Consider the following 144,179-nt stretch of genomic DNA (forward strand, 5'->3'; position numbering starts at 1 on the left):
GACACTAGTTATAGATTCCGATGCTTCACTTCAGGTTTACAGTATCCCTCTGACCTTCTTATTGACGACGAAACGCAGAAATCACATCGGAATTAAATGCAAAAAGCACAATGCCGACTTAAGTACATTAAAACTGACTCTTCTTACTGTCTATGTATTGAACCATTCCTGTGACACTAGTTATAGATTCCGATGCTTCACTTCAGGTTTACTGTATCCCTCTGACCTTCTTATTGACGATGAAACACAGAAATTGCACGGGAATTAAATACAATAGTCACAATGTCGACTTATGTACAAAAAAACTGACTCTTCTTACTGTCTATGTTTGAACCATTCATGTGACACTAGTTATAGATTCCGATGCTTCACTTCCGGTTTACTGTATCCCTCTGACCTTCTTATTGACGATGAAACGCAGAAATTGCATCGGAATTATATACAAAAGGCACAATGCCGACTTAAGTACAAGAAAACTAATTCTTCTTACTGACTATGATTGAACCATTCCTGTGACACTAGTTATAGATTCCGATGCTTCACTTCAGGTTTACTGTATCCCTCTGACCTTCTTATTGACGATGAAAAACAGAATTTGCATCGGAATTAAATACAAGAGGGACAATGCCGACTTAAGTACAAGAAAACTGACTCTTCTTACTTTCTATGTTTTGAACCACTCCTGTGACACTAGTTGTAGATTCCGATGCTTCACTTCAGGTTCAATGTATCCCTCTGAACTTCTTATTGACGATGAAACACAGAAGTTGCATCGGAATCATATACAAAAGGCCCAATGCCGACTTAAGTAGAAGAAAACTGACTCTTCTTACTGTCTATGTTTTGAACCATTCCTGTGACCCTAGTTATAGATCCCGATGCTTCACTTCAGGTTTACTGTATGCCTCTGACCTTCTTATTGACGATGAAACACACAATTTGCATCGGATTTAAATACAAAAGGCACAATGCCGACTTAAGTACTAGAAAACTGACTCTTCTTACTCTCTATGCTTCAACCATTCATGTGACACTTATTACAGTTTCCGCTGCTTCACTTAAGGTTTACTGTATCCCTCTGACCTTCTTATTGTCGATGAAACAGAGAAATTGCATCGGAATTAAATACAAAAGGCACAATGCCGAATTATGTACAAGAAAACTGACTCATCTTACTGTCTATGTTTGACCCATTCATGTGACACTAGTTATAGACTCCGATGCTTCACTTCAATTTTATAGTATCCCTCTGACCTTCCTATTGACGATGAAACACAGAAATAGCATCGGAAATAAATACAAAAGGCTCAATGCCGACTTAAGTACAAGAAAACTGACTCTTCTCACTGTCAATGTTTGAACCATTCCTGTGACACTAGTTATTGATTCCGATGCTTCACTTCAGGTATACTGTATCCCTCTGACCTTCTTATTGACGATGAAACACAGAAATTGCATCGGAATTAAATACAAAAGGCACAATGCCGATTTAAGTACAAGAAAACTGACTCTTCTTACTGTCTATGTTTTGAACCATTCCTGTCACACTAGTTATAGTTTCCGATGCTTCCCTTCAGGTTTACTGTATTCCTCTGACCTTCTTATTGACCATGAAACACAGATATTGCATCGGAATTAAATACAAAAGGCACAATGACGTCTTAAGTACAAGAGAACTGACTCTTCTTACTGTCTATGTTTTGAACCATTCCTGTGAAACTAGATATAGATTCCGATGGTTCACTTCAGGTTTACTGTATCCCTCTGACCTTCTTATCGACGATGAAACGCAGAAATTGCATCGGAATTAAATACAAAAGGCACAATGCAGACTTCAGTACAAGAAAACTGACTCTACTTACTGTCAATGATTGAACCATTCCTGTGACACTAGTTATAGATTCCGATGCATCACTTCAGGTTTACTGTATCCCTCTGACCTTCGTATTGTCGATGAAACACAGAAATTTCATCGGAATTAAATACGAAAGGCACAATGCCGACTTGAGTACAAGAAAACTGACTCTTCTTACTCTCTATGTTTTGAACCATTCATGTGACACTAATTATAGTGTCCGATGCTTCACTTAAGGTTTACTGTATCCCTCCGACATTCTTATTGAAGATGAAACACCGATATTGCATCGGAATTAAATAGAAAAGGCACAATGCCGACTTAAGTACAAGAAAACTGATTCTTCTTACTGTCTATGTTTGAACCATTCCTGTGACACTAGTTATAGATTCAGATGCTTCACTTCAGGTTTACTGTATCTCTCTGACCTTCTTATTGACGATGAAACGCAGAATTGCATTGGAATTAATTACAAAAGGCACAATGCCGACTTAAGTACAAGAAAACTGACTCTTCTTACAGTCTATGTTTTGAACCATTCATGTGACACTATTTACAGATTCCGATGCTTTACTTCAGGATTACTGTAGTACTCTGACCTTCTTATTTACGATGAAACACAGATATTGCATCGGAAATTAAATACAAATGGCACAATGACGACTTAAGTACAAGAAAACTAACTCTTCTTAGTGTCTACATTTTGAACCATTCCTGTGACACTAGTTATAGATTCCGATGCTTCCCTTCAGGTTTACTGTATTCCTCTGACCTTCTTATTGACCATGAAACACAGATATTGCATCGGAATTAAATACAAAAGGCACAATGCCGACGTAAGTACAAGAGAACTGACTCTTCTTACTGTCTATGTTTTGAACCATTCCTGTGAGACTAGTTATAGTTTCCGATGCTTCACTTGAGGTTTACTGTATCCCTCAGACCTTCTTATTGACGATGAAACTCAGAAATTCCATCGGAATTAAATACAAAAGGCACAATGACGTCTTAAGTACAAGAGAACTGACTCTTCTTACTGTCTATGTTTTGAACCATATCTGTGACACTAGATTTAGATTCCGATGGTTCACTTCAGGTTTACTGTATCCCTCTGACCTTCTTATCGACGATGATACGCAGAGATTGCATCGGAATTAAATACAAAAGGCACAATGCAGACTTCAGTACAAGAAAACTGACTCTTCTTACTGTCTATGATTGAACCATTCCTGTGACACTAGTTATAGATTCCGATGCTTCACTTAAGGTTTACTGTATCCCTCTGACATTCTTATTAAAGATGAAACACAGATATTGCATCGGAATTAAATACAAAAGGCACAATGCCGACTTAAGTACAAGAAAACTGACTCTTCTCACTGTCTATGTTTTGAACCATTCCTGTGACACTACATATAGATTCCGATGCTTCCCTTCAGGTTTACTGTATTCCTCTGACCTTCTTATTGACCATGAAACACAGATATTGCATCGGAATTAAATACAAAAGGCACAATGCCGACTTAAGTACAAGAAAACTGACTCTTCTTACTGTCTATGTTTTGAACCATTCCTGTGAGACTAGTTATAGTTTCCGATGCTTCACTTGAGGTTTACTGTATCCCTCAGACCTTCTTATTGACGATGAAACGCAGAAATTGCATCGGAATAAATTACAAAAGGCACAACGCCGACTTAAGTACATGAAAACTGACTCTTCTTACTGTTTATGTTTTGCACCACTCCTGTGACACTAGTTATAGATTCCAATGCTTCACTTCAGGTTTACTGTATCCCTCTGACATTCTTATTGACGATGAAACACAGAAATTGCATCAGAATTAAATACAATAGCCACAATGCCGACTTAAGTACAAGAAAACTGACTCTATTTACAGTCTATGTTTTGAACCATTCATGTGACACTAGTTATAGATTCCGATGCTTCACTTCAGGTTTACTGTATCCCTCTGACTTTTTATTGACGATGAAACACAGAAATTGCATCGGAATTAAATACAAAAGGCACAATGCCGACTTAAGTACATGAAAACTGACTCTTCTTACTGCCTATGATTGAACCATTCCTGTGACACTAGTCATAGATTCCGATGCTTCACTTCAGGTTTACTGTATCCCTCTGACCTTCTTATTGACGATGAAACACAGAAATTTCATCGGAATTAAATACGAGAGGCACAATGCCGACATAAGTACAAGAGAACTTACTCTTCTTACTCTCTATGTTTTGAACCATTCATGTGACACTAGTTATAGATTCCGATGCTTCACTTCAGGTTTACAGTATCCCTCTGACCTTCTTATTGACGACGAAACGCAGAAATCACATCGGAATTAAATGCAAAAAGCACAATGCCGACTTAAGTACATTAAAACTGACTCTTCTTACTGTCTATGTATTGAACCATTCCTGTGACACTAGTTATAGATTCCGATGCTTCACTTCAGGTTTACTGTATCCCTCTGACCTTCTTATTGACGATGAAACACAGAAATTGCACGGGAATTAAATACAATAGTCACAATGTCGACTTATGTACAAAAAAACTGACTCTTCTTACTGTCTATGTTTGAACCATTCATGTGACACTAGTTATAGATTCCGATGCTTCACTTCCGGTTTACTGTATCCCTCTGACCTTCTTATTGACGATGAAACGCAGAAATTGCATCGGAATTATATACAAAAGGCACAATGCCGACTTAAGTACAAGAAAACTAATTCTTCTTACTGACTATGATTGAACCATTCCTGTGACACTAGTTATAGATTCCGATGCTTCACTTCAGGTTTACTGTATCCCTCTGACCTTCTTATTGACGATGAAAAACAGAATTTGCATCGGAATTAAATACAAGAGGGACAATGCCGACTTAAGTACAAGAAAACTGACTCTTCTTACTTTCTATGTTTTGAACCACTCCTGTGACACTAGTTGTAGATTCCGATGCTTCACTTCAGGTTCAATGTATCCCTCTGAACTTCTTATTGACGATGAAACACAGAAGTTGCATCGGAATCATATACAAAAGGCCCAATGCCGACTTAAGTAGAAGAAAACTGACTCTTCTTACTGTCTATGTTTTGAACCATTCCTGTGACCCTAGTTATAGATCCCGATGCTTCACTTCAGGTTTACTGTATGCCTCTGACCTTCTTATTGACGATGAAACACACAATTTGCATCGGATTTAAATACAAAAGGCACAATGCCGACTTAAGTACTAGAAAACTGACTCTTCTTACTCTCTATGCTTCAACCATTCATGTGACACTTATTACAGTTTCCGCTGCTTCACTTAAGGTTTACTGTATCCCTCTGACCTTCTTATTGTCGATGAAACAGAGAAATTGCATCGGAATTAAATACAAAAGGCACAATGCCGAATTATGTACAAGAAAACTGACTCATCTTACTGTCTATGTTTGACCCATTCATGTGACACTAGTTATAGACTCCGATGCTTCACTTCAATTTTATAGTATCCCTCTGACCTTCCTATTGACGATGAAACACAGAAATAGCATCGGAAATAAATACAAAAGGCTCAATGCCGACTTAAGTACAAGAAAACTGACTCTTCTCACTGTCAATGTTTGAACCATTCCTGTGACACTAGTTATTGATTCCGATGCTTCACTTCAGGTATACTGTATCCCTCTGACCTTCTTATTGACGATGAAACACAGAAATTGCAGCGGAATTAAATACAAAAGGCACAATGCCGACTTAAGTACAAGAAAACTGACTCTTCTTACTGTCTATGTTTTGAACCATTCCAGTGAGACTAGTTATAGATTCCGATGCTTCACTTGAGGTTTACTGTATCCCTCTGACCTTCTTATTGACGATGAAACTCAGAAATTCCATCGGAATTAAATACAAAAGGCACAATGACGTCTTAAGTACAAGAGAACTGACTTTTCTTACTGTCTATGTTTTGAACCATTCCTGTGACACTAGATATAGATTTCGATGGTTCACTTCAGGTTTACTGTATCCCTCTGACCTTCTTATCGACGATGAAACGCAGAAATTGCATCGGAACTTAATACAAAAGGCACAATGCAGACTTCAGTACAAGAAAACTGACTCTTCTTACTGTCAATGATTGAACCATTCCTGTGACACTAGTTATAGATTCCGATGCTTCACTTCAGGTTTACTGTATCCCTCTGACCTTCGTATTGTCGATGAAACACAGAAATTTCATCGGAATTAAATACGATAGGCACAATGCCGACTTAAGTACAAGAAAACAGACTCTTCTTACTCTCTATGTTTTGAACCATTCATGTGACACTAATTATAGTTTCCGATGCTTCACTTAAGGTTTACTGTATCCCTCTGACATTCTTATTGAAGATGAAACACAGATATTGCATCGGAATTAAACACAAAAGGCACAATGCCGACTTAAGTACAAGAAAACTGACTCTTCTCACTGTCTATGTTTTGAACCATTCCTGTGACACTACATATAGATTCCGATGCTTCACTTCAGGTTTACTGTATCCCTCTGACCTTCTTATTGACGATGAAACGCAGAAATCACATCGGAATTATTTACAAAAAGCACAATGCGGACTTAAGTACATGAAAACTGACTCTTCTTACTGTCTATGTTTTGAACCATTCATGTGACACTATTTATAGATTCCGATGCTTTACTTCAGGTTTACTGTATCCCTCTGAACTTCTTATTGACGATGAAACCTAGATATTGCATCGGAAATTAAATACAAATGGCACAATGACGACTTAAGTACAAGAAAACTAACTCTTCTTAGTGTCTACGTTTTGGACCAATCCTGTGACACTAGTTATAGATTCCGATGCTTCACTTCAGGTTTACTGTATCCCTCTGACCTTCTTATTGAAGATGAAACACAGATATTGCATCGGAATTAAATACAAAAGGCACAATGCCGACTTAAGTACAAGAAAACTGACTCTTCTTACTGTCTATGTTTGAACCATTCCTGTGACTCTAGTTATAGATTCCGATGCTTCACTTGAGGTTTACTGTATCCCTCTGACCTTCTTATTACCGATGAAACTCAGAAATTCCATCGAAATTAAATACAAAAGGCACAATGCCGACTTAAGTACAAGAAAACTGACTCTACTTACTGTCTATGATTGGACCATTCCTGTGACACTAGTTATAGATTCCGATGCTTCACTTCAGGTTTCCTGTATCCCTCTGACCTTCTTATTGACGATGAAACACAGAAATTTCATCGGAATTAAATACAAAAGGCACAATGCCGATTTAAGTACAAGAAAACTATCTCTTCTTACTGTCTATGTTTTCGACCATTCCTGTAACACTAGTTATAGATTCCGATGCTTCACCTCAGGTTTACTGTATCCCTCTGACCTTCTTATTGAAGATGAAACACAGATATTGCATCGGAATTAAATACAAAAGGCACAATGCCGACTTAAGTACAAGAAAACTGACTCTTCTTACTGTCTATGTTTTGAACCATTCCTGTGACACTAGTTATAGATTCCGATGCTTCACTTCAGGATTACTGTATCCCTTTGACCTTGTCATTGACAATGAAACACAGAAATTGCATCGGAATTAATTACAAAAGGACAATGCCGACTTAAGTACAAGAAAACTGACTCTTCCTACAGTCTATGATTTGAACCATTCCTGTGACACTAGTTTTAGATTCCGATGCTTCACCTCAGGATTACTGTATCCCTCTGACCTTCTTATTGACGATGAAACGCAGAAATTGCATCGGAATTAATTACAAAAGGCACAATGCCGACTTATGTACATGAAAACTGACTCTTCCTACTGTCTATGTTTTGAACCATTCCTGTGATACTAGATATAGATTCCGATGCTTCACCTCAGGATTACAGTATCCCTCTGACCTTCTTATTGACGATGAAACACAGAAATTGCAACGAAATTAAATACAAAAGTCACAATGCTGACTGAAATACAAGAAAACTGACTCATCTTACTGTTTATGTTTTGCACCACTCCTGTGACACTAGTTATGGATTCCAATGCTTCACTTCAGGTTTACTGTATCCCTCTGACCTTCTAATTGACGATGAAACACAGAAATTGCATCAGAATTAAATACAATAGGCACAATGCCGACTTAAGTACAAGAAAACTGACTCTTCTTACAGTCTATGTTTTGAACCATTCATGTGACACTATGTATATATTCCGATGCTTTACTTCAGGTTTACTGTATCCCTCTGACCTTCTTATTGACGATGAAACACCGATATTTCTTCGGAAATTAAATACAAATGGCACAATGACGACTTAAGTACAAGAAAACTAACTCTTCTTAGTGTCTACGTTTTGAACCATTCCTGTGACACTAGTTATAGATTCCGATGCTTCCCTTCAGGTTTACTGTGTTCCTCTGACCTTCTTATTGACCATGAAACACAGATATTGCATCGGAATTATATACAAAAGGCACAATGCCGACTTACGTACAAGAAAACTGACTCTTCTTACAGTCTATGTTTTGATCCATTCCTGTGACACTAGTTATAGATTCCGATGATTCACTTCAGGTTTACTGTATCCCTCTGACCGTCTTATTGACGATGAAACATAGAAATTGCATCGGAATTAAATAGAAAAGGAACAATGCCGACTTAAGTACAAGAAAACTGACTCTTCTTACTGTCTATGTTTTGAACCATTCCTGTGACACTAGTTATAGATTCCGATGCTTCACTTCAGGTTTACTGTATCCCTCTGACCTTCTAATTGAAGATGAAACACAGATTTTGCATCGGAATTAAATACAAAAGGCACAATGCCGACTTATGTACAAGAAAACTGACTCTTCTTACTGTCTATGTTTGAACCATTCATGTGACACTAGTTATAGATTCCGATGCTTCACTTCAGGTTTACTGTATCCCTCTGACCTTCTAATTGAAGATGAAACACAGATTTTGCATCGGAATTAAATACAAAAGGCACAATGCCGACTTATGTACAAGAAAACTGACTCTTCTTACTGTCTATGTTTGAACCATTCATGTGACACTAGTTATAGATTCCGATGCTTCACTTCAGGTTTACTGTATCCCTCTGACCTTCTTATTGACGATGAAACACAGAAATTGCATCTAAATTAAATACAAAAGGCACAATGCCGAATTAAGTAGAAGAAAACTGACTCTTCTTACTGTCTATGATTGAACCATTCCTGTGACACTAGTTACAGATTCCGATGCTTCACTTCAGGTTTACTGTATCCCTCTGACCTTCTTATTGACGATGAAACACAGAAATTTCATCGGAATTAAATACGAAAGGCACAATGCCGACTTAAGTACAAGAAAACTGACTCTTCTTACTCTCTATGTTTTGAACCATTCATGTGACACTAATTATAGTTTCCGATGCTTCACTTAAGGTTTACTGTATCCCTCTGACATTCTTATTGATGATGAAACACAGATATTGGATCGGAATTAAATACAAAAGGCACAATGCCGACTTAAGTACAAGAAAACGGACTCTTCTTACTGTCTATGTTTTGAACCATTCCTGTGACACTAGTTATAGATTCCGATGCTTCACTTCAGGATTACTGTATCCCTTTGACCTTCTTATTGACAATGAAACACAGAAATTGCATCGGAATTAATTACAAAAGGACAATGCCGACTTAAGTACAAGAAAACTGACTCTTCCTACAGTCTATGATTTGAACCATTCCTGTGACACTAGTTATAGATTCCGATGCTTCCCCTCAGGATTACTGTATCCCTTTGACCTTCTTATTGACGATGAAACGCAGAAATTGCATCGGAATTAATTACAAAAGGCACAATGCCGACTTAAGTACATGAAAACTGACTCTTCCTACTGTCTATGATTTGAACCCTTCCTGTGATACTAGATATAGATTCCGATGCTTCACCTCAGGATTACTGTATCCCTCTGACCTTCTTATTGACGATGAAACACAGAAATTGCAACGAAATTAAATACAAAAGTCACAATGCTGACTGAAATACAAGAAAACTGACTCTTCTTACTGTTTTTTTTTGCACCACTCCTGTGACACTAGTTATGGATTCCAATGCTTCACCTCAGGATTACTGTATCCCTCTGACCTTCTTATTGACGATGAAGCTCAGAAATTCCATCGGAATTAAATACAAAAGGCACAATGACGACTTAAGTACAAGAGAACTGACTCTTCTTACTGTCTATGTTTTGAACCATTTCTGTGACACTAGTTATAGATTCCGATGCTTCACTTCAGGTTTACTGTATCCCTCTGACCTTCTTATTGACGATGAAACGCAGAAATCGCATTGGAATTAAATACAAAAAGCACAATGCCGACTTAAGTACAAGAAAACTGACTCATCTTACTTTCAATGTTTTGAACCATTCATGTGACACTAGTTATACCTTCCGATGCTTCACTTCAGGTTTACTGTATCCCTCTGACCTTCTTATTGACGATGAAACACAGAAATTGCATCGGAATTAAATACAAAAGGCACAATGCCGACTTATGTACAAGAAAACTGACTCTTCTTACTGTCTATGTTTGAACCATTCATGTGACACTAGTTATAGATTCCGATGCTTCACTTCAGGTTTACTGTATCATTCTGACCTTCTTATTGACGATGAAACACAGAAATTTCATCGGAATTAAATACGAAAGGCACAATGCCGAATTAAGTACAAGAAAACAGACTCTTCTTACTGTCTATGATTGAACCATTCCTGTGACACTAGTTATAGATTCCGATGCTTCACTTCAGGTTTACTGTATCCCTTTGACCTTCTTATTGACGATGAAACACAGAAATTGCATCGACATTAAATACAAAAGGCACAATGCCGACTTAAGTACAAGGAAACTGACTCTTCTTACTGTCTATGATTTGAACCATTCCTGTGACACTACATATAAATTCCGATGCTTCACTTCAGGTTTACTGTATCCCTATGACCTTCTTATTGACGATGATACGCAGAAATCACATCGGAATTAAATACAAAAAGCACAATGCCGACTTAAGTACATGAAAACTGACTCTTCTTACTGTCTATGTATTGAACCATTCCTGTGACACTAGTTATAGATTCCGATGCTTCACTTCAGGTTTAGTGTATCCCTCTGACGTTCTTATTGACGATGAAACACAGAAATTTCATCGGAATTAAATACAAAAGGCACAATGCCGATTTAAGTACAAGAAAACTATCTCTTCTTACTGTCTATGTTTTCGACCATTCCTGTAACACTAGTTATAGATTCCGATGCTTCACCTCAGGTTTACTGTATCCCTCTGACCTTCTTATTGAAGATGAAACACAGATAATGCATCGGAATTAAATACAAAAGGCACAATGCCGACTTCGGTACAAGGAAACAGACCCATCTTACTGTCTAAGTTTTGAACCATTCCTGTGACACTAGTTATAGATTCTGATGCTTCACTTCAGCTTTACTGTATCCCTCTGACCTTCTTATTGGCGATGAAACACAGAAATTGCATCGGAATTAACTACAAAAGGACAATGCCGACTTAAGTACAAGAAAACTGACTCTTCTCACTGTCTATGTTTGAACCATTCCTGTGACACTAGTTATAGATTCCGATGCTTCACTTCATCTTATTGACGATGAAACACAGTAATTGCATCGAAATTAAATACAATGTGCACAATGCCGACTTAAATACAAGATAACTGACTCTTCTTACTGTCTATGTTATGAACCATTCATGTGACACCAGTTATAGATTCCGATGCTTCACTTCAGGTTTCCTGTATCTCTCTGACCTTCTTATTGAAGATGAAACACAGAAATTGCATCGGAAATAAATACAAAAGGCCCAATGCCGACTTAAGTACAAGAAAACTGACTCTTCTTACTGTCTATGTTTTTAACCATTCCTGTGACACTAGTTATAGATTGTGATGTCTCACTTCATGTTTACTGTATCACTCTGACCTTTTTATTGACGATGAAACACAGAAATTTTATCGGAATTAAATACAAAAGGCACAATGCCGACTTAAGTACAAGAAAACTGACTCTTCTTACTGTCTATGTTTTGAACCATTACTGTGACACTAGTTATAGTTTCCGATTCTTCACTTCAGGTTTACTGTGTCCCTCTGACCTTCTTATTGTCGATGAAACAGAGAAATTGCATCGGAATTAAATACAAAAGGCCCAATGCCGACTTATGTACAAGTAAACTAACTCTTCTTACTGTCTATGTTTGAACCATTCATGTGACACTAGTTATAGATTCCGATGTTTCACTTCAGGTTTACTGTATTCCTCTGACCTTCTTATTGAAGATGAAACGCAGAAATTGCATCGGAAATAAATACAAAAGGCACAATGCCGACTTAAGTACTAGAAAACTGACTCTTCTTACTGTCTATGATTGGACCATTCCTGTGACACTAGATATAGATTCCGATGCTTCACTTCAGGTTTCCTGTATCCCTCTGACCTTCTTATTGACGATGAAACACAGAAATTTCATCGGAATTAAATACAAAAAGCACAATGCCGATTTAAGTACAAGAAAACTATCTCTTCTTACTGTCTATGTTTTCGACCATTCCTGTAACACTAGTTATAGAATCCGATGCTTCACCTCAGGTTTACTGTATCCCTCTGACCTTCTTATTGAAGATGAAACACAGATATTGCATCGGAATTAAATACAAAAGGCACAATGCCGACTTAAGTACAAGAAAACCGACTCATCTTACTGTCTATGTTTTGAACCATTCCAGTGACACTAGTTATAGATTCCGATGCTTCACTTCAGGATTACTGTATCCCTTTGACCTTCTTATTGACAATGAAACTCAGAAATTGCATCGGAATTAATTACAAAAGGACAATGCCGACTTAAGTACAAGGAAACTGACTCTTCCTACAGTCTATGTTTTGAACCATTCCTGTGACACTAGTTATAGATTCCGATGCTTCCCCTCAGGATTACTGTATCCCTTTGACCTTCTTATTGACGATGAAACGCAGAAATTGCATCGGAATTAATTACAAAAGGACAATGCCGACTTAAGTACAAGGAAACTGACTCTTCCTACAGTCTATGTTTTGCACCACTCCTGTGACACTAGTTATAGATTCCAATGCTTCACTTCAGGTTTACTGTATCCCTCTGACCTTCTAATTGACGATGAAACACAGAAATAGCATCAGAATTAAATACAATAAGCACAATGCCGACTTAAGTACAAGAAAACTGTTTCTTCTTACAGTCTATGTTTTGAACCATTCATGCTACACTATTTATAGATTCCGATGCTTTACTTCAGGTTTACTGTATCCCTCTGACCTTCTTATTGACGATGAAACACAGATATTGCTTCGGAAATTAAATACAAATGGCACAATGACGACTTAAGTACAAGAAAACTAACTCTTCTTAGTGTCTACGTTTTGAACCATTCCTGTGACACTAGTTATAGATTCCGATGCTTCCCTTCAGGTTTACTGTAATCCTCTGACCTTCTTATTGACCATGAAACACAGATATTGCATCGGAATTATATACAAGAGGCACAATGCCGACTTAAGTACAAGAAAACTGACTCTTCTTACTGTCTATGTTTTGAACCATTCCTGTGACACTAGTTAGAGATTCCGATGCTTCACTTGAGGTTTACTGTATCCCTCTGACCTCCTTATTGACGATGAAGCTCAGAAATTCCATCGGAAATAAATACAAAAGGCACAATGACGACTTAAGTACAAGAGAACTGACTCTTCTTACTGTCTATGCTTGAACCATTCCTGTGACACTAGATATAGATTCCGATGCTTCACTTCAGGTTTACTGTATCCCTCTGACCTTCTTATTGACGATGAAACGCAGAAATCGCATTGGAATTAAATACAAAAAGCACAATGCCGACTTAAGTACAAGAAAACTGACTCTTCTTACTTTCAATGTTTTGAACCATTCATGTGACACTAGTTATACCTTCCGATGCTTCACTTCAGGTTTACTGTATCCATCAGACCTTCTTATTGACGATGAAACACAGAAATTGCATCGGAATTAAATACAAAAGGCACAATGCCGACTTATGTACAAGAAAACTGACTCTTCTTACTGTCTATGTTTGAACCATTCATGTGACACTAGTTATAGATTCCGATGCTTCACTTCAGGTTTACTGTATCCCTCTGACCTTCTTATTGACGATGAAACACAGAAATTGCATCGGAATTAAATACAAAAGGCACAATGCCGACATAAGTACTAGAAAACTGACTCTTCTTACTGTCTATGATTGAACCATTCCTGTGACACTAGTTATAGATTCCGATGCTTCACTTCAGGTTTACTGTATCCCTCTGACCTTCTTATTGACGATGAAACACAGAAATTTCATCAGAATTAAATACGAAAGGCACAATGCCGACTTAAGTACAAGAAAACTGACTCTTCTTACTCTCTATGTTTTGAACCATTCCTGTGACACTAATTATAGTTTCCGATGCGTCACTTCAGGTTTACTGTATCCATCAGACCTTCTTATTGACGATGAAACACAGAAATTGCATCGGAATTAAATACAAAAGGCACAATGCCGACTTATGTACAAGAAAACTGACTCTTCTTACTGTCTATGTTTGAACCATTCATGTGACACTAGTTATAGATTCCGATGCTTCACTTCAGGTTTACTGTATCCCTCTGACCTTCTTATTGACGATGAAACACAGAAATTGCATCGGAATCAAATACAAAAGGCACAATGCCGACATAAGTACTAGAAAACTGACTCTTCTTACTGTCTACGATTGAACCATTCCTGTGACACTAGTTATAGATACCGATGCTTCACTTCAGGTTTACTGTATCCCTCTGACCTTCTTATTGACAATGAAACACAGAAATTTCATCAGAATTAAATACGAAAGGCACAATGCCGACTTAAGTACAAGAAAACTGACTCTTCTTACTCTCTATGTTTTGAACCATTCATGTGACACTAATTATAGCTTCCGATGCTTCACTTATCGTTTACTGTATCCCTCTGACCTTCCTATTGTCGATGTAACAGAGGAATTGCATCGGAATTAAATACAAAAGGCACAATGCCGACTTATGTACAAGAAAACTGACTCATCTTACTGTCTATGTTTGAACCATTCATGTGACGCTAGTTATAGATTCCGATGCTTCACTTCAGTTTTACTGTATCCCTCTGACCTTCTTATTGACGATGAAACACAGAAATTGCATCGGAAGTAAAGACAAATGGCCCAATGCCGAATTAAGTACAAGAAAACTGACTCTTCTTACTGTCTATGTTTTGAACCATTCCTGTGACACTAGTTATAAATTCCGATGCTTCACTTCAGGTTTAATGTATCCCTCTGACCTTCTTATTGACGATGAAACACAGAAATTGCATCAGAATTAAATACAATAGGCACAATGCGGACTTAAGTACAAGATAACTGACTCTTCTTACTGTCTATGTTAAGAACCATTCCTGTGACACTAGTTATAGATTCCGATGCTTCACTTCAGGTTTACTGTATCCCTCTGACCTTCTTATTGACGATGAAACACAGAAATTGCATCGGAATTAAATACAAATGGCACAATGCAGACTTAAGTACAAGAAAACTGACTCTTCTTACTGTCTATGTTTTTAACCATTCATGTGACACTAGTTATAGATTGTGATGTCTCACTTCATGTTTACTGTATCCCTCTGACCTTTTTATTGACGATGAAACACAGAAATTGCATCGGAATTCAATACAAAAGGCACAATGCCGACATAAGTACAAGAAAACTGACTCTTCTTACTGTCTATGATTTGAACCATTCCTGTGCCACTAGTTATAGATTCCGATTCTTCACTTCAGGTTTACTGTATCCCTCTGACCTTCTTATTGACGATGAAACACAGAAATTGCATCGGAAATAAATACAAAAGGCACAATGCCAACTTAAGTACAAGAAAACTGACTCTTCTTACTGTCCATGTTTTGAACCATTCCTGTGACACTAGTTATAGATTCCGATGCTTCACTTCAGGTTTACTGTATCCCTCTGACCTTCTTATTGACGATGAAACACAGAGAATGCATCGGAGTTAAATACAAAAGGCACAATGCCGACTTAAGTACAAGAAAACTGACACTTCTTACTGTCTATGTTTTCAACCATTCCTGATAACCTAGATAAAGATTCCGATTCTTCACTTCAAGTTTACTATATCCCTCTGACCTACTTATTGACGATGAAACACAGAAATTGCATCGGAATAAAATACAAAAGGCACAATGCCGACTTAAGTACAAGAAAACTGACTCTTCTTACTCTCTATGTTTCGAACCATTCATGTGACACTAATTATAGTTTCCGATGCTTCACTTATCGTTTACTGTATCCCTCTGACCTTCTTATTGTCGATGTAACAGAGGAATTGCATCGGAATTAAATACAAAAGGCACAATGCCGACTTATGTACAAGAAAACTGACTCATCTTACTGTCTATGTTTGAACCATTCATGTGACGCTAGTTATAGATTCCGATGCTTCACTTCAGTTTTACTGTATCCCTCTGACCTTCTTATTGACGATAAAACACAGAAATTGCATCGGAAGTAAAGACAAATGGCCCAATGCCGAATTAAGTACAAGAAAACTGACTCTTCTTACTGTCTATGTTTTGAACCATTCCTGTGACACTAGTTATAAATTCCGATGCTTCACTTCAGGTTTAATGTATCCCTCTGACCTTCTTATTGACGATGAAACACAGAAATTGCATCAGAATTAAATACAATAGGCACAATGCGGACTTAAGTACAAGATAACTGACTCTTCTTACTGTCTATGCTTAGAACCATTCCTGTGACACTAGTTATAGATTCCGATGCTTCACTTCAGGTTTACTGTATCCCTCTGACCTTCTTATTGATGATGAAACACAGAAATTGCATCGGAATTAAATACAAATGGCACAATGCAGACTTAAGTACAAGAAAACTGACTCATCTTACTCTCTATGTTTTGAACCATTCATGTGACAGTAATTATAGTTTCCGATGCTTCACTTAATGTTTACTGTATCCCTTTGACCTTCTTATTGTCGATGAAACAGAGAAATTGCATCGGAATTAAATACAAAAGGCACAGTGCCGACTTATGTACAAGAAAACTGACTCATCTTACTGTCTATGTTTGAACCATTCATGTGACACTAGTTATAGATTCCGATGCTTCACTTCAGTTTTATAGTATCCCTCTGACCTTCTTATTGACGATGAAACACAGAAATAGCATCGGAATTAAATACAAAAGGCTCAATGCCGACTTAAGTACAAGAAAACTGACTCTTCTCACTGTCAATGTTTGAACCATTCCTGTGACACTAGTTATTGATTCCGATGCTTCACTTCAGGTTTACTGTATCCCTCTGACCTTCTTATTGACGATGAATCACAGAAATTGCAATGGAATTAAATACAAAAGGCACAATGCCGACTTAAGTACAAGAAAACTGACTCTTCTTACTGTCTATGTTTTGAACCATTCCTGTGACACTAGTTATAGATTCCGATGCTTCACCTCAGGATTACTGTATCCCTCTGACCTTGTTATTGACGTTGAAACACAGAAATTGCAACGGAATTAAATAAAAAAGGCACAATGCCGACTTAAGTACAAGAAAACTGACTCTTCTTACTGTCTATATTATGAACCATTCATGTGACACTAGTTATAGATTCCGATGCTTCACTTCAGGTTTACTGTATCCCTCTGACCTTCTTATTGTCGATGAAACAGAGAAATTGCGTAGGAATTAAATACAAAAGGCGCTATGCCGACTTATGTAACAAGAAAACTGACTCATCTTACTGTCTACGTTTGAACCATTCATTTGACACTAGTTAGAGATTCCGAAGCTTCACTTCAGTTTTATAGTATCCCTCTGACCTTCTTATTGACGATGAAACACAGAAATAGCATCGGAATTAAATACAAAAGGCTCAATGCCGACTTAAGTACAAGAAAACTGACTCTTCTCACTGTCAGTGTTTGAACCATTCCTGTGACACTAGTTATTGATTCCGATGCTTCACTTCAGGTTTACTGTATCCCTCTGACCTTCTTATTGACGATCAAACTCAGATATTGCATCGGAATTAAATACAAAAGGCACAATGCCGACTTAAGTACAAGAAAACTGACTCTTCTTACAGTCTATGTTTTGAACCATTCCTGTGACACTAGTTATAGATTCCAATGCTTCACTTCAGGTTTACTGTATTCCTCTGACCTTCTCATTGACGATGAAACACAGAAATTGCATCATAATTGAATACAATAGGCACAATGCAGACTTAAGTACAAGATAACTGACTCTTCTTAGTGTCTATGATATGAACCATTCCTGTGACACTAATTATAGATTCCGATGCTTCACTTCAGGTTTACTGTATCCCTCTGACCTTCTTATTGACGATGAAACACAGAAATTGCATCGGAAGTAAATACAAAAGGCACAATGCCGACTTAAGTACAAGAAAACTGACTCCTCTTACTGTCTATGTTTTTAACCATTCATGTGACACTAGTTATAGATTCCGATTCTTCACTTCAAGTTTACTATATCCCTCTGACCTTCTTATTGACGATGAAACACAGAAATTGCATCGCAGATTAATACAAAAGGCACAATGCCGACTTAAGTACAAGAAAACTGACTCTTCTTACTCTCTATGTTTTGAACCATTCATCTGACACTAATTATAGTTTCCGATGCTTCACTTAAGGTTTACTGTATCCCTCTGACCTTCTTATTGTCGATGAAACAGAGAAATTGCATCGGAATTAAATACAAAAGGCACAATGCCGACTTATGTACAAGAAAACTGACTCATCTTACTGTCTATGTTTGAACCATTCATGTGACACTAGTTATAGTTTCCGATGCTTCTCTTCAGTTTTACTGTATCCATCTGACCTTCTTATTGACGATGAAACACAGAATTAGCATCGGAATTAAATACAAAACGCTCAATGCCGACTTAAGTACAAGAAAACTGACTCTTCTTACTGTCTATGTTTGAACCATTCCTGTGACACTAGTTATAGATTCCGATGCTTCACTTCAGGTTTACTGTATCCCTCTGACCTTTTTATTGACGATGAAACACAGAAATCCCATCGGAATTAAATACATATGGAACAATGCCGACTTAAGTACAAGATAACTGACTCTTCTTACTGTCTACTTTTTGAACCAATCCTGTGACACTAGTTATAGATTCCGATGCTTCACTTCAGGTTTACTGTATTCCTCTGACGTTCTTATTGACGATGAAACACAGAAATTGCATCGGAATTAAATACAAAAGGCACAATGCCAACTTACGTACAAGAAAACTGACTCTTCATACTGTCTATGTTTTGATCCATTCCTGTGACACTAGTTATAGATTCCGATGATTCACTTCAGGTTTACTGTATCCCTCTGATTTTCTTATTGACGATGAAACATAGAAATTGCATCGCAATTAAATAGAAAAGGAACAATGCCGATTTAAGCACAAGAAAACTGACTCTTCTTACTGTCTATGTTTTTAACCATTCCTGTGACACTAGTTATAGATTCCGATGCGTCACCACAGGATTACTGTATCCCTATGACCTTCTAATTGACGATGAAACACAGAAATTGCAACGGAATTAAATACAAAAGGCCCAATGGCGACTTAAGTACAAGAAAACTGACTCTTCTTACTGTCTATGTTTTTAACCATTCATGTGACACTAGTTATAGATTCCGATGCTTCACTTCAGGTTTACTGTATCCCTCTGACCTTCTTATTGACGATGAAACACAGAAATTGCATCGGAAGTAAATACAAAAGGCACAATGCCGACTTAAGTACAAGAAAACTGACTCCTCTTACTGTCTATGTTTTTAACCATTCATGTGACACTAGTTATAGATTCCGATTCTTCACTTCAAGTTTACTATATCCCTCTGACCTTCTTATTGACGATGAAACACAGAAATTGCATCGCAGATTAATACAAAAGGCACAATGCCGACTTAAGTACAAGAAAACTGACTCTTCTTACTCTCTATGTTTTGAACCATTCATGTGACACTAATTATAGTTTCCGATGCTTCACTTAAGGTTTATTGTATCCCTCTGACCTTCTTATTGTCGATGAAACAGAGAAATTGCATCGGAATTAAATACTAAAGGCACAATGCCGACTTATGTACAAGAAAACTGACTCAACTTACTGTCTACGTTTGAACCATTCATGTGACACTAGTTATTGATTCCGATGCTTCACTTCAGTTTTATAGTATCCCTCTGACCTTCTTATTGACGATGAAAAATAGAAATAGCATCGGAATTAAATACAAAAGGCTCAATGCCGACTTAAGTACAAGAAAACTGACTCTTCTTACAGTATATGTTTTGAACCATTCCTGTGACACTAGTTATAGATTCCGATGCTTCACTTCAGGTTTACTGTATCCCTCTGACCTTTTTATTGACGATGAAACACAGAAATCCCATCGGAATTAAATACATATGGAACAATGCCGACTTAAGTACAAGATAACTGACTCTTCTTACTGTCTACTTTTTGAACCAATCCTGTGACACTAGTTATAGATTCCGATGCTTCACTTCAGGTTTACTGTATTCCTCTGACGTTCTTATTGACGATGAAACACAGAAATTGCATCGGAATTAAATACAAAACGCACAATGCCAACTTACGTACAAGACAACTGACTCTTCATACTGTCTATGTTTTGATCCATTCCTGTGACACTAGTTATAGATTCCGATGATTCACTTCAGGTTTACTGTATCCCTCTGATTTTCTTATTGACGATGAAACATAGAAATTGCATCGCAATTAAATAGAAAAGGAACAATGCCGATTTAAGCACAAGAAAACTGACTCTTCTTACTGTCTATGTTTTTAACCATTCCTGTGACACTAGTTATAGATTCCGATGCGTCACCACAGGATTACTGTATCCCTCTGACCTTCTTATTGACGATGAAACACAGAAATTGCATCGGAATTAAATACAAAAGGTACAATGCCGACTTAAGTACAAGAAAACTGACTCTTCTTACTCTCTATGTTTTGAACCATTCATGTGACACTAATTATAGTTTCCGATGCTTCACTTAAGGTTTACTGTATCCCTCTGACCATCTTATTGTCGATGAAACAGAGAAATTGCGTAGGAATTAAATACAAAAGGCGCAATGCCGACTTATGTAACAAGAAAACTGACTCATCTTACTGTCTATGTTTGAACCATTCATTTGACACTAGTTAGAGATTCCGAAGCTTCACTTCAGTTTTATAGTATCCCTCTGACCTTCTTATTGACGATGAAACACAGAAATAGCATCGGAATTAAATATAAAAGGCTCAATGCCGACTTAAGTACAAGAAAACTGACTCTTCTCACTGTCAATGTTTGAACCATTCCTGTGACACTAGTTATTGATTCCGATGCTTCACTTCAGGTTTACTGTATCCCTCTGACCTTCTTATTGACGATCAAACACAGATATTGCATCGGAATTAAATACAAAAGGCACAATGCCGACTTAAGTACAAGAAAACTGACTCTTCTTACAGTCTATGTTTTGAACCATTCCTGTGACACTAGTTATAGATTCCAATGCTTCACTTCAGGTTTACTGTATTCCTCTGACCTTCTCATTGACGATGAAACACAGAAATTGCATCATAATTAAATACAATAGGCACAATGCCGACTTAAGTACAAGAAAACTGACTCCTCTTACTGTCTATGTTTTTAACCATTCATGTGACACTAGTTATAGATTCCGATTCTTCACTTCAAGTTTACTATATCCCTCTGACCTTCTTATTGACGATGAAACACAGAAATTGCATCGCAGATTAATACAAAAGGCACAATGCCGACTTAAGTACAAGAAAACTGACTCTTCTTACTCTCTATGTTTTGAACCATTCATGTGACACTAATTATAGTTTCCGATGCTTCACTTAAGGTTTATTGTATCCCTCTGACCTTCTTATTGTCGATGAAACAGAGAAATTGCATCGGAATTAAATACTAAAGGCACAATGCCGACTTATGTACAAGAAAACTGACTCAACTTACTGTCTACGTTTGAACCATTCATGTGACACTAGTTATAGATTCCGATGCTTCACTTCAGTTTTATAGTATCCCTCTGACCTTCTTATTGACGATGAAAAACAGAAATAGCATCGGAATTAAATACAAAAGGCTCAATGCCGACTTAAGTACAAGAAAACTGACTCTTCTCACTGTCAATGTTTGAACCATTCCTGTGACACTAGTTATTGATTCCTATGCTTCACTTCAGGTTTACTGTATCCCTCTGACCTTCTTATTGACGATCAAACACAGAAATTGCATCGGAATTAAATACAAAAGGCACAATGCCGACTTAAGTACAAGAAAACTGACTCTTCTTGCTGTCTATGTTTTGAACCATTTCTGTGACACTAGTTATAGATTCCAATGCTTCACTTCCGGTTTACTGTATTCCTCTGACCTTCTCATTGACGATGAAACACAGAAATTGCATCATAATTAAATACAATAGGCACAATGCGGACTTAAGTACAAGATAACTGACTCTTCTTAGTGTCTATGTTATGGACCATTCCTGTGACACCAATTATAGATTCCGATGCTTCACTTCAGGTTTACCGTATCCCTCTGACCTTCTTATTGACGATGAAACACAGAAATTGCATCGCAAGTAAATACAAAAGGCCCAATGCCGACTTAAGTACAAGAAACTGATTCTTCATACTGTCTATGTTTTAACCATTCATGTGACACTAGTTATAGATTCCGATGCTTCACTTCAGGTTTACTGTATCCCTCTGACCTTTTTATTGACGATGAAACACAGAAATTGCATCGGAATTAAATACAAAAGGCACAATGCCGACTTAAGTACAATAAAACTAACTCTTCTTACTGTCTATGTTTTGAACCATTCCTGATACACTAGTTATAGATTCCGATTCTTCACTTCAAGTTTACTATATCCCTCTGACCTTCTTATTGACGATGAAACACAGAAATTGCATCGGAATTAAATACAAAAGGTACAATGCCGACTTAAGTACAAGAAAACTGACTCTTCTTACTCTCTATGTTTTGAAACATTCATGTGACACTAATTATAGTTTCCGATGCTTCACTTAAGGTTTACTGTATCCCTCTGACCTTCTTATTGTCGATGAAACAGAGAAATTGCATCGGAATTAAATACAAAAGGCACAATGCCGACTTAAGTACAAGAAAACTGACTCATCTTACTGTCTATGTTTGAACCATTCATGTGACACTAGTTATAGTTTTCGATGCTTCACTTCAGTTTTACTGTATCCATCTGACCTTCTTATTGACGATGAAACACAGAATTAGCATCGGAATTAAATACAAAACGCTCAATGCCGACTTAAGTACAAGAAAACTGACTCTTCTCACTGTCAATGTTTGAACCATTCCTGTGACACTAGTTATTGATTCCGATGCTTCACTTCAGGTTTACTGTATCCCTCTGACCCTCTTATTGACGATGAAACACAGAAATTGCATCGGAATTAAATACAAAAGGCACAATGCCGACTTAAGTACAAGAAAAGTGACTCTTCTTACTGTCTATGTTTTGAACCATTCCTGTGACACTAGTTATAGATTCCGATGCTTCACTTCAGGTTTACTGTATCCCTCTGACCTTTCTATTGACGATGAAACACAGAAATTGAATCGCAAGTAAATACAAAAGGCCCAATGCCGACTTAAGTACAAGAAACTGATTCTTCTTACTGTCTATGTTTTAACCATTCATGTGACACTAGTTATAGATTCCGATGCTTCACTTCAGGTTTACTGTATCCCTCTGACCTTTTTATTGACGATGAAACACAGAAATTGCATCGGAATTAAATACAAAAGGCACAATGCCGACTTAAGTACAATAAAACTAACTCTTCTTACTGTCTATGTTTTGAACCATTCCTGATACACTAGTTATAGATTCCGATTCTTCACTTCAAGTTTACTATATCCCTCTGACCTTCTTATTGACGATGAAACACAGAAATTGCATCGGAATTAAATACAAAAGGTACAATGCCGACTTAAGTACAAGAAAACTGACTCTTCTTACTCTCTATGTTTTGAAACATTCATGTGACACTAATTATAGTTTCCGATGCTTCACTTAAGGTTTACTGTATCCCTCTGACCTTCTTATTGTCGATGAAACAGAGAAATTGCATCGGAATCAAATACAAAAGGCACAATGCCGACTTATGTACAAGAAAACTGACTCATCTTACTGTCTATGTTTGAACCATTCATGTGACACTAGTTATAGTTTTCGATGCTTCACTTCAGTTTTACTGTATCCATCTGACCTTCTTATTGACGATGAAACACAGAATTAGCATCGGAATTAAATACAAAACGCTCAATGCCGACTTAAGTACAAGAAAACTGACTCTTCTCACTGTCAATGTTTGAACCATTCCTGTGACACTAGTTATTGATTCCGATGCTTCACTTCAGGTTTACTGTATCCCTCTGACCCTCTTATTGACGATGAAACACAGAAATTGCATCGGAATTAAATACAAAAGGCACAATGCCGACTTAAGTACAAGAAAAGTGACTCTTCTTACTGTCTATGTTTTGAACCATTCCTGTGACACTAGTTATAGATTCCGATGCTTCACTTCAGGTTTACTGTATCCCTCTGACCTTTCTATTGACGATGAAACACAGAAATGGCATCGGAATTAAATACAAATGGAACAATGCCGACTTAAGTACAAGATAACTGACTCTTCTTACTGTCTACTTTTTGAACCAATCCTGTGACACTAGTTATAGATTCCGATGCTTCACTTCAGGTTTACTGTATTCCTCTGACGTTCTTATTGACGATGAAACACAGAAATTGCATCGGAATTAAATACAAAAGGCACAATGCCAACTTACGTACAAGAAAACTGACTCTTCATACTGTCTATGTTTTGATCCATTCCTGTGACACTAGTTATAGATTCCGATGATTCACTTCAGGTTTACTGTATCCCTCTGATTTTCTTATTGACGATGAAACATAGAAATTGCATCGCAATTAAATAGAAAAGGAACAATGCCGATATAAGCACAAGAAAACTGACTCTTCTTACTGTCTATGTTTTTAACCATTCCTGTAACACTAGTTATAGATTCCGATGCTTCACCACAGGATTACTGTATCCCTATGACCTTCTAATTGACGATGAAACACAGAAATTGCAACGGAATTAAATACAAAAGGCCCAATGGCGACTTAAGTACAAGAAAACTGACTCTTCTTACTGTCTATGTTTTTAACCATTCATGTGACACTAGTTATAGATTCCGATGCTTCACTTCAGGTTTACTGTATCCCTCTGACCTTCTTATTGACGATGAAACACAGAAATTGCATCGGAATTAAATACAAAAGGCACAATGCCGATTTAAGTACAAGAAAACAGACTCTTCTTACTGTCTATGTTTTGAACCATTCCTGTGACACAAGTTATAGATTCCGACTCTTCACTTCAGGTTTACTGCATCCCTCTGACCTTCTTATTGACGATGAAACACAGAAATAGCATCGGAATTAAATACAAAAGGCACAATGCCGACTTAAGTACAAGAAAACTGACTCTTCTTACTGTCTATGTTTTGAACCATTCATGTGACACTAATTATAGATTCCGATGCTTCACTTAAGGTTTGCTGTTTCCCTCGCACCTTCTTATTGACGAAGAAACACAGAAATTGCATCGGAATTAAATACAAAAGGCACAACGGCGTCTTAAGCACAACAAAACTGACTCTTCTTACTGTCTACGTTTTAAACCATTCATGTGACACTAGTTATAGATTCCGATGCTTTACTCCAGGTTTACTGTATCCCTCTGACCTACTTATTGACGATGAAACACAGAAATTGCATCGGAATTAAATACAAAAGGCACAATGCCGATTTAAGTACAAGAAAACTGACTCTTTTTACTGTCTACGTTTTAAACCATTCATGTGACACTAGTTATAGATTCCGATGCTTTACTCCAGGTTTACTGTATCCCTCTGACCTTCTTATTGTCGATGAAACACAAATTGCATCGGAATTAAATACAAAAGGCACAATGCCGACTTTAGTACAATAAAACTGACTCTTCCTAAAGTTATGTTTTGAACCATTCCTGCGACACTAGTTATGGATTCCGATGCTTCACTTCAGGTTCACTGTATCCCTCTGACCTTCTTATGGACGTTGAAACACTGAAATTGCATCGGAATTATATACAAAAGGCACAATGCCGACGTAAGTACATGAAAACTGACTCTTCTTACTGTCTATGTTTTGAACCATTCCTGTGACACTAGTTATAGATCCCGATGCTTCACTTCAGGTTTACTGTATCCCTCTGTCCTTCTTATTGACGATGAAACACAGACATTGCATCGGAATTAAATACAAAAGGCACAACGCAACTTAAGTACGAGGAAACTGACTCTTCTTACTGTCTATGATTTGAACCATTCCTGTGACACTAGTTATAGATTCCGATGATTCACTTCAGGTTTAGTGTATCCCTCTGACCTTCTTATTGACGATGAAACACAGAAATTGCATCCGAATTATATACAAAAGGCACAATGCCGACTTAAGTACAAGAAAATTGACTCTTCTTACTGTCTATGCTTTGAACCATTCCTGTGACACTAGTTATAAATTCCGATGCTTCACTTGAGGTTTATTGTATCCCTCTGACCTTCTTATTAACGATGACACACAGAAATTGCATTGGAATTAAATACAAAAGGCACAATGCCGACTTAAGTACAAGAAAACTGACTCTTCTTACTGTCTATGATTTAAATCATTCACGTGACACTAGTTATAGATTCCGATGCTTTACTCCAGGTGTACTGTATCCCTATGACCTTCTTATTGACAATGAATCACAGAAATTGCTTCGGAATAAAATACAAAATGCACAATGCCGACTTAAGTACAACAAAACTGACTCTTCTTACTGTGTATGTTTTGAACCATTCCTGTGACACTAGTTATAGATTCCGATGCTTCACTTCAGGTTCACTGTATTCCTCTGACCTTCTCATTGACGATGAAACACAGAAATTGCATCGGAATTAAATACAAAAGGCACAATGCCGATTTAAGTACAATAAAACTGACTCTTCTTACAGTCTATGTTTTCAACCATTCATGTGACACTAGTTATAGATTCCGATGCTTCACTTGAGGTTTACTGCATCCCTCTGACCTTCTTGTTGACGACGAAACATAGAAATTGCACCGGAATTAAATACAAAAGTCACAATGCCGACTTAAGTACAAGATAACTGACCCCTCTTACAGTCTATGTTTTGAACCATTAATGTGACACTAGTTATTGATTCCGATTCTTCACTTCAGGTTCACTGTATTCCTCTGACCTTCTTATTGACGATGAAACACAGAAATTGCATCGGAATGAAATACAAAAGGCACAATGCAGACTTAAGTACAAGAAAACTGACTTTTCTCACTGTCTATGTTTTGAACCATTCCTGTGACACTAGTTATAGATTCCGATGTTTCACTTCAGGTTTACTGTATCCCTCTGACCTTCTTATTGTCGATGAAACACAGAAATTGCATCGGAATTAAATACAAAAGGCACAATGCCGACTTAAGTACAATAAGACTGACTCTTCCTAATGTTATGTTTTGAACCATTCCTGTGACACTAGTTATGGATTCCGATGCTTCACTTCAGGTTCACTGTATCCCTCTGACCTTCTTATGGACGTTGAAACACTGAAATTGCATCGGAATTATATACAAAAGGCACAATGCCGACTTAAGTATATGAAAACTGACTCTTCTTACTGTCTATGTTTTGAACCATTCCTGTGACACTAGTTATAGATTCCGACGCTTCACTTCAGGTTTACTGTATCCCTCTGACCTTCTTATTGACGATGAAACACAGAAATTGCATCGGAATTAAATACAAAAGGCACAACGCAACTTAAATACTAGGAAACTGGTTCCTCTTACTGTCTATGTTTTGAACCATTCCTGTGACACTAGTTATAGATTCCGATGATTCACTTCAGGTTTAGTGTATCCCTCTGACATTCTTATTGACGATGAAACACAGAAATTGCAAGGGAATGAAATACAAAAGTCACAATGCCGACTCAAGTACAACAAAACTGACTCTTCTTACTGTCTACGTTTTAAACCATTCATGTGACACTAGTTATAGATTCCGATGCTTTACTCCAGGTTTACTGTATCCCGCTGACCTTCTTATTGACGATGAAACACAGAAATTGCTTCGGAATTAAATACAAAAGGCACAATGCCGACATAAGTACAATAAAACTGACTCATCTTACTGTCTATGTTTTGAACAATTCCTGTAACACTAGTTATAGATTGCGATGCTTCACTTCAGGTTTACTGTATCCCTCTGACCTAATTGACGATGAAACACAGAAATTGCATCGGAATTAAATACAAAAGACACAACGCAACTTAAATACGAGGAAACTGACTCTTCTTACTGTCTATGTTTTGAACCATTCCTGTGACACTAGTTATAGATTCCGATGATTCACTTCAGGTTTAGTGTATCCCTCTGACCTTCTTATTGACGATGAAACACAGAAATTGCATCGGAATTAAATACAAAAGGCACAATGCCGACATAAGTACAATAAAACTGACTCTTCTTACTGTCTATGTTTGAACCATTCCTGTGACACTAGTTATAGATTCCGATTCTTCACTTCAGGATCACTGTATTCCTCTGACCTTCTTATTGACGATGAAACACAGAAATTGCATCGTAATTAAATACAAAAGGCACAATGCAGACTTAAGTACAAGAAATCTGACTCTTCTTACTGTCTATGTTTTGAGCAGTTCCTGTAACACTAGTTATAGATTCCGATGCTTCACTTCAGGTTTACTGTATCCCTCTGACCTAATTGACGTTGAAACACAGAAATTGAATCGGAATTAAATACAAAAGGCACAATGCCGACATAAGTACAAGAAAACTGACTCTTCTTACTGTCTATGATTTAAATCATTCACGTGAAACTAGTTACAGATTCCGATGCTTTATTCCAGGTGTACTGTATCCCTATGACCTTCTTATTGACGATGAATCACAGAAATTGCTTCGGAATTAAATACAAAAGGCACAATGCCGACTTAAGTACAAGATAACAGACACTTCTTACTGTCTATGTTTTGAACCATTCATGTGACACTTGTTATAGATTCCGATGCTTCACTTCAGGTTTACTGTATCCCTCTGACATTCTTATTGACGATGAAACATAGAAATTGAATCGGAATTAAATAGAAAAGGAACAATGCCGACTTAAGAACAACAAAACTGACTCTTCTTACTGGCTACGTTTTAAACCATTCATGTGACACTAGTTTTACATTCCGATGCTTTACTCCAGGTTTACTGTATCCATCTGACCTTCTTATTGACGATGAAACACAGAAATTGCATCAGAATTAAATACAAAAGGCATAATGCCGACTTAAGTACAAGAAAACTGACTCTTCTTACTGTCTATGTCTTGAACCATTCATGTGACACTAGTTATAGATTCCGATGCTTCACTTCAGGTTCACTGTATTCCTCTGACATTCTTATTGACGATGAAACACAGAAATTGCATCGGAATTAAATACAAAAGCACAATGCAGACTTAGGTACAAGAAAACTGACTCTTCTTACTGTCTATGTTTTGAAACATTCCTGTGACACTAGTTATAGATTCCGATGGTTCACTTCAGGATTACTGTATCCCTCTGACCTTCTTATTGACGATGAATACAAAAATGGCACCGGAATTAAATACAAATTTCACAATGCCGACTTAAGTACAACAAAACTGACTCTTCTTACTGTCTACGTTTTAAACCATTCATGTGACACTAGTTATAGATTCCGATGCTTTACTCCAGGATTATTGTATCACTCTGACATTCTTATTGACGATGAATCACAGTTATTGCTTCGGAATTTAATACAAAAGGCACAATGCCGACTTAAGTACAAGAAAACTGACTCTTCTTACTGACTATGCTTTGATCCAATCCTGTGACACTAGTTATAGATCCCGATGCTTCACTTCAGGTTTACTGCATCCCTCTGACTTTCTTGTTGACGATGAAACATAGAACTTGCACCGGAATTAAATACAAAAGGCACAATGCCGACTTAAGTACATGAAAACTGACTCTTCTTACTGTCTATGTTTTGAACCATTCATGTGACACTAGTTATAGATTCCGATGCTTCACTTCAGGTTTACTGTATCCCTCTGACCTTTTTATTGACGATGAAACACAGAAATTGCATCGGAATTAAATACAAAAGGCACAATGCCGACTTAAGTACAAGAAAACAGACTCTTCTTACTGTCTATGTTTTGAACCATTCCTGTGACACAAGTTATAGATTCCGATTCTTCACTTCAGGTTTACTGCATCCCTCTGACCTTCTTATTGACGATGAATCACAGAAATTGCTTCGGAATTAAATACAAACGACACAATGCCGACTTATGTACAAGATAACTGACTCTTCTTCCTGTCTATGTTTTGAACCATTCATGTGACACTAGTTATAGATTCCGATGCTTCACTTCAGGTTCACTGTATTCCTCTGACCTTCTTATTGACGATGAAACACAGAAATTGGATCGGAATGAAATACAAAAGGCACAATGCAGACTTAAGTACATGAAAACTGACTTTTCTCACTGTCTATGTTTTGAACCATTCCTGTGACACTAGTTATAGATTCCGATGTTTCACTTCAGGTTTACTGTATCCCTCTGAACTTCTTATTGTCGATGAAACACAGAAATTGCATCGGAATTAAATACAAAAGGCACAATGCCGACTTATGTACAAGAAAACTGACTCATCTTACAGTCTATGTTTTGAACCATTCATGTGACACTAGTTATTGATTCCGATTCTTTACTTCAGGTTCACTGTATTCCTCTGACATTCTTATTGACGATGAAACACAGAAATTGCATCGGAATGAAATACAAAAGGCACAATGCAGACTTAAATACAAGAAAACTGACTTTTCTCACTGTCTATGTTTTGAATCATTCCTGTGACACTAGTTATAGATTCCGATGCTTCACTTGAGGTTCACTGTATTCCTCTGACCTTCTCATTGACGATACAACACAGAAATTGCAACGGAATTAAATACAAAAGGCACAATGCAGACTTAAGTACAAGAAAACTGACTCTTCTTACTGCCTATGTTTGAACCATTCCTGTGACACTAGTTCTAGATTCTGATGATTCACTTCAGGTTTACTGTATTCCTCTGACCTTGTAATTGACGATGAAAGACAGAAATTATATCGGAATTAAATACAAAAGCCACAACGCCAACTTAAGTACAAGAAATCTGTCTCTTCTTACAGTCTATGTTTTGAACCGTTCCTGTGACACTAGTTACAGATTCCTTGCTTCATATCAGGTTTACTGTATCCCTCTGACCTTCTTATTGACGATGAAACACAGAATTTGCATCGGAATTATATACAATAAGCACAATGCCGACTTAAGTACAAGATAACTGACTCTTCTTACTGTCTATATTATGAACCATTCATGTGACAGTTATAGATTCCGATTCATCACTTCAGGTTCACTGTATTCCTCTGACCTTCTTATTGACGATGAAACACAGAAATTGCATCGTAATTAAATACAAATGGTACAATGCAGACTTAAGTACAAGAAATCTGACTCTTCTTGCTGTCTATGTTTTGAACAATTCCTGTAACACTAGTTATAGATTCCGATGCTTCACTTCAGGTTTACTGTATCCCTCTGACCTAATTGACGATGAAACACAGAAATTGCACCGGAATTAAATACAAAAGTCCTCTTCTTACAGTCTATGTTTTGAACCATTCATGTGACACTAGTTATGGATTCCGATTCTTCACTTCAGGTTCACTGTATCCTATCTGACCTTCTTATGGACGTTGAAACAATGAAATTGCATCGGAATTATATACAAAAAGCACAATGCCGACTTAAGAACAAGAACACTGACTCCAATTGCTGTCTATGTTTTGAACCATTTCTGTGACACTAATTATAAATTCCGATGCTTCACTTCAGGTTTACTGTATCCCTCTGACCTTCTTATTAACGATGAAACACAGAAATTGCATCGGAATTAAATACAAAAAGCACAATGCCGACTTAAGTACAAGAAAACTGACTCTTCTTACTGTCTATGTTTTGAACCATTCCTGTGACACTAGTTACAGATTCCGATGGTTCACTTCAGGATTACTGTATCCCTCTGACCTTCTTATTGACGATGAATACAGAAATGGCACCGGAATTAAATACAAAAGGCACAATGCCGACTTAAGTATAAGAAAACTGACTCTTCCTAATGTCTATGTTTTGAACCATTCCTGTGACACTAGTTATGGATTCCGATTCTTCACTTCAGGTTTACTGCATCCCTCTGACCTTCTTATTGACGATGAAACACAGAAATAGCATCGGAATTAAATACAAAAGGCACAATGCCGACTTAAGTATAAGAAAACTGACTCTTCTTACTGTCTATGTTTTCAACCATTCATGTGACACTAATTATAGATTCCGATGCTTCATTTAAGGTTTACTGTATCCCTCTCACCTTCTTATTGACGTAGAAACACAGAAATTGCATCGGAAATAAATACAAAAGGCACAACGCCGACTTAAGCACAACAAAACTGACTCTTCTTACTGTCTACGTATTAAACCATTCATGTGACACTAGTTATAGATTCCGATGCTTTACTCCAGGTTTACTGTATCCCTCTGACCTTCTTATTGACGATGAAACACAGAAATTGCATCGGAATTAAATACAAAAGGCACAATGCCGATTTAAGTACAAGAAAACTGACTCTTCTTACTGTCTATGTTTTGAACCATTCCTGTGACACTAGTTATAGATTCCGATTCTTCCATTCAGGTTCACTATTTTCCTCTGACCTTCTTATTGACGATGAAACACAGAAATTGCATCGTAATTAAATACAAAAGGCGCAATGCAGACTTAAGTACAAGAAACCTGTCTCTTCTTACTGTCTATGTTTTGAACAATTCCTGTAACACTAGTTATAGATTCCGATGCTTCACTTCAGGTTTACTGTATCCCTCTGACCTAATTGACGATGAAACACAGAAATTGCATCGGAATTAAATACAAAAGGCACAATGCCGACATAAGTACAATAAAACTGACTCTTCTTACTGTCTATGTTTTGAACCATTCCTGTGACACTAGTTATGGATTCCGATGCTTCACTTCAGGTTCACTGTATCCTTCTGACCTTCTTATGGACGTTGAAACACTGAAATTGCATCGGAACTATATACAAAAGGCACAATACCGACTTAAGAACAAGAAAACTGACTCTTCTTACTGTCTATGTTTTGAACCATTCCTGTGACACTAGTTATAAATTCCGATGCTTCACTTCAGGTTTACTGTATCCCTCTGACCTTCTTATTAACGATGAAACACAGAAATTGCATCCGAATTAAATACAACAGGCACAATGCCGACTTAAGTACAAGAAAACTGACTCTTCTTACTGTCTATGATTTAAATCATTCACGTGACACTAGTTATAGATTCCGATGCTTTACTCCAGGTGTACTGTATCCCTATGACCTTCTTATTGACGATGAAACATAGAAATTGAATCGGAATTAAATACAAAAGGGACAATGCCGACTTAAGTACAAGAAAACTGACTCTTCTTACTGTCTATGTTTTGAACCATTCATGAGACACTAGTTTTAGATTCCGATGCTTCACTTCAGATTTATAGTATCCCTCTGACCTTCTTATTGACGATGAATCACAGAAATTGCTTCGGAATTAAATACAAAAGGCACAATGCCGACTTAAGTACAAGAAAACTGACTTTTCTCACTGTCTATGTTTTGAACCATTCCTGTGACACTAGTTATCGATTCCGATGTTTCACTTCAGGTTTACTGTATCCCTCTGACCTTCTTATTGTCGATGAAAGACAGAAATTGCATCGGAATTAAATACAAAAGGCACAATGCCGACTTAAGTACAAGAAAACTGACTCATCTTACTGTCTATGATTTAAACCATTCACGTGACACTAGTTATAGATTCCGATGCTTTACTCCTGGTTTACTGTATCCCTATGGCCTTCTTATTGACGATGAATCACAGAAATTGCTTCGGAATTAAATACAAAAGCCACAATGCCGACTTAAGTACAAGAAAACTGACTCTTCTTACTGTCTATATTATGAACCATTCATGTGACATTAGTTATAGATTCCGATTCTTCACTTCAGGTTCACTGTATTCCTCTGACCTTCTTATTGACGATGAAACACAGAAATTGCATCGTAATTAAATACAAAAGGTACAATGCAGACTTAAGTACAAGAAATCTGACTCTTCTTACTGTCTATGTTTTGAACAATTCCTGTAACACTAGTTATAGATTCCGATGCTTCACTTCAGGTTTACTGTATCCCTCTGACCTAATTGACGATGAAACACAGAAATTGCATCGGAATTAAATAAAAAAGGCACAATGCCGATTTAAGTACAAGAAAACTGACTCTTCTTACTGTCTATGTTTTGAACCATTCCTGTGACACTAGTTATAGATCCCGATTCTTCACTTCAGGTTCACTGTATTCCTCTGACCTTCTTATTGACGATGAAACACAGAAATTGCATCGTAATTAAATACAAAAGGCACAATGCAGACTTAAGTACAAGAAATCTGACTCTTCTTACTGTCTATGTTTTGAACAGTTCCTGTAACACTAGTTATAGATTCCGATGCTTCACTTCAGGTTTACTGTATCCCTCTGACCTAATTGACGATGAAACACAGTAATTCCATCGGAATTAAATACAAAAGGCACAATGCCGACATAAGTACAATAAAACTGACTCTTCTTACTGTCTATGTTTTGAACCATTCCTGTGACACTAATTATAAATTCCGATGCTTCACTTCAGGTTTACTGTATCCCACTGACCTTCTTATTAACGATGAAACACAGAAATTGCATCGGAATTAAATACAAAAGGCACAATGCCGACTTAAGTACAAGAAAACTGACTCTTCTTACTGTCTATGATTTAAATCATTCACGTGACACTAGTTATAGATTCCGATGCTTTACTCCAGGTGTACTGTATCCCTATGACCTTCTTATTGACGATGAATCACAGAAATTGCTTCGGAAGTAAATACAAAAGGCACAATGCCGACTTAAGTACAAGAAAACTGACTCTTCTTACTGTCTATGCTTTGAACCATTCATGTGACACTAGTTATAGATTCCGATGCTTCACTTCAGGTTCACTGTATTCCTCTGACCTTCTTATTGACGATGAAACACACTAATTGCATCGGAATTAAATACAAAAGCACAATGCAGACTTAAGTACAAGAAAACTGACTCTTCTTGCTGTCTATGTTTTGAACCATTCCTGTGACACTAGTTATAGATTCCGATGGTTCACTTCAGGATTACTGTATCCCTCTGACCTTCTTATTGACGATGAATACAGAAATGCACCGGAATTAAATACAAAAGCCACAATGCCGTTAAGTACAACAAAACTGACTCTTCTTACTGTCTACGTTTTAAACCATTCATGTGACACTAGTTTTAGATTCCGATGCTTTACTCCATTTTTATTGTATCTCTCTGACATTCTTATTGACGATGAATCACAGAAATTGCTTCGGAATTTAATACAAAAGGCACAATGCCGACTTAAGTACAAGATAACTGACTCTTCTTACTGACTATGCTTTGATCCAATCCTGTGACACTAGTTATAGATCCCGATGCTTCACTTCAGGTTTACTGCATCCCTCTGACCTTCTTGTTGACGATGAAACATAGAAATGGCACCGGAATTAAATACAATAGTCACAATGCCGACTTAAGTACAAGATAACTGACCCTTCTTACAGTCTATGTTTTGAACCATTCATGTGACACTAGTTATAGATTCCGATTCTTCACTTCAGGTTTACTGTATCCCTCTGACCTTCTTATGGACGTTGAAACACTGAAATTGCATCGGAATTATATACAAAAGGCAAATTGCCGACTTAAGTACATGAAAACAGACTCTTCTTACTGTCTATGATTTGAACCAGTCCTGTGACACTAGTTAAGAATTCCGATGCTTCACTTCAGGTTTACTGTATCCCTCTGACCTTCTTATTGACGATGAAACACAGAAATAGCATCGGAATTAAATACAAAAGGCACAACGCAACTTAACTACGAGGAAACTGACTCTTCTTACTGTCTATGTTTTGAACCATTCCTGTGACACTAGTTATAGATTCCGATGATTCACTTCAGGTCTAGTGTATCCCTCTGACCTTCTTATTGACGACGAAACACAGAAATTGCATCGGAATTAAATACAAAAGGCACAATGCCGACTTAAGTACAAGAAAACTGACTCTTCTTACTGTCTATATTTTGAACCATTCATGTGACACTAATTATAGTTTCCGATGCTTCACTTAAGGTTTACTGTATCCCTCTGACCTTCTTATTGTCGATGAAACAGAGAAATTGCTTCGGAATTAAATACAAAAAGCACAATGCCGACTTATGTACAAGAAAACTGACTCATCTTACTGTCTATGATTTAAACCATTCACGTGACACTAGTTATAGATTCCGATGCTTTACTCCTGGTTTACTGTATCCCTATGACCTTCTTATTGACGATGAATCACAGAAATTGCTTCGGAATTAAATACAAAAGGGACAATGCCGACTTAAGTACAAGAAAACTGACTCTTCTTACTGTCTATGTTTTGAACCATTCATGAGACACTAGTTATAGATTCCGATGCTTCACTTCAGTTTTATAGTAACCCTCTGACCTTCTTATTGACGATGAAACACAGAAATAACGCCGGAATTAAATACAAAATGCTCATCCGACTTAAGTACAAGAAACCTGACTCTTCTCACTGTCAATGTTTGAACCATTCCTGTGACACTAGTTATTGATTCCGATGCTTCACTTCAGGTTTACTGTATCCCTCTGACCTTTTTATTGACGATGAAACACAGAAATTGCATCGGAATTTAATACAAAAGGCACAATGCCGACGTAAGTACAAGAAAACTGACTCTTCTTACTGTCTATGTTTTGAACCATTCCTGTGACACTAGTTATAGATTCCGATGCTTCACTTCAGGTTTAATGTATCCCTCTGACCTTCTTATTGACGATGAAACACAGAAATTGCATCAGAATTAAATACAATTGGCACAATGCGGACTTAAGTACAAGATAACTGACTCTTCTTACTGTCTATGTTATGAACCATTCATGTGACACTAGTTATAGATTTCGATGCTTCACTTCAGGTTTACTGTATCCCTCTGACCTTTTTATTGACGATGAAACACAGAAATTGCATCGGAATTAAATACAAAAGGCACAAAGCCAACTTAAGTACAAGAAAACTGACTCTTCTTTCTGTCTATGTTTTTAACCATTCATGTGACACTAATTATAGTTCCGAAGCTTCACTTAAAGTTTACTGTATCCCTCTGACCTTCTTATTGTCGATGAAACAGAGATATTGTATCGGAATTAAATACAAAAGCCACAATGCCTAATTATGTACAAGAAAACTGACTCTTCTTACTGTCTATGTTTTCAACCATTCCTGTGACACTAGTTATAGATTCCGATGCTTCACTTTAGGTTTACTGTATATCTCTGACATTCTTATTGACGATGAAACATAGAAATTGAATCGGAATTAAATAAAAAAGGAACAATGCCGACTTAAGAACAACAAAACTGACTCTTCTTACTGTCTACGTTTTAAACAATTCATGTGACACTAGTTATACATTCCGATGCTTTACTCCAGGTTTACTGTATCCCTCTGACCATCTTATTGACGATGAAACACAGAAATTGCATCGGAATTAAATACAAAAGGCACAATGCCGACTTAAGTACAAGAAAACTGACTCTACTTACTGTCTATGTTTTGAACCATTCATGTGACACTAATTATAGTTTCCGATGCTTCACTTAAGGTTTACTGTATCCCTCTGACCTTCTTATTGTCGATGAAACAGAGAAATTGCGTCGGAATTAGATACAAAAGGCACAATGCCGACGTAAGTACAAGAAAACTGACTCTTCTCACGGTCAATGTTTGAACCATTCCTGTGACACTAGTTATTGATTCCGATGCTTCACTTCAGGTTTACTGTATCCCTCTGACCTTCTTATTGACGATGAAACACAGAAATTGCATCGGAATTAAATACAAAAGGCACAATGCCGACGTAAGTACAAGAAAACTGACTCTTCTTACTGTCTATGTTTTGAACCATTCCTGTGACATTAGTTATAGATTCCGATGCTTCACTTCAGGTTTAATGTATCCCTCTGACCTTCTTATTGACGATGAAACACAGAAATTGCATCAGAATTAAATACAATAGGCACAATGCGGACTTAAGTACAAGATAACTGACTCTTCTTACTGTCTATGTTATGAACCATTCCTGTGACACTAATTATAGATTCCGATGCTTCACGTCAGGTTTACTGTATCCCTCTGACCTTCTTATTGACGATGAAACACAGAAATTGAATCGGAGGTAAATACAAATGGCCCCATGCCGACTTAAGTACAAGAAAATTGACTCTTCTTACTGTCTATGATTTTAACCATTCATGTGACACTAGTTATAGATTCCGATGCTTCACTTCAGGTTTACTGTATCCCTCTCACCTTTTTATTGACGATGAAACACAGAAATTACATCGGATTTAAATACAAAAGGCACAAAGCCAACTTAAGTACAAGAAAACTGACTCTTCTTACTGTCTATATTTTTAACCATTCATGTGACTCTAGTTATAGATTGTGATGTCTCACTTCATGTTTACTGTATCCCTCTGACCTTTTTATTGACGATGAAACACAGAAATTGCATCGGAATTAAATACAAAAGGCACAATGCCGACTTAAGTACAAGAAAACTGACTCTTCTTACTGTCTATGTTTTGAACCATTCCTGTGACACTAGTTATAGATTCCGATTCTTCACTTCAGGTTTACTGTATCCCTCTGACCTTCTTATTGACGATGAAACACAGAAATTGCATCGGAATTAAATACAAAAGGCACAATGCCAACTTAAGTACAAGAACACTGACTCTTCTTACACTCTATGTTTTGAACCATTCATGTGACACTAATTATAGTTCCGATGCTTCACTTAAGGTTTACTGTATCCCTCTGACCTTCTTATTGTCGATGAAACAGAGAAATTGCATCGGAATAAAATACAAAAGCCACAATGCCTATTTATGTACAAGAAAACTGACTCTTCTTACTGTCTATGTTTTCAACCATTCCTGTGACACTAGTTATAGATTCCGATGCTTCACGTCAGGTTTACTGTATCCCTCTGACCTACTTATTGACGATGAAACACAGAAATTGCATCGGAAGTAAATACAAATGGCCCAATGCCGACTTAAGTACAAGAAAACTGACTCTTCTTACTGTCTATGATTTTAACCATTCATGTGACACTAGTTATAGATTCCGATGCTTCACTTCAGGTTTACTGTATCCCTCTGACCTTTTTATTGACTATGAAACACAGAAATTGCATCGGAATTAAATACAAAATTCACAAAGCCAACTTAAGAACAAGAAAACTGACTCTTCTTACTGTCTATGTTTTTAACCATTCATGTGACACTAGTTATAGATTGTGATGTCTCACTTCATGTTTACTGTATCCCTCTGACCTTTTTATTGACGATGAAACGCAGAAATTGCATCGGAATTAAATACAAAAGGCACAATGCCGACTTAAGTAGAAGAAAACTGACTCTTCTTACTGTCTATGTTTTGAACCATTCCTGTGACACTAGTTATAGATTCCGATTCTTCACTTCAGGTTTACTGTATCCCTCTGACCTTCTTATTGACGATGAAACACAGAAATTGCATCGGAATTAAATACAAAAGGCACAATGCCAACTTAAGTACAAGAAAACTGACTCTTCTTACTCTCTATTTTTGAACCATTCATGTGACACTAATTATAGTTCCATAGCTTCACTTAAAGTTTACTGTATGCCTCTGACCGTCTTATTGTCGATGAAACAGAGAAATTGCATCGGAATTAAATACAAAAGCCACAATGCCTATTTATGTACAAGAAAACTGACTCTTCGTACTGTCTATGTTTTCAAGCATTCCTGTGACACTAGTTATAGATTCCGATGCTTCACCTCAAGTTTACTGTATCCCTCTGACCTTCTTATTGAAGATGAAACACAGATATTGCATCGGAATTAAATACAAAAGGCACAATGCCGACTTAAGTACAAGAAAACTGACCCTTCTTACTGTCTATGTTTTGAACCATTCCTGTGACACTAGTTATAGATTCCGATGCTTCACTTATGGTTTACTGTATCCCTCTGACCTTCTTATTGACAATGAAACACAGAAATTGCATCGGAATTAATTACAAAAGGACAATGCCGACTTAAGTACAAGAAAACTGACTCTTCCTACAGTCTATGTTTTGAACCATTCCTGTGACACTAGTTATAGATTCCGATGCTTCAACTCAGGATTACTGTATCCCTCTGACCTTCTTATTGACGATGAAACACAGAAATTGCAACTTAATTAAATACAATAGGCACAATGCCGACTTAAGTACAAGAAAACTGACTCTTATTACTGTCTATGATTTGAACCATTCCTGTGACACTAGTTATAGATTCCGATGCTTCACTTCAGGTTTACTGTATCCCTCTGACCTTTTTATTGACGATGAAACAGAGAAATTGCATCGGAATTAAATACAAAAGCCACAATGCCTATTTATGTACAAGAAAACTGACTCTTCTTACTGTCTATGTTTTCAACCATTCCTGTGACACTAGTTATAGATTCCGATGCTTCACCTCAGGTTTACTGTATCCCTCTGACCTTCTTATTGACAATGAAACACAGAAATTGCATCGGAATTAATTACAAAAGGACAATGCCGACTTAAGTACAAGAAAACTGACTCTTCCTACAGTCTATGTTTTGAACCATTCCTGTGACACTAGTTATAGATTCCGATGCTTCACCTCAGGATTACTGTATCCCTCTGACTTTCTTATTGACGATGAAACACATAATTTGCATCGGAATTAAATACAATAGGCACAATGCCGACTTATGTAACCAGAAAACTGACTCATCTTACTGTCTATGTTTGAACCATTCATTTGACACTAGTTAGATATTCCGATGCTTCACTTCAGTTTTATAGTATCCCTCTGACGTTCTTATTGACGATGAAACACAGCAATAGCATCGGAATTAAATACAAAAAGCTCAATGCCGACATAAGTACAAGAAAACTGACTCTTCTTACTGTCTATGTTTTGAACCATTCCTGTGACACTAGTTGTAGATTCCGATGCTTCACTTCAGGTTTACTGTATCCCTCTGACCTTCTTATTGACGATGAAACACAGAAATTTCATCGGAATTAAACACAAAAGGCACAATGCCGACTAAAGTACAAGAAAACTGACCCTTCTTACTGTCTATATTATGAACCATTCATGTGACACTAGTTATAGATTCCGATGCTTCACATCAGGTTTACTGTATCCCTCTGACCTTCTTATTGACAATGAAACACAGAAATTGCATCGGAATTAAATACAAAAGGCCCAATGCCGACATAAGTACAAGAAAACTGACTCTTCTTACTGTCTATGTTTTTAACCATTCATGTTACACTAGTTATAGATTCCGATTCTTCACTTCAAGTTTACTATATCCCTCTAACCTTCTTATTGACGATGAAACACAGAAATTGCATCGGATTAAATACAAAATGCACAATGCCGACATAAGTACAAGAAAACTGACTCCTCTTACTGTCTATGATTTTAACCATTCATGTGACTCTAGTTATAGATTCCGATGCTTCACTTCAGGTTTATTGTATCCCTCTGACCTTTTTATTGACGATGAAACACAGAAATTGCATCGGAATTAAATACAAAAGGCACAATGCCGACTTAAGTACAAGAAAACTGACTCCTCTTACTGTCTATGTTTTTAACCATTCATGTGACACTAGTTATAGATTCCGATTCTTCACTTCAGGTGTACTGTATCCCTCTGACCTTCTTATTGTCGATGAAACAGAGAAATTGCATCGGAATTAAATACAAAAGCCACAATGCCAATTTATGTACAAGAAAACTGACTCTTCTTTTTGTCTATGTTTTCAACCATTCCTGTGACACTAGTTATAGATTCCGATGCTTCACCTCAGGTTTACTGTATCCCTCTGACCTTCTTATTGAAGACGAAACACAGGTATTGCATCGGAATTAAATACAAAAGGCACAATGCCGACTTAAGTACAAGAAAACTGACTCTTCTTACTGTCTATGCTTTGAACCATTCCTGTGACACTAGTTAAAGATTCCGATGCTTCACTTCACGTTTACTGTATCCCTCTGACACTCTTATTGACAATGAAACACAGAAATTGCATCGGAAATAATTACAAAAGGACAATGACGACTTAAGTACAAGAAAACTGACTCTTCTTACTGTCTATGTTTTGAACCATTCCTGTGACACTAGTTATAGATTCCGATGCTTCACCTCAGGATTACTGTATCCCTCTGACCTTCTTATTGACGATGAAACACAGAAATTGCAACGGAATTAAATACAAAAGGCACAATGCCGACTTAAGTACAAGATAACTGACTCTTCTTACTGTCTATATTATGAACCATTCATGTGACACTAATTATAGTTTCCGATGCTTCACTTAAGGTTTACTGTATCCCTTTGAACTTCTTATTGTCGATGAAACAGAGAAATTGCATCGGAATTAAATACGAAAGGCACAATGCCGACTTATGTAAAAGAAAACTTACTCATCTTACTGTCTATGTTTTGAACCATTCCTGTGAAACTAGTTATAGATTCCGATGCTTCACTTCAGGTTTACTGTATCCCTCTGACCTGCCTATTGATAATGAAACACAGAAATTGCATCGGATTAAATACAAAAGGCACAATGCCGACTTAAGTACAAGAAAACTGACTGTACTTACTCTCTATGTTTTTAACCATTCATGTGACACTAATTATAGTTTCCGATGCTTCACTTAAGGTTTACTGTATCCCTCTGACCTTCTCATTGTCGATGAAACGGAGAAATTGCGTCGGAATTAAATACAAAAGGCACAATGCCGACTTATGTAACAAGAAAACTGACTCATCTTACTGTCTATGTTTGAACCATTCATTTGACACTAGTTAGATATTCCAATGCTTCACTGCAGTTTTATAGTATCCCTCTGACGTTCTTATTGACGATGAAACACAGCAATAGCATCGGAATTAAATACAAAAAGCTCAATGCCGACATAAGTACAAGAAAACTGACTCTTCTTACTGTCTATGTTTTCAACCATTCCTGTGACACTAGTTATAGATTCCGATGCTTTACTTCAGGTTTACTGTATCTCTCTGACCTTCTTATTGACGATGAAACACAGAGAATGCATCGGAGTTAAATACAAAAGGCACAATGCCGACTTAAGTACAAGAAAACTGACTCTTCTTACAGTCTATTTTTTGAACCATTCCTGTGACACTAGTTATAGATTCCGATGCTTCACTTCAGGTTTACTGTATCCCTCTGACCTTTTTATTGACGATGAAACACAGAAATCCCATTGGAATTAAATACAAAAGGCACAATGTCGACTTAAGTACAAGAAAACTGACTCTTCTTACTGTCTATGTTTTGAACCATTCCTGTGACACTAGTTATAGATTCCTATGCTTCACCTCAGGATTACTGTATCCCTCTGACCTTCTTATTGACGATGAAACACAGAAATTGCTACGGAATTAAATACAAAACGTACAATGCCGACTTAAGTACATGAAAACTGACTCTTCTTACTGTCTATGTTTTAACCATTCCTGTGACACTAGTTGTAGATTCCGATGCTTCACTTCAGGTTTACTGTATCCCTCTGACCTTCTTATTGACGATGAAACACAGAAATTTCATCGGAATTAAACACAAAAGGCACAATGCCGACTAAAGTACAAGACAACTATCTCTTCTTACTGTCTATGTTTTCAACCATTTGTGTGACACTAGTTATAGATTCCTATGCTTCACCTCAGGATTACTGTATCCCTCTGACCTTGTTATTGACGATGAAACACAGAAATTGCAACGGAATTAAATACAAAAGGCACAATGCCGACTTATGTACAAGAAAACTGACTCTTCTTACTGTCTATATTATGAACCATTCATGTGACACTAGTTATAGATTCCGATGCTTCACATCAGGTTTACTGTATCCCTCTGACCTTCTTATTGACAATGAAACACAGAAATTGCATCGGAATTAAATACAAAAGGCCCAATGCCGACATAAGTACAAGAAAACTGACTCTTCTTACTGTCTATGTTTTTAACCATTCATGTTACACTAGTTATAGATTCCGATTCTTCACTTCAAGTTTACTATATCCCTCTAACCTTCTTATTGACGATGAAACACAGAAATTGCATCGGATTAAATACAAAAGGCACAATGCCGACATAAGTACAAGAAAACTGACTCTTCTTACTCTCTATGTTTTGAACCATTCATGTGACACTAATTATAGTTTCCGATGCTTCACTTAAGGTTTACTGTATCCCTCTGACCTTCTCATTGTCGATGAAACAGAGAAATTGCGTCGGAATTAAATACAAAAGGCACAATGCCGACTTATGTAACAAGAAAACTGACTCATCTTACTGTCAATGTTCGAACCATTCATTTGACACTAGTTATTGATTCCGATGCTTCACTTCAGGTTTACTGTATCCCTCGGACCTTCTTATTGACGATCAAACACAGAAATTGCATCGGAATTAAATACAAAAGGCACAATGCCGACTTAAGTACAAGAAAACTTACTCTTCTTACTGTCTATGTTTTGAACCATTCCTGTGACACTAGTTATAGATTCCAATGCTTCACTTCAGGTTTACTGTATTCCTCTGACCTTCTCATTGACGATGAAACACAGAAATTGCATCATAATTAAATACAATAGGCACAATGCGGACTTAAGTACAAGATAACTGACTCTTCTTAGTGTCTATGTTATGAACCATTCCTGTGACACTAATTATAGATTCCGATGCTTCACTTCAGGTTTACTGTATCCCTCTGACCTTTTTATTGACGATGAAACACAGAAATTGCATCGGAATTAAATACGAAAGGCACAATGCCGACTTAAGTACAAGAAAACTGACTCTTCTTACAGTCTATGTTTTGAACCATTCCTGATACACTAGTTATTGATTCCGATTCTTCACTTCAAGTTTACTATATCCCTCTGACCTTCTTATTGACGATGAAACAAAGAAATTGCATCGGAATTAAATACAAAAGGCACAATGCTGACTTAAGTACAAGAAAACTGACTCTACTTACTCTCTATGTTTTGAACCATTCATGTGACACTAATTATAGTTTCCGATGCTTCACTTAAGGTTTACTGTATCCCTCTGACCTTTTTATTGACGATGAAACACAGAAATCCCATTGGAATTAAATACAAAAGGCACAATGCCGACTTAAGTACAAGAAAACTGACTCTTCTTACTGTCTATGTTTTGAACCATTCCTGTGACACTAGTTATAGATTCCTATGCTTCACCTCAGGATTACTGTATCCCTCTGACCTTATTGACGATGAAACACAGAAATTGCTACGGAATTAGATACAAAAGGTACAATGCCGACTTAAGTACAAGAAAACTGACTCTTCTTACTGTCTATGTTTTGAACCATTCATGTGACACTAATTATAGTATCCGATGCTCACTTAAGGTTTACTGTGTCCCTCTGACCTTCATATTGTCGATGGAACAGAGATATTGCGTCGGAATTAAATACAAAAGGCACAATGCCGACTTATGTACAAGAAAACTGACTCTTCTTACTGTCTATGTTTTGAACCATTCCTGTGACACTAGTTATAGATTCCGATGCTTCACTTCATGTTTACTGTATTCCTCTGAACTTCTCATTGACGATTAAACACAGAAATTGCATCATAATTAAATACAATAATCACAATGAGGACTTAAGTACAAGAAAACTGACTCTTCTTACTGTCTATGTTTTTAACCATTCATGTGACACTAGATATAGATTCCGATGCTTCACTTCAGGTTTACTGTATCCCTCCGACCTTTTTATTGACGATGAAACACAGAAATTGCATCGGAATTAAATACAAAAGGCACAATGCCGACTTAAGTACAAGAAAACTGACTCTTCCTAATGTCTATGTTTTGAACTATTCCTGTGACACTAGTTATAAATTACGATGCTTCACTTCAGGTTTAATGTATCCCTCTGACCTTCTTATTGACGATGAAACACAGAAATTGCATCAGAATTAAATACAATAGGCACAATGCGGACTTAAGTACAAGGTAACTGACTCTTCTTACTGTCTATGTTATGAACCATTCCTGTGACACTAGTTATAGATTCCGATGCTTCACGTCAGGTTTACTGTATCCCTCTGACCTTCGTATTGACGATGAAACACAGAAATTGCATCGGAATTAAATACAAAAGGCACAATGCCGACTTAAGTACAAGAAAACTGACTCTTCTTACTGTCTATGTTTTGAACCATTCCTGTGACACTAGTTATAGATTCCGATGGTTCACTTCAGGTTTACTGTATTCCTGTGACCTTCTCATTGACGATGAAACACAGAAATTGCATCATAATTAAATACAATAGGCACAATGCGGACTTAAGTACAAGAAAACTGACTCTTCTTACTGTCTATGTTTTGAACCATTCCTGATACATTAGTTATAGATTCCGATTCTTCACTTCAAGTTTACTATATCCCTCTGACCTTCTTATTGACGATGAAACACAGAAATTGCATCGGAATTAAATACAAAAGGCACAATGCCGTCTTAAGTACAAGAAAACTGACTCTTCCTAATGTCTATGTTTTGAACCATTCCTGTGACACTAGTTGAAAATTCCGATGCTTCACATCAGGTTTAATGTATGCCTCTGACCTTCTTATTGACGATGAAACACAGAAATAGCATCAGAATTAAATACAATAGGCACAATGCGGACTTAAGTACAAGATAACTGACTCTTCTTACTGTCTATGTTATGAACCATTCCTGTGACACTAGTTATAGATTCCGATGCTTCACGTCAGGTTTACTGTATCCCTCTGACCTTCGTATGGACGATGAAACACAGAGATTGCATCGGAAGTAAATACAAATGGTCAATGCCGACTTAAGTACAAGAAAACTGACTCTTCTTACTGTCTATGTTTTTAACCATTCATGAGACACTAGTTATAGATTTCGATGCTTCACTTCAGGTTTACTGTATCCCTCTGACCTTTTTATTGACGATGAAACATTGAAATTGCATCGGAATTAAATACAAAAGGCACAATGCCGACTTAAGTAAAAGAAAACTGACTCTTCTTACTGTCTATGTTTTGAACCATTCATGTGACACTAATTATAGTTCTGATGCTTCACTTAAAGTTTACTGTATCCCTCTGACCTTCTTATTGTCGATGAAACAGAGAAATTGCATCGGAATTAAATACAGAAGGTACAATGCCTATTTGTGTAGAAGAAAACTGACTCTTCTTACTGTCTATGTTTCAACCATTCATGTGACACTAGTTATAGATTCCGATGCTTCACTTCAGGTTTACTGTATCCCTCTGACCTTCTTATTGATGATGAAACACAGAAATTTCACCGGAATTACACACAAAAGGCACAATGCCGACTTAAGTACAAGAAAACTATCTCTTCTTACTGTCTATGTTTTCAACCATTTGTGTGACACTAGTTATAGATTCCGATGCTTCACCTCAGGTTTACTGTATCCCTCTGACCTTCTTATTGAATATGAAACACAGAAATTGCATCGGAATTAATTACAAAAGGACAATGCCGACTTAAGTACAAGAAAACTGACTCTTCCTACAGTCTATGATTTGAAACATTCCTGTGACACTAGTTATAGATTCCGATGCTTCACCTCAGGATTACTGTATCCCTCTGACCTTGTTATTGACGATGAAACACAGAAATTGCAACGGAATTAAATACAAAAGGCACAATGCCGACTTTTGTAACAAGAAAACTGACTCATCTTACTGTCTATGTTTGAACCATTCATTTGACACTAGTTAGAGATTCCGATGCTTCACTTTAGTTTTATAGTATCCCTCTGACGTTCTTATTGACGATGAAACACAGAAATAGCATCGGTATTAAATACAAAAAGCTCAATGCCGACTTAAGTACAAGAAAACTGACTCTTCTTACTGTCTATGTTTTGAACCATTCCTGTGACACTAGTTATAGATTCCGATGCTTTACTTCAGGTTTACTGTATCTCTCTGACCTTCTTACTGACGATGAAATACAGAGAATGCATCGGAGATAAATACAAAAGGCACAATGCCGACTTAAGTAAAAGAAAACTGACTCTTCTTACTGTCTATGTTTTGAACCATTCCTGTGACACTAGTTATAGATTCTTATGCTTCACCTCAGGATTACTGTATCCCTCTGACCTTCTTATTGACGATGAAACACAGAAATTGCTACGGAATTAAATACAAAAGGTACAATGCCGACTGAAGTACAAGAAAACTGACTCTTCTTACTGTCTATGTTTTGAACCATTCATTTGACACTAGTTAGAGATTCCGATGCTTCACTTCAGTTTTATAGTATCCCTCTGACCTTCGTATTGACGATGAAACACAGAAATAGCATCGGAATTAAATTCAAAAGGCTCAATGCCGACTTAAGTACAAGAAAACTGACTCTTCGCACTGTCAATGTTTGAACCATTCCTGTGACACTAGTTATTGATTCCTATGCTTCACTTCAGGTTTACTGTATCCCTCTGACCTTCTTATTGACGATCAAACACAGAAATTGCATCGGAATTAAATACAAAAGGCACAATGCCGACTTAAGTACAAGAAAACTGACTCTTCTTACTGTCTATGTTTTGAACCATTCCTGTGACACTAGTTATAGATTCCGATGCTTCACTTCAGGTTTACTGTATTCCTCTGACCTTCTCATTGACGATGAAACACAGAAATTGCATCATAATTAAATACAATAGGCACAATGCGGACTTAAGTACAAGATAACTGACTCTTCTTAGTGTCTATGTTATGAACCATTCCTGTGACACTAATTATAGATTCCGATGCTTCACTTCAGGTTTACTGGATCCCTCTGACCTTCTTATTGACGATGAAACACAGAAATTGCATCGGAAGTAAATACAAACTGCCCAATGCCGACTTATGTACAAGAAAACTGACTCTTCTTACTGTCTATGTTTGAACCATTCATGTGACACTAGTTATAGATTCCGATGCTTCACTTCAGTTTTACTGTATCCCTCTGACCTTCTGATTGACGATCAAACACAGAAATTGCATCGGAATTAAATACAAAAGGCACAATGCCGACTAAGTACAAGAAAACTGACTCTTCTTACTGTCTATGTTTTGAACCATTCCTGTGACACTAGTTATAGATTCCGATGCTTCACTTAAGGTTTACTGTATCTCTCTGACCTTCTTATTGACGATGAAACACAGAGAATGCATCGGAGTTAAATACAAAAGGCTTAATGCCGACTTAAGTACAAGAAAACTGACTCTTCTTACAGTCTATGTTTTGAACCATTCCTGTGACACTAGTTATAGATTCCGATGCTTCACTTCACGTTTACTATATCCCTCTGACCTTTTTATTGACGATGAAACACAGAAATCCCATCGGAATTAAATACAAAAGGCACAATGCCGACTTAAGTACAAGACAACTGACTCTTCTTACTGTCTATGTTTTGAACCATTCCTGTGACACTAGTTATAGATTCCGATTCTTCACTTCAAGTTTACCATATCCCTCTGACCTTCTTATTGACGATGAAACACAGAAATTGCATCGGAATTAAATACAAAAGGCACAATGCCGACTTAAGTACACGAAAACTGACTCTTCTTACTGTCTGTGTTTTGAACCATTCCTGATACACTAGTTATAGATTCCGATTCTTCACTTCAAGTTTACTATATCCATCTGACCTTCTTATTGACGATGAAACACAGAAATTGCATCGGAATTAAATACAAATGGTCAATGCCGACTTAAGTACAAGAAAACTGACTCTTCTTACTGTCTATGTTTTGAACCATTCCTGTGACACTAGTTATAGATTCCGATGCTTCACTTCAGGTTTACTGTATTCCTCTGACCTTCTCATTGACGATGAAACACAGAAATTGCATCATAATTAAATACAATAGGCACAATGCGGACTTAAGTACAAGATAACTGACTCTTCTTAGTGTCTATGTTATGAACCATTCCTGTGACACTAATTATAGATTCCGATGCTTCACTTAAGGTTTACTGTATCCCTCTCACCTTATTGACGAAGAAACACAGAAATTGCATCGGAATTAAATACAAAAGGCACAACGCCGACTTAAGTGCAACTAAACTGAATCTTCTTACTGTCTACGTTTTAAACCATTCATGTGACACTAGTTATAGATTCCGATGCTTTACTCCAGGTTTACTGTATCACTCTGACCTTCTTATTGACGATGAAACACAGAAATTGCATCGGAATTAAATACAAAAGGCACAATGCCGATTTAAGTACAAGAAAACTGACTCTTCTTACTGTCTATGTTTTGAACCATTCCTGTGACACTAGTTATAGATTCCGATTCTTCACTTCAGGTTCACTCTATTCCTCTGACCTTCTTATTGACGATGAAACACAGAAATTGCATCGTAATTAAATACAAATGGCACAATGCAGTCTTAAGTGCAAGAAAACTGACTCTTCTTACTGTCTATGTTTTGAACAATTCCTGTAACACTAGTTATAGATTCCGATGCTTTACTCCAGGTGTACTGTATCCCTATGACCTTCTTATTGACGATGAATCACAGAAATTGCTTCGGAATTAAATACAAAAGGCACAATGCCGACTTAAGTACAAGATAACTGACTCTTCTTACTGTCTATATTTTGAACCATTCATGTGACACTAGTTATAGATTCCGATGCTTCACTTCAGGTTTGCTGTATCCCTCTGACCTTCTTATTGACGATGAAACATAGAAATTGAATCGGAATTAAATAGAAAAGGAACAATGCCGACTTAAGAACCACAAAACTAACTCTTCTTACTGTCTACGTTTTAAACCATTCATGTGACACTAGTTATACATTCCGATGCTTTACTCCAGGTTTACTGTATCCCTCTGACCTTCTTATTGACGAAGAAACACAGAAATTGCATCGGAATTAAATACAAAAGGCACAATGCCGACTTAAGAACAAGAAAACTGACTCTTCTTACTGTCTATGTTTTGAACCATTCATGTGACACTAGTTATAGATTCTGATGCTTCACTTCAGGTTTACTGTATCCCTCTGACCTTCTAATTGACGATGAAAGACAGAAATTATATCGGAATTAAATACAAAAGGCACAACGCCGACTTAAGTACAAGAAATCTGACTCTTCTTACAGTGTATGTTTTGAACCATTCCTGTGACACTATTTATAGATTCCAATGGTTCACTTCAGGTTTACTGTATCCCTCTGACCTTCTTATTGACGATGAAACACAGAAATTGGATCGGAATTAAATACAAAAGGCACAATGCCGACTTAAGTACAATAAAACTGACTCTTCTACTGTCTATGTTTTGAACCATACCTGTGACACTAGTTATAGATTCCGATGCTTCACTTCAGGTTTACTGTATCCCTCTGACCTTCTTATTGAAGATGAGACACAGATATTGCATCGGAATTAAATACAAAAGGCACAATGCCGACTTATGTTCAAGAAAACGGACTCTTCTTACTGTCTATGTTTTGAACCATTCCTGTGACACTACATATAGATTCCGATGCTTCACTTCAGGTTTACTGTATCCCTCTGACCTTCCTGTTGACAATGAAACGCAGAAATCACATCGGAATTAAATACAACCGCACAATGCCGACTTGAGTACAAGAAAACTGACTCTTCTTACTGTCAATGTTTGAACCATTCATGTGACACTAGTTATAGATTCCGATGCTTCACTTCAGGTATACTGTATCTATCTGACCGTCTTATTGACGATGAAACACAGAAATTGCATTGGAATTAAATACAAAAGGCCCAATGCCGACTTAAGTACAAGAAAACTGACTCTTCTTACTGTCTATGTTTTTAACCATTCATGTGACACTAGTTATAGATTTCGATGCTTCACTTCAGGTTTACTGTATCCCTCTGACCTTTTTATTGACGATGAAACACAGAAATTGCATCGGAATTAAATACAAAATGCACAATGCCGACTTAAGTACAAGAAAACTGACTCTTCTTACTGTCTATGTTTTGAACCATTCATGTGACACTAATTATAGATTCCGATTCTTCACTTCAGGTTTACTGTATCCCTCTGACCTTCTTATTGACGATGAAACACAGAAATTGCATCGGAATTAAATACAAAAGGCACAATGCCGACTTAAGTACAAGATAACTGACTCTTCTTACTGTCTACGTTATGAACCATTCCTGTGACACTAGTTATAGATTCCGATGGTTCACTTCAGGTTTACTGTATCCCTCTGACCTTCTTATTGACGATGAATACAGAAATGGCACCGGAATTGAATATAAAAGGCACAATGCCGACTTAAGTACAACAAAACTGACTCTTCTTACTGTCTACGATTTAAACCATTCATGTGACACTAGTTATAGATTCCGATGCTTTACTCCAGGTTTACTGTATCCCTCTGACCTTCTTATTGACGATGAAACACAGAAATTGCATCGGAATTAAATACAAAAGGCACAATGCCGACTTAAGTACAAGAAAACTGACTTCTTACTGTCTATGTTTTGAACCATTCATGTGACACTAGTTATAGATTCCGATGCTTCACTTCAGGTTCACTGTATTCCTCTGACCTTCTAGTTGACGATGAAACACAGAAATTATAACGGAATTAAATATAAAAGGCACAACGCCGACTTAAGTACAAGAAATCTGACTCTTCTTACAGTCTATGATTTGAACCATTCCTGTGACACTAGTTATAGATTCCGATGCTTCACTTCAGGTTTACTGTATCCCTCTGACCTTCATATTGACGATGAAACACAGAAATTCCATCGGAATTAAATACAAAAGGCACAATGACGACTTAAGTACAAGACAACTGACTCTTCTTACTGTCTATGTTTTGAACCATTCCTGTGACACTAGTTATAGATACTGAGGCTTCACTTCAGGTTTACTGTATCCCTCTGCCCTTCTTATTGACGATGAAACACAGAAATTGGATCGGAATTAAATACAAAGGGCACAATGCCGACTTAAGTACAATAAAACTGACTCTTCTACTGTCTATGATTTGAACCATACCTGTGACACTAGTTATAGATTCCGATGCTTCACTTCAGGTTTACTGTATCCCTCTGACCTTCTTATTGAAGATGAGACACAGATATTGCATCGGAATTAAATACAAAAGGCACAATGCCGACTTATGTTCAAGAAAACGGACTCTTCTTACTGTCTATGTTTTGAACCATTCCTGTGACACTACATATAGATTCCGATGCTTCACTTCAGGTTTACTGTATCCCTCTGCCCTTCCTATTGACAATGAAACGCAGAAATCACATCGGAATTAAATACAAACGCACAATGCCGACTTGAGTACAAGAAAACTGACTCTTCTTACTGTCAATGTTTGAACCATTCATGTGACACTAGTTATAGATTCCGATGCTTCACTTCAGGTATACTATATCCCTCTGACCTTTTTATTGACGATGAAACACAGAAATTGCATCGGAATTAAATACAAAAGGCACAATGCCGACTTAAGTACAAGTAAACTGACTCTTCTTACTGTCTATGTTTTGAACCATTCATGTGACACTAGTTATAGATTCCGATGCTTCACTTCAGGTTTACTGTATCCCTCTGACCTTCTTATTGACGATGAAACATAGAAATTGAATCGGAATTAAATAGAAAAGGAACAATGCCGACTTAAGAACAACAAAACTAACTCTTCTTACTGTCTACGTTTTAAACCATTCATGTGACACTAGTTATACATTCCGATGCTTTACTCCAGGTTTACTGTATCCCTCTGACCTTCTTATTGACGATGAAACACAGAAATTGCATCGGAATTAAATACAAAAGGCACAATGCCGACTTAAGTACAAGAAAACTGACTTCTTACTGTCTATGTTTTGAACCATTCATGTGACACTAGTTATAGATTCCGATGCTTCACTTCAGGTTCACTGTATTCCTCTGACCTTCTAGTTGACGATGAAACACAGAAATTATAACAGAATTAAATATAAATGGCACAACGCCGACTTAAGTACAAGAAATCTGACTCTTCTTACAGTCTATGATTTGAACCATTCCTGTGACACTAGTTATAGATTCCGATGCTTCACTTCAGGTTTACTGTATCCCTCTGACCTTCTTATTGACGACGAAACATAGAAAATGCATCGGAATTAAATAGAAAAGGAACAATGCCGACTTAAGAACCAGAAAACTGACTCTTCTTACTGTCTACGTTATGAACCCTTCTTGTGACACTTGTTATAGATTCCGATGCTTCACTTCAGGTTTACTGTATCCCTATGACCTTCTTATTGACGATGAATCACAGAAATTGCTTCGGAATTAAATACAAAAGGCACAATGCCGACTTAAGCACAAGAAAACTGACCCTTCTTACTGTCTATGTTTTGAACCATTCCTGTGACACTAGTTATACATTCAGATGCTTCACTTATGGTTTACTGCATCCCTCTGACCTTATTTTCGATGAAACATAGAAATATCATCGGAATTAAATAGAAAAGGGACAATGCCGACTTAAGAACAAGAAAACTGACTTTTCTCACTGTCTATGCTTTCATCCATTCCTGTGACACTAGTTATAGATTCCGATGCTTCACTTCAGGTTTACTGTATCCCTCTGACCTTCTTATTGAAGATGAAACACAGATATTGCATCGGAATTAAATACAAAAGGCACAATGCCGACTTATGTTCAAGAAAACGGACTCTTCTTACTGTATATGTTTTGAACCATTCCTGTGACACTACATTTAGATTCCGATGCTTCACTTCAGGTTTACTGTATCCCTCTGACCATCCTATTGACAATGAAACGCAGAAATCACATCGGAATTAAATACAACCGTACAATGCCGACTTGAGTACAAGAAAACTGACTCTTCTTACTGTCAATGATTGAACCATTCATGTGACACTAGTTATAGATTCCAATGCTTCACTTCAGGTATACTGTATCACTCTGACCTTCTTATTGACGATGAAACACAGAAATTGCATCGGAATTAAATACAAAAGGCACAATGCCGATTTAAGTACAAGAAAACTGACTCTTCTTACTGTCTATGTTTTTAACCATTCATGTGACACTAGTTATAGATTTCGATGCTTCACTTCAGGTTTACTGTATCCCTCTGACCTTTTTATTGACGATGAAACACAGAAATTGCATCGGAATTAAATACAAAAGGCACAATGCCGACTTAAGTACAAGAAAACTGACTCTTCTTACTGTCTATGTTTTGAACCATTCATGTGACACTAATTATAGATTCCGATGCTTCACTTAAGGTTTACTGTATCCCTCTCACCTTCTTATTGACGAAGAAACACAGAAATTGCATCGGAATTAAATACAAAAGGCACAACGCCGACTTAAGTACAACAAAACTGAATCTTCTTACTGTCTACGTTTTAAACCATTCCTGTGACACTAGTTATAGATTCCGATTCTTCACTTAAGGTTTACTGTATCCCTCTCACCTTCTTATTGACGAAGAAACACAGAAATTGCATCGGAATTAAATACAAAAGGCACAACGCCGACTTAAGTACAACAAAACTGACTCTTCTTACTGTCTACGTTTTAAACCATTCATGTGACACTAGTTATAGATTCCGATGCTTTACTCCAGGTTTACTGTATCACTCTGACCTTCATATTGACGATGAAACACAGAAATTGCATCGGAATTAAATACAAAAGGCACAATGCCGACTTGAGTACAAGAAAACTGACTCTTCTTATTGTCAATGTTTGAACCATTCATGTGACACTAGTTATAGATTCCGATGCTTCACTTCAGGTATACTGTATCCCTCTGACCTTTTTATTGACGATGAAACATAGAAATTGATTCGGAATTAAATAGAAAAGGAACAATGCCGACTTAAGAACAACAAAACTAACTCTTCTTACTGTCTACGTTTTAAACCATTCATGTGACACTAGTTATATATTCCGATGCTTTACTCCAGGTTTACTGTATCCCTCTGACCTTCTTATTGACGATGAAACACAGAAATTGCATCGGAATTAAATACAAAAGGCACAATGCCGACTTAAGTACAAGAAAACTGACTTCTTACTGTCTATGTTTTGAACCATTCATGTGACACTAGTTATAGATTCCGATGCTTCACTTCAGGTTCACTGTATTCCTCTGACCTTCTAGTTGACGATGAAACACAGAAATTATAACGGAATTAAATATAAAAGGCACAACGCCGACTTAAGTACAAGAAATCTGACTCTTCTTACAGTCTATGATTTGAACCATTCCTGTGACACTAGTTATAGATTCCGATGCTTCACTTCAGGTTTACTGTATCCCTCTGACCTTCATATTGACGATGAAACACAGAAATTCCATCGGAATTAAATACAAAAGGCACAATGCCGACTTAAGTACAAAAAAACTGACTCTTCTTACTGTCTATGTTTTGAACCATTCATGTGACACTAGTTATAGATTCCGATGCTTCACTTCAGGTTCACTGTATTCCTCTGACCTTCTTATTGACGATGAAATACAGAAATTGCATCGGAATTAAATACAAAAGGCACAATGCCGACTTATGTTCAAGAAAACGGACTCTTCTTACTGTCTATGTTTTGAACCATTCCTGTGACACTACATATAGATTCCGATGCTTCACTTCAGGTTTACTGTATCCCTCTGACCTTCCTATTGACAATGAAACGCAGAAATCACATCGGAATTAAATACAAACGCGCAATGCCGACTTGAGTACAAGAAAACTGACTCTTCTTACTGTCAATGTTTGAACCATTCATGTGACACTAGTTATAGATTCCAATGCTTCACTTCAGGTATACTGTATCCCTCTCACCTTCTTATTGACGAAGAAACACAGAAATTGCATCGGAATTAAATACTAAAGGCACAACGCCGACTTAAGTACAACAAAACTGACTCTTCTTACTGTCTACGTTTTAAACCATTCATGTGACACTAGTTATAGATTCCGATGCTTTACTCCAGGTTTACTGTATCACTCTGACCTTCTTATTGACGATGAAACACAGAAATTGCATCGGAATTAAATGCAAAAGACACAATGCCGATTTAAGTACAAGAAAACTGACTCTTCTTACTGTCTATGTTTTGAACCATTCCTGTGACACTAGTTATAGATTCCGATTTTTCACTTCAGGTTCACTCTATTCCTCTGACCTTCTTATTGACGATGAAACACAGAAATTGCATCGTAATTAAATACAAAAGGCACAATGCAGTCTTAAGTGCAAGAAAACTTACTCTTCTTACTGTCTATGATTTGAACAATTCCTGTAACACTAGTTATAGATTCCGATGCTTCACTTCAGGTTTACTGTATCCCTCTGACCTAATTGACGATGAAACACAGAAATTGCATCGGAATTAAATACAAAATGCAAAATGCCGACATAAGTACAATAAAACTGACTCTTCTTACTGTCTATGTTATGAATCATTCCTGTGACACTAGTTATGGATTCCGATGCTTCACTTCAGGTTAACTGTATCCCTCTGACCTTCTTATGGACGTTGAAACACTGAAATTTCATCGGAATTATATACAAAAGGCACAATGCCGACTTAAGTACAAGAAAACTGACTCTTCTTACTGTCTATGATTTAAATCATTCACGTGACACTAGTTATACATTCCGATGCTTTACTCCAGGTGTACTGTATCCCTATGACCTTCTTATTGACGATGAATCACAGAAATTGCTTCGGAATTAAATACAAGAGGCACAATGCCGACTTAAGTACAAGATAACTGACTCTTCTTACTGTCTATGTTTCGAACCAATCATGTGACACTAGTTATAGATTCCGATGCTTCACTTCAGGTTTACTGTATCCCTCTGACCTTCTTATTGACGATGAAACATAGAAATTGAATCGGAATGAAATAGAAAAGAACAATGCCGACTTAAGAACAACAAAACTAACTCTTCTTACTGTCTACGTTTTAAACCATTCATGTGACACTAGTTATACATTCCGATGCTTTACTCCAGGTTTACTGTATCCCTCTGAACTTCTTATTGACGATGAAACACAGAAATTGCATCGGAATTAAATACAAAAGGCACAATGCCGACTTAAGTACAAGAAAACTGACTTCTTACTGTCTATGTTTTGAACCATTCATGTGACACTAGTTATAGATTCCGATGCTTCACTTCAGGTTCACTGTATTCCTCTGACCTTCTTATTGACGATGAAACACAGAAATTACATCGGAATTAAATACAAAAGGCACAATGCAGACTTAAGTGCAAGAAAACTGACTCTTCTTACTGTCTATGTTTTGAACCATTCATGTGACACTAGTTATAGATTCCGATGCTTCACTTCAGGTTCACTGTATTCCTCTGACCTTCTTATTGACGATGAAACACAGAAATTACATCGGAATTAAATACAAAAGGCACAATGCAGACTTAAGTGCAAGAAAACTGACTCTTCTTACTGTCTATGTTTTGAACCATTCCTGTGACACTAGTTATAGATCCCGATGCTTCACTTCAGGTTTACTGTATCCCTCTGACCTTCTTATGGTCGATGAAACATAGAAATATCATCGGAATTAAATAGAAAACTGACAATGCCGACTTAAGAACAAGAAAACTGACTCTTCTTACTGTCTATGATTTGAACCCTTCCTGTGACACTAGTTATAGATTCCGACACTTCACTTCAGGTTTACTGTATCCCTCTGACCTTCTTATTGACGATGAAACACAGAAATTGCATCGCAATTAAATACAAAAGGCACAATGCAGACTTAAGTACAAGATAACTGACTCTTCTTACAGTCAATGTTTTGAACCATTCATGTGACACTAGTTATAGATTCCGATGCTTCACTTCAGGTTTACTGTCTCCCTCTGACCTTCATATTGACGATGAAACACAGAAATTCCATCGGAATTAAATACAAAAGGCACAATGCCGACTTAAGTACAAGAAAACTGACTCTTCTTACTGTCTATGTTTTGAACCATTCATGTGACACTAGTTATAGATTCCGATGCTTCACTTCAGGTTCACTGTATTCCTCTGACCTTCATATTGACGATGAAATACAGAAATTGCATCGGAATTAAATACAAAAGGCACAATGCAGACTTAAGTACAAGAATACTGACTCTTCTTACTGTCTATGTTTTGAACCATTCATGTGACACTAATTATAGATTCCGATGCTTCACTTAAGGTTTACTGTATCCCTCTCACCTTCTTATTGACGAAGAAACACAGAAATTGCATCGGAAATAAATACAAAAGGCACAATGCAGACTTAAGTACAAGAAAACTGACTCTTCTTACTGTCTATGTTTTGAACAATTCCTGTAACACTAGTTATAGATTCCGATGCTTCACTTCAGGTTTACTGTATCCCTCTGACCTAATTGACGATGAAACACAGAAATTGCATCGGAATTAAATACAAAAGGCAAAATGCCGACATAAGTACAATAAAACTGACTCTTCTTACTGTCTATGTTATGAATCATTCCTGTGACACTAGTTATGGATTCCGATGCTTCACTTCAGGTTAACTGTATCCCTCTGACCTTCTTATGGACGTTGAAACACTGAAATTTCATCGGAATTATATACAAAAGGCACAATGCCGACTTAAGTACAAGAAAACTGACTCTTCTTACTGTCTATGTTTTGAACCATTCCTGTGACACTAGTTATAAATTCCGATGCATCAGTTCAGGATTACTGTATCCCTATGACATTCTTATTTACGATGAAACACAGAAATTGCATCGTAATTAAATACAAAAGGCACAACGCCGACGTAAGTACAAGAAAACTGACTCTTCTTACTGACTATGATTTGACCCAATGCTGTGACACTAGTTATAGATCCCGATGCTTCACTTCAGGTTTACTGCATCCCTCTGACCTTCTTATTGACGATGAAACACAGAAATTGCATCGGAATTAAATACAAAAGGCACAATGCCGACTTAAGTACAATAAAACTGACTCTTCGTACTGTCTATGTTTTGAACCATTCCTGTGACACTAGTTATTGATTCCGATGCTTCACATCAGGTTTACTGTATCCCTCTGACCTTCTTATTGACGATGAATCACAGAAATTGCACCGGAATTAAATACAAAAGGCACAATGCCGACTTAAGTACAACAAAACTGACTCTTCTTACTGTCTATGATTTAAACCATTCATGTGACACTAGTTATAGATTCCGATGCATTACTCAAGGTTTACTGCATCCCTATGACCTTCTTATTGACGATGAAACACAGAAATTGCATCGGAATTAAAAACAAAAGGCACAATGCCGACTTGAGTACGAGAAAACAGACTCTTCTTACTGTCTATGTTTTGAACCAATCCTTTGACAGTAGTTATAGATTCCGATGGTTCACTTCAGGTTTACTGTATCCCTCTGACCTTCTTATTGACGATGAATACAGAAATGGCACCGGAATTGAATACAAAAGGCACAATGCCGACTTAAGTACAACAAAACTGAGTCTTCTTACTGTCTACGTTTTAAACCATTCATGTGACACTAGTTATAGATTCCGATGCTTTACTCCAGGTTTATTGTATCACTCTGACATTCTTATTGACGATGAATCACAGAAATTGCTTCGGAATTTCATACAAAAGGTACAATGCCGACTTATGTACAAGAAAACTGACTCTTCTTACTGACTATGATTTGACCCAATGCTGTGACACTAGTTATAGATCCCGATGCTTCACTTCAGGTTTACTGCATCCCTCTGACCTTCTTATTGACGATGAAACACAGAAATTGCATCGGAATTAAATACAAAAGGCACAATGCCGACTTAAGTACAAGAAAACTGACTCTTCGTACTGTCTATGTTTTGAACCATTCCTGTGACACTAGTTATAGATTCCGATGCTTCACTTCAGGTTTACTGTATCCCTCTGACCTTCTTATTGACGATGAAACACAGCAATTGCATCGGAATTAAATACAAAAGGCACAATGCCGACTTAAGTACAAGAAAACTGACTCTTCTTACTGTCTATGATTTAAACCATTCACGTGACACTAGTTATAGATTCCGATGCTTTACTCCTGGTTTACTGTATCCCTATGACCTTCTTATTGACGATGAATCACAGAAATTGCTTCGGAATTAAATACAAAAGGCACAATGCCGACTTAAGTACAAGAAAACTGACTCTTCTTACTGTCTATGCTTTGAACCATTCCTGTGACACTAGTTATAGATCCCGATGGTTCACTTCAGGTTTACTGTATTCCTCTGACCTTCTTATTGACGATGAATACAGAAATGGCACCGGAATTGAATAGAAAAGGCACAATGCCGACTTAAGTACAACAAAACTGAGTCTTCTTACTGTCTACGTTTTAAACCATTCATGTGACACTAGTTATAGATTCCGATGCTTTACTCCAGGTTTATTGTATCACTCTGACATTCTTATTGACGATGAATCACAGAAATTGCTTCGGAATTTCATACAAAAGGTACAATGCCGATGCTTCACTTCAGGTTTACTGTATCCCTCTGACCTTCTTATTGACGATGAAACACAGAAATTGCATCGGAATCAAATACAAAAAGCACAATGCCGACTTAAGTACAAGATAACTGACTCTTCTTACAGTCAATGTTTTGAACCATTCATGTGACACTAGTTATAGATTCCGATGCTTCACTTCATGTTTACTGTATCCCTCTGACCTTCTTAATGACGATGTATCACACAAGTTGCATCGGAATTAAATACAAAAGGCACAATGCCGACATAAGTACAAGAAAACTGACTCTTCTTACTGTCTATGTTTTGAACCATTAATGTGACACTAGTTATAGATTTCGATGCTTCACTTCAGGTGTACTGTATCACTCTGACCTTCTTATTGACGATGAAACACAGAAATTGCATCGGAATGAAATACAAAAGGCACAACGCCGACTTAAGTACATGAAAACTGACTCTTCTTACTGTCTATGTTTTAAACCATTCCTGTGACACTACATATAGATTCCGATGCTTCACTTCAGGTTTACTGTATCCCTCTGACCATCCTATTGACGATGAAACGCAGAAATCACATCGGAATTAAATACAACCGATCAATGCCGACTTAAGTACAAGAAAACTGACTCTTCTTACTGTCGATGTTTGAACCATTCATGTGACACTAGTTATAGATTCCGATGCTTCACTTCAGGTTTACTGTATCCCTCTGACCTAATTGACGAGGAAACACAAAAATTGCATCGGAATTAAATACAAAAGGCACAATGCCGACATAAGTACAATTAAAATGACTCTTCTTACTGTCTATGTTTTGAACCATTCCTGTGACACTAGTTATGGATTCCGATGCTTCACTTCACGTTCACTGTATCCCTCTGACCTTCTTATGGACGTTGAAACACTGAAATTGCATCGGAATTATATACAAAAGGCACAATGCCGACTTAAGTAGAAGAAAACTGACTCTTCTTACTGTCTATGTTTCGAACCATTCATGTGACACTAGTTATAGATTTCGATGTTTCACTTCAGGTTTACTGTATCCCTCTGACCTTCTTATTGACGATGAAACACAGAAATTGCGCCGGAATTATATACAAAAGGCACAATGCCGACTTAAGTACAACAAAACTGACTCTTCTTACTGTCTACGATTTAAACCATTCATGTGACACTAGTTATAGATTCCGATGCTGTACTCCAGGTGTACTGTATCCCTATGACCTTCTTATTGACGATGAATCACAGAAATTGCTTCGGAATTAAATACAAAAGGCACAATGCCAACTTAAGTACAACAAAACTGACCCTTCTTACTGTCTACGTTTTGAACCATTCATGTGACACTAGTTATAGATTCCGATGCTTCACTTCAGGTTTACTGTATTCCTCTGACCTTCTTATTGACGATGAAACACAGAAATTGCTTCGGAATTAAATACAAAAGCACAATGCCGGCTTAATTACAAGAAAACTGACTCTTCTTACTGTCTTTGATTTGATCCATTCCTGTGACACTAGTTATAGATTCCGATGCTTCACTTCAAGTTTACTGTATCCCTCTGACCTTCTTATTGGCGATGAATCATAGAAATTGCATCGGAATTAAATAGGAAAGGAACAATGCCGACTTAAGTACAACAGAACTGACTCTTCTTACTGTCTATGTTTTGAACCATTCATGTGACACTAGTTATAGATTCCGATGCTTTACTCCAGGTGTACTGTATCCCTATGACCTTCTTATTGACGATGAATCACAGAAATTGCTTCGGTATTAAATACAAAAGGCACAATGCCGACTTAAGGACAAGACAACTGACTCTTCTTACTGTCTACGTTTTAAACCATTCATGTGACACTAGTTATACATTCCGATGCTTTACTCCAGGTTTACTGTAACCCTCTGACCTTCTTATTGACGATGACACACAGAAATTGCATCGGAATTAAATACAAAAGGCACTATGCCGACTTAAGTACAAGAAATCTGAATCTTCTTGCTGTCTATGACTTGAACCATTCCTGTGACACTAGTTATAGATTCCGAGGCTTCCCTTCAGGTTTACTGTATCCCTCTGACCTTCTTGTTGACGATGAATCACAGAAATTGCTTCGGAATTAAATACAAAAGGCACAATGCAGACTTAAGTACAAGAAAACTGACTCTTCTTACTGTCTGATTTGATCCACTCCTGTGACACTAGTTATAGATTCCGATGCTTCACTTCAGGTTTACTGTATCCCTCTGACCTTATTGGCGATGAAACATAGAAATTGCATCGGAATTAAATAGAAAAGGAACAATGCCGACTTAAGTACAAGAAAACTGACTCTTTTTTCTGTCTATGTTTGGAACCATTCATGTGACACTAGTTATAGATTCCGATGCTTCACTTCAAGTTTACTGTATCCCACTGACCTTCTTATTGACGATGAAACACAGAAATTGCATCGGAATTAAATACAAGAGGCACAATGCCGACTTAAGTACGAGAAAAATGACTCTTCTTACTGTCTATGTTTTGAACCATTCCTGTGACACTAGTTATAGATTACGATGCTTCACTTCAGGTTTACTGTATCCCTCTGACCTAGTTGACGATGAAACACAGAAATTATAACGGAATTAAATATAAAAGGCACAACGCCGACTTAAGTACAAGAAATCTGACTCTTCTTACTGTCTGATTTGATCCACTCCTGTGACACTAGTTATAGATTCCGATGCTTCACTTCAGGTTTACTGTATCCCTCTGACCTTCTTATTGACGATGAAACACAGGAATTGTATCGGAATTAAATACAAAAGGCACAATGCCGACTTAAGTACAAGAAAACTGACACATCTTACTGTCTATGATTTAAACCATTCACGTGACACTAGTTATAGATTCCGATGCTTTACTCCTGGTTTACTGTATCCCTATGACCTTCTTATTGACGATGAATCACAGAAATTGCTTCGAAATTAAATACAAAAGGCACAATGCCGACTTAAGTACAAGAAAACTGACTCTTCTTTCTGTCTACGTTTTGAACCATTCATGTAACACTAGTTATAGATTTCGATGTTTCACTTCAGGTTTACTGTATCCCTCTGACCTTCTTATTGACGATGAAACACAGAAATTGCACGGGAATTAAATGCAAAAGGCACAATGCCGACTTAAGTACAACAAAAATGACTTCTTACTGTCTACGTTTTAAACCATTCATGTGACACTAGTTATAGATTCCGATGCATTACTCCAGGTTTACTGTATCTCTCTGACCTTCTTATTGACGATGAAACACAGAAATTGCATCGGAATTAATACAAAAGGCACAATGCCGAATTAAGTACGAGGAAACTGACTCTTCTTACTGCGTATGTTTTGAACCATTCATGTGACACTAGTTATAGGTTCCGATGCTTCACTTCAGGTTTACTGTATCCCTCTGACCTTCCTATTGACGATGAAACAAAGAAATTGCATCGGAATTAAATACAAAAGGCACAATGCCGTCTTAAGTACAAGATAACTGACTCTTCTTACTGTCTATGATTTGAACAATTTCTGTGACACTAGTTATAGATTCCGAGGCTTCACTTCAGGTTTACTGTATCAGTCTGACCTTCTTATTGACGATTAATCACAGAAATTGCTTCGGAATTAAATACAAAAGGCACAATGCCTACTTAAGTACAAGAAAACTGACTCTTCTTACTGTCTATGTTTGGAACCATTCATGTGACACTAGTTATAGATTCCGATGCTTCACTTCAGGTTTACTGTATTCCTCTGACCTTCTTATTGACGATGAAACACAGAAAAAGCATCGGAATTAAATACAAAAGGCACAATACCGACTTAAGTACGAGAAAAACGACTCTTCTAACTGTCTATGTTTTGAACCATTCATGTGACACTAGTTATGATTCCGATGCTTCACTTCTGGCTAACTGTATCCCTCTGACCTTCTTATTGACGAAGAAACACAGAAATTGCATCGGAATTAAATACAAAAGTCACAATGCCGACTTAAGTACAAGAGAACTGACTTTTCTTACTGTCTATGTTTTGAACCATTCCTGTGAAACTAGTTATAGATTCCGATGCTTCACATCAGGTTTACAGTATCCCTCTGACCTTATTGACTATGAAACACAGAAATTTCTTCGGAATCAAATACAAAAGACACAATGCCGACTTAAGTACAAGAAAACTAACTCTTCTTACTGTCTATGCTTTCATCCATTCCTGTGACACTAGTTATAGATTCCGATGCTTCACTTCAGGTTTACAGTATCCCTCTGACCTTCTTATTGACGATGAAACACAGAAATTGCATCGGAATTAAATACAAAAAGCACAATGCCGACTTAAGTACGGGAAAACTGACTCTTCTTACTGTCTATGTTTTGAACCATTCATGTGACACTAGTTATAGATTCCGATGCTTCACTTCATTTTTACTGTATTCCTCTGACCTTCTTATTGACGATGAGACACAGAAATTGCATAGGAATTAAATACAAAAGGCACAGTGCCGACTTAAGTACAAGAAAACTAACTCTTCTTACTGTCTATGATTTCATCCATTCCTGTGACACTAGTTATAGATTCCGATGCTTCACTTCAGGTTTACTGTATCCCTCTGACCTACTTATGGACGTTGAAACACTAAAATTGCATCGGAATTAAATACAAAAGGCACAATGCCGACTTAAGTACAAGAAAACTGACTCTTCTTACTGTCGATGCTTTGATCCATTCCTGTGACACTAGTTATAGATCCCGATGCTTCACTTCAGGTTTACTGTATCCCTCTGACCTTCTTATTGACAATGAAACATAGAAATTGTATCGTAATTAAATAGAAAAGGAACAATGCCGACTTAAGTACAAGATAACTGACTCTTCTTACAGTCTATGTTTTGACCCATTCATGTGACACTAATTATAGATTCCGATGCTTCACTTCAGGTTTACTGTATCCCTCTGACCTACTTATGGACGTTGAAACACTAAAATTGCATCGGAATTAAATACAAAAGGCACAATGCCGACTTAAGTACAAGAAAACTGACTCTTCTTACAGTCTATGATTTGATCCATTCCTGTGACACTAGTTATAGATTCCGATGCTTCACTTCAGGTTTACTGTATCCCTCTGACCTTCTTATTGACGATGAAACATAGAAATTGCATCGGAATTAAATAGAAAAGGAACAATGCCGACTTAAGTACAAGAAAACTGACTCATCTTACTGTCTATGTATGGAACCATTCATGTACAACTACTTATAGATTGCGATGCTTGACTTCAGGTTTACTGTATCCCTCTGACCTTATTGACGATGAAACACAGAAATTGCATTGGAATTAAATACAAAAGGCACAATGCCGACTTAAGTACAATAAAACTAACTCTTCTTACTGTCTATGCTTTGAACCATTCCTGTGACACTAGTTATAGATTCCGATGCTTCACTTCAGGTTTACTGTATCCCTCTGACCTACTTATGGACGTTGAAACACTAAAATTGCATCGGAATTAAATACAAAAGGCACAATGCCGACTTAAGTACAAGAAAACTGACTCTTCTTACTGTCTATGATTTGATCCATTCCTGTGACACTAGTTATAGATTCCGATGTTTCACTTCAGGTTTACTGTATCCCTCTGACCTTCTTACTGACGATGAAACACAGAAATTGCACCGGAATTAAATACAAAAGGCACAATGCCGACTTAAGTACGAGAAAACTGACTCTTACCACTGTCTATGTTTTGAACCATTCATGTGACACTAGTTATAGATTCCGATGCTTCACTTCAGGTTTACTGTATCCTTCTGACGTTCTTATTGACGATGAAACACAGAAATTGCATCGGAATGAAATACAAAAGGCACAACGCCGACTTAAGTACAAGAAAATTGACCCTTCTTACTGTCTACCTTTTGAACCATTAATGTGACACTAGTTATAGATTCTGATGTTTCACTTCAGTTTTACTGTATCCCTCTGACCTTCTTATTGACGATGAAACACAGAAATTGCACAGGAATTAAATACAAAAGGAACAATGCCGACTTAAGTACAATAAAAGAGACTCTTCTTACTGTCTATGTTTTGAACCATTCCTGTGACACTAGTTATAGATTCCGAGGCTTCACTTCAGGTTTACTGTATCACTCTGACCTTCTTATTGACGATGAATCACAGAAATTGCTTCGGAATTAAATACAAAAGGCACAATGCCTACTTAACTACAAGAAAACTGACTCTTCTTACTGTCTATCATTTGATCCGTTCCTGTGACACTAGTTATAGATTCCGATGCTTCACTTCAGGTTAACTGTATCCCTCTGACCTTCTGATTGACGAAGAAACATAGAAATTGCATCGGAATTAAATAGAAAAGGAACAATGCCGACTTAAGTACGAGAAAACTGACTCTTACCACTGTCTATGTTTTGAACCATTCATGTGACACTAGTTATAGATTCCGATGCTTCACTTCAGTTTTACTGTATCCCTATGACATTCTTATTGACGATGAAACACAGAAATTGCATCGGAATTAAATACAAAAGGCACAATGCCGACTTATGTACAAGAAAACTGAATCTTCTTACTGTCAATGCTTTCATCCATTCCTGTGACACTAGTTATAGATTCCGATGCTTCACTTCAGGTTTACTGTATCCCTCTGACCTTCTTATTGACGATGAAACACAGAAATTGCATCGGAATTAAATACAAAAGGCACAATGCCGACTTATGTACAAGAAAACTGAATCTTCTTACTGTCTATGATTTGAAGCATTCCTGTGACACTAGTTATAGATTCCGATGCTTCACTTCAGGTTTACTGTATCCGTTGGACCTTCATATGACGATGAAACACAGAAATTGCATCGGAATTAAATACAAAAGGCACAATGCCGACTGTCGGGACCTTGCCGGAGAATGGGCCACTGGGCCAACAGGCGAGGCATCCTGTGGTGGCTCGGAAACGATGTCATCACCACTAGGAAGCACCCCGTACCTGTTGGAAAGGGGTAAGGCAGCTGCCACGCGGCCAGATCCCACCTCCGCCTTTCGGCCAGGCACGCGTGAGCCCACCACTGTCCGCCATTCACCCTGGAGTGATGGCTGACCGGTAAGATGCTCACTGCCGGAAGACGCAACGACATCAGGGGTTCCATGCGATTCCAAGGCCACCGAAGTAGGCATAGGTCTCACCACAGTTGCCCCAACGCCACTACGAGCCGACGCCTGCGCCTCGAGCTCGATGAGCCTAACAGACAAAGCCTCCACCTGCCCCCGAAGAGTGGCCAATTCTCCTTGCGTCCGCTCACAACAACCACAGTCCCTACACATGACTATGTTTACCCTACAAGCGAACGGTGTACTCGCCTTATTAGCAGCAGGAAATCGAAGTGCTCTCTCACTGACGGTCTAACCGACACTGAGCTGTTCTAACCAAACAAACAAAAGCCTGTACGATACGAGGGTCGATAGCAACGGCGATACTGTACACTACACTGTTATTAAAATGAAAGGTTGTGTCTAGTAGGCACTCAAACACGCAAGAAATTACAAAAATAAAATAGTAACTACCCAGATAACTGAAAATAAGTTGTACCTGTTTGAAGCTCGCAAAAGTGTGTAACAAGCGAACGGTGTACTCGCCTTATTAGCAGCAGGAAATCGAAGTGCTCTCTCTCTGACGGTCTAACCGACACTGAGCTGTTATAACCAAACAAACAAAAGCCTGTACGATACGAGGGTCGATAGCAACGGCGATACTGTACACTACACTGTTATTAAAATAAAAGGTTGTGTCTATGATTTGAACCATTCATGTGAAACTAGTTATAGATTCAGATGCTTCACTTCAGGTTTACTGTATATCTCGGACCTTCTTATTGACGATGAATCACAGAAATTGCTTCGGAATAGAATACAAAAGGCACAATCCCGACTAAAGATCAAGAAACCTGACCCTTCTTACTGTCTATGTTTTAAACCATTCATGTGACACTAGTTACAGATTCCGATGCTTCACTTCAGGTTTACTTTATCCCTCTCACCATCGTATTGACGATGAAACACAGAAATTGCATCGGAATTAAATACAAAAGGCACAATGCCCATTTAGGTACCAGATAACTGACTCTTCTTACTGTCTATGTTTTGAACCATTCATGTGACACTAGTTATAGATTCCGATGCTTTACTCCAGGTTTACTGTATCACTCTGACATTCTTATTGACGATGAATCACAGAAATTGCATCGGAATTAAATACAAAAGGCACAATGCCGACTTAAGTACGAGAAAACTGACTCTTCTTACTGTCTATGTTTTGAACCATTCATGTGACACTAGTTATAGATTCCGATGCTTCACTTCAGGTTTACTGTATTCCTCTGACCTTCTTATTGACGATGAAACACAGAAATTGCATCGGAATTAAATACAAAAGGCACAATGCAGACATAAGTACAATAGAACTGACTTTTCTTACTGTCTATGTCTTCAACCATTCCTGTGACACTAGTTATAGATTCCGATGCTTCACTTCAGGTTTACTGTATCCCTCTGACCTTATTGAAGATGAAACACTGAAATTGCATCGGAACAATATACAAAAGGCACAATGCCGACTTAAGTACAAGAAAACTGAATCTTCTTACTGTCTATGATTTGAAACATTCATGTGACACTAGTTATAAATTCCGATGCTTCACTTTAAGTTTACTGTATTCCTCTGACCTTATTGACGATGAAACACAGAAATTGCATCGGAATGAAATACAAAAGGCACAACGCCGACATAAGTACAAGAAAACTGACTCCTCTTACTGTCTACGTTTTGAACCATTAATGTGACACTAGTTATAGATTCCGATGCTTCACTTCAGGTTCACTATATCCCTCTGACCTTCTTATGGACGTTGAAACACTAAAATTGCATCGGAATTATATACAAAAGGCACAATGCCGACTTAAGTACAACAAAACTGACTCTTCTTACTGTCTATGATTTGAACAATTCCTGTGACACTAGTTATAGATTCCGAGGCTTCACTTCAGGTTTACTTTATCACTCTGCCTTCTTATTGACGATGAATCACAGAAATTGCTTCGAAATTAAATACAAAAGGCACAATGCCTACTTAACTACAAGAAAACTGAGTCTTCTTACTGTCTACATCTACATCTACATCTACATCTATACTCCGCGAGCCACCTTACGGTGTGTGGCAGAGGGTACTTATTGTACCACTATCTGATCCCCCCTTCCCTGTTCCATTCACGAATTGTGCGTGGGAAGAACGACTGCTTGTAAGTCTCCGTATTTGCTCTAATTTCTCGGAACTTTTTGTTGTGATCATTACGGGAGATATATGTGGGCGGTAGTAATATGTTGCCCATCTCTTCCCGGAATGTGCTCTCTCGTAATTTCGATAATAAACCTCTCCATATTGCGTAACGCCTTTGTTGAAGTGTCCGCCACTGGAGCTTGTTCAGCATCTCCGTAACGCTCTCGCGCTGACTAAATGTCCCCATGACGAATCGCGCTGCTTTTCGCTGGATCATGTCTATCTCTTCTATTAATCCAACCTGGTAAGGGTCCCATACTGATGAGCAATACTCAAGAATCGGACGAACAAGCGTTTTGTAAGCTACTTCTTTCGTCGATGAGTCACATTTTCTTAGAATTCTTCCTATGAATCTCAACCTGGCGCCTGCTTTTCCCACTATTTGTTTTATGTGATCATTCCACTTCAGATCGCTCCGGATAGTAACTCCTAAGTATTTTACGGTCGTTACCGCTTCCAATGATTTACCACCTATGGCATAATCGTACTGGAATGAATTTCTGCCCCTATGTATGCGCATTATATTACATTTATCTACGTTTAGGGAAAGCTGCCAGCTGTCGCACCATGCATTAATCCTCTGCAGGTCCTCCTGGAGTACGTACGAGTCTTCTGATGTTGCTACTTTCTTGTAGACAACCGTGTCATCTGCAAATAGCCTCACGGAGCTACCGATGTTGTCAACTAAGTCATTTATGTATATTGTAAACAATAAAGGTCCTATCACGCTTCCCTGCGGTACTCCCGAAATTACCTCTACATCTGCAGATTTTGAACCGTTAAGAATGACATGTTGTGTTCTTTCTTCTAGGAAATCCGGAATCCAATCACAAACCTGGTCCGATATTCCGTAAGCTCGTATTTTTTTTCACTAAACGTAAGTGCGGAACCGTATCAAATGCCTTCCTGAAGTCCAGGAATACGGCATCAATCTGCTCGCCAGTGTCTACGGCACTGTGAATTTCTTGGACAAATAGGGCGAGCTGAGTTTCACATGATCTCTGTTTGCGGAATCCATGTTGGTTATGATGAAGGAGATTTGTATTATCTAAGAACGTCATAATACGAGAACACAAAACATGTTCCATTATTCTACAACAGATTGACGTAAGGGAAATAGGCCTATAATTATTCGCATCTGATTTATGACCCTTCTTGAAAATGGGAACGACCTGCGCTTTCTTCCAGTCGCTAGGTACTTTACGTTCTTCCAGCGATCTACGATAAATTGCTGATAGAAAGGGGGCAAGTTCTTTAGCATAATCACTGTAGAATCTTAAGGGTATCTCGTCTGGTCCGGATGCTTTTCCGCTACTAAGAGATAGCAGTTGATTTTCAATTCCGATATCGTTTATTTCAATATTTTCCATTTTGGCGTCCGTGCGACGGCTGAAGTCAGGGACCGTGTTACGATTTTCCGCAGTGAAACAGTTTCGGAACACTGAATTCAGTATTTCTGCCTTTCTTCGGTCGTCCTCTGTTTCGGTGCCATCGTGGTCAACGAGTGACTGAATAAGGGATTTAGATCCGCTTACCGATTTTACATATGACCAAAACTTTTTAGGGTTCTTGTTTAGATTGTTTGCCAATGTTTTATGTTCGAATTCGTTGCATGCTTCTCTCATTGCTCTCTTTACGCTCTTTTTCGCTTCGTTCAGCTTTTCCTTATCAGCTATGATTCGACTACTCTTAAATCTATGATGAAGCTTTCTTTGTTTCCGTAGTACCTTTCGTACATGATTGTTATACCACGGTGGATCTTTCCCCTCGCTTTGGACCTTAGTCGGTACGAACTTATCTAAGGCGTACTGGACGATGTTTCTGAATTTTTTCCATTTTTGTTCCACATCCTCTTCCTCAGAAATGAACGTTTGATGGTGGTCACTCAGATATTCTGCGATTTGTGCCCTATCACTCTTGTTAAGCAAATATATTTTCCTTCCTTTCTTGGCATTTCTTATTACACTTGTAGTCATTGATGCAACCACTGACTTATGATCACTGATACCCTCTTCTACATTCACGGAGTCGAAAAGTTCCGGTCTATTTGTTGCTATGAGGTCTAAAACGTTAGCTTCACGAGTTGGTTCTCTAACTATCTGCTCGAAGTAATTCTCGGACAAGGCAGTCAGGATAATGTCACAAGAGTCTCTGTCCCTGGCTCCAGTTCTGATTGTGGGACTATCCCATTCTATACCTGGTAGATTGAAGTCTCCCCCTATTACAATAGTATGATCACGAAACTTCTTCACGACGTTCTGCAGGTTCTCTCTGAGGCGCTCAACTACTACGGTTGCTGATGCAGGTGGTCTATAGAAGCATCCGACTATCATATCTGACCCACCTTTGATACTTAACCCAGATTATTTCACATTCGCATTCGCTAATAACTTCACTGGATATTATTGAATTCTTTACTGCTATAAATACTCCTCCACCATTGGCGTTTATCCTATCCTTGCGGTATATATTCCATTCTGTGTCTAGGATTTCGTTACTGTTCACTTCCGGTTTTAACCGACTTTCCGTTCCTAATACTATATGCGCACTATTTCCTTCAATAAGAGATACTAATTCAGGAACCTTGCCCTGGATACTCCTGCAGTTTACCAATATTACGTTGACTTTTCCTGTTTTTGGTCTCTGAGGACGGACGTTCTTTACCATCGATGATAATGTCCTCTCTGGTAAGCCGTCAGGTATTTTATCGTTTCGCCCAAGGGGGGGTCCCTCTAACCTAAAAAACCCCCGTGTGCACGCCACACGTACACTGCTACCCTAGTAGCTGCTTCCAGTGTGTAGTGCACGCCTGACCTGTCTAGGGGGGCCCTACAGTTCTCCACCCAATAACGGAGGTCGATGAATTTGCAACCATTATAGTCGCAGAGTCGTCAGAGCCTCTGGTTTAGACCCTCCACACGGCTCCAAACCAGAGGACCGCGATCGACTCTGGGCACTATGCTGCAGATATTAAGCTCAGCTTGCACTCCGCGTGCGATGCTGGTTGTCTTCACCAAATCAGCCAGCCGACGGAAGGAACCAAGGATGGCCTCAGAACCCAAGCGGCAGGCGTCATTCGTTCCGACATGTGCTACTATCTGCAGCCGGTCACACCCAGTGCGTTCAATAGCTGCCGGAAGGGCCTCCTCCACATTACGGACGAGACCCCCCGGCAAGCACACCGAGTGCACACTGGCATTCTTCCCCGACCTACCCGCTATTTTCCTAAGGGGCTCCATAACCCGCCTAACGTTGGAGCTCCCTATAACTAATAGGCCCGCCCTCTGTGACTGTCGGGACCTTGCCGGAGAATTGGCCACTGGCCCAACAGGCGAGGCATCCTGTGGTGGCTCGGAAACGATGTCATCACCACTAGGAAGCACCCCGTACCTGTTGGAAAGGGGTAAGGCAGCTGCCACGCGGCCAGATCCCACCTTCGCCTTTCGGCCAGGCACGCGCGAGCCCACCACTGTACGCCATTCACCCTGGAGTGATGGCTGACCGGTAAGATGCTCACTGCCGGAAGACGCAACGACATCAGGGGTTCCATGCGATTCCAAGGCCACCGAACTAGGCATAGGTCTCACCACAGTTGCCCCAACGCCACTACGAGCCGACGCCTGCGCCTCGAGCTCGATGAGCCTAACAGACAAAGCCTCCACCTGCCCCCGAAGAGTGGCCAATTCTCCTTGCGTCCGCTCACAACAACCACAGTCCCCACACATGACTATGTTTACCCTACAAGCGAACGGTGTACTCGCCTTATTAGCAGCAGGAAATCGAAGTGCTCTCTCACTGACGGTATAACCGACACTGAGCTGTTCTAACCAAACAAACAAAAGCCTGTACGATACGAGGGTCGATAGCAACGGCGATACTGTACACTACACTGTTATTAAAATAAAAGGTTGTGTCTAGTAGGCACTCAAACACGCAAGAAATTACAAAAATAAAATAGTAACTACCCAGATAACTGAAAATAAGTTGTACCTGTTTGAAGCTCGCAAAAATGTGTAACAAGCGAACGGTGTACTCGCCATATTAGCAGCAGGAAATCGAAGTGCTCTCTCACTGACGGTCTAACCGACACTGAGCTGTTCTAACCAAACAAACAAAAGCCTGTACGATACGAGGGTCGATAGCAACGGCGATACTGTACACTACACTGTTATTAAAATAAAAGGTTGTGTCTAGTAGGCACTCAAACACGCAAGAAATTACAAAAATAAAATAGTAACTACCCAGATAACTGAAAATAAGTTGTACCTGTTTGAAGCTCGCAAAAATGTGTAACAAGCGAACGGTGTACTCGCCTTATTAGCAGCAGGAAATCGAAGTGCTCTCTCACTGACGGTCTAACCGACACTGAGCTGTTCTAACCAAACAAACAAAAGCCTGTACGATACGAGGGTCGATAGCAACGGCGATACTGTACACTACACTGTTATTAAAATAAAAGGTTGTGTCTAGTAGGCACTCAAACACGCAAGAAATTACAAAAATAAAATAGTAACTACCCAGATAACTGAAAATAAGTTGTACCTGTTTGAAGCTCGCAAAAATGTGTAACAAGCGAACGGTGTACTCGCCTTATTAGCCGCAGGAAATCGAAGTGCTCTCTCACTGACGGTCTAACCGACACTGAGCTGTTATAACCAAACAAACAAAAGCCTGTACGATACGAGGGTCGATAGCAACGGCGATACTGTACACTACACTGTTATTAAAATGAACGGTTGTGTCTAGTAGGCATTCAAACACGCAAGAAATTACAAAAATACAATAGTAACTACCCAGATAACTGAAAATAAGTTGTACCTGTTTGAAGCTCGCAAAAATGTGTAACAAGCGAACGGTGTACTCGCCTTATTAGCAGCAGGAAATCGAAGTGCTCTCTCACTGACGGTCTAACCGACACTGAGCTGTTCTAACCAAACAAACAAAAGCCTGTACGATACGAGGGTCGATAGCAACGGCGATACTGTACACTACACTGTTATTAAAATAAAAGGTTGTGTCTAGTAGGCACTCAAACACGCAAGAAATTACAAAAATAAAATAGTAACTACCCAGATAACTGAAAATAAGTTGTACCTGTTTGAAGCTCGCAAAAATGTGTAACAAGCGAACGGTGTACTCGCCATATTAGCAGCAGGAAATCGAAGTGCTCTCTCACTGACGGTCTAACCGACACTGAGCTGTTCTAACCAAACAAAGAAAAGCCTGTACGATACGAGGGTCGATAGCAACGGCGATACTGTACACTACACTGTTATTAAAATAAAAGGTTGTGTCTAGTAGGCACTCAAACACGCAAGAAATTACAAAAATAAAATAGTAACTACCCAGATAACTGAAAATAAGTTGTACCTGTTTGAAGCTCGCAAAAATGTGTAACAAGCGAACGGTGTACTCGCCTTATTAGCAGCAGGAAATCGAAGTGCTCTCTCACTGACGGTCTAACCGACGCTGAGCTGTTATAACCAAACAAACAAAAGCCTGTACGATAAGAGGGTCGATAGCAACGGCGATACTGTACACTACACTGTTATTAAAATAAAAGGTTGTGTCTAGTAGGCACTCAAACACGCAAGAAATTACAAAAATAAAATAGTAACTACCCAGATAACTGAAAATAAGTTGTACCTGTTTGAAGCTCGCAAAAATGTGTAACAAGCGAACGGTGTACTCGCCTTATTAGCCGCAGGAAATCGAAGTGCTCTCTCACTGACGGTCTAACCGACACTGAGCTGTTATAACCAAACAAACAAAAGCCTGTACGATACGAGGGTCGATAGCAACGGCGATACTGTACACTACACTGTTATTAAAATGAACGGTTGTGTCTAGTAGGCATTCAAACACGCAAGAAATTACAAAAATACAATAGTAACTACCCAGATAACTGAAAATAAGTTGTACCTGTTTGAAGCTCGCAAAAATGTGTAACAAGCGAACGGTGTACTCGCCTTGTTAGCAGCAGGAAATCGAAGTGCTCTCTCACTGACGGTCTAACCGACACTGAGCTGTTCTAACCAAACAAACAAAAGCCTGTACGATACGAGGGTCGATAGCAACGGCGATACTGTACACTACACTGTTATTAAAATGAACAGTTGTGTCTAGTAGGCATTCAAACACGCAAGAAATTACAAAAATAAAATAGTAACTACCCAGATAACTGAAAATAAGTTGTACCTGTTTGAAGCTCGCAAAAATGTGTAACAAGCGAACGGTGTACTCGCCTTATTAGCAGCAGGAAATCGAAGTGCTCTCTTACTGACGGTCTAACCGACACTGAGCTGTTCTAACCAAACAAACAAAAGCCTGTACGATACGAGGGTCGATAGCAACGGCGATACTGTACACTACACTGTTATTAAAATAAAAGGTTGTGTCTAGTAGGCACTCAAACACGCAAGAAATTACAAAAATAAAATAGTAACTACCCAGATAACTGAAAATAAGTTGTACCTGTTTGAAGCTCGCAAAAATGTGTAACAAGCGAACGGTGTACTCGCCTTATTAGCAGCAGGAAATCGAAGTGCTCTCTCACTGACGGTCTAACCGACACTGAGCTGTTATAACCAAACAAACAAAAGCCTGTACGATACGAGGGTCGATAGCAACGGCGATACTGTACACTACACTGTTATTAAAATAAAAGGTTGTGTCTAGTAGGCACTCAAACACGCAAGAAATTACAAAAATAAAATAGTAACTACCCAGATAACTGAAAATAAGTTGTACCTGTTTGAAGCTCGCAAAAATGTGTAACAAGCGAACGGTGTACTCGCCTTATTAGCAGCAGGAAATCGAAGTGCTCTCTCACTGACGGTCTAACCGACACTGAGCTGTTATAACCAAACAAACAAAAGCCTGTACGATACGAGGGTCGATAGCAACGGCGATACTGTACACTACACTGTTATTAAAATAAAAGGTTGTGTCTAGTAGGCACTCAAACACGCAAGAAATTACAAAAATAAAATAGTAACTACCCAGATAACTGAAAATAAGTTGTACCTGTTTGAAGCTCGCAAAAATGTGTAACAAGCGAACGATGTACTCGCCTTATTAGCAGCAGGAGATCGAAGTGCTCTCTCACTGACGGTCTAACCGACACTGAGCTGTTATAACCAAACAAACAAAAGCCTGTACGATACGAGGGTCGATAGCAACGGCGATACTGTACACTACACTGTTATTAAAATGAACGGTTGTGTCTAGTAGGCATTCAAACACGCAAGAAATTACAAAAATAAAATAGTAACTACCCAGATAACTGAAAATAAGTTGTACCTGTTTGAAGCTCTCAAAAATGTGTAACAAGCGAACGGTGTACTCGCCTTATTAGCAGCAGGAAATCGAAGTGCTCTCTCACTGACGGTCTAACCGACACTGAGCTGTTCTAACCAAACAAACAAAAGCCTGTACGATACGAGGGTCGATAGCAACGGCGATACTGTACACTACACTGTTATTAAAATAAAAGGTTGTGTCTAGTAGGCACTCAAACACGCAAGAAATTACAAAAATAAAATAGTAACTACCCAGATAACTGAAAATAAGTTGTACCTGTTTGAAGCTCGCAAAAATGTGTAACAAGCGAACGGTGTACTCGCCTTATTAGCAGCAGGAAATCGAAGTGCTCTCTCACTGACGGTCTAACCGACACTGAGCTGTTATAACCAAACAAACAAAAGCCTGTACGATACGAGGGTCGATAGCAACGGCGATACTGTACACTACACTGTTATTAAAATAAAAGGTTGTGTCTAGTAGGCACTCAAACACGCAAGAAATTACAAAAATAAAATAGTAACTACCCAGATAACTGAAAATAAGTTGTACCTGTTTGAAGCTCGCAAAAATGTGTAACAAGCGAACGGTGTACTCGCCTTATTAGCAGCAGGAAATCGAAGTGCTCTCTCACTGACGGTCTAACCGACACTGAGCTGTTCTAACCAAACAAACAAAAGCCTGTACGATACGAGGGTCGATAGCAACGGCGATACTGTACACTACACTGTTATTAAAATGAACGGTTGTGTCTAGTAGGCACTCAAACACGCAAGAAATTACAAAAATAAAATAGTAACTACCCAGATAACTGAAAATAAGTTGTACCTGTTTGAAGCTCGCAAAAATGTGTAACAAGCGAACGGTGTACTCGCCTTATTAGCAGCAGGAAATCGAAGTGCTCTCTCACTGACGGTCTAACCGACACTGAGCTGTTCTAACCAAACAAACAAAAGCCTGTACGATACGAGGGTCGATAGCAACGGCGATACTGTACACTACACTGTTATTAAAATAAAAGGTTGTGTCTAGTAGGCACTCAAACACGCAAGAAATAACAAATATAAAATAGTAACTACCCAGATAACTGAAAATAAGTTGTACCTGTTTGAAGCTCGCAAAAATGTGTAACAAGCGAACGGTGTACTCGCCTTATTAGCAGCAGGAAATCGAAGTGCTCTCTCACTGACGGTCTAACCGATTTGATCCATTCCTGTGACACTAGTTTTAGATTCCGATACTTCACTTAAGGTATACTGCATCCCTCTGACCTTCTGATTGACGAAGAAACATAGAAATTGCATCGGAATTAAATAGAAAAGGCACAATGCCGACTTAAGTACAAGATAACTGACTCTTCTTACTGTCTATGATTTGAACAATTCCTGTGACACTAGTTATAGATTCCGAGGCTTCACTTCGGGTTTACTGTATCACTCTGACCTTCTTATTGACGATGAATCACAGAAATTGCTTCGGAATTAAATACAAAATTCACAATGCCGACTTAAGTACAATAAAACTGACTCTTCTTACTGTCTATGTTTTGAACCATTCCTGTGACACTAGTTATGGTTTCCGATGCTTCACTTCAGGTTTACCGTATCTCTCTGACCTTCTTATTGGCGATGAAACATAGAAATTGCATCGGAATTAAATAGAAAAGAACTATGCCGACTTAATTACAATAAAACTGACTCTTCCTACTGTCTATGTTTTGAACCATTCCTGTGACACTAGTTATGGATTCCGATACTTCACTTCAGGTTCACTGTATCCCTCTGTCCTTCTTATGGCCGTTGAAACACTGAAATTCCATCGGAATTATATACAAAAGGCACAATGCCGACTTAGGTACAAGAAAACTGACTCTTCTTACTGTCTATGTTTTGAACCATTACTGTGACACTAGTTATAGATTCCGATGCTTCACTTCAGGTTTACTGTATCCCTCTGACCTTCTTATTGACGATGAAACACAGAAATTGAATCGGAATTAAATACAAAAGGCACAATGCCGACTTAAGTACAAGAAAACTGACCCTTCTTACTGTCTATGTTTTAAACCATTCATGTGACACTAGTTACAGATTCCGATGCTTCACTTCAGGTTTACTGTATCCCTCTGACCTTCTTAATGACGATGAAACATGGAAATTGCATAGCTATTAAATTGAATAGGAACAATGCCGACTTAAGAACAAGAAAACTGACTCTTCTTACTGTCTATGTTATGAACCCTTCCTGTGACACTAGTTATAGATTCCGATGCTTCACTTCAGGTTTACTGTATCCCTCTCACCATCGTATTGACGATGAAACACAGAAATTGCATCGGAATTAAATACAAAAGGCACAATGCCCACTTAGGTACCAGATAACTGACTCTTCTTACTGTCTATGCTTTGAACCATTCATGTGACACTAGTTATAGATTCCGATGCCTTACTCCAGGGTTACTGTATCACTCTGACATTCTTATTGACGATGAATTACAGAAATTGCTTCGGAATTAAATACAAAAGGCACAATGCCGACTTAAGTACAAGAAAACTGACTCTTCTTACTGTCTATGATTTTATCCATTCCTGTGACACTAGTTATAGATCCCGATGCTTCACTTCAGGTTTACTGATTCCCTCTGACCTTCTTATTGGCGATGAAACATAGAAATTGCATCGTAATTAAATAGAAAAGTAACAATGCCGACTTAAGTACAAGATAACTGACTCTTCTTACTGTCTATGTTTTGAACCATTCATGTGACACTAGTTATAGATTCCGATGCTTCACTTCAGGTTTACTGTATTCCTCTGACCTTCTTATTGACGATGAAACACAGAAATTGCATCGGAATTAAATACAAAAGGCACAATGCAGACTTAAGTACAAGAGAACTGACTTTTCTTACCGTCTATGCTTTCAACCATTCCTGCGACACTAGTTATAGATTCCGATGCTTCACTTCAGGTTTACTGTATCCCTCTGACCTTCTTATTGACGATGAAACACAGAAATTGCATCGGAATTAAATACAAAAGGCACAATGCCGACTTAAGTACGAGAAAACTGACTCTTCTTACTGTCTATGTTTTGAACCATTCATGTGACACTAGTTATAGATTCCGATGTTTCACTTCAGGTTTACTGTATTCCTCTGACCTTCTTATTGACGATGAAACACAGAAATTGCATCGGAATTAAATAGAAAAGGCACAATGCCGACTTAAGTACAAGAAAACTGACTCTTCTTACTGTCTATGATTTGAACAATTCCTGTGACACTAGTTATAGATTCCGATGCTTCACTTCAGGTTTACTGTATCGCTCTGACCTTATTGACGATGAAACACAGAAATTTCTTCAGAATTAAATACAAAATACACAATGCCGACTTAAGTACAAGAAAACTAACTCTTCTTACTGTCTATGCTTACATCCATTCCTGTGACACTAGTTATAGATTCCGATGCTTCACATCTGGTTTACTGTATCCCTCTGACCTTCTTATTGACGATGAAACACAGAAATTGCATCGGAATTAAATACAAAAGGCACAATGCCGACTTAAGTACGAGAAAACTGACTCTTCTTATTGTCTATGTTTTGAACCATTCATGTGACACTAGTTATAGATTCAGATGCTTCACTTCAGGTTTACTGTATTCCTCTGACCATCTTATTGACGATGAAACACAGAAATTGCATCGGTATTAGATACAAAAGGCACAATGCAGACTTAAGTACAAGAGAACTGACTTTTCTTACTGTCTATGTCTTGAACCATTCCTGTGACACTAGTTATAGGTTCCGATGCTTCACTTCAGGTTTACTGTATCCCTCTGACCTTGTTATTGACGATGAAACACAGAAATTGCATCGGAATTAAATACAAAATGCACAATGCCGACTTAAGTACAATAAAACTGACTCTTCTTACTGTCTATGTTTTGAACCATTCCTGTGACACTAGTTATGGATTCCGATGCTTCACTTCAGGTTCACTGTATCCCTCTGACCTTCTTATGGACGTTGAAACACTGAAATTGCATCGGAATTGTATACAAAAGTCACAATGCCGATTAAGTACAAGAAAACTGAATCTTCTTACTGTCTATGATTTGAACCATTCCTGTGACACTAGTTATAGATTCCGAGGCTTCACTTCATGTTTACCGTATCCCTCTGACCTTCTTATTGACGATGAGTCACAGAAATTGCATCGGAATTAAATACAAAAGGCACAATGCCGACTTAAGTACCTGAAAACTGTCTCTTCTTACTGTCTATGATTTGATCCATTCCTGTGACACTAGTTATAGTTTCCGATGCTTCACTTCAGGTTTACCGTATCTCTCTGACCTTCTTATTGGCGATGAAACATAGAAATTGCATCGGAATTAAATAGAAAAGAACTATGCCGACTTAAGTACAATAAAACTGACTCTTCCTACTGTCTATGTTTTGAACCATTCCTGTGACACTAGTTATGGATTCCGATACTTCACTTCAGGTTCACTGTATCCCTCTGTCCTTCTTATGGCCGTTGAAACACTGAAATTGCATCGGAATTATATACAAAAGGCACAATGCCGACTTAAGTACAAGAAAACTGACTCTTCTTACTGTCTATGTTTTGAACCATTCCTGTGACACTAGTTATAGATTCCGATGCTTCACTTCAGGTTTACTGTATATCTCGGACCTTCTTATTGACGATGAATCACAGAAATTGCTTCGGAATAGAATACAAAAGGCACAATCCCGACTAAAGTTCAAGATAACTGACTCTTCTTACTGTCTATGCTTTGATCCATTCCTGTGACCCTAGTTATAGATTCCGATGCTTCACTTCAGATTTACTGTATCCCTCTGACCTTCTAATTGACGATGAAACATAGAAATTGCATGGGAATATAATAGAAAAGGAACAATGCCGACTTAAGTACAAGAAAACTGACTCTTCTTACTGTGTATGTTTTGAACCATTCCTGTGCCACTAGTTATAGATTCCGATGCTTCACTTCAGGTTCACTGTATCCCTCTGACCTTCGTATTGACGATGAAACACAGAAATTGCATCGCAATAAAATACAAAAGGCACAATGCCGACTTAAGTATAAGAAAACTGACTCATCATACTGTCTAAGCTTTGAACCATTCATGTGACACTAGGTCTAGATTCCGATGCTTCACTTCAGGTTTACTGTATCCCTCTGACCTTCTTATTGACGATGAAACACAGAAATTGCATCGGAATTAAATACAAAAGGCACAACGCCGACTTAAGTACAAGAAAACTGACTCTTCTTACTGTCTATGTTTTGAACCATTCCTGTCACACTAGTTATAGATTCCGATGCTTCACTTCAGGTTTACTGTATCCCTCTGTCCTTCTTATTGACGATGAAACACAGAAATTGCATCGGAATTAAATACAAAAGGCACAATGCCGACTTAAGTACAAGAAAACTGACCCTTCTTACTGTCTATGTTTTAAACCATTCATGTGACACTAGTTACAGATTCCGATGCTTCACTTCAGGTTTACTGTATCCCTCTGACCTTCTTAATGACGATGAAACATGGAAATTGCATAGCTATTAAATAGAAAAGGAACAATGCCGACTTAAGAACAAGAAAACTGACTCTTCTTACTGTCTACGTTATGAACACTTCCTGTGACACTAGTTATAGATTCCGATGCTTCACTTCAGGTTTACTGTATCCCTCTCACCATCGTATTGACGATGAAACACAGAAATTGCATCGGAATTAAATACAAAAGGCACAATGCCCACTTAGGTACCAGATAACTGACTCTTCTTACTGTCTATGCTTTGAACCATTCATGTGACACTAGTTATAGATTCCGATGCTTTACCCCAGGGTTACTGTATCACTCTGACATTCATATTGACGATGAATTACAGAAATTGCTTCGGAATTAAATACAAAAGGCACAATGCCGACTTAAGTACAAGAAAGCTGACTCTTCTTACTGTCTATGATTTGATCCATTCCTGTGACACTAGTTATAGATCCCGATGCTTCACTACAGGTTTACTGATTCCCTCTGACCTTCTTATTGGCGATGAAACACAGAAATTGCATCGGAATTAAATACAAAAGGCACAATGCCGACTTAAGTACGAGAAAACTGACTCTTCTTACTGTCTATGTTTTGAACCATTCATGTGACACTAGTTATAGATTCCGATGCTTCACTTCAGGTTTACTGTAATCCTCTGACCTTCTTATTGTCGATGAAACACTGAAATTGCATCGGAATTAAATAGAAAAGGCACAATGCCGACTTAAGTACAAGAAAACTGACTCTTCTTACTGTCTATGATTTGAACAATTCCTGTGACACTAGTTATAGATTCCGAGGCTTCACTTCAGGTTTACTGTATCACTCTGACCTTCTTATTGACGATGAATCACAGAAATTGCTTCGGAATTAAATACAAAAGGCACAATGCCTACTTAACTACAAGAAAACTGAGTCTTCTTACTGTCTATGGTTTGATCCATTCCTGTGACACTAGTTATAGATTCTGATGCTTCACTTCAGGTTTACTGTATCCCTCTGACCTTCTGATTGACGAAGAAACATAGAAATTGCATCGGAATTAAATAGAAAAGGAACAATGCCGACTTAAGTACAAGAAAACTGACTCTTCTTACTGTCTATGTTTTGAACCATTCTTGTGACACTAGTTATAGATTCCGATGCTTCACTTCAGGTTTACTGTATCCCTCTGACATAATTGACGATGAAACACAGAAATTTCTTCAGAATTAAATACAAAAGACACAATGCCGACTTAAGTACAAGAAAACTAACTCTTCTTACTGTCTATGCTTTCATCCATTCCTGTGACACTAGTTATAGATTCCGATGCTTCACATCTGGTTTACTGTATCCCTCTGACCTTCTTATTGACGATGAAACACAGAAATTGCATCGGAATTAAATACAAAAGGCACAATGCCGACTTAAGTACGAGAAAACTGACTCTTCTTATTGTCTATGTTTTGAACCATTCATGTGACACTAGTTATAGATTCAGATGCTTCACTTCAGGTTTACTGTATTCCTCTGACCATCTTATTGACGATGAAACACAGAAATTGCATCGGTATTGGATACAAAAGGCACAATGCAGACTTAAGTACAAGAGAACTGACTTTTCTTACTGTCTTTGTTTTGAACCATTCCTGTGACACTAGTTATAGGTTCCGATGCTTCACTTCAGGTTTACTGTATCCCTCTGACCTTCTTATGGACGTTGAAACACTGAAATTGCATCGGAATTGTATACAAAAGGCACAATGCCCATTAAGTACAAGAAAACTGAATCTTCTTACTGTCTATGATTTGAACCATTCCTGTGACACTAGTTATAGATTCCGAGGCTTCACTTCATGTTTACTGTATCCCTCTGACCTTCTTATTGACGATGAATCACAGAAATTGCATCGGAATTAAATACAAAAGGCACAATGCCGACTTAAGTACCTGAAAACCGACTCTTCTTACTGTCTATGATTTGATCCATTCCTGTGACACTAGTTATAGTTTCCGATGCTTCACTTCAGGTTTACCGTATCTCTCTGACCTTCTTATTGGCGATGAAACATAGAAATTGCATTGGAATTAAATAGAAAAGAACTATGCCGACTTAAGTACAATAAAACTGACTCTTCCTACTGTCTATGTTTTGAACCATTCCTGTGATACTAGTTATGGATTCCGATACTTCACTTCAGGTTCACTGTATCCCTCTGTCCTTCTTATGGCCGTTGAAACACTGAAATTGCATCGGAATTATATACAAAAGGCACAATGCCGACTTAAGTACAAGAAAACTGACTCTTCTTACTGTCTATGTTTTGAACCATTCCTGTGACACTAGTTATAGATTCCGATGCTTCACTTCAGGTTTACTGTATCCCTCTGACCTTCTTATTGACGATGAATCACAGAAATTGCTTCGGAATAGAATACAAAAGGCACAATCCCGACTAAAGTTCAAGAAAACTGACTCTTCTTACTGTCTATGCTTTGATCCATTCCTGTGACTCTAGTTATAGATTCCGATGCTTCACTTCAGGTTTACTGTATCCCTCTGACCTTCTGATTGACGATGAAACATAGAAATTGCATGGGAATATAATTGAAAAGGAACAATGCCGACTTAAGTACAAGAAAACTGACTCTTCTTACTGTGTATGTTTTGAACCATTCCTGTGCCACTAGTTATAGATTCCGATGCTTCACTTCAGGTTTACTGTATCCCTCTGACCTTCTTATTGACGATGAAACACAGAAATTGCATCGCAATTAAATACAAAAGGCACAACGCCGACTTAAGTACAAGAAAACTGACTCTTCTTACTGTCTATGTTTTGAACCATTCCTGTCACACTAGTTATAGATTCCGATGCTTCACTTCAGGTTTACTGTATCCCTCTGACCTTCTTATTGACGATGAAACACAGAAATTGCATCGGAATTAAATACAAAAGGCACAATGCCGACTTAAGTACAAGAAAACTGACCCTTCTTACTGTCTATGTTGTAAATCATTCATGTGACACTAGTTACAGATTCCGATGCTTCACTTCAGGTTTACTGTATCCCTCTGACCTTCTTATTGACGATGAAACATGGAAATTGCATAGCTATTAAATAGAAAAGGAACAATGCCGACTTAAGAACAAGAAAACTGACTCTTCTTACTGTCTATGTTATGAACCCTTCCTGTGACACTAGTTATAGATTCCGATGCTTCACTTCAGGTTTACTGTATCCCTCTCACCATCGTATTGACGATGAAACACAGAAATTGCATCGGAATTAAATACAAAAGGCACAATGCCCACTTAGGTACCAGATAACTGACCCTTCTTACTGTCTATGCTTTGAACCATTCATGTGACACTAGTTATAGATTCCGATGCTTTACTCCAGGGTTACTGTATCACTCTGACATTCTTATTGACGATGAATTACAGAAATTGCTTCGGAATTAAATACAAAAGGCACAATGCCGACTTAAGTACAAGAAAACTGACTCTTCTTACTGTCTAAGATTTGATCCATTCCTGTGACACTAGTTATAGATCCCGATACTTCACTTCAGGTTTACTGATTCCCTCTGACCTTCTTATTGGCGATGAAACATAGAAATTGCATCGTAATTAAATAGAAAAGTAACAATGCCGACTTAAGTACAAGATAACTGACTCTTCTTACTGTCTATGTTTGAACCATTCATGTGACACTAGTTATAGATTCCGATGCTTCACTTCAGGTTTACTGTATTCCTCTGACCTTCTTATTGACGATGAAACACAGAAATTGCATCGGAATTAAATACAAAAAGCACAATGCAGACTTCAGTACAAGAGAACTCACTTTTCTTACCGTCTATGCTTTCAACCATTCCTGTGACACTAGTTATAGATTCCGATGCTTCACTTCAGGTTTACTGTATCCCTCTGACCTTCTTATTGACGATGAAACACAGAAATTGCATCGGAATTAAATACAAAAGGCACAATGCCGACATAAGTACGAGAATACTGACTCTTCTTACTGTCTATGTTTTGAACCATTCATGTGACACTAGTTATAGATTCCGATGCTTCACTTCAGGTTTACTGTATTCCTCTGACCTTCTTATTGACGATGAAACACAGAAATTGCATCGGAATTAAATACAAAAGGCACAATGCAGACTTAAGTACAAGGGAACTGACTTTTCTTACTGTCTATGTTTTCAACCATTCCTGTGACACTAGTTATAGATTCCGATGCTTCACTTCAGGTTTACTGTATCCCTCTGACCTTCTTATTGACGATGAAACACAGAAATTGCATCGGATTTAAATACAAAAGGCACAATGCCGACTTAAGTACAATAAAACTGACTCTTCTTACTGTCTATGATTTGATCCATTCCTGTGACATTAGTTATAGATTCCGATGCTTCACTTCAGGTTTACTGTATCACTCTGACATTCTTATTGACGACGAATCACAGAAATTGCTTCGGAATAAAATACAAAAGGCACAATGCCGACTTAAGTACAAGAAAACTGACTCTTCTTACTGTCTACGCTTTGATCCATTCCTGTGACACTAGTTATAGATTCCGATGCTTCACTTCAGGTTTACAGTATCCCACTGACCTTCTTATTGACGATGAAACACCGAAATTGCATCGAAATTAAATATAAAAGCCACAATGCCGACTTAAGTACAATAAAACTGACTCTTCCTACTGTCTATGTTTTGAACCATTCCTGTGACACTAGTTATGGATTCCGATGCTTCACTTCAGGTTCACTGTATCCCTCTGACCATCTTATGGACGTTGAAACACTGAAATTGCATCGGAATTATATACAAAACGCACAATGCCGACTTTAGAACAAGAAAACTGACTCGTCTTACTGTCTATGTTTTGAACCATTCCTGTGACACTAGTTATAGATTCCGATGCTTCACTTCAGGTTTAATGTATCCCTCGGACCTTCTTATTGACGATGAAACACAGAAATTGCATCGGAATTAAATACAAAAGGCACAATGCCGACTTAAGTACGAGAAAACTGACTCTTCTTATTGTCTATGTTTTGAACCATTCATGTGACACTCGTTATAGATTCAGATGCTTCACTTCAGGTTTACTGTATTCCTCTGACCATCTTATTGACGATGAAACACAGAAATTGCATCGGTATTAGATACAAAAGGCACAATGCAGACTTAAGTACAAGAGAACTGACTTTTCTTACTGTCTTTGTTTTGAACCATTCCTGTGACAATAGTTATAGGTTCCGATGCTTCACTTCAGGTTTACTGTATCCCTCTGACCTTATTATTGACGATGAAACACAGAAATTGCATCGGAATTAATTACAAAATGCACAATGCCGACTTAAGTACAATAAAACTGACTCTTCTTACTGTCTATGTTTTGAACCATTCCTGTGACACTAGTTATGGATTCCGATGCTTCACTTCAGGTTCACTGTATCCCTCTGACCTTCTTATGGACGTTGAAACACTGAAATTGCATCGGAATTGTATACAAAAGGCACAATGCCGATTAAGTACAAGAAAACTGAATCTTCTTACTGTCTATGATTTGAACCATTCCTGTGACACTAGTTAAAGATTCCGAGGCTTCACTTTATGTTTACTGTATCCCTCTGACCTTCTTATTGACGATGAATCACAGAAATTGCATCGGAATTAAATACAAAAGGCACAATCCCGACTTAAGTACCTGAAAACTGACTCTTCTTACTGTCTATGATTTGATCCATTCCTGTGACACTAGTTATAGTTTCCGATGCTTCACTTCAGGTTTACCGTATCTCTCTGACCTTCTTATTGGCGATGAAACATAGAAATTGCATTGGAATTAAATAGAAAAGAACTATGCCGACTTAAGTACATAAAACTGACTCTTCCTACTGTCTATGTTTTGAACCATTCCTGTGATACTAGTTATGGATTCCGATACTTCACTTCAGGTTCACTGTATCCCTCTGTCCTTCTTATGGCCGTTGAAACACTGAAATTGCATCGGAATTATATACAAAAGGCACAATGCCGACTTAAGTACAAGAAAACTGACTCTTCTTACTGTCTATGTTTTGAACCATTCCTGTGACACTAGTTATAGATTCCGATGCTTCACTTCAGGTTTACTGTATCCCTCTGACCTTCTTATTGACGATGAATCACAGAAATTGCTTCGTAATAGAATACAAAAGGCACAATCCCGACTAAAGTTCAAGAAAACTGACTCTTCTTACTGTCTATGCTTTGATCCATTCCTGTGACTCTAGTTATAGATTCCGATGCTTCACTTCAGGTTTACTGTATCCCTCTGACCTTCTGATTGACGATGAAACATAGAAATTGCATGGGAATATAATAGAAAAGGAACAATGCCGACTTAAGTACAAGAAAACTGACTCTTCTTACTGTGTATGTTTTGAACCATTCCTGTGCCACTAGTTATAGATTCCGATGCTTCACTTCAGGTTCACTGTATCCCTCTGACCTTCGTATTGACGATGAAACACAGAAATGGCATCGGAATAAAATACAAAAGGCACAATGCCGACTTAAGTATAAGAAAACTGACTCATCATACTGTCTAAGCTTTGAACCATTCATGTGACACTAGTTATAGATTCCGATGCTTCACTTCAGGTTTACTGTATCCCTCTGACCTTCTTATTGACGATGAAACACAGAAATTGCATCGCAATTAAATACAAAAGGCACAACGCCGACTTAAGTACAAGAAAACTGACTCTTCTTACTGTCTATGTTTTGAACCATTCCTGTCACACTAGTTATAGATTCCGATGCTTCACTTCAGGTTTACTGTATCCCTCTGACCTTCTTATTGACGATGAAACACAGAAATTGCATCGGAATTAAATACAAAAGGCACAATGCCGACTTAAGTACAAGAAAACTGACCCTTCTTACTGTCTATGTTTTAAATCATTCATGTGACACTAGTTACAGATTCCGATGCTTCACTTCAGGTTTACTGTATCCCTCTGACCTTCTTATTGACGATGAAACATGGAAATTGCATAGCTATTAAATAGAAAAGGAACAATGCCGACTTAAGAACAAGAAAACTGACTCTTCTTACTGTCTATGTTATGAACCCTTCCTGTGACTCTAGTTATAGATTCCGATGCTTCACTTCAGGTTTACTGTATCCCTCTCACCATCGTATTGACGATGAAACACAGAAATTGCATCGGAATTAAATACAAAAGGCACAATGCCCACTTAGGTACCAGATAACTGACTCTTCTTACTGTCTATGCTTTGAACCATTCATGTGACACTAGTTATAGATTCCGATGCTTTACTCCAGGGTTACTGTATCACTCTGACATTCTTATTGACGATGAATTACAGAAATTGCTTCGGAATTAAATACAAAAGGCACAATGCCGACTTAAGTACGAGAAAACTGACTCTTCTTACTGTCTATGTTTTGAACCATTCATGTGACACTAGTTATAGATTCCGATGCTTCACTTCAGGTTTACTGTATTCCTCTGACCTTCTTATTGACGATGAAACACAGAAATTGCATCGGAATTGAATACAAAAGGCACAATGCAGACTTAAGTACAAGAGAACTGACTTTTCTTACTGTCTATGTTTTCAACCATTCCTGTGACACTAGTTATAGATTCCGATGCTTCACTTCAGGTTTACTGTATCCCTCTGACCTTCTTATTGACGATGAAACACAGAAATTGCATCGGATTTAAATACAAAAGGCACAATGCCGACTTAAGTACAATAAAACTGACTCTTCTTACTGTCTATGATTTGATCCATTCCTGTGACATTAGTTATAGATTCCGATGCTTCACTTCAGGTTTACTGTATCACTCTGACATTCTTATTGACGACGAATCACAGAAATTGCTTCGGAATAAAATACAAAAGGCACAATGCCGACTTAAGTACAAGAAAACTGACTCTTCTTACTGTCTACGCTTTGATCCATTCCTGTGACACTAGTTATAGATTCCGATGCTTCACTTCAGGTTTACTGTATCCCACTGACCTTCTTATTGACGATGAAACACCGAAATTGCATCGAAATTAAATATAAAAGCCACAATGCCGACTTAAGTACAATAAAACTGACTCTTCCTACTGTCTATGTTTTGAACCATTCCTGTGACACTAGTTATGGATTCCGATGCTTCACTTCAGGTTCACTGTATCCCTCTGACCATCTTATGGACGTTGAAACACTGAAATTGCATCGGAATTATATACAAAACGCACAATGCCGACTTTAGAACAAGAAAACTGCCTCTTCTTACTGTCTATGTTTTGAACCATTCCTGTGACACTAGTTATAGATTCCGATGCTTCACTTCAGGTTTAATGTATCCCTCGGACCTTCTTATTGACGATGAAACACAGAAATTGCATCGGAATTAAATACAAAAGGCACAACGCCGACTTAAGTACAAGAAAACTGACTCTTCTTACTGTCTATGATATAAACCATTCATGTGACACTAGTTATAGATTCCGATGCTTTACTCAAGGTTTACTGTATCCCTATGACCTTCTTATTGACTATGAATCACAGAAAATGCTTCGGAATTGAATACAAAAGGCACAATCCCGACTAAAGTACAAGAAAACTGACTCTTCTTACTGTCTATGCTTTGATCCATTCCTGTGACACTAGTTATAGATTCCGATGCTTCACTTCAGGTTTACTGTATCCCCCTGACCATCTTATTGATGATGAGACATAGATATTGCTTCGGAATTAAATCGAAAAGGAACAATGCCGACTTAAGTACAAGAAAACTGACTCTTCTTACTGTGTATGCTTTGAACCATTCCTGTGCCACTAGTTATAGATTCCGATGATTCACTTCAGGTTTACTGCATTCCTCTGACCTTCTTATTGACGATGAAACACAGAAATTGCTTCGGAATGAAATACAAAAGGCACAACGCCGACTTAAGTACAAGAAAACTGACTCTTCTTATTGTCTATGTTTTGAACCATTCCTGTGACACTAGTTATAGGTTCCGATGCTTCACTTAGGTTTACTGTATCCCTCTGACCTTCTTATTGACGATGAAACACAGAAATTGCATCGGAATTAAATATAAAAGGCACAATGCCGACTTAAGTACAAGAAAACTGACCCTTCGTACTGTCTATGTTTTAAAACATTCATGTGACACTAGTTATAGATTCCGATGCTTTACTCCAGGTTTACTGTATCACTCTGACATGCTTATTGACGACGAATCACAGACATTGCTTCGGAATAAAATACTAAAGGCACAATGCCGACTTAAGTACAAGAAAACTGACTCTTCTTACTGTCTATGCTTTGATCCATGCCTGTGACACTAGTTATAGATTCCGATGCTTCACTTCAGGTTTACTGTATCCCTCTGACCTTCTTATTGACGATGAAACACAGAGATTGCATCGAAATTAAAAACAAAAAGCACAATGCCGACTTAAGTACAATAAAACAGACTCTTCCTACTTTCAATGTTTTGAACCATTCCTGTGACACTAGTTATGGATTCCGATGCTTCACTTCAGGTTCACTGTATCCCTCTGACCTTCTTATGGACGTTGAAACACTGAAATTGCATCGGAATTATATACAAAAGGCACAATGCCGACTTTAGTACAATTAAACTGAATCTTCTTACTGTCTATGTTTTGAACCATTCCTGTGACACTAGTTATAGATGCCGATGCTTCACTTCAGGTTTACTGTATCCCTCTGACCTTCGTATTGACGACGAATCACAGAAATTGCTTCGGAATTAAATACAAAAGGCACAATGCCGACTTAAGGTCAAGAAAACTGTCTCTTCTTACTGTCTATGCTTTGATCCGTTCCTGTTACACTAGTTATAGATTCCGATGCTTCACTTCAGGTTTACTGTATCCCTCTGACCTTCTTATTGACGATGAAACACAGAAATTGCATAGGAATTAAATACAAAAGGCACAATGCCGACTTAAGTACAATAAAACTGACTCTTCCTACTGTCTATGTTTTGAACCATTCCTGTGACACTAGTTATCGATTCCGATGCTTCACTTCAGGTTCACTGTATCCCTCTGACCTTGTTATGGACGATGAAACACTGAAATTGCATCGGAATTATATACTAAAATCACAAAGCCGACTTAAGTACAAGGAAACTGACTCTTCTTACTGTCTTTGTTTTGAACCATTCCTGTGACACTACTTATAGATTCCGATGCTTCACTTCAGGTTTACTGTATCCCTCGGACCTTCTTATTGACGATGAAATACAGAAATTGCATCGGAATTATATACAAAAGGCACAACGCCGACATAAGTACAAGAAAACTGACTCTTCTTACTGTCTATGATTAAAACCATTCATGTGACACTAGTTATAGATTCCGATGCTTTACTCCAAGTTTACTGTATCCCAATGACCTTCTTATTGACGATGAATCACAGAAATTGCTTCGGAATTGAATACAAAAGGCACAATCCCGACTAAAGTACAAGAAAACTGACTCTTCTTACTGTCTATGCTTTGATCCATTCCTGTGACACTAGTTATAGATTCCGATGCTTCACTTCAGGTTTACTGTATCCCTCTCACCTTCTTATTGACGATGAAACACAGAAATTGCATCGGAATTAAATACAAAAGGCGCAATGCCGACTTAAGTATAAGAAAACTGACTCATCTTACTGTCTAAGCTTAGAACCATTCATGTGACGCTAGTTATAGATTCCGATGCTTCACTTCAGGTTTACTGTATCCCTCTGACCTTCTTATTGACGATGAAACACAGAAATTGCATTGGAATTAAATACAAAAGGCACAACGCCGACTTAAGTACAAGAAAACTGACTCTTCTTACTGTCTATGTTTTGAACCATTCCTGTGACACTAGTAATAGATTCCGATGCTTCACTTCAGGTTTACTGTATCCCTCTGACCTTCTTATTGACGATGAAACACAGAAATTGCATCGGAATTAAATACAGAAGGCACAATGCCCACTTAAGTACCAGATAACTGACTCTTCTTACTGTCTATGATTTGAACCATTCATGTGACACTAGTTATATATTCCGATGCTTCACTTCAGGTTAACTGTATCGCGCAGACCTTCTTATTGACGATGAAACACAGAAATTGCATCGGAATTAAATACAAAAGGCACAACGCCGACTTAAGTACAAGAAAACTGACTCTTCTTACTGTCTATGTTATGAACCATTCCTGTGACACTAGTTATAGATTCCGATGCTTCACTTCTGGTTTACTGTATCCCTCTCACCTTCTTATTGACGATGAAACACAGAAATTGCACCGGAATTAAATACAAAAGGCACAATGCCGACTAAAGTACAACAAAACTGACTCTTCTTACTGTCTATGTTTTACACCATTCATGTGACACTAGTCATAGATTCCGATGCTTTACTCCAGGTTTACTGTATCACTCTGACATTCTTATTGACGATGAATCACAGAAATTGCTTCGGAATTAAATACAAAAGGCACAATGCCGACTTAAGTACAAGAAAACTGACTCTTCTTACTGTCTATGCTTTGAACCATTCCAGTGACACTAGGTATAGTTCCCGATGCTTCACTTCAGGTTTACTGTATCCCTATGACCTTCTTATTGACGATGAAACATAGAAATTGCATCGGAATGAAATAGAAAAGGAACAATGCCGACTTAAGTACAAGAAAACTGACTCTTCTTACTGTGTATGTTTTGAACCATTCCTGTGCCACTAGTTATAGATTCCGATGCTTCACTTCAGGTTTACTGTATCCCTCTCACCTTCTTATTGACGATGAAACACAGAAATTGCATCGGAATTAAATACAAAAGGCGCAATGCCGACTTAAGTATAAGAAAACTGACTCATCTTACTGTCTAAGCTTTGAACCATTCATGTGACGCTAGTTATAGATTCCGATGCTTCACTTCAGGTTTACTGTATCCCTCTGACCTTCTTATTGACGATGAAACACAGAAATTGCATTGGAATTAAATACAAAAGGCACAACGCCGACTTAAGTACAAGAAAACTGACTCTTCTTACTGTCTATGTTTTGAACCATTCCTGTGACACTAGTAATAGATTCCGATGCTTCACTTCAGGTTTACTGTATCCCTCTGACCTTCTTATTGACGATGAAACACAGAAATTGCATCGGAATTAAATACAGAAGGCACAATGCCCACTTAAGTACCAGATAACTGACTCTTCTTACTGTCTATGATTTGAACCATTCATGTGACACTAGTTATAGATTCCGATGCTTCACTTCAGGTTAACTGTATCGCGCAGACCTCCTTATTGACAATGAAACACAGAAATTGCATCGGAATTAAATACAAAAGGCACAACGCCGACTTAAGTACAAGAAAACTGACTCTTCTTACTGTCTATGTTATGAACCATTCCTGTGACACTAGTTATAGATTCCGATGCTTCACTTCTGGTTTACTGTATCCCTCTCACCTTCTTATTGACGATGAAACACAGAAATTGCACCGGAATTAAATACAAAAGGCACAATGCCGACTAAAGTACAACAAAACTGACTCTTCTTACTGTCTATGTTTTACACCATTCATGTGACACTAGTCATAGATTCCGATGCTTTACTCCAGGTTTACTGTATCACTCTGACATTCTTATTGACGATGAATCACAGAAATTGCTTCGGAATTAAATACAAAAGGCACAATGCCGACTTAAGTACAAGAAAACTGACTCTTCTTACTGTCTATGCTTTGAACCATTCCAGTGACACTAGGTATAGTTCCCGATGCTTCACTTCAGGTTTACTGTATCCCTATGACCTTCTTATTGACGATGAAATATAGAAATTGCATCGGAATTAAATAGAAAAGGAACAATGCCCACTTAAGTACAAGAAAACTGACTCTTCTTACTGTCTATGTTTTGAACTATTCCTGTGACCCTAGTTATAGATTCCGATGCTTCACTTCAGGTTTACTGTATCCTTCTGACCTTCTTATTGACGATGAAACACAGAAATTGCATCGGAATTAAATACAAAAGGCACAATGCCGACTTAAGTACAAGATAACTGACTCTTCTTACTGTCTATGTTTTTAATCATTCATGTGACACTAGTTATAGATTCCGATGCTTCACTTCAGGTTTACTGTATCCCTCTGACCTTCTTATTGACGATGAAACACAGAAATTGCATCGGAATGAAATACAAAAGGCACAATGCCGACTTAAGTACAAGATAACTGACTCTTCTTACTGTCTATGATTTGAACCATTCATGTGACACTAGTTATAGATTCCGATGCTTCACTTCAGGTTTACTGTATCCCTCTGACCTTCTTATTGACGATGAAACACAGAAATTGCATCGGAATTAAATACAAAAGGCACAATGCCGACTTAAGTACAATAAAACGGACTCTTCCTACTGTCTATGTTTTGAACCATTCCTGTGACACTAGTTATAGATTCCGATGCTTCACTTCAGGTTTACTGTATCCCTCTGACCTTCTTATTGACGATGAAACACAGAAATTGCATCGGAATTAAATACAGAAGGCACAATGTTCACTTAAGTACCAGATAACTGACTCTTCTTACTGTCTATATTTTGAACCATTCATGTGACACTAGTTATAGATTCCGATGCCTCACTTCAGGTTTACTGTATCGCGCTGACCTTCTTATTGACGATGAAACACAGAAATTGCATCGGAATTAAATACAAAAGACACAACGCCGACTTAAGTACAAGAAAACTGACTCTTCTTACTGTCTATGTTTTGAACCATTCCTGTGACACTAGATATAGATTCCGATGCTTCACTTCTGGTTTACTGTATCCCTCTGACCTTCTTATTGACGATGGAACACAGAAATTGCACCGGAATTAAATACAAAAGGCACAATGCCGACTTAAGTACAACAAAACTGACTCTACTTACTGTCTTTGTTTTACACCATTCATGTGACACTAGTCATAGATTCCGATGCTTGATCCAGGTTTACTGTATCACTCTGACCTTCTTATTGACGATGAAACACAGAAATTGCATCGGAATTAAATACAAAAGGCACAATGCCGACTTAAGTACAATAAAATTGACTCTTCCTACTGTCTATGTTTTGAACCATTCCTGTGACACTAGTTATAGATTCCGATGCTTCACTTCAGGTTCACTGTATCCCTTTGACCTTATTGACGATGAAACACAGAAATTGCAATGGAATTAAATACAAAAGGCACCATGCCGACTTAAGTACAATAAAACAAACTCTTCTTACGGTCTATGTTTTGAACCATTCCTGTGACGGTAGTTATGGATTCCGATGCTTCACTTCAGGTTTACTGTTTCCCTCTGACCTTCTTATTGACGATGAAACACAGAAATTGCATCGGAATTAAATACAAAAAGCACAATGCCGACTTAAGTACGAGAAAACTGTCTCTTCTTACTGTCTATGTTTTGAACCATTCATGTGACACTAGTTATAGATTCCGATGCTTCACTTCAGGTTTACTGTATTCCTCTGACCTTCTTATTGACGATGAAACACAGAAATTGCATCGGAATTAAATACAAAAATCACAATGCAGACTTAAGTACAAGAGAACTGACTTTTCTTACTGTCTATGTTTTGAACCATTCCTGTGACACTAGTTATAGATTCCGATGATTCACTTCAGGTTTACTGTATCCCTCTGACCTTGTTATTGACGATGAAACACACAAATTGCATCGGAATTAAATACAAAAGGCACAATGCCGACTTAAGTACAAGATAACTGACTCATCTTACTGTCTATGATTTTAACTATTTATGTGACACTAGTTATAGATTCCGATGCTTCACTTCAGGTATACTGTATCCCTCTGACCTTCTTATTGACGATGAAACACAGAAATTGCATCGGAATGAAATACAAAAGGCACAATGCCGACATAAGTACAAGAAAACAGACTCTTCTTACTGTCTATGATTTGAACCATTCATGTGACACTAGTTATAGATTCCGATGCTTCACTTCAGGTTTACTGTATCCCTCTGACCTTCTTATTGACGATGAAACACAGAAATTGCATCGGAATTAAATACAAAAGGCACAATGCCGACTTAAGTACAAGAAAAGTGACTCTTCTTACTGTGTATGTTTTGAACCATTCCTGTGCCACTAGTTATAGATTCCGATGCTTCACTTAAGGTTTACTGTATCCCTCTGACCTTCTTATTGACGATGAAACCTAGAAATTGCATCGGAATTAAATACAAAAGGCACAATGCCGACTTAAGTACAATAAAACTGACTGTTTCTACTGTCTATGTTTTGAACCATTCCTGTGACACTAGTTATGGATTCCGATGCTTCACTTCAGGTTCACTGTATCCCTCTGACCTTCTTATGGACGTTGAAACTCTGAAATTGCATCGGAATTATATACAAAAGGCACAATGCCGACTTTAGTACAAGAAAACTGACTCTTCTTACTGTCTATGTTTTGAGCCATTCCTGTGACACTAGTTATAGATTCCGATGCTTCACTTCAGGTTTTCTGTACCCTCTGACCTTCTTATTGACGATGAAACACAGAAATTGCATCGGAAATAAATACAAAAGGCACAACGCCGACATAAGTACAAGAAAACTGACTCTTCTTACTGTGTATGTTTTGAACCATTCCTGTGCCACTAGTTATAGATTCCGATGCTTCACTTCAGGTTTACTGTATCCCTCTGACCTTCTCATTGACGATGAAACATAGAAATTGCATCGGAATTAAATACAAAAGGCACAACGCCGACTTAAGTACAAGAAAACTGACTCTTCTTACTGTCTATGTTTTGAACCATTCCTCTGACACTAGTTATAGATTCCGATGCTTCACTTCAGGTTTACTGTATCCCTCTGACCTTCTTATTGACGATGAAACACAGAAATTGCATCGGAATTAAATACAAAAGGCACAACGCCGACTTAAGTACAAGAAAACTGACTCTTCTTACTGTCTATGTTTTGAACCATTCCTCTGACACTAGTTATAGATTCCGATGCTTCACTTCAGGTTTACTGTATCCCTCTGACCTTCTTATTGACGATGAAACACAGAAATTGCATCGGAATTAAATACAAAAGGCACAATGCCGACTTAAGTACAATAAAACTGACTCTTCCTACTGTCTATGTTTTGAACCATTCCTGTGACACTAGTTATAGATTCCGATGCTTCACTTCAGGTTTACTGTATCCCTCTGACCTTCTTATTGACGATGAAACACAGAAATTGCATCGGAATTAAATACAGAAGGCACAATGTTCACTTAAGTACCAGATAACTGACTCTTCTTACTGTCTATATTTTGAACCATTCATGTGACACTAGTTATAGATTCCGATGCCTCACTTCAGGTTTACTGTATCGCGCTGACCTTCTTATTGACGATGAAACACAGAAATTGCATCGGAATTAAATACAAAAGACACAACGCCGACTTAAGTACAAGAAAACTGACTCTTCTTACTGTCTATGTTTTGAACCATTCCTGTGACACTAGATATAGATTCCGATGCTTCACTTCTGGTTTACTGTATCCCTCTGACCTTCTTATTGACGATGGAACACAGAAATTGCACCGGAATTAAATACAAAAGGCACAATGCCGACTTAAGTACAACAAAACTGACTCTACTTACTGTCTTTGTTTTACACCATTCATGTGACACTAGTCATAGATTCCGATGCTTGATCCAGGTTTACTGTATCACTCTGACCTTCTTATTGACGATGAAACACAGAAATTGCATCGGAATTAAATACAAAAGGCACAATGCCGACTTAAGTACAATAAAATTGACTCTTCCTACTGTCTATGTTTTGAACCATTCCTGTGACACTAGTTATAGATTCCGATGCTTCACTTCAGGTTCACTGTATCCCTTTGACCTTATTGACGATGAAACACAGAAATTGCAATGGAATTAAATACAAAAGGCACAATGCCGACTTAAGTACAATAAAACAAACTCTTCTTACTGTCTATGTTTTGAACCATTCCTGTGACGGTAGTTATGGATTCCGATGCTTCACTTCAGGTTTACTGTATCCCTCTGACCTTCTTATTGACGATGAAACACAGAAATTGCATCGGAATTAAATACAAAAAGCACAATGCCGACTTAAGTACGAGAAAACTGTCTCTTCTTACTGTCTATGTTTTGAACCATTCATGTGACACTAGTTATAGATTCCGATGCTTCACTTCAGGTTTACTGTATTCCTCTGACCTTCTTATTGACGATGAAACACAGAAATTGCATCGGAATTAAATACAAAAATCACAATGCAGACTTAAGTACAAGAGAACTGACTTTTCTTACTGTCTATGTTTTGAACCATTCCTGTGACACTAGTTATAGATTCCGATGATTCACTTCAGGTTTACTGTATCCCTCTGACCTTCTTATTGACGATGAAACACACAAATTGCATCGGAATTAAATACAAAAGGCACAATGCCGACTTAAGTACAAGATAACTGACTCTTCTTACTGTCTATGATTTTAACTATTTATGTGACACTAGTTATAGATTCCGATGCTTCACTTCAGGTATACTGTATCCCTCTGACCTTCTTATTGACGATGAAACACAGAAATTGCATCGGAATGAAATACAAAAGGCACAATGCCGACATAAGTACAAGAAAACTGACTCTTCTTACTGTCTATGATTTGAACCATTCATGTGACACTAGTTATAGATTCCGATGCTTCACTTCAGGTTTACTGTATCCCTCTGACCTTCTTATTGACGATGAAACACAGAAATTGCATCGGAATTAAATACAAAAGGCACAATGCCGACTTAAGTACAAGAAAAGTGACTCTTCTTACTGTGTATGTTTTGAACCATTCCTGTGCCACTAGTTATAGATTCCGATGCTTCACTTCAGGTTTACTGTATCCCTCTGACCTTCTTATTGACGATGAAACCTAGAAATTGCATCGGAATTAAATACAAAAGGCACAATGCCGACTTAAGTACAATAAAACTGACTGTTTCTACTGTCTATGTTTTGAACCATTCCTGTGACACTAGTTATGGATTCCGATGCTTCACTTCAGGTTCACTGTATCCCTCTGACCTTCTTATGGACGTTGAAACTCTGAAATTGCATCGGAATTATATACAAAAGGCACAATGCCAACTTTAGTACAAGAAAACTGACTCTTCTTACTGTCTATGTTTTGAGCCATTCCTGTGACACTAGTTATAGATTCCGATGCTTCACTTCAAGTTTTCTGTACCCTCTGACCTTCTTATTGACGATGAAACACAGAAATTGCATCGGAAATAAATACAAAAGGCACAACGCCGACATAAGTACAAGAAAACTGACTCTTCTTACTGTGTATGTTCTGAACCATTCCTGTGCCACTAGTTATAGATTCCGATGATTCACTTCAGGTTTACTGTATCCCTCTGACCTTCTTATTGACGATGAAACATAGAAATTGCATCGGAATTAAATACAAAAGGCACAACGCCGACTTAAGTACAAGAAAACTGACTCTTCTTACTGTCTATGTTTTGAACCATTCCTCTGACACTAGTTATAGATTCCGATGCTTCACTTCAGGTTTACTGTATCCCTCTGACATTCTTATTGACGATGAAACACAGAAATTGCATCGGAATTAAATACAAAAGGCACAATGCCGACTTAAGTACAAGAAAACTGACCCTTCTTACTGTCTAAGTTTTAAACCATTCATGTGACACTAGTTATAGATTCCGATGCTTCACTTTAGGTTTACTGTATCCCTCTGTCCATCTTATTGACGATGAAACACAGAAATTGCATCGGAATTAAATACAGAAGGCACAATGCCCACTTAAGTACCAGATAACTGACTCTTCTTACTGTCTATGTTTGAACCATTCATGTGACGCTATTTATAGATTCCGATGCTTCACTTCATGTTTACTGTATCGCGCTGACCTTCTTATTGACGATGAAACACAGAAATTGCACCGGAATTAAATACAAAAGGCATACGCCGACTTAAGTACAAGAAAACTGATATTTTTTACTGTCTATGTTTTGAACCATTCCTGTGACACTAGTTATAGATTCCGATGTTTCACATCAAGTTTCCTGTATCCATCTGACCTTCTTATTGACGATGAAACACAGAAATTGCACCGGAAATAAATACATAAGGCACAATGCCGACTTAAGTACAACAAAACTGACTCTTCTTACTGTCTATGTTTTACACCACTCATGTGACACTAGTTATAGATTCCGATGCTTTACTCCAGGTTTACTGTATCACTCTGACATTCTTATTGACGATGAATCACAGAAATTGCTTAGGAATTAAATGCAAAATGCACAATGCCGACTTAAGTACAAGAAAACTGACTCTTCTTACTGCCTATGCTTTGATCCATTCCTGTGACACTAGTTATAGTTCCCGATGCTTCACTTCAGGTTTACTGTATCCCTCTGACCTTCTTATTGACGATGAAACATAGAAATTGCATCGGAATTAAATACAAAAGGCACAATGCCGACTTAAGTACAAGAAAACTGACTCTTCTTACTGTCTATGTTTGAACCATTCCTGTGACACTAGTTATAGATTCTGATGCTTCACTTCAGGTTTACTGTATCCCTCTGACCTTCCTATTGCCGATGAAACACATAAATTGCATCGGAATTAAATACAAAAGGCACAATGCCGACTTAAGTACAAGAAAACTGTCTCTTCTTACTGTCTATGCTTTGATCAGTTCCTGTGACACTAGTTATAGTTCCCGATGCTTCACTTCCGGTTTACTGTATCCCTCTCACCTTCGTATTGACGATGAAACACAGAAATTGCATCGGAATTAAATACAAAAGGCACAATGCCGACTTAAGTACAAGATAACTGACTCTTCTTACTGTCTACGTTTTAAACCATTCATGTGACACTAGTTATAGATTCCGATCCTTTACTCCAGGTTTACTGTATCACTCTGACATTCTTATTGACGACGAATCACAGAAATTGCTTCGGAATAAAATACTAAAGGCACAATGCCGACTTAAGTACAAGAAAACTGACTCTTCTTACTGTCTATGTTTGAACCATTCCTGTGACACTAGTTATAGATTCCGATGCTTCACTTCAGGTTTACTGTATCCCTCTGACCTTCTTATTGCCGATGAAACACATAAATTGCATCGGAATTAAATACAAAAGGCACAATGCCGACTTAAGTACAAGAAAACTGTCTCTTCTTACTGTCTATGCTTTGATCAATTCCTGTGACACTAGTTATAGTTCCCGATGCTTCACTTCAGGTTTACTGTATCCCTCTGACCTTCTTATTGACGACGAATCACAGAAATTGTTCGGAATTAAATACAAAAGGCACAATGCCGACTTAAGTACAAGAAAACTGTCTCTTCTTACTGTCTATGTTTTGATCCGTTCCTGTGACACTAGTTATAGATTCCGATGCTTCACTTCAGGTTTACTGTATCCCTCTGACATTCTTATTGACGATGAAACATAGAAATTGCATCGGAATTAAATAGAAAAGGAACAATGCCGACTTAAGTACAAGAAAACTTACTCTTCTTACTGTCTATGTTTTACACCATTCATGTGACACTAGTTATAGATTCCGATGCTTTACTCCAGGTTTACTGTATCACTCTGACATTCTTATTGACGATGAATCACAGAAATTGCTTCGGAATTAAATACAAAATGCACAATGCCGACCTAAGTACAAGAAAACTGACTCTTCTTACTGTCTATGCTTTGATCCATTCCTGTCACACTAGTTATAGTTCCCGATGCTTCACTTCAGGTTTACTGTATCCCTCTGACCTTGTTATTGACGATGAAACATAGAAATTGCATCGGAATTAAATACAAAAGGCACAATGCCGACTTAAGTACAAGCAAACTGACTCGTCTTACTGTCTATGTTTGAACCATTCCTGTGACACTAGTTATAGATTCCGATGCTTCACTTCAGGTTTACTGTATCCCTCTGACCTTCTTATTGCCGATGAAACACATAAATTGCATCGGAATTAAATACAAAAGGCACAATGCCGACTTAAGTACAAGAAAACTGTCTCTTCTTACTGTCTATGCTTTGATCAATTCCTGTGACACTAGTTATAGTTTCCGATGCTTCACTTCAGGTTTACTGTATCCCTCTGACCTTCCTATTGACGACGAATCACAGAAATTGCTTCGGAATTAAATACAAAAGGCACAATGCCGACTTAAGTACAAGAAAGCTGTCTCTTCTTACTGCCTATGATTTGATCAGTTCCTGTGACACTAGTTATAGATTCCGATGCTTCACTTCAGGTTTACTGTATCCCTCTGACCTTCTTTTTGACGATGAAACATGGAAATTGCATCGGAATTAAATAGAAAAGGAACAATGCCGACTAAAGTACAAGAAAACTTACTCTTCTTACTGTCTATGTTTTGAACTATTCCTGTGACGCTAGTTATAGATTCCGATGCTTCACTTCAGGTTTACTGTATCCCTCTGACCTTCCTATTGCCGATGAAACACATAAATTGCATCGGAATTAAATACAAAAGGCACAATGCCGACTTAAGTACAAGAAAACTGTCTCTTCTTACTGTCTATGCTTTGATCAATTCCTGTGACACTAGTTATAGTTCCCGATGCTTCACTTCCGGTTTACTGTATCCCTCTCACCTTCGTATTGACGATGAAACACAGAAATTGCATCGGAATTAAATACAAAAGGCACAATGCCGACTTAAGTACAAGATAACTGACTCTTCTTACTGTCTACGTTTTAAACCATTCATGTGACACTAGTTATAGATTCCGATCCTTTACTCCAGGTTTACTGTATCACTCTGACATTCTTATTGACGACGAATCACAGAAATTGCTTCGGAATAAAATACTAAAGGCACAATGCCGACTTAAGTTCAAGAAAACTGACTCTTCTTACTGTCTATGTTTGAACCATTCCTGTGACACTAGTTATAGATTCCGATGCTTCACTTCAGGTTTACTGTATCCCTCTGACCTTCTTATTGCCGATGAAACACATAAATTGCATCGGAATTAAATACAAAAGGCACAATGCCGACTTAAGTATAAGAAAACTGTCTCTTCTTACTGTCTATGCTTTGATCAATTCCTGTGACACTAGTTATAGTTCCCGATGCTTCACTTCAGGTTTACTGTATCCCTCTGACCTTCTTATTGACGACGAATCACAGAAATTGTTCGGAATTAAATACAAAAGGCACAATGCCGACTTAAGTACAAGAAAACTGTCTCTTCTTACTGTCTATGTTTTGATCCGTTCCTGTGACACTAGTTATAGATTCCGATGCTTCACTTCAGGTTTACTGTATCCCTCTGACATTCTTATTGACGATGAAACATAGAAATTGCATCGGAATTAAATAGAAAAGGAACAATGCCGACTTAAGTACATGAAAACTTACTCTTCTTACTGTCTATGTTTACACCATTCATGTGACACTAGTTATAGATTCCGATGCTTTACTCCAGGTTTACTGTATCACTCTGACATTCTTATTGACGATGAATCACAGAAATTGCTTCGGAATTAAATACAAAATGCACAATGCCGACTTAAGTACAAGAAAACTGACTCTTCTTACTGTCTATGCTTTGATCCATTCCTGTGACACTAGTTATAGTTCCCGATGCTTCACTTCAGGTTTACTGTATCCCTCTGACCTTGTTATTGACGATGAAACATAGAAATTGCATCGGAATTAAATACAAAAGGCACAATGCCGACTTAAGTACAAGCAAACTGACTCGTCTTACTGTCTATGTTTGAACCATTCCTGTGACACTAGTTATAGATTCCGATGCTTCACTTCAGGTTTACTGTATCCCTCTGACCTTCTTATTGCCGATGAAACACATAAATTGCATCGGAATTAAATACAAAAGGCACAATGCCGACTTAAGTACAAGAAAACTGTCTCTTCTTACTGTCTATGCTTTGATCAATTCCTGTGACACTAGTTATAGTTCCCGATGCTTCACTTCAGGTTTACTGTATCCCTCTGACCTTCATATTGACGACGAATCACAGAAATTGCTTCGGAATTAAATACAAAAGGCACAATGCCGACTTAAGTACAAGAAAACTGTCTCTTCTTACTGCCTATGATTTGATCAGTTCCTGTGACACTAGTTATAGATTCCGATGCTTCACTTCAGGTTTACTGTATCCCTCTGACCTTCTTTTTGACGATGAAACATGGAAATTGCATCGGAATTAAATAGAAAAGGAACAATGCCGACTAAAGTACAAGAAAACTTACTCTTCTTACTGTCTATGTTTTGAACTATTCCTATGACGCTAGTTATAGATTCCGATGCTTCACTTCAAGTTTACTGTATCCCTCTGACCTTCGTATTGACGATGAAACACAGAAATTGCATCGGAATTAAATACTAAAGGCACAATGCCGACTTAAGTACAAGATAACTGACTCTTCTTACTGTCTACGTTTTAAACCATTCATGTGACACTAGTTATAGATTCCGATGCTTTACTCCAGGTTTACTGTATCACTCTGACATTCTTATTGACGACGAATCACAGAAATTGCTTCGGAATAAAATACTAAAGGCACAATGCCGACTTAAGTACAAGAAAACTGACTCTTCTTACTGTCTATGCTTTGATCCAATCCTGTGACACTAGTTATAGATTCCGATGCTTCACTTCAGGTTTACTGTATCCCTCTGACCTTCTTATTGACGATGAAACATAGAAATTGCATTGGAATTAAATAGAAAAGGAACAATGCCGACTTAAGAACAAGAAAAGTGACTCTTCTTACTGTCTATGTTATGAACCCTTCCTGTGACACTTGTTATAGATTCCGATGCTTCACTTCAGGTTTACTGTATCCCTCTGACCATCTTATTGACGATGAAACACAGAAATTGCATCGGAATTAAATACAGAATGCACAATGCCCACTTAAGTACCAGGTAACTGACTATTCTCACTGTCTATGTTTTAAATCATTCATGTGACACTAGTTATAGATTCCGATGCTTCACTTCAGGTTTACTGTATCGCGCTGACCTTCTTATTGACGATGAAACACAGAAATTGCATCGGAATTAAATACAAAAGGCACAACGCCGACTTAAGTACAAGAAAACTGACTCTTCTTACTGTCTATGATTTGAACCATTCCTGTGACACTAGTTATAGATTCCGATGCTTCACTTCAGGTTTACTGTGTCCCTCTGACCTTATTGACGATGAAACACAGAAATTGCATCGGAATGAAATACAAAAGGCACAACGCCGACTAAAGTACAAGAAAACTGACTCTTCTTACTGTCTATGTTTTACACCATTCATGTGACACTAGTTATAGATTCCAATGCTTTACTCCAGGTTTACTGTATCACTCTGACATTCTTATTGACGATGAATCACAGAAATTGCTTTGGAATTAAATACAAAATGCACAATGCAGACTTAAGTACAAGAAAACTGTCTCTTCTTACTGTCTATGCTTTGATCAATTCCTGTGACACTAGTTATAGTTCCCGATGCTTCACTTCAGGTTTACTGTATCCCTCTGACCTTCATACTGACGACGAATCACAGAAACTGCTTCGGAATTAAATACAAAAGGCACAATGCCGACTTAAGTACAAGAAAACTGTCTCTTCTTACTGTCTATGATTTGATCAGTTCCTGTGACACTAGTTATAGATTCCGATGCTTCACTTCAGGTTTACTGTATACCTCTGACCTTCTTTTTGACGATGAAACATGGAAATTGCATCGGAATTAAATAGAAAAGGAACAATGCCGACTTAAGTACAAGTAAACTTACTCTTCTTACTGTCTATGTTTTGAACTATTCCTGTGACGCTAGTTATAGATTCCGATGCTTCACTTCAGGTTTACTGTATCCCTCTGACCTTCGTATTGACGATGAAACACAGAAATTGCATCGGAATTAAATACAAAAGGCACAATGCCGACTTAAGTACAAGATAACTGACTCTTCTTACTGTCTACGTTTTAAACCATTCATGTGACACTAGTTATAGATTCCGATGCTTTACTCCAGGTTTACTGTATCACTCTGACATTCTTATTGACGACGAATCACAGAAATTGCTTCGGAATAAAATACTAAAGGCACAATGCCGACTTAAGTACAAGAAAACTGACTCTTCTTACTGTCTATGCTTTGATCCATTCCTGTGACACTAGTTATAGATTCCGATGCTTCACTTCAGGTTTACTGTATCCCTCTGACCTTCTTATTGACGATGAAACATAGAAATTGCATTGGAATTAAATAGAAAAGGAACAATGCCGACTTAAGAACAAGAAAAGTGACTCTTCTTACTGTCTATGTTATGAACCCTTCCTGTGACACTTGTTATAGATTCCGATGCTTCACTTCAGGTTTACTGTATCCCTCTGACCATCTTATTGACGATGAAACACAGAAATTGCATCGGAATTAAATACAGAATGCACAATGCCCACTTAAGTACCAGGTAACTGACTATTCTCACTGTCTATGTTTTAAACCATTCATGTGACACTAGTTATAGATTCCGATGCTTCACTTCAGGTTTACTGTATCGCGCTGACCTTCTTATTGACGATGAAACACAGAAATTGCATCGGAATTAAATACAAAAGGCACAACGCCGACTTAAGTACAAGAAAACTGACTCTTCTTACTGTCTATGATTTGAACCATTCCTGTGACACTAGTTATAGATTCCGATGCTTCACTTCAGGTTTACTGTGTCCCTCTGACCTTATTGACGATGAAACACAGAAATTGCATCGGAATGAAATACAAAAGGCACAACGCCGACTAAAGTACAAGAAAACTGACTCTTCTTACTGTCTATGTTTTACACCATTCATGTGACACTAGTTATAGATTCCAATGCTTTACTCCAGGTTTACTGTATCACTCTGACATTCTTATTGACGATGAATCACAGAAATTGCTTTGGAATTAAATACAAAATGCACAATGCCGACTTAAGTACAAGAAAACTGTCTCTTCTTACTGTCTATGCTTTGATCAATTCCTGTGACACTAGTTATAGTTCCCGATGCTTCACTTCAGGTTTACTGTATCCCTCTGACCTTCATATTGACGACGAATCACAGAAACTGCTTCGGAATTAAATACAAAAGGCACAATGCCGACTTAAGTACAAGAAAACTGTCTCTTCTTACTGTCTATGATTTGATCAGTTCCTGTGACACTAGTTATAGATTCCGATGCTTCACTTCAGGTTTACTGTATCCCTCTGACCTTCTTTTTGACGATGAAACATGGAAATTGCATCGGAATTAAATAGAAAAGGAACAATGCCGACTTAAGTACAAGAAAACTTACTCTTCTTACTGTCTATGTTTTGAACTATTCCTGTGACGCTAGTTATAGATTCCGATGCTTCACTTCAGGTTTACTGTATCCCTCTGACCTTCGTATTGACGATGAAACACAGAAATTGCATCGGAATTAAATACAAAAGGCACAATGCCGACTTAAGTACAAGATAACTGACTCTTCTTACTGTCTACGTTTTAAACCATTCATGTACCACTAGTTATAGATTCCGATGCTTTACTCCAGGTTTACTGTATCACTCTGACATTCTTATTGACGACGAATCACAGAAATTGCTTCGGAATAAAATACTAAAGGCACAATGCCGACTTAAGTACAAGAAAACTGACTCTTCTTACTGTCTATGCTTTGATCCATTCCTGTGACACTAGTTATAGATTCCGATGCTTCACTTCAGGTTTACTGTATCCCTCTGACCTTCTTATTGACGATGAAACATAGAAATTACATTGGAATTAAATAGAAAAGGAACAATGCCGACTTAAGAACAAGAAAAGTGACTCTTCTTACTGTCTATGTTATGAACCCTTCCTGTGACACTTGTTATAGATTCCGATGCTTCACTTCAGGTTTACTGTATCCCTCTGACCATCTTATTGACGATGAAACACAGAAATTGCATCGGAATTAAATACAGAATGCACAATGCCCACTTAAGTACCAGGTAACTGACTATTCTCACTGTCTATGTTTTGAACCATTCATGTGACACTAGTTATAGATTCCGATGCTTCACTTCAGGTTTACTGTATCGCGCTGACCTTCTTATTGACGATGAAACACAGAAATTGCATCGGAATTAAATACAAAAGGCACAACGCCGACTTAAGTACAAGAAAACTGACTCTTCTTACTGTCTATGATTTGAACCATTCCTGTGACACTAGTTATAGATTCCGAAGCTTCACTTCAGGTTTACTGTGTCCCTCTGACCTTATTGACGATGAAACACAGAAATTGCATCGGAATGAAATACAAAAGGCACAACGCCGACTTAAGTACAAGAAAACTGACTCTTCTTACTGTCTATGTTTTACACCATTCATGTGACACTAGTTATAGATTCCGATGCTTTACTCCAGGTTTACTGTATCACTCTGACATTCTTATTGACGATGAATCACAGAAATTGCTTCGGAATTAAATACAAAATGCACAATGCCGACTAAAGTACAAGAAAACTGACTCTTCTTACTGTCTATGCTTTGATCCATTCCTGTGACACTAGTTATAGTTCCCGATGCTTCACTTCAGGTTTACTGTATCCCTCTGACCTTGTTATTGACGATGAAACATAGAAATTGCATCGGAATTAAATACAAAAGGCACAATGCCGACTTAAGTACAAGAAAACTGACTCTTCTTACTGTCTATGTTTGAACCATTCCTGTGACACTAGTTATAGATTCCGATGCTTCACTTCAGGTTTACCGTATCCCTCTGACCTTCTTATTGCCGATGAAACACATAAATTGCATCGGAATTAAATACAAAAGGCACAATGCCGACTTAAGTACAAGAAAACAGTCTCTTCTTACTGTCTATGCTTTGATCAATTCCTGTGACACTAGTTATAGTTCCCGATGCTTCACTTCAGGTTTACTGTATCCCTCTGACCTTCTTATTGACGACGAATCACAGAAATTGCTTCGGAATTAAATTCAAAAGGCACAATGCCGACTTAAGTACAAGAAAACTGTCTCTTCTTACTGTCTGTGCTTTGATCCGTTCCTGTGACACTAGTTATAGATTCCGATGCTTCACTTCAGGTATACTGTATCCCTCTGACCTTCTTGTTGACGATGAAACATAGAAATTGCATCGGAATTAAATAGAAAAGGAACAATGCCGACTTAAGTACAAGAAAATTAACTCTTCTTACTGTCTATGTTTTGAACTATTCCTGTGACGCTAGTTATAGATTCCGATTCTTCACTTCAGGTTTACTGTATCCCTCTGACCTTCGTATTGACGATGAAACAGAGAAATTGCATCGGAATTAAATACAAAAGGCACAATGCCGACTTAAGTACAAGATAACTGACTCTTCTTACTGTCTACGTTTTAAACCATTCATGTGACACTAGTTATAGATTCCGATGCTTTACTCCAGGTTTACTGTATCACTCTGACATTCTTATTGACGACGAATCACAGAAATTGCTTCGGAATTAAATACAAAAGTCACAATGCCGACTTAAGTACAATAAAGCTGACTCTTCCTACTGTCAATGATTTGAACCATTCCTGTGACACTAGTTATGGATTCCGATGCTTTACTTCAGGTTTACTGTATCCCTCTGACCTTCTTATTGAAGATGAAACACAGAAATTGCATCGAAATTATATACAAAAGGCACAATGCCGACTAAAGTACAATATAACTGACTCTTTCTACTGTCTATGTTTTGAACCATTCCTGTGACACTAGTTATGGATTCCGATGCTTGACTTCAGGTTCACTGTATCCCTCTGACCTTCTTATGGACGTTGAAACACTGAAATTGCATCGGAATTATATACAAAAGGCACAATGCCGACTTTAGTACAAGAAAACTGACTCTTATTACTGTCTATGTATTGAACCATTCCTGTGACACTAGTTATAGATTCCGATGCTTCACTTCAGTTTTACTGTATCCCTCTGACCTTCTTATTGACGATGAAACACAGAAATTGCATCGGAAATAAATACAAAAGGCACAACGCCGACTTAAGTGCATGAAAACTGACTCTTCTTACTGTCTATGATATAAACCATTCATGTGACACTAGTTGTAGATTCCGATGCATTACTCCAGGTTTACTGTATCCCTATGACCTTCTTATTGACGATGAAACACAGAAATTGCTTCGGAATTGAATACAAAAGGCACAATCCCGACTAAAGTACAAGAAAACTGACTCTTCTTACTGTCTATGCTTTGATCCGTTCCTGTGACACTAGTTATAGATTCCGATGCTTCACTTCAGGTTTACTGTATCCCCCTGACCTTCTTATTGACGATGAAACATAGAAATTGCATCGGAATTAAATAGAAAAGGAACAATGCCGACTTAAGTACAAGAAAACTGACTCTTCTTACTGCGTATGTTTTGAACCATTCCTGTGCCACTAGTTATAGATTCCGATGCTTCACTTCAGGTTTACTGTATCCCTCTGACCTTCTTATTGACGATGAAACACAGAAATTGCATCGGAATTAAATACAAAAGGCACAACGCCGACTTAAATACAAGAAAACTGACTCTTCTTACTGTCTATGTTTGAACCATTCCTGTGACACTAGTTATAGATTCCGATGCATCACATCAAGTTTCCTGTATCCCTCTGACCTTCTTATTGATGATGAAACACAGAAATTGCACCGGAATTAAATACAAAAGGCACAATGAAGACTTAAGTACAATAAAACTGACTCTTTCTACTGTCTATGTTTTGAACCATTCCTGTGACACTAGTTATAGATTCCGATGCATCACATCAAGTTTCCTGTATCCCTCTGACCTTCTTATTGATGATGAAACACAGAAATTGCACCGGAATTAAATACAAAAGGCACAATGCCGACTTAAGTACAATAAAACTGACTCTTTCTACTGTCTATGTTTTGAACCATTCCTGTGACACTAGTTATGGATTCCGATGCTTCACTTCAGGTTCACTGTATCCCTCTGACCTTCTTATGGACGTTGAAACACTGAAATTGCATCGGAATTATATACAAAAGGCCGAATGCCGACTTTAGTACAAGAAAACTGACTCTTATTACTGTCTATGTTTTGAACCATTCCTGTGACACTAGTTATAGATTCCGATGCTTCACTTCGGTTTTACTGTATCCCTCTGACCTTCTTATTGACGATGAAACACAGAAATTGCATCGGAAATAAATACAAAAGGCACAACGCCGACTTAAGTACAAGAAAACTGACTCTTCTTACTGTCTATGTTTTAAACCATTCATGTGACACTAGTTACAGATTCCGATGCTTTACTCCAGGTTTACTGTATCCCTATGACCTTCTTATTGACGATGAATCACAGAAATTGCTTCGGAATTGAATACAAAAGGCACAATCCCGACTAAAGTACAAGAAAACTGACTCTTCTTACTGTCTATGTTTGAACCATTCCTGTGACACTAGTTATAGATTCCGATGCTTCACTTCAGGTTTACTGTATCCCTCTGACCTTCTTATTGACGATGAAACACCGACATTGCATCGGAATTAAATACAAAAGGCACAATGCCGACTTAAGTACAAGAAAACTGACCCTTCTTACTGTCTATGTTTTAAACCATTCATGTGACACTTATTATAGATTCAGATGCTTCACTTCAGGTTTACTGTATCCCTCTGTCCATCTTATTGACGATGAAACACAGAAATTGCATCGGAATTAAATACAGAAGGCACAATGCCCACTTAAGTACCAGATAACTGACTCTTCTTACTGTCTATGTTTTGAACCATTAATGTGACACTATTTATAGATTCCGATGCTTCACTTCGGTTTTACTGTATCCCTCTGACCTTCTTATTGACGATGAAACACAGAAATTGCATCGGAAATAAATACAAAAGGCACAACGCCGACTTAAGTACAAGAAAACTGACTCTTCTTACTGTCTATGTTTTAAACCATTCATGTGACACTAGTTATAGATTCCGATGCTTTACTCCAGGTTTACTGTATCCCTATGACCTTCTTATTGACGATGAATCACAGAAATTGCTTCGGAATTGAATACAAAAGGCACAATCCCGACTTAAGTACAAGAAAACTGACCCTTCTTACTGTCTATGTTTTAAACCATTCATGTGACACTTATTATAGATTCCGATGCTTCACTTCAGGTTTACTGTATCCCTCTGACCTTCTTATTGACGATGAAACACCGACATTGCATCGGAATTAAATACAAAAGGCACAATGCCGACTTAAGTACAAGAAAACTGACCCTTCTTACTGTCTATGTTTTAAACCATTCATGTGACACTTATTATAGATTCCGATGCTTCACTTCAGGTTTACTGTATCCCTCTGACCTTCTTGTTGACGATGAAACATAGAAATTGCATCGGAATTAAATAGAAAAGGAACAATGCCGACTTAAGTACAAGAAAATTAACTCTTCTTACTGTCTATGTTTTGAACTATTCCTGTGACGCTAGTTATAGATTCCGATTCTTCACTTCAGGTTTACTGTATCCCTCTGACCTTCGTATTGACGATGAAACAGAGAAATTACATCGGAATTAAATACAAAAGGCACAATGCCGACTTAAGTACAAGATAACTGACTCTTCTTACTGTCTACGTTTTAAACCATTCATGTGACACTAGTTATAGATTCCGATGCTTTACTCCAGGTTTACTGTATCACTCTGACATTCTTATTGTCGACGAATCACAGAAATTGCTTCGGAATTAAATACAAAAGTCACAATGCCGACTTAAGTACAATAAAGCTGACTCTTCCTACTGTCAATGATTTGAACCATTCCTGTGACACTAGTTATGGATTCCGATGCTTTACTCCAGGTTTACTGTATCACTCTGACATTCTTATTGACGACGAATCACAGAAATTGCTTCGGTATAAAATACTAAAGGCACAATGCCGACTTAAGTACAAGAAAACTGACTCTTCTTACTGTCTATGCTTTGATCCATTCCTGTGATACTAGTTATAGATTCCGATGCTTCACTTCAGGTTTACTGTATCCCTCTGACCTTCTTATTGAAGATGAAACACAGAAATTGCATCGAAATTATATACAAAAGGCACAATGCCGACTAAAGTACAATATAACTGACTCTTTCTACTGTCTATGTTTTGAACCATTCCTGTGACACTAGTTATGGATTCCGATGCTTGACTTCAGGTTCACTGTATCCCTCTGACCTTCTTATGGACGTTGAAACACTGAAATTGCATCGGAATTATATACAAAAGGCACAATGCCGACTTTAGTACAAGAAAACTGACTCTTATTACTGTCTATGTATTGAACCATTCCTGTGACACTAGTTATAGATTCCGATGCTTCACTTCAGTTTTACTGTATCCCTCTGACCTTCTTATTGACGATGAAACACAGAAATTGCATCGGAAATAAATACAAAAGGCACAACGCCGACTTAAGTGCATGAAAACTGACTCTTCTTACTGTCTATGATATAAACCATTCATGTGACACTAGTTGTAGATTCCGATGCATTACTCCAGGTTTACTGTATCCCTATGACCTTCTTATTGACGATGAATCACAGAAATTGCTTCGGAATTGAATACAAAAGGCACAATCCCGACTAAAGTACAAGAAAACTGACTCTTCTTACTGTCTATGCTTTGATCCGTTCCTGTGACACTAGTTATAGATTCCGATGCTTCACTTCAGGTTTACTGTATCCCCCTGACCTTCTTATTGACGATGAAACATAGAAATTGCATCGGAATTAAATAGAAAAGGAACAATGCCGACTTAAGTACAAGAAAACTGACTCTTCTTACTGCGTATGTTTTGAACCATTCTTGTGCCACTAGTTATAGATTCCGATGCTTCACTTCAGGTTTACTGTATCCCTCTGACCTTCTTATTGACGATGAAACACAGAAATTGCATCGGAATTAAATACAAAAGGCACAACGCCGACTTAAATACAAGAAAACTGACTCTTCTTACTGTCTATGTTTGAACCATTCCTGTGACACTAGTTATAGATTCCGATGCATCACATCAAGTTTCCTGTATCCCTCTGACCTTCTTATTGATGATGAAACACAGAAATTGCACCGGAATTAAATACAAAAGGCACAATGCCGACTTAAGTACAATAAAACTGACTCTTTCTACTGTCTATGTTTTGAACCATTCCTGTGACACTAGTTATAGATTCCGATGCATCACATCAAGTTTCCTGTATCCCTCTGACCTTCTTATTGATGATGAAACACAGAAATTGCACCGGAATTAAATACAAAAGGCACAATGCCGACTTAAGTACAATAAAACTGACTCTTTCTACTGTCTATGTTTTGAACCATTCCTGTGACACTAGTTTAGGATTCCGATGCTTCACTTCAGGTTCACTGTATCCCTCTGACCTTCTTATGGACGTTGAAACACTGAAATTGCATCGGAATTATATACAAAAGGCCGAATGCCGACTTTAGTACAAGAAAACTGACTCTTATTACTGTCTATGTTTTGAACCATTCCTGTGACACTAGTTATAGATTCCGATGCTTCACTTCGGTTTTACTGTATCCCTCTGACCTTCTTATTGACGATGAAACACAGAAATTGCATCGGAAATAAATACAAAAGGCACAACGCCGACTTAAGTACAAGAAAACTGACTCTTCTTACTGTCTATGTTTTAAACCATTCATGTGACACTAGTTATAGATTCCGATGCTTTACTCCAGGTTTACTGTATCCCTATGACCTTCTTATTGACGATGAATCACAGAAATTGCTTCGGAATTGAATACAAAAGGCACAATCCCGACTAAAGTACAAGAAAACTGACTCTTCTTACTGTCTATGTTTGAACCATTCCTGTGACACTAGTTATAGATTCCGATGCTTCACTTCAGGTTTACTGTATCCCTCTGACCTTCTTATTGACGATGAAACACCGACATTGCATCGGAATTAAATACAAAAGGCACAATGCCGACTTAAGTACAAGAAAACTGACCCTTCTTACTGTCTATGTTTTAAACCATTCATGTGACACTTATTATAGATTCAGATGCTTCACTTCAGGTTTACTGTATCCCTCTGTCCATCTTATTGACGATGAAACACAGAAATTGCATCGGAATTAAATACAGAAGGCACAATGCCCACTTAAGTACCAGATAACTGACTCTTCTTACTGTCTATGTTTTGAACCATTAATGTGACACTATTTATAGATTCCGATGCTTCACTTCAGGTTTACTGTATCGCGCTGACCTTCTTATTGACGATGAAACACAGAAATTGCATCGGAATGAAATACAAAAGGCACAACGCCGACTTAAGTACAAGAAAACTGACTCTTCTTAGTGTCTATGCTTTGATCCATTCCTGTGACACTAGTTATAGATTCCGATGCTTCACTTCAGGTTTACTGTATCCCTCGGACCTTCTTATTGACGATGAAACACAGAAATTGCATCGAAATTAAATACAAAAGGCACAATGCCGACTTAAGTACAATAAAACTGACTCATTCTACTGTCTATGATTTGAACCATTCCTGTGACACTAGTTATGGATTCCGATGCTTCACTTCAGGTTCACTGTATCCCTCCGACCTTCTTATGGACGTTGAAACACAGAAATTGCATCGGAATGAAATACAGAAGGCACAACGCCGACTTAAGTACAAGAAAACTGACTCTTCTTACTGTCTACGTTTTGAACCATTAATGTGACACTAGTTATGGATTCCGATGTTTCACTTCAGATTTACTGTATCCCTCTGACCTTCTTACTGACGGTGAGACACAGAAATTGCACCGGAATTAAATACAAAAGGCACAATGCCGACTTAAGTACAACAAAACTGACTCTTCTTACTGTCTACGTTTTAAACCATTAATGTGACACTAGTTATAGATTCCGATGCTTTACTCCAGGTTTACTGTATCACTCTGACATTCTTATTGACGACGAATCACAGATTTTTCTTCGGAATAAAATACTAAAGGCACAATGCCGACTTAAGTACAAGAAAACTGACTCTTCTTACTGTCTATGCTTTGATCCATTCCTGTGATACTAGTTATAGATTCCGATGCTTCACTTCAGGTTTACTGTATCCCTCTGACCTTCTTATTGACGATGAAACACAGAAATTGCATCGAAATTATATACAAAAGGCACAATGCCGACTTAAGTACAATAAAACTGACTCTTTCTACTGTCTATGTTTTGAACCATTCCTGTGACAGTAGTTATGGATTCCGATGCTTCACTTCAGGTTCTCTGTATCCCTCTGACCTTCTTATGGACGTTGAAACACTGAAATTGCATCGGAATTATATACAAAAGGCACAATGCCGACTTTAGTACAAGAAAACTGACTCTTATTACTGTCTATGTTTTGAACCATTCCTGTGACACTAGTTATAGATTCCGATGCATCACTTCAGTTTTACTGTATCCCTCTGACCTTCTTATTGACGATGAAACACAGAAATTGCATCGGAAATAAATACAAAAGGCACAACGCCGACTTAAGTACAAGAAAACTGACTCTTCTTACTGTCTATGATTTAAACCATTCATGTGACACTAGTTATAGATTCCGATGCTTTACTCCAAGTTTACTGTATCCCTATGACCTTCTTATTGACGATGAATCACAGAAATTGCTTCGGAATTGAATACAAAAGGCACAATCCCGACTAAAGTACAAGAAAACTGACTCTTCTTACTGTCTATGCTTTGATCCATTCCTGTGACACTAGTTATAGATTCCGATGCTTCACTTAAGGTTTACTGTATCCCCCTGACCTTCTTACTGACGATGAAACATAGAAATTGCATCGGAATTAAATAAAAAAGGAACAATGCCGACTTAAGTACAAGAAAACTGACTCTTCTTACTGTCTATGTTTTGAACTATTCCTTTGACACTACTTATAGTTCCCGATGCTTCACTTCAGGTTTACTGTATCCCACTGACCTTCTTATTGACGACGAATCACAGAAATTGCTTCGGAATTAAATACAAAAGGCACAATGCCGACTTAAGTACAAGAAAATTGTCTCTTCTTACTGTCTATGCTTTGAACCATTCCTGTGACACTAGTTATAGGTTCCGATGCTTCACGTCAGGTTAACTGTGTCCCTCTGACCTTCGTATTGACGATGAAACACAGAAATTGATTCGGAATTAAATACAAAAGGCACAATGCCGACTTAAGTACAAGGTAACTGACACTTCTTACTGTCTACGTTTTAAACCATTCATGTGACACTAGTTAGAGATTCCGATGCTTTACTTCAGGTTTACTGTATCCCCCTGACCTTCTTATTGACGATGAAACATAGAAATTGCATCGGAATTAAATAGAAAAGGAACAATGCCGACTTAAGTACAAGAAAACTGACTCTTCTTACTGTGTATGTTTTGAACCATTCCTGTGCCACTAGTTATAGATTCCGATGCTTCTCTTCAGGTTTACTGTATCCCTCTGACCTTCTTATTGACGATGAAACACAGAAATTGCTTCGGAATTAAATACAAAATGCACAATACCGACTTAAGTACAAGAAAACTGACTCTTCTTACTGTCTATGCTTTGATCCATTCCTGTGACACTAGTTATAGTTCCCGATGCTTCACTTCAGGTTTACTGTATCCCTCTGACCTTGTTATTGACGATGAAACGTAGAAATTGCATCGGAATTAAATAGAAAATGAACAATGCCGACTTTAGTACAAGAAAATTGACTCTTCTTACTGTCTATGTGTTGAACCTTTCCTGTGACACTAGTCATAGATTCCGATGCTTCACTTCATGTTTACTGTATCCCTCTGACCTTCTTATTGACGATGAAACACAGAAATTGCATCGGAATTAAATACAAAAGGCACAATGCCGACTTAAGTACAAGATAACTGACTCTTCTTACTGTCTATGTTTTGAACCATTCATGTGACACTAGACTACGATGCTTCACTTCAGGTTTACTGTATCCCTCTGACTTTCTTATTGACGATGAAACACAGAAATCGCATCGGAATTAAATACAAAAGGCACAACGCAGACATAAGTTCAAGAAAACTGACTCTTCTTACTGTCTATGTTTTGAACCATTCCTGTGACACTAGTTACAGATTCCGATGCTTCACTTCAGGTTTACTGTATCCCTCTGACCTTGTTATTGACGATGAAACACAGAAATTGCATCGGAATTAAATAGAAAATGAAGAATGTCGACTTAAGTACAAGAAAATTGACTCTTCTTACTGTCTATGGTTTGAACCTTTCCTGTGACACTAGTCATACATTCCGATGCTTCACTTCAGGTTTACTGTATCCCTCTGACCTTCTTATTGACGATGAAACACAGAAATTGCATCGGAATTAAATACAAAAGGCACAATGCCGACTTAAGTACAAGAAAACTGACTCTTCTTACTGTCTATGATTTGAACCATTCCTGTGACACTAGTTATAGTTCCCGATGCTTCACTTCAGGTTTACTGTATCCCTCTGACCTTCGTATTGACGACGAATCACAGAAATTGCCTCGCAATTAAATACAAAAGGCACAATGCCGACTTAAGTTCAAGAAAACTGTCTCTTCTTACTGTCTATGTTTTGATCCGTTCCTGTGACACAAGTTATAGATTCCGATGCTTCACTTCAGGTTTACTGTATCCCTCTGACCTTCGTATTGACGACGAATCACAGAAATTGCCTCGGAATTAAATACAAAAGGCACAATGCCGACTTAAGTTCAAGAAAACTGTCTCTTCTTACTGTCTATGTTTTGATCCGTTCCTGTGACACAAGTTATAGATTCCGATGCTTCACTACAGGTTTACTGTATCCCTCTGACCTTCTTATTGACGATGAAACACAGAAATTGCATCGGAATTAAATACAAACGGCACAATGCCGACTTAAGTACAATAAAACTGACTCTTCCTACTGTCTATGTTTTGAACCATTCCTGTGACACTAGTTATGGATTCCGATGCTTCACTTCAGGTTTACTGTATCGCGCTGACCTTCTTATTGACGATGAAACACAGAAATTGCATCGGAATTAAATACAAAAGGCACAACGCCGACTTAAGTACAAGAAAACTGATTCTTCTTACCGTCTATGTTTTGAACCATTCCTGTGACACTAGTTATAGATTCCGATGCTTCACTTCAGGTTTACTGTATCCCTCTGACCTTCTTATTGACGATGAAGCACAGAAATTGCACCGGAATTAAATACAAAAGGCACAATGCCGACTTAAATACAACAAAACTGACTCTTCTTACTGTCTATGTATTACACCATTCATGTGACACTAGTTATAGATTCCGATGCATTACTCCAGGTTTACCGTATCACTCTGACATTCTTATTGACGATGAATCACAGAAATTGGTTCGGAATTAAATACAAAAGGCACAATGGAGACTTAAGTAAAAGAAAACTGATTCTTCTTACTGTCTATGCACTGATCCATTCCTGTGACATTAGTTATAGTTCCCGATGCTTCACTTCAGGTTTACTGTAACCCTCTGACCTTGTTAATGACGATGAAACATAGAAATTGCATCGGAATGAAATAGAAAAGGAACAATGCCGACTGAAGTACAAGAAAACTGACTCTTCTTACTGTCTATGTTTTGAACTATTGCTGTGACGCTAGTTATAGATTCCTATGCTTCACTTCAGGTTTACTGTATCCCTCTGACCTTCTAATTGACGATGAAAGGCAGAAATTGCATCGGAATTAAATACAAAAGGCCCAATGCCGACTTAAGTACAATAAAGCTGACTCTACCTACTGTCTATGTTTTGAACCATTCCTGTGACACTAGTTATGGATTCCGATGCTTCACTTCAGGTTCACTGTATCCCTCTGACCTTCTTATGGACGTTGAAACAGTGAAATTGCATCGGAATTATATACAAAAGGCACAATGCCGACTTTTGTACAAAAAATCTGACTCTTCTTACTGTCTATGTTTAAACCATTAATGTGACACTAGTTATAGATTCCGATGCTTTACTCCAGGTTTACTGTATCCCTATGACCTTCTTATTGACGATGAATCACAGAAATTTCTTCGGAATTGAATACAAAAGGCACAATCCCGACTAAAGTACAAGAGAACTGACTCTTCTTACTGTCTATGCTTTGATCCATTCCTGTGACACTAGTTATAGATTCCGATGCTTCACTTCAGATTTACTGTATCCCCCTGACCTTCTTATTGACGATGAAACATAGAAATTGCATCGGAATTAATTAGAAAAGGAACAATGTCGACTTAAGTACAAGAAAACTGACTCTTCTTACTGTCTATGCTTTGATCCATTCCTGTGACACTAGTTATAGATTCCGATGCTTCACTTCAGGTTTACTGTATCCCTCTGACCTTCTTATTGACGATGAAACACAGAAATTGCATCGGAATTAAATACAAAAGGCACAACGCCCACTTAAGTACAAGAAAACTGACTCCTCTTACTGTCTATGTTTTGAACCATTCCTGTGACACTAGTTATAGATTCCGATGCTTCACTTCAGGTTTACTGTATCCCTCTGACCATCTTATTGACGATGAAACACAGAAATTGCATCGGAATTAAATACAGAATGCACAATGCCCACTTAAGTACCAGATAACTGACTATTCTTACTGTCTATGTTTTGAACCATTCATGTGACACTAGTTATAGATTCCGATGCTTCACTTCAGGTTCACTGTATCGCGCTGACCTTCTTATTGACGATGAAACACAGAAATTGCATCGGAATTAAATACAAAAGGCACAATGCCGACTTAAGTATAAGAAAACTGACTCATCTTGCTGTCTATGTTATGAACCCTTCCTGTGACACTTGTTATAGATTCCGATGCTTCACTTCAGGTTTACTGTATCCCTCTGACCATCTTATTGACGATGAAACACAGAAATTGCACGGAATTAAATACAGAATGCACAATGCCCACTTAAGTACCAGATAACTGACTATTTTTACTGTCTATGTTTTGAACCATTCATGTGACACTAGTTATAGATTCCGATGCTTCTCTTCAGGTTTACTGTATAGCGCTGACCTTCTTATTGACGATGAAACACAGAAATTGCATCGGAATTAAATACAAAAGGCACAACGCCGACTTAAGTACAAGAAAACTGACTCATCTTGCTGTCTATGTTATGAACCCTTCCTGTGACACTTGTTATAGATTCCGATGCTTCACTTCAGGTTTACTGTATCCCTCTGACCATCTTATTGACGATGAATCACAGAAATTGCTTCGGAATTAAATACAAAATGCGCAATACTGACTTAAGTACAAGAAAACTGACTCTTCTTACTGTCTATGCTTTGATCCATTCCTGTGACACTAGTTATAGTTAACGATGCTTCACTTCAGGTTTACTGTATCCCTCTGACCTTGTTATTGACGATGAAACGTAGAAATTGCATCGGAATTAAATAGAAAAGGCACAATGCCGACTTAAGTACAAGATAACTGACTCTTCTTACTGTCTATGTTTTGAACCATTCATGTGACACTAGACTCCGATGCTTCACTTCAGGTTTACTGTATCCCTCTGACTTTCTTATTGACGATGAAACACAGAAATCGCATCGGAATTAAATACAAAAGGCACAACGCCGACTTAAGTTCAAGAAAACTGACTCTTCTTACTGTCTATGTTTTGAACCATTCCTGTGACACTAGTTATAGATTCCGATGCTTCACTTCAGCTTTACTGTATCCCTCTGACGTTGTTATTGACGATGAAACGTAGAAATTGCATCGGAATTAAATAGAAAATGAAGAATGTCGACTTAAGTACAGGAAAATTGACTCTTCTTACTGTCTATGTTTTGAACCTTTCCTGTGACACTAGTCATACATTCCGATGCTTCACTTCAGGTTTACTGTATCCCTCTGACCTTCTTATTGACGATGAAACACAGAAATTGCATCGGAATTAAATACAAAAGGCACAATGCCGACTTAAGTACAAGAAAACTGACTCTTCTTACTGTCTATGTTTTGAACCATTCCTGTGACACTAGTTATAGTTCCCGATGCTTCACTTCATGTTTACTGTATCCCTCTGACCTTCGTATTGACGACGAATCACAGAAATTGCCTCGGAATTAAATACAAAAGGCACAATGCCGACTTAAGTTCAAGAAAACTGTCTCTTCTTACTGTCTATGTTTTGATCCGTTCCTGTGACACAAGTTATAGATTCCGATGCTTCACTTCAGGTTTACTGTATCCCTCTGACCTTCGTATTGACGACGAATCACAGAAATTGCCTCGGAATTATATACAAAAGGCACAACGCCGACTTAAGTTCAAGAAAACTGTCTCTTCTTACTGTCTATGTTTTGATCCGTTCCTGTGACACAAGTTATAGATTCCGATGCTTCACTTCAGGTTTACTGTATCCCTCTGACCTTCTTATTGACGATGAAACACAGAAATTGCATCGGAATTAAATACAAAAGGCACAATGCCGACTTAAGTACAATAAAACTGACTCTTCCTACTGTCTATGTTTTGAACCATACCTGTGACACTAGTTATGGATTCCGATGCGTCACTTCAGGTTTACTGTATCGCGCTGACCTTCTTATTGACGATGAAACACAGAAATTGCATCGGAATTAAATACAAAAGGCACAACGCCGACTTAAGTACTAGAAAACTGACGCTTCTTACTGTCTATGTTTTGAACTATTCCTGTGACACTAGTTATAGATTACGATGCTTCACTTCAGGTTTACTGTATCCCTCTGACCTTCTTATTGACGATGAAACACAGAAATTGCACCGGAATTAAATACAAAAGGCACAATGCCGACTTAAATACAACAAAACTGACTCTTCTTACTGTCTATGTTTTACACCATTCATGTGACACTAGTTATAGATTCCGATGCTTTACTCCAGGTTTACTGTATCACTCTGACGTTCTTATTGACGATGAATCACAGAAATTGGTTCGGAATTAAATACAAAAGGCACAATGGAGACTTAAGTAAAAGAAAACTGATTCTTCTTACTGTCTATGCATTGATCCATTCCTGTGACATTAGTTATAGTTCCCGATGCTTCACTTCAGGTTTACTGTAACCCTCTGACCTTGTTAATGAGGATGAAACATAGAAATTGCATCGGAATTAAATAGAAAAGGAACAATGCCGACTTAAGTACAAGAAAACTGACTCTCCTTACTGTCTATGTTTTCAACTATTGCTGTGACGCTAGTTATAGATTCCGATGCTTCACTTCAGGTTTACTGTATCCCTCTGACCTTCTAATTGACGATGAAAGGCAGAAATTGCATCGGAATTAAATACAAAAGGCCCAATGCCGACTTAAGTACAATAAAGCTGACTCTTCCTACTGTCTATGTTTTGAACCATTCCTGTGACACTAGTTATGGATTCCGATGCTTCACTTCAGGTTCACTGTATCCCTCTGACCTTCTTATGGACATTGGAACAGTGAAATTGCATCGGAATTATATACAAAAGGCACAATGCCGACTTTAGTACAAGAAAACTGACTCTTCTTACTGTCTATGATTTAAACCATTAATGTGACACTAGTTATAGATTCCGATGCTTTACTCCAGGTTTACTGTATCCCTATGACCTTCTTATTGACGATGAATCACAGAAATTTCTTCGGAATTGAATACAAAAGGCACAATCCCGACTAAAGTACAAGAGAACTGACTCTTCTTACTGTCTATGCTTTGATCCATTCCTGTGACACTAGTTATAGATTCCGATGCTTCACTTCAGGTTTACTGTATCCCCCTGACCTTCTTATTGACGATGAAACATAGAAATTGCATCGGAATTAATTAGAAAAGGAACAATGTCGACTTAAGTACAAGAAAACTGACTCTTCTTACTGTCTATGCTTTGATCCATTCCTGTGACACTAGTTATAGATTCCAATGCTTCACTTCAGGTTTACTGTATCCCCCTGACCTTTTTATTGACGATGAAACACAGAAATTGCATCGGAATTAAATATAAAAGGCACAATGCCGACTTAAGTATAAGAAAACTGACTCATCTTACTGTCTAAGTTTTGAACCATTCATGTTACACTAGTTATAGATTCCGATGCTTCACTTCAGGTTTACTGTATCCCTCTGACCTTCTTATTGACGATGAAACACAGAAATTGCATCGGAATTAAATACAAAAGGCACAACGCCGACTTAAGTACAAGAAAACTGACTCCTCTTACTGTCTATGTTTTGAACCATTCCTGTGACACTAGTTATAGATTCCGATGCTTCACTTCAGGTTTACTGTATCCCTCTGACCATCTTATTGTCGATGAAACACAGAAATTGCATCGGAATTAAATACAGAATGCACAATGCCCACTTAAGTACCAGATAACTGACTATTCTTACTGTCTATGTTTGAACCATTCATGTGACACTAGTTATAGATTCCGATGCTTCACTTCAGATTTACTGTATCGCGCTGACCTTCTTATTGACGATGAAACACAGAAATTGCATCGGAATTAAATACAAAAGGCACAATGCCGACTTAAGTATAAGAAAACTGACTCATCTTGCTGTCTATGTTATGAACCCTTCCTGTGACACTTGTTATAGATTCCGATGCTTCACTTCAGGTTTACTGTATCGCGCAGACCTTCTTATTGACGATGAAACACAGAAATTGCATCGGAATTAAATACAAAAGGCACAACGCCGACTTAAGTACAAGAAAACTGACTCTTCTTACTGTCTAATTTTTGAACCATTCCTGTGACACTAGTTATAGATTCCGATGCTTCACTTCAGGTTTACTGTATCCCTCTGACCTTCATATTGACGATGAAACATAGAAATTGCACCGGAATTAAATACAAAAAGGACAATGCCGAATTAAGTACAACAAAACTGACTCTTCTTACTGTCTATGTTTTACACCATTCATGTGACACTAGTTATAGATTCCGATGCTTTACTCCAGGTTTACTGTATCACTCTGACATTCTTATTGACGATGAATCACAGAAATTGCTTCGGAATTAAATACAAAATGCACAATACTGACCTAAGTACAAGAAAACTGACTCTTCTTACTGTCTATGCTTTGATCGATTCCTGTGACACTAGTTATAGTTCCCGATGCTTCACTTCAGGTTTACTGTATCCCTCTGACCTTGTTATTGACGATGAAACGTAGAAATTGCATCGGAATTAAATAGAAAATGAACAATGCCGACTTAAGTACAAGAAAATTGACTCTTCTTACTGTCTATGTGTTGAACCTTTCCTGTGACACTAGTCATAGATTCCGATGCTTCACTTCAGGTTTACTGTATCCCTCTGACCTTCTTATTGACGATGAAACACAGAAATAGCATGGGAATTAAATACAAAAGGCACAATGCCGACTTAAGTACAAGATAACTGACTCTTCTTACTGTCTATGTTTTGAACCATTCATGTGACACTAGACTCCGATGCTTCACTTCAGGTTTACTGTATCCCTCTGACTTTCTTATTGACGATGAAACACAGAAATCGCATCAGAATTAAATGCAAAAGGCACAACGCCGACTTAAGTTCAAGAAAACTGACTCTTCTTACTGTCTATGTTTTGAACCATTCCTGTGACACTAGTTATAGATTCCGATGCTTCACTTCGGGTTTACTGTATCCCTCTGACCTTGTTATTGACGATGAAACGTAGAAATTGCATCGGAATGAAATAGAAAATGAAGAATGTCGACTTAAGTACAAGAAAATAGACTCTTCTTACTGTCTATGTTTTGAACCTTTCCTGTGACACTAGTCATACATTCCGATGCTTCACTTCAGGTTTACTGTATCCCTCTGACCTTCTTATTGACGATGAAACACAGAAATTGCATCGGAATTAAATACAAAAGGCACAATGCCGACTTAAGTACAAGAAAACTGACTCTTCTTACTGTCTATGTTTTCAACCATTCCTGTGACACTAGTTATAGTTCCCGATGCTTCACTTCAGGTTTACTGTATCCCTCTGACCTTCGTATTGACGACGAATCACAGAAATTGCCTCGGAATTAAATACAAAAGGCACAATGCCGACTTAAGTTGAAGAAAACTGTCTCTTCTTACTGTCTATGTTTTGATCCGTTCCTGTGACACAAGTTATAGATTCCGATGCTTCACTTCAGGTTTACTGTATCCCTCTGACCTTCGTATTGACGACGAATCACAGATATTGCCTCGGAATTAAATACAAAAGGCACAATGCCGACTTAAGTTCAAGAAAACTGTCTCTTCTTCCTGTCTATGTTTTGATCCGTTCCTGTGACACAAGTTATAGATTCCGAAGCTTCACTTCAGGTTTACTGTATCCCTCTGACCTTCTTATTGACGATGAAACACAGAAATTGCATCGGAATTAAATACAAAAGGCACAATGCCGACTTAAGTACAATAAATCTGACTCTTCCTACTGTCTATGTTTTGAACCATTCCTGTGACACTAGTTATGGATTCCGATGCTTCACTTCAGGTTTACTGTATCGCGCTGACCTTCTTATTAACGATGAAACACAGAAATTGCATCGGAATTAAATACAAAAGGCACAACGCCGACTTAAGTACAAGAAAACTGACTCTTCTTACTGTCTAATTTTGAACCATTCCTGTGACACTAGTTATAGATTCCGATGCTTCACTTCAGGTTTACTGTATCCCTCTGACCTTCATATTGACGATGAAACACAGAAATTGCACCGGAATTAAATACAAAAAGGACAATGCCGAATTAAGTACAACAAAACTGACTCTTCTTACTGTCTATGTTTTACACCATTCATGTGACACTAGTTATAGATTCCGATGCTTTACTCCAGGTTTACTGTATCACTCTGACATTCTTATTGACGATGAATCACAGAAATTGCTTCGGAATTAAATACAAAATGCACAATACTGACTTAAGTACAAGAAAACTGACTCTTCTTACTGTCTATGCTTTGTTCCATTCCTGTGACACTAGTTATAGTTCCCGATGCTCACTTCAGGTTTACTGTATCCCTCTGACCTTGTTATTGACGATGAAACGTAGAAATTGCATCGGAATTAAATAGAAAATGAACAATGCCGACTTAAGTACAAGAAAATTGACTCTTCTTACTGTCTATGTGTTGAACCTTCCCTGTGACACTAGTCATAGATTCCGATGCTTCACTTCAGGTTTACTGTATCCCTCTGACCTTCTTATTGACGATGAAACACAGAAATTGCATCGGAATTAAATACAAAAGGCACAATGCCGACTTAAGTACAAGATAACTGACTCTTCTTACTGTCAATGTTTTGAACCATTCATGTGACACTAGACTCCGATGCTTCACTTCAGGTTTACTGTATCCCTCTGACTTTCTTATAGACGATGAAACACGGAAATCGCATCGGAATTAAATACAAAAGGCACAACGCCGACTTAAGTTCAAGAAAACTGACTCTTTTTGCTGTCTATGTTTTGAACCATTCCTGTGACACTAGTTATAGATTCCGATGCTTCACTTCAGGCTTACTGTATCCCTCTGACCTTGTTATTGACGATGAAACGTAGAAATTGCATCGGAATTAAATAGAAAATGAAGAATGTCGACTTAAGTACAAGAAAATTGACTCTTCTACTGTCTATGTTTTGAACCTTTCCTGTGACACTAGTCATACATTCCGATGCTTCACTTCAGGTTTACTGTATCCCTCTGACCTTCTTATTGACGATGAAACACAGAAATTGCATCGGAATTAAATACAAAAGCCACAATGACGACTTAAGTACAAGAAAACTGACTCTTCTTACTGTCTATTTTTTGAACCATTCCTGTGACACTTGTTATTGTTCCCGATGCTTCACTTCAGGTTTACTGTATCCCTCTGACCTTCGTATTGACGACGATTCACAGAAATTGCCTCGGAATTAAATACAAAAGGCACAATGCCGACTTAAGTTCAAGAAAACTGTCTCTTCTTACTGTCTATGTTTTGATCCGTTCCTGTGACACAAGTTATAGATTCCGATGCTTCACTTCAGGTTTACTGTATCCCTCTGACCTTCGTATTGACGACGAATCACAGAAATTGCCTCGGAATTAAATACAAAAGGCACAATGCCGACTTAAGTTCAAGAAAACTGTCTCTTCTTACTGTCTATGTTTTGATCCGTTCCTGTGACACAAGTTATAGATTCCGAAGCTTCACTTCAGGTTTACTGTATCCCTCTGACCTTCTTATTGACGATGAAACACAGAAATTGCATCGGAATTAAATACAAAAGGCACAACGCTGACTTAAGTACAAGAAAACTGACTCTTCTTACTGTCTATGTTTTGAACCATTCCTGTGACACTAGTTATAGATTCCGATGCTTCACTTCAGGTTTACTGTATCCCTCTGACCTTCTTATTGACGATGAAACACAGAAATTGCACCGGAATTAAATACAAAAGGCACAATGCCGACTTAAATACAACAAAACTGATTCTTCTTACTGTCTATGTTTTACACCATTCATGTGACACTAGTTATAGATTCCGATGCTTTACTCCAGGTTTACTGTATCACTCTGACATTCTTATTGACGATGAATCACAGAAATTGGTTCGGAATTAAATACAAAAGGCACAATGGAGACTTAAGTAAATGAAAACTGATTCTTCTTACTGTCTATGCATTGATCCAGTCCTGTGACATTAGTTATAGTTCCCGATGCTTCACTTCAGGTTTACTGTAACTCTCTGACCTTGTTAATGACGATGAAACATAGAAAATGCATCGGAATTAAATAGAAAAGGAACAATGCCGACTTAAGTACAAGAAAACTGACTCTTCTTACTGTCTATGTTTTGAACTATTGCTGTGACGCTAGTTATAGATTCCGATGCTTCACTTCAGGTTTACTGTATCCCTCTGACCTTCTAATTGACGATGAAAGGCAGAAATTGCTTCGGAATTAAATACAAAAGGCCCAATGCCGACTTAAGTACAATAAAGCTGTCTCTTCCTACTGTCTATGTTTTGAACCATTCCTGTGACACTAGTTATGGATTCCGATGCTTCACTTCAGGTTCACTGTATCCCTCTGACCTTCTTATGGACGTGGAAACAGTGAAATTGCATCGGAATTATATACAAAAGGCACAATGCCGACTTTAGTACAAGAAAACTGACTCTTCTTACTGTCTATGATTTAAACCATTCATGTTACACTAGTTATAGATTCCGATGCTTCACTTCAGGTTTACTGTATCCCTCTGACCTTCTTATTGACGATGAAACACAGAAATTGCATCGGAATTAAATACAAAAGGCACAACGCCGACTTAAGTTCAAGAAAACTGACTCCTCTTACTGTCTATGTTTTGAACCATTCCTGTGACACTAGTTATAGATTCCGATGCTTCACTTCAGGTTTACTGTATCCCTCTGACCATCTTATTGACGATGAAACACAGAAATTGCATCGGAATTAAATACAGAATGCACAATGCCCACTTAAGTACCAGATAACTGACTATTCTTACTGTCTATGTTTGAATCATTCATGTGACACTAGTTATAGATTCCGATGCTTCACTTCAGATTTACTGTATCGCGCTGACCTTCTTATTGACGTTGAAACACAGATATTGCATCGGAATTAAATACAAAAGGCACAATGCCGACTTAAGTATAAGAAAACTGACTCATCTTGCTGTCTATGTTATGAACCCTTCCTGTGACACTTGTTATAGATTCCGATGCTTCACTTCAGGTTTACTGTATCGCGCAGACCTTCTTATTGACGATGAAACACAGTAATTGCATCGGAATTAAATACAAAAGGCACAACGCCGACTTAAGTACAAGAAAACTGACTCTTCTTACTGTCTAATTTTTGAACCATTCCTGTGACACTAGTTATAGATTCCGATGCTTCACGTCAGGTTTACTGTATCCCTCTGACCTTCATATTGACGATGAAACATAGAAATTGCACCGGAATTAAATACAAAAAGGACAATGCCGAATTAAGTACAACAAAACTGACTCTTCTTACTGTCTATGTTTTACACCATTCATGTGACACTAGTTATAGATTCCGATGCTTTACTCCAGGTTTACTGTATCACTCTGACATTCTTATTGACGATGAATCACAGAAATTGCTTCGGAATTAAATACAAAATGCACAATACTGACTTAAGTACAAGAAAACTGACTCTTCTTACTGTCTATGCTTTGATCCATTCCTGTGACACTAGTTATAGTTCCCGATGCTTCACTTCAGGTTTACTGTATCCCTCTGACCTTGTTATTGACGATGAAACGTAGAAATTGCATCGGAATTAAATAGAAAATGAACAATGCCGACTTAAGTACAAGAAAATTGACTCTTCTTACTGTCTATGTGTTGAACCTTTCCTGTGACACTAGTCATAGATTCCGATGCTTCACTTCAGGTTTACTGTATCCCTCTGACCTTCTTATTGACGATGAAACACAGAAATTGCATGGGAATTAAATACAAAAGGCACAATGCCGACTTAAGTACAAGATAACTGACTCTTCTTACTGTCTATGTTTTGAACCATTCATGTGACACTAGACTCCGATGCTTCACTTCAGGTTTACTGTATCCCTCTGACTTTCTTATTGACGATGAAACACAGAAATCGCATCAGAATTAAATTCAAAAGGCACAACGCCGACTTAAGTTCAAGAAAACTGACTCTTCTTACTGTCTATGTTTTGAACCATTCCTGTGACACTAGTTATAGATTCCGATGCTTAACTTGAGGTTTACTGTATCCCTCTGACCTTGTTATTGACGATGAAACGTAGAAATTGCATCGGAATTAAATAGAAAATGAAGAATGTCGACTTAAGTACAAGAAAATTGACTCTTCTTACTGTCTATGTTTTGAACCTTTCCTGTGACACTAGTCATACATTCCGATGCTTCACTTCAGGTTTACTGTATCCCTCTGACCTTCTTATTGACGATGAAACACAGAAATTGCATCGGAATTAAATACAAAAGGCACAATGCCGACTTAAGTACAAGAAAACTGACTCTTCTTACTGTCTATGTTTTCAACCATTCCTGTGACACTAGTTATAGTTCCCGATGCTTCACTTCAGGTTTACTGTATCCCTCTGACCTTCGTATTGACGACGAATCACAGAAATTGCCTCGGAATTAAATACAAAAGGCACAATGCCGACTTAAGTTCAAGAAAACTGTCTCTTCTTACTGTCTATGTTTTGATCCGTTCCTGTGACACAAGTTATAGATTCCGATGCTTCACTTCAGGTTTACTGTATCCCTCTGACCTTCGTATTGACGACGAATCACAGAAATTGCCTCGGAATTGAATACAAAAGGCACAATGCCGACTTAAGTTCAAGAAAACTGTCTCTTCTTCCTGTCTATGTTTTGATCCGTTCCTGTGACACAAGTTATAGATTCCGAAGCTTCACTTCAGGTTTACTGTATCCCTCTGACCTTCTTATTGACGATGAAACACAGAAATTGCATCGGAATTAAAAACAAAAGGCACAATGCCGACTTAAGTACAATAAAACTGACTCTTCCTACTGTCTATGTTTTGAACCATTCCTGTGACACTAGTTATGGATTCCGATGCTTCACTTCAGGTTTACTGTATCGCGCTGACCTTCTTATTGACGATGAAACACAGAAATTGCATCGGAATTAAATACAAAAGGCATAACGCCGACTTAAGTACAAGAAAACTGACTCTTCTTACTGTCTAATTTTTGAACCATTCCTGTGACACTAGTTATAGATTCCGATGCTTCACGTCAGGTTTACTGTATCCCTCTGACCTTCATATTGACGATGAAACACAGAAATTGCACCGGAATTAAATACAAAAAGGACAATGCCGAATTAAGTACAACAAAACTGACTCTTCTTACTGTCTATGTTTTACACCATTCATGTGACACTAGTTATAGATTCCGATGCTTTACTCCAGGTTTACTGTATCACTCTGACATTCTTATTGACGATGAATCACAGAAATTGCTTCGGAATTAAATACAAAATGCACAATACTGACTTAAGTACAAGAAAACTAACTCTTCTTACTGTCTATGCTTTGATCCATTCCTGTGACACTAGTTATAGTTCCCGATGCTCACTTCAGGTTTACTGTATCCCTCTGACCTTGTTATTGACGATGAAACGTAGAAATTGCATCGGAATTAAATAGAAAATGAACAATGCCGACTTAAGTACAAGAAAATTGACTCTTCTTACTGTCTATGTGTTGAACCTTTCCTGTGACACTAGTCATAGATTCCGATGCTTCACTTCAGGTTTACTGTATCCCTCTGACCTTCTTATTGACGATGAAACACAGAAATTGCATCGGAATTAAATACAAAAGGCACAATGACGACTTAAGTACAAGAAAACTGACTCTTCTTACTGTCTATGTTTTGATCCATTCCTGTGACACAAGTTATAGATTCCGAAGCTTCACTTCAGGTTTACTGTATCCCTCTGACCTTCGTATTGACGACGAATCACAGAAATTGCCTCGGAATTAAATACAAAAGGCACAATGCCGACTTAAGTTCAAGAAAACTGTCTCTTCTTACTGTCTATGTTTTGATCTGTTCCTGTGACACAAGTTATGGATTCCGAAGCTTCACTTCAGGTTTACTGTATCCCTCTGACCTTCTTATTGACAATGAAACACAGAAATTGCATCGGAATTAAATACAAAAGGCACAATGCCGACTTAAGTACAATAAAACTGACTCTTCCTACTGTCTATGTTTTGAACCATTCCTGTGACACTAGTTATGGATTCCGATGCTTCACTTCAGGTTTACTGTATCGCGCTGACCTTCTTATTGACGATGAAACACAGAAATTGCATCGGAATTAAATACAAAAGGCACAACGCTGACTTAAGTACAAGAAAACTGACTCTTCTTACTGTCTATGTTTTGAACCATTCCTGTGACACTAGTTATAGATTCCGATGCTTCACTTCAGGTTTACTGTATCCCTCTGACCTTCTTATTGACGATGAAACACAGAAATTGCACCGGAATTAAATACAAAAGGCACAATGCCGACTTAAATACAACAAAACTGACTCTTCTTACTGTCTATGTTTTACACCATTCATGTGACACTAGTTATAGATTCCGATGCTTTACTCCAGGTTTACTGTATCACTCTGACATTCTTATTGACAATGAATCACAGAAATTGGTTCGGAATTAAATACAAAAGGCACAATGGAGACTTAAGTAAAAGAAAACTGATTCTTCTTACTGTCTATGCATTGATCCATTCCTGTGACATTAGTTATAGTTCCCGAAGCTTCACTTCAGGTTTACTGTAACCCTCTGACCTTGTTAATGACGATGAAACATAGAAATTGCATCGGAATTAAATAGAAAAGGAACAAAGCCGACTTAAGTACAAGAAAACTGACTCTTCTTACTGTCTATGTTTTGAACTATTGCTGTGACGCTAGTTATAGATTCCGATGCTTCACTTCAGGTTTACTGTATCCCTCTGACCTTCTAATTGACGATGAAGGGCAGAAATTGCATCGGAATTAAATACAAAAGGCCCAATGCCGACTTAAGTACAATAAAGCTGATTCTTCCCACTGTCTATGTTTTGAACCATTCCTGTGACACTAGTTATGGATTCCGATGCTTCACTTCAGGTTCACTGTATCCCTCTGACCTTCTTATGGACGTTGAAACAGTGAAATTGCATCGGAATTATATACAAAAGGCACAATGCCGACTTTAGTACAAGAAAACTGACTCTTCTTACTGTCTATGATTTAAACCATTCATGTTACACTAGTTATAGATTCCGATGCTTCACTTCAGGTTTACTGTATCCCTCTGACCTTCTTATTGACGATGAAACACAGAAATTGCATCGGAATTAATTACAAAAGGCACAACGCCGACTTAAGTACAAGAAAACTGACTCCTCTTACTGTCTATGTTTTGATCCATTCCTGTGACACTAGTTATAGATTCCGATGCTTCACTTCAGGTTCACTGTATCCCTCTCACCATCTTATTGACGATGAAACACAGAAATTGCATCGGAATTAAATACAGAATGCACAATGCCCACTTAAGTACCAGATAACTGACTATTCTTACTGTCTATGTTTGAACCATTCATGTGACACTAGTTATAGATTCCGATGCTTCACTTCAGATTTACTGTATCGCGCTGACCTTCTTATTGACGATGAAACACAGAAATTGCATCGGAATTAAATACAAAAGGCACAATGCCGACTTAAGTATAAGAAAACTGACTCATCTTGCTGTCTATGTTATGAACCCTTCCTGTGACACTTGTTATAGATTCCGATGCTTCACTTCAGGTTTACTGTATCGCGCAGACCTTCTTATTGACGATGAAACACAGTAATTGCATCGGAATTAAATACAAAAGGCACAACGCCGACTTAAGTACAAGAAAACTGACTCTTCTTACTGTCTAATTTTTGAACCATTCCTGTGACACTAGTTATAGATTCCGATGCTTCACGTCAGGTTTACTGTATCCCTCTGACCTTCATATTGACGATGAAACATAGAAATTGCACCGGAATTAAATACAAAAAGGACAATGCCGAATTAAGTACAACAAAACTGACTCTTCTTACTGTCTATGTTTTACACCATTCATGTGACACTAGTTATAGATTCCGATGCTTTGCTCCAGGTTTACTGTATCACTCTGACATTCTTATTGACGATGAATCACAGAAATTGCTTCGGAATTAAATACAAAATGCACAATACTGACTTAAGTACAAGAAAACTGACTCTTCTTACTGTCTATGCTTTGATCCATTCCTGTGACACTAGTTATAGTTCCCGATGCTTCACTTCAGGTTTACTGTATCCCTCTGACCTTGTTATTGACGATGAAACGTAGAAATTGCATCGGAATTAAATAGAAAATGAACAATGCCGACTTAAGTACAAGAAAATTGACTCTTCTTACTGTCTATGTGTTGAACCTTTCCTGTGACACTAGTCATAGATTCCGATGCTTCACTTCAGGTTTACTGTATCCCTCTGACCTTCTTATTGACGATGAAACACAGAAATTGCATGGGAATTAAATACAAAAGGCACAATGCCGACTTAAGTACAAGATAACTGACTCTTCTTACTGTCTATGTTTTGAACCATTCATGTGACACTAGACTCCGATGCTTCACTTCAGGTTTACTGTATCCCTCTGACTTTCTTATTGACGATGAAACACAGAAATCGCATCAGAATTAAATTCAAAAGGCACAACGCCGACTTAAGTTCAAGAAAACTGACTCTTCTTACTGTCTATGTTTTGAACCATTCCTGTGACACTAGTTATAGATTCCGATGCTTAACTTGAGGTTTACTGTATCCCTCTGACCTTGTTATTGACGATGAAACGTAGAAATTGCATCGGAATTAAATAGAAAATGAAGAATGTCGACTTAAGTTCAAGAAAACTGACTCTTCTTACTGTCTATGTTTTCAACCATTCCTGTGACACTAGTTATAGTTCCCGATGCTTCACTTCAGGTTTACTGTATCCCTCTGACCTTCGTATTGACGACGAATCACAGAAATTGCCTCGGAATTAAATACAAAAGGCACAATGCCGACTTAAGTTCAAGAAAACTGTCTCTTCTTACTGTCTATGTTTTGATCCGTTCCTGTGACACAAGTTATAGATTCCGATGCTTCACTTCAGGTTTACTGTATCCCTCTGACCTTCGTATTGACGACGAATCACAGAAATTGCCTCGGAATTGAATACAAAAGGCACAATGCCGACTTAAGTTCAAGAAAACTGTCTCTTCTTCCTGTCTATGTTTTGATCCGTTCCTGTGACACAAGTTATAGATTCCGAAGCTTCACTTCAGGTTTACTGTATCCCTCTGACCTTCTTATTGACGATGAAACACAGAAATTGCATCGGAATTAAAAACAAAAGGCACAATGCCGACTTAAGTACAATAAAACTGACTCTTCCTACTGTCTATGTTTTGAACCATTCCTGTGACACTAGTTATGGATTCCGATGCTTCACTTCAGGTTTACTGTATCGCGCTGACCTTCTTATTGACGATGAAACACAGAAATTGCATCGGAATTAAATACAAAAGGCATAACGCCGACTTAAGTACAAGAAAACTGACTCTTCTTACTGTCTAATTTTTGAACCATTCCTGTGACACTAGTTATAGATTCCGATGCTTCACGTCAGGTTTACTGTATCCCTCTGACCTTCATATTGACGATGAAACACAGAAATTGCACCGGAATTAAATACAAAAAGGACAATGCCGAATTAAGTACAACAAAACTGACTCTTCTTACTGTCTATGTTTTACACCATTCATGTGACACTAGTTATAGATTCCGATGCTTTACTCCAGGTTTACTGTATCACTCTGACATTCTTATTGACGATGAATCACAGAAATTGCTTCGGAATTAAATACAAAATGCACAATACTGACTTAAGTACAAGAAAACTAACTCTTCTTACTGTCTATGCTTTGATCCATTCCTGTGACACTAGTTATAGTTCCCGATGCTCACTTCAGGTTTACTGTATCCCTCTGACCTTGTTATTGACGATGAAACGTAGAAATTGCATCGGAATTAAATAGAAAATGAACAATGCCGACTTAAGTACAAGAAAATTGACTCTTCTTACTGTCTATGTGTTGAACCTTTCCTGTGACACTAGTCATAGATTCCGATGCTTCACTTCAGGTTTACTGTATCCCTCTGACCTTCTTATTGACGATGAAACACAGAAATTGCATCGGAATTAAATACAAAAGGCACAATGACGACTTAAGTACAAGAAAACTGACTCTTCTTACTGTCTATGTTTTGATCCATTCCTGTGACACAAGTTATAGATTCCGAAGCTTCACTTCAGGTTTACTGTATCCCTCTGACCTTCGTATTGACGACGAATCACAGAAATTGCCTCGGAATTAAATACAAAAGGCACAATGCCGACTTAAGTTCAAGAAAACTGTCTCTTCTTACTGTCTATGTTTTGATCTGTTCCTGTGACACAAGTTATGGATTCCGAAGCTTCACTTCAGGTTTACTGTATCCCTCTGACCTTCTTATTGACAATGAAACACAGAAATTGCATCGGAATTAAATACAAAAGGCACAATGCCGACTTAAGTACAATAAAACTGACTCTTCCTACTGTCTATGTTTTGAACCATTCCTGTGACACTAGTTATGGATTCCGATGCTTCACTTCAGGTTTACTGTATCGCGCTGACCTTCTTATTGACGATGAAACACAGAAATTGCATCGGAATTAAATACAAAAGGCACAACGCTGACTTAAGTACAAGAAAACTGACTCTTCTTACTGTCTATGTTTTGAACCATTCCTGTGACACTAGTTATAGATTCCGATGCTTCACTTCAGGTTTACTGTATCCCTCTGACCTTCTTATTGACGATGAAACACAGAAATTGCACCGGAATTAAATACAAAAGGCACAATGCCGACTTAAATACAACAAAACTGACTCTTCTTACTGTCTATGTTTTACACCATTCATGTGACACTAGTTATAGATTCCGATGCTTTACTCCAGGTTTACTGTATCACTCTGACATTCTTATTGACAATGAATCACAGAAATTGGTTCGGAATTAAATACAAAAGGCACAATGGAGACTTAAGTAAAAGAAAACTGATTCTTCTTACTGTCTATGCATTGATCCATTCCTGTGACATTAGTTATAGTTCCCGATGCTTCACTTCAGGTTTACTGTAACCCTCTGACCTTGTTAATGACGATGAAACATAGAAATTGCATCGGAATTAAATAGAAAAGGAACAAAGCCGACTTAAGTACAAGAAAACTGACTCTTCTTACTGTCTATGTTTTGAACTATTGCTGTGACGCTAGTTATAGATTCCGATGCTTCACTTCAGGTTTACTGTATCCCTCTGACCTTCTAATTGACGATGAAGGGCAGAAATTGCATCGGAATTAAATACAAAAGGCCCAATGCCGACTTAAGTACAATAAAGCTGATTCTTCCCACTGTCTATGTTTTGAACCATTCCTGTGACACTAGTTATGGATTCCGATGCTTCACTTCAGGTTCACTGTATCCCTCTGACCTTCTTATGGACGTTGAAACAGTGAAATTGCATCGGAATTATATACAAAAGGCACAATGCCGACTTTAGTACAAGAAAACTGACTCTTCTTACTGTCTATGATTTAAACCATTCATGTTACACTAGTTATAGATTCCGATGCTTCACTTCAGGTTTACTGTATCCCTCTGACCTTCTTATTGACGATGAAACACAGAAATTGCATCGGAATTAATTACAAAAGGCACAACGCCGACTTAAGTACAAGAAAACTGACTCCTCTTACTGTCTATGTTTTGATCCATTCCTGTGACACTAGTTATAGATTCCGATGCTTCACTTCAGGTTTACTGTATCCCTCTCACCATCTTATTGACGATGAAACACAGAAATTGCATCGGAATTAAATACAGAATGCACAATGCCCACTTAAGTACCAGATAACTGACTATTCTTACTGTCTATGTTTGAACCATTCATGTGACACTAGTTATAGATTCCGATGCTTCACTTCAGATTTACTGTATCGCGCTGACCTTCTTATTGACGATGAAACACAGAAATTGCATCGGAATTAAATACAAAAGGCACAATGCCGACTTAAGTATAAGAAAACTGACTCATCTTGCTGTCTATGTTATGAACCCTTCCTGTGACACTTGTTATAGATTCCGATGCTTCACTTCAGGTTTACTGTATCGCGCAGACCTTCTTATTGACGATGAAACACAGAAATTGCATCGGAATTAAATACAAAAGGCACAATGCCGAATTAAGGACAAGAAAGCTGACTCTTCTTACTGTCTATGTTTTACACCATTCATGTGACACTAGTTATAGATTCCGATGCTTTACTCCAGGTTTACTGTATCACTCTGACATTCTTATTGACGATGAATCACAGAAATTGCTTCGGAATTAAATACAAAATGCACAATACTGACTTAAGTACAAGAAAACTGACTCTTCTTACTGTCTATGCTTTGATCCATTCCTGTGACACTAGTTATAGTTCCCGATGCTTCACTTCAGGTGTACTGTATCCCTCTGACCTTGTTATTGACGATGAAACGTAGAAATTGCATCGGAATTAAATAGAAAATGAACAATGCCGACTTAAGTACAAGAAAATTGACTCTTCTTACTGTCTATGTGTTGAACCTTTCCTGTGACACTAGTCATAGATTCCGATGCTTCACTTCCGGTTTACTGTATCCCTCTGACCTTCTTATTGACGATGAAACACAGAAATTGCATGGGAATTAAATACAAAAGGCACAATGCCGACTTAAGTACAAGATAAGTGACTCTTCTTACTGTCTATGTTTTGAACCGTTCATGTGACACTAGACTCCGATGCTTCACTTCAGGTTTACTGTATCCCTCTGACTTTCTTATTGACGATGAAACACAGAAATCGCATCAGAATTAAATACAAAAGGCACAACGCCGACTTAAGTTCAAGAAAACTGACTCTTCTTACTGTCTATGTTTTGAACCATTCCTGTGACACTAGTTATAGATTCCGATGCTTTACTTCAGGTTTACAGTATCCCTCTGACCTTGTTATTGACAATGAAACGTAGAAATTGCATAGGAATTAAATAGAAAATGAAGAATGTCGACTTAAGTACAAGAAAATTGACTCTTCTTACTGTCTATGTTTTGAACCTTTCCTGTGACACTAGTCATACATTCCGATGCTTCACTTCAGGTTTACTGTATCCCTTTGACCTTCTTATTGACTATGAAACACAGAAATTGCATCGGAATTAAATACAAAAGGCACAATGCCGACTTAAGTACAAGAAAACTGACTCTTCTTACTGTCAATGTTTTCAACCATTCCTGTGACACTAGTTATAGTTCCCGATGCTTCACTTCAGGTTTACTGTATCCCTCTGACCTTCGTATTGACGACGAATCACAGAAATTGCCTCGGAATTAAATACAAAAGGCACAATGCCGACTTAAGTTCAAGAAAACTGTCTCTTCTTACTGTCTATGTTTTGATCCGTTCCTGTGACACAAGTTATAGATTCCGATGCTTCACTTCAGGTTTAC

The sequence above is a fragment of the Schistocerca serialis genome, chromosome 11, assembly GCF_023864345.2.
Source record: "Schistocerca serialis cubense isolate TAMUIC-IGC-003099 chromosome 11, iqSchSeri2.2, whole genome shotgun sequence".
NCBI classification, from domain to species: Eukaryota; Metazoa; Arthropoda; class Insecta; order Orthoptera; family Acrididae; genus Schistocerca; species Schistocerca serialis.